Source organism: Gobius niger (genome assembly GCF_951799975.1).
Source record: "Gobius niger genome assembly, chromosome: 19".
In the NCBI taxonomy this organism is placed as follows: domain Eukaryota; kingdom Metazoa; phylum Chordata; class Actinopteri; order Gobiiformes; family Gobiidae; genus Gobius; species Gobius niger.
In genome coordinates, this window is record NC_136870.1 from 5,993,019 (window position 1) to 6,137,197 (window position 144,179).

The 144,179-nt window shown below is 42.0% G+C and overlaps 4 protein-coding genes across 5 annotated transcripts; 3 read left to right on the forward strand and 1 right to left on the reverse strand.

Moving 5' to 3' along the window:
- Window positions 1-396: 396 nt before the first annotated feature.
- Window positions 397-14,033, forward strand: LOC306979139 (cerebellar degeneration-related protein 2-like; the record flags this gene model as incomplete). The annotated part of the gene is made up of 6 exons (XM_079577987.1): window positions 397-763; window positions 9,772-9,884; window positions 10,170-10,318; window positions 10,444-10,608; window positions 11,696-11,909; window positions 13,266-14,033. Coding segments are annotated over 6 exons (1,776 nt in total), but the record flags the coding sequence as incomplete, so codon positions are not given.
- Window positions 14,034-19,076: 5,043 nt separating this feature from the next.
- On the reverse strand, window positions 19,077-21,528 carry mrpl58 (mitochondrial ribosomal protein L58; the record flags this gene model as incomplete). Its single annotated transcript, XM_079577889.1, has 6 exons — window positions 21,361-21,528; window positions 21,226-21,250; window positions 21,096-21,155; window positions 19,487-19,569; window positions 19,239-19,408; window positions 19,077-19,161 (listed from the first exon to the last, which is right to left on the reverse strand). The coding sequence occupies exons 1-6, from the start codon at window positions 21,520-21,522 to the stop codon at window positions 19,077-19,079; spliced, it is 585 nt and encodes a 194-aa protein (XP_079434015.1). The 5' UTR covers window positions 21,523-21,528.
- A 984-nt stretch (window positions 21,529-22,512) lies between these two features.
- On the forward strand, window positions 22,513-36,788 carry daglb (diacylglycerol lipase, beta). Its single transcript, XM_079577974.1, has 15 exons — window positions 22,513-23,197; window positions 24,708-24,859; window positions 25,017-25,191; window positions 26,362-26,629; window positions 26,961-27,083; window positions 27,164-27,291; window positions 28,041-28,167; window positions 28,247-28,330; window positions 29,830-29,907; window positions 30,000-30,080; window positions 30,404-30,531; window positions 31,220-31,288; window positions 31,465-31,537; window positions 33,495-33,748; window positions 35,769-36,788. Exons 1-15 carry the CDS (start codon window positions 23,103-23,105, stop codon window positions 35,962-35,964), a joined length of 2,031 nt encoding a protein of 676 aa, XP_079434100.1. The 5' UTR covers window positions 22,513-23,102; the 3' UTR covers window positions 35,965-36,788.
- A 4,025-nt stretch (window positions 36,789-40,813) lies between these two features.
- On the forward strand, window positions 40,814-86,195 carry spag9b (sperm associated antigen 9b). Of its 2 annotated transcripts, XM_079577943.1 has the most exons (29): window positions 40,814-41,455; window positions 56,833-56,953; window positions 59,166-59,236; window positions 61,123-61,223; window positions 64,448-64,595; window positions 69,666-69,981; window positions 70,069-70,171; window positions 70,353-70,477; window positions 71,425-71,482; window positions 71,641-71,793; window positions 72,090-72,147; window positions 72,271-72,401; window positions 72,914-72,970; window positions 74,387-74,566; window positions 76,219-76,348; window positions 76,422-76,505; window positions 76,675-76,824; window positions 78,637-78,808; window positions 79,073-79,258; window positions 79,771-79,919; window positions 79,984-80,087; window positions 81,729-81,809; window positions 81,919-81,986; window positions 82,172-82,320; window positions 82,403-82,574; window positions 83,668-83,781; window positions 83,998-84,177; window positions 85,531-85,653; window positions 85,914-86,195. In XM_079577943.1, exons 1-29 carry the CDS (start codon window positions 41,156-41,158, stop codon window positions 86,021-86,023), a joined length of 3,894 nt encoding a protein of 1,297 aa, XP_079434069.1. In that variant the 5' UTR covers window positions 40,814-41,155; the 3' UTR covers window positions 86,024-86,195. The 2 variants fall into 2 exon arrangements, with proteins under 2 accessions (XP_079434069.1, XP_079434070.1); XM_079577944.1 differs by lacking the exons at window positions 40,814-41,455; window positions 56,833-56,953; window positions 59,166-59,236; window positions 61,123-61,223 and adding an exon at window positions 62,934-63,255 and having other exon boundaries at window positions 72,914-72,971; window positions 74,385-74,566.
- Window positions 86,196-144,179: the final 57,984 nt, after the last annotated feature.

Sequence of the window (144,179 nt, forward strand, 5' to 3'; positions counted from 1 at the left end):
AAGAAGAAGAAAAAGAAGAAGAAGAAAAAGAAGAAGAAAAAGAAGAAGAAGAAAAAGAAGAGGAAGAGGAAGAAGAAGAAAAAGAAAAAGAAGAGGAAGAAGAAGAAGAAGAAGAAGAAGAAGAAGAAGAAGAAGAAGAAGAAGAAGAAGAAGAATGTAACATAGTAGAGGCAGACATTAGAGGCAATGTAACGTACATTCATCAACTCATATTCATCAAATCATATTTATCTTGGGGTTTCCAGCTGCAGTACCGCAAACGTGCACGGAGCGGCGCTAAAACCCCTTCAAACAGCCCCCGGACAGTCGCCACCGCCGCGCACGCACGGAGCTGAGCTGACGTCCACGCACTGGAGACACTCGGCATTGCAACATCCTCTCTGCTGCCACGTCTGAGCTCCTTCCAGCAGCTGGCGGAGCAGCGGGAGCAGCGGGAGCAGCGGGAGCGGTGATGGGGATGTGGGAGTGACCGCGTGGAGGAAACAGTCGCGTCGCCACCACCCACCCCGTCGCCGTGTGAGCCGCTCCCCCTCGCCCCGGTCGGCCTGGAGGAGGGAGATCGCCTGCTTTAGCTGTCGTTTGCCTCCTCTGGTTCTCCCCCCCCCACCCCAGACTTCCACCCTGGAGCTGTTTTGCACCCACGGGCGGGCTTGTTTCTGTGCTTTCAGGCGCGGTGCCCCCCCCGTGCTCAGCTCAGGGACCATGGACGAGTTCGTGACGGAGGAAGAGGAGCCGTGGTACGACCAGCAGGACTTGGAGCAGGGTAAGTGTAGTAGTACATAAATGTGCGCATGCCTCCTCCTCCAGGCGCGCAGCATCCCGAGCCGGTGTGCGCGAGTCAGGCGGCCGCGCACAACAAAAGGCTCGCTGGTGTTGCGCAGCTAAGGGCGTTTGAAGCCGTTTCCCCCAATACTGTATTTGCAGCTCGTGCTGTAGTAAAAAGAGAGAAGGCACCACTTTCTAGAGGCTTCTGTACAAACCCTCTGGGCCTGTGTAGAGGCTGTGGAGCTGTCAGTGCTGATTCACAATGGAATCCATCATAACAGTGCTTAATGAATTGGCATGAGGTGAAACAGACCTTGTCTAACCTAATTGGCAGAACAAAATAAGATACAGGGGAAGCAGGGCAATTGATGTTTGAAGGTAAGGATTCCAGTAACACATTCAAACAACCTGAGACGCACAACCTTTGGAGAGAAAGCTGAACTTTGATCTTTGAACTAATATTTCAGTTTCCTGTTTGTAGAGCTTTCTTGTTGTTTTCAGATTACATTTATGGAGTCTTTGCAGTCTGCCAGTTGCAACCATTCAAATGAACTGACATCATAGTGAAGTGACATCACTTTATTCGGGTGGAACAGAGTTTGTTATAACATAGCAAAAGAAAATTGATCTGAAATGTTATACTTTGATTTGTCCTGTCATTTGAGGTTCCATTTCCATTTAGATTTCCATAGAATCTGCATAACCTCCATTCTCCGTCATGTGATTTGGAACTGTGCCTATGCAAATAAAGATTAAACTGGAACCTCCAAATGAATGGGCAAATAACAACAACTCAGTAGCGCTGGGCGGAGTTTCAAACGGCTGATCACTATTACACAAATGTTACATTTAGCTCCGAACTGCACTCCGAAGCTTATCTTCAATAGGATAGCTCGAGCTGAAATCGTTTCTCTGTGACTCAGCAGATGTAGAAAAAACATCTGTTGAGAGCTTCATTTCCTGTGTCTCTTTGCATCTGCCAATCAGCCGTCTCTTTATGGTTGATATCCGTGAGCGAGGGAGCGCCGATGTGTCGATTCCACCTACAAACCACTTCTCCCTTCACTCGTATTCTAATAATATTCAAATGAGGGCGCGCAATCAAAGCGAAATTGCAATTTGAACGGTTGCAACTGATAACAAGTAATACTGAGCGTTCGTTCTGGCCGTACTGTATGTTTAAAGTGAACAGATGTGCTGTGCAGAAGCAGGGAAGGTGCAGTGACATTTGGGGATGTCACAGGCTGTAAGAGGAGACAGTGCTGTCATTGTTACGTTGCACTGGATGAGCAGGAATCGACTGAGGACAGGAGGCAATGGGCACAAAAATGTGTTCTATCTTTACACTACATTTCAATCAAAGTTTATTCATAAAGCACTTTACAACCACACCGGGCCGAAGTGCTTCACAGAAAGATAAAACGATTTTAAAAACACAAAGTATCCCATCCTAGCATAATTCAGAGCGTTCTCGGTCTTAAAAGCCACTTTGAAAAGATGAGTCTTTAATCTGGACTTAATAAGGGACAGATCCGTGAGAACACATGACAGCTATTCCCAAAGTCCAGGATGTCATGGACCCCTTATCGATCCAAAAATCTCTTGGAAGCCCCCCAATAAAAACATATTTACTCTATTCTGAGGAATTCATTATTATTTTCCAGCTCAACTCACATAAAAAGCAACATTTAGCCATGACAATACGCTAAATACTGATTTGAAGTAGTATAATGTAGCAAATAAATGTACATTTCCTTTAAAGATATATTTTTTTATTATTCTTTAATGTACTTGGTTTGCAGACATGCTTTGGGGGCCCCCTGCAATGCCTCTGAGGGCCACCAGGGGTCCCCGGACCCCACTTTGGGGACCACTGGACTAAGACATTTATATTTAGGCCTGTCAAAGTTAAAGCAGTACTAAGTAACTCTTGCCCCTAGAGGCCATAAACGCTACTGCCGGGGTTGTAGCATGTTGCGATTTTTTAACTTATTAATTGTCCGTGAGAATAAATACTACGCTGACAGAAAAGACAAAGGGACAGAGGGATATTGTACATCCAATTACACAATGGAAGTTATTTTTTTCACTCTGTAAATACTGTTTAAAGTGGCGCGAGCCCGCAGTTAGCTTTGCCCGTTAGCCTGTTAGCTTCTTCTTCGTGATTCCATTAGTGTGTATTGGTGGCTCCGGTCCGGTGGCAGTAAAGTTGCAATTGTGGTTTTCTGGTCAGAGACACCGGGGGGAGATGAAAGACCCCCCCAGTCATCCCATGAACACTTGTATTATCCCCAGAGGGCCTAAAAAAGGATTTATTAAGGTAAACAAGTTACATAGTACTGCTCAGTTCAGTTCAGTTCAGTTTCGTTTTATTATGAATATACAGTAAAAACATTTACAATCATTCATGAAGTATTGCATATTCATAAATGGGACACCCTTGAAGCAACAGTTTGCTTATATATGGGGCCCAAGATAGGACACAATATTAAAAACACAAACATACATTAATACATTAGCAACCTAGGAAACATTACCTTTGTTGCCTATTTCCTTCCAAACCTATAACTAACCTAACCTACTCTAATCTAAAGCTACCATATCTTACTTTTATTACTTCAGCAATGCATCAATTTAAAAGAGTACACACTATATGCTCACGCACATTGGGACATACTACCATCAGACACAAGTTTTTAATTATTTTTTTGTATGTATCTATTTATTTATTTATTTATTTTTGTATTTAAAAAAAAAAAATTATAGAGGTCCAACTAGGGTTTATTGTATTTTCCTAGAAGCTCAATTTTTAATTTCTTTTTAAAAATGATCAAAGATGTAGCAGTTTTAATTTCAGTGTTCAGTTTGTTCCAAATTTCGGGGCCTTTGCACGCCACACTAAAACTTGTACACTTGAGTGTCCTCGTTTTTCCCTTTAAGAGGGTTTTATGTCTTGTGTTGTGATCATGAGCAGGTGTAGAGGTTGGGATGAGTTGAGCCAGTCTGTCCTTAGGTCTAAACTAAACTGCTTTAAAGCTTTAACTCACGACCAGTGTTGTCACAGATTACTCGGAAAAAGTCATCTGATTATATATTCCTGATTGGTCCTTTAAAATGTTACTAAAATTAAGAAACCAGTAAAGTAACTAAGTTATATTACAAATTACTTGCTGGCATCACCATCCCCGCCTCAAAATGCAATCCATCTCTCTCCTCCTCTATTATTGTCTACGTTTACGTCATGTGTCATGCTAAAAATGTGACTTGTTCCTAAATAACTCGTTACTGGCATCACTGCTCACAATGAATCGGAAATAAAAACTATGAATGCATTAATCATGAGTGAACCGCAGATTGATCTCATCATTGACCAAAACACACTCCTGTATCTGAGCCACACGTGACCTGAAAGACACTTGGATTAACGACATATCTCCAACCTTTTCACATGATGAGCTACTTTTATGTAACAAAAGCGACAGAGAGCTACTAATGCATCAAAGAGACTGTGCTTTTTCCAACCAAAATGACTTTAAACTTCTAACACATACATCCTATGGAGGCTTTGATTTTCTATTTGCCAACATTCAAACTGCAGTTTTGTTTGGATTGCATTTTACTGTGGCGTCCGAGTCGACAGTATCAATATATCTTATTGTATCAAAAATATAAACATACAAAGAACTGCATTTAGACATAAATCTTATTACGCATATTCAGTGTTGGGGGAAACGTATTATAGAAGTAACGAGATGCAAAAATATATTACTTTTTTCAGTAACTAAGGAATATAACATACACAAAATACGGGAATATAGTAGTCATTACAGCATGCCAAATCAAGTTGGACACTTGTGTGTTAGATCTGCGTTTACAAAACACAAGAGAATGGGGAAAGCGAGGGAAAAAGAATCTACTGCACTTTTGCTTACTATTATTATTATTTATATTTTTATAAGTAACTCAAAAGTAACTCAAAGTAGTGTAACTCAGCTACATTTTTCAAACAGTAATATGTAATACAATCTTATCACATTTTTAAAGCTGTAATCACAAATATAAAATATATTAACATTTTTAAGTAACTTGCCCAACACTGCGCATATTGTAAGAGAGTATACAGGTGGTCGTCATATAATTAGAATATCATGAAAAAGTGCATTTACTTCTGTCATTCAACTTAAAATGTGAAACTAATATATGATGTAGACTCATTACATGCAAAGTGACACATGTCAACCCTTGTTTGTTTTCATTTGGATGATTATGGTTTACAGTCTATCTTTAAAATATTCAAATTTACTGAGATTTTTTATTTAGGTTTTTAAAAGCTGACAGACATAATCATCAAAATGTCTCACTTTGCATGTAATGACTCTATCATGTATTAGTTTCACAGTTTAAGTTGAATAACAGAAGTGAATGCACTTTATCATGATATTCTAATATATGACGAGCACCTGTACATGAATAAAAATGTAATTGAAACGTAAACGCCTTTCATAACGTCTTCAGGTCTAAGTAACATTGATCATACAAATGGTCCAAATGGTTCACTTTTTTGTTTGAGCTGAGGTTAGCTTATGAATCGTACAGTGGTAACAGTATTTACTATTTTGACGTGGAAAAAATGGAATGGAATCGAGAAAAAAATGGGAAATCGTCATTTAGCTCCTAAACTGTTCTAATAATTGTAGAATTTGTGGCGATGCAATTATTATATGTAGTATTTATTACCAATTATCGTCTATATCTCCAGTTGCGTCACAAATTCTTACTATGAAATAATATGAGGACTATCAGATGAACACTACATAAAACTGTAAAATATAGATATATGTCTTTCTAGCTTGATCACAGAAGGCGTGTCTTTCCCAGTCTCCTTTGTCTGTCGTGCTGTGCCTTGGCCAGACCCTCCACTGGCTAAAATCCAACCACATATGTCATGAGGCAGCTGCTCCTCGCAACGCTTAGAAAACATAAAAGATTTGCCCGAACTGACCATCACAGGCCGTACTTTAGCTTTATACGATTCGAAAAGCGAACCACTTTCAAGGCACAGGAAGAGAGTGCAGGGAGACGTTTTGTTTTGCACATTCCAGTGATTCTCACGGGCGATACGCACCTACCCAAACAACTGCAGGAGAGATCATCGCATTCCAAGCACTTTTCAATGCCTACAGCACATCCAATGTCGCAATTTCAATGGTTGTTAATTGTTTAAGCCACACCGCGTACGATTTTACCCAATAAATAAAACAGAAATACAAGCATTTATTTCATGACAGATATTTTCATCATTGAAAAAATACCTCATAAATGTACAAACAAACATGAGTTTTTGCTGTGAGCGGCTCAGACATGACTGCAACTTTACTGGGAGTGGCTACGTCTCAAGCTCGTCTCCATGGCGATGTCGACAAAAGTCAGCAGAATATAAGATTTGAACAGGTTAGGTCCTCATCCAAATCCATCCTTTCATTACCCACTGCAGCAATAGACTTTTCTTACTTAGGAACATGTTTTGTATTGAGGTCAACACCATAGTCCAAATGTTACGCAGTGTCCCTTTAAATGAAGCAATTAAGTAGCTCATTTTCCGGGTTCCTAGGAATCCTGGCCCCAGAGAGGACCTATTGTACGTGTTTTCAGCAGTAGAAGAAAACATGCAAACTCCACACACTAGCATACGTTTTAGATATAAACATCATGGCTGCTTGACGTTTACGCTGGCCTTTTCCACTCTGGAGGAAATGCAGTATTGACTGGCTAAGTTGTTTGGCGGTGCGGTGAGTTGTATCGATTGGCTGTCCTCTCCTCGCCCCCCTCCTCTGCTCTTCCGGCCTCTTCTCTTGGCACTTGTAGAACACTGGAATTCACTTCCCTCAGAGGGACACGTCGATGTGGACAGTAGGACAGTGTTTAGAGGCAGAAAGAGTCTGAAAAAGACATCATCGTTACTGTTACATGTTTTCCCGATAGTTGGTTTATGATACTGATACCTGAACACTGTTTATTTCAATGTTAAGAAATATGTGAAAAATGAAGAATAATCTGGGGCGGAAAGTGGGGGAAAATGGTGGCAAAAATAAGGGGGGAAAAAAATATCCTAGCTGAAACAACTGTCACTTACTTTAATGCTGTCCTTGGACCAACAGCATCAAAACTGTGCTATTTTTTCTGTGCCTACTTTCGATACATTTATTTTTTAGGAGAGCCTTGATGGCTAATAGTTCACAACGGCTGAGTGTGTCTGAGGAGTGAACAAACAATGCAGGAAGCAAGATAAGAGGATCCATTGTTCAGTATGATAATTAATGTGACACAACAATAGCCTCATCCCAAAGTGCTAGCATTTGATGCTTGCTATGTTTGTAGGACAAGGACTAGTTCCAAAGAAATATTGTAGTTCAAACGTAGACTAGAATAATGATGGACTAAGTGAGGGTGGCTAACTCATAGCAGGCTAACTGACGCGCGTTCATGTGTCTTTTGGAGCCAGCTCCTATATTAAGACCAGGCCAGAAATAAAAATCTAAACGGCAAAATACAAAAAAATAGGACGATGTTGGACAGGAAACACATGGAGGTAAAAATTGAAATTTCGTAGGAGCCAGGAACATCCAGAGTCTTCCCTCATTTCCTAATAGGCTTCATTAGCTAATCGCAATATGCTACGTCCATATTTTTCACAGTCTCTGAGTTCAAAACAATAATCTGCTTTTTTGTGAATGAAGTTGGTATTGAATCGGTCATGCTATCAATGGCTGTGGCTAGCATATGGAGCTCAACAGTCCCGCCCTCCTCCAGGCTCCTCCCAGTGCCAACTATTTGGAGTTAAAGATTGATCAAAACATTTATAAACCAAAAAGTTATAATAACAAAACACATGACATTAAAATAAAACTGCCTGGTCAGTTAGAACATTGCGAATTAGCCCTCCTATTTTTGTGAAAAGATGCTACAATATGAAGGAATGCAACACAATGAAACATTATAAAAGATGTATCTGTATAATGGAAGTGGAAACACATTTTGTTTGGATAACCCCAGGAAACACAATTTCCTTGAATTTTTCCTTCGTACTTTTTAGCCCACAGCCAGAACCTTTCCACGACCCTCTTTCACATGATATTGCTAATGCTAATGTCGATTCCTTTGTTGCATTGTTGACATAGTTCTATTTATTCATTATTTTTTATTCATGAGACAGTTTGTGGTTAACACAACAGCCTGGAGACAGACATATTTGTTTGCGCCGCGACAGATGTGCTCTATTCCCAGGGTGGATTGAATCAGTTTTCCTGCCGTAGCAACATTTGTTCAGCAACTGTGCACTTTCACGCCCCAGTAATCACGGCAAACCATATTATCTTTAAGTTTAGTTTGTCTCGCTACAGGCTAACAGCTCATACATCAGTGTTTAGCTATTAGCAATAGGCGACAAGGAATTCATAGTTTTTCTTACAGAACTTTTTTTTATTTAAGACTAAAGGGAAATTCTTCCTCCTTTCAAATGTGCTGTAAATTTATTTGATGATACAGCTTGTTTTTCAGCTAGCAAACATTTAGTATGTAGCATTAACCCTTTGCTTGCTAGCTAGCCTGGCTTTTGTCTCATAATTAACCTATAGCAATAACGATCTGCAGTGTATGCGGTGTAGAAACTTAAAAGTAAGAATAACCATAGTCAGAAAATAATAACATAATATAATAATAATAATAATTTTTACTACATAGGGCTACAAAAAACGAGATACTTTACTATTCCCATCACTTTACGATATTTAATGACCCTGTCTGTTGGGCTGGGTACCGTTACATATATTTTAACAATACCGATACACTTTCCAATACCTACACTAAAATATTTGTCATCTAGAACCAGAAAACAGAACAATAATTTGTATCCAAATGCCAAGACATGTGTGAAAAATGGGGAAAAATTGGAGGAAAAAAATTGGGAAAACAATAAAAAAAAATTGGGGCAAAAAAACAACAACTATTTGAGAAAAATAGTTGGGCAAAACAAATAAAAAGAAAAAATAGGGCAAAAATGAAATCATTTATTTGAGCTGAAACAACCAAGTCACTTCCTTAAATGCTGTCCCTGAACCAACAGCATTAAAACTTGAATCTAAAGATAGAAGATTTTCTTTCAGTACCTGCTTTCAATACTTTTTTCGATACCAGAACCAAACCTTTTTTCTGATACCAGACTGGTATTGTTTAACAACCCCTACCTGTCTGTCTGGTTTGGTCATCTTAAATTTATTTTATTTGTTTCAAATGTTGGTGGTTTGTTGAGGGCACTCTGGATTTGTATTATTTAACAAACAACACATTCTGTTAGCTTTTGTTAGAATTACATGGAACAGTTTTACAGATGCCCCATGTCTAACCAGGTCCGGGTAGGAGTCGCAGGGTGTCTGGCGTGTGTCCTGCTAATGACCGTTCATTATGGAAGACAGACCGGCACGGCTCCAGTAAAGCATTCATCAGCTCCTCTCTGCGGGACTGTTTTCAAACGGGCCCAAACATTTGTGTCTAGTCAGGGCTGTGCTCTGCTGACTCACTCACATAAATAACAAGGTGACATTGACGAAGTGGTTTGGAGGTGACGCCGAGGAGAAACACTGACAAATACTGGACGCATGCACCAAAATAATGTGGAATTAGTGCCAGTATTTGGAGCATTTATCAGGGTTGGGAAACATTGCGTTACGGCATCCAGGTTTGCTTTGGAATCTCTTAAAAAAAACTTTAAAATCTCATGAACACAGCACTAAACACTCTTGGTGTGACCAGCAAAAACCATCAGGTCTATGCCCTGCCCCAGGTCTATGAGTCTCATTTAATCACTGTGTCCCAGATCTACTTTTAACCTGCCCAGAATAGAACCTTCGACGTTATTGATGATGACAATAGTCTGAACTTAGCTCCCTCCGTTTTATCTTCCATATTAAAATTGCATGATAACACTCGTCACCTCCCTCTCGTCCGCAGACCTGCACCTGGCCGCGGAGCTGGGTAAGACCCTGCTGGAGAGGAACAAGGAGCTGGAGGACTCGCTGCAGCAGATGTACATCACCAATGAGGAGCAGGTGCAGGAGATTGAGGTATGGACTTTCATGGTGCAAGAAGCTATTGGGCCAGTCCATTCAAAGCTTTAAAAACAAACTACAAAATGTTAGTTCTAAAATGAACAGGGAAACAAGTATATGATATGATAAATATAGACAATATATTTAGTAAATTCCACTTTAACATCAGTGCAGATAGACCGATATATTGGCCTTGAAGTATCGACAATGACAGGTTGACCTCCCTCCAGAGAGATTAAAGTCTACAGCATCCTCTTCAATCGTGCCCTGCGTTGACTGTAAGTGTCCATCTCTTCTCAGTACCTGTCCAAGCAGCTGGATGTTCTGCGGGACATGAACGAACAGCATGCCAAAGTCTACGAGCAGCTGGACGGGACGGCGCGGGAGCTGGAGCACACCAACCACACTCTGGTCACTGACAGCAAGACCTCCCAGCACAGGATAGAGAGGTACGGGATTGGCACAATGATGGACTCGCATGTAAACACAATGTTTGACCAGCAGCAAAGCTCGCAAGAATCGGTATTCCAACTGAACTACCTGTGTCCTGTGCACTTCCTGGTTCCCTCCTTAGCCTGACCGGGTCCATCGAGGTGCTGCAGAAGCAGGTGGAGACTCTGACGGGGCAGATGGAGCAGCTCAAGTCCATGGAGCAGCTGAGAGTGCGCCGGGAGAAGAGGGAGCGCAGGAAGACCATCCACTCATTCCCCTGTCTGAGAGAGCTCTGCACCGCACCCAAGTTAGTCTCACTGAGGGACTTTACCAGTTTCATACTAATCTTTGTTTTGTCAATGCTTATTTTAAGCATCGTATCTACCGAGGTGGAGACATCCCGGTCCAGACCCGGTCCTCCCACCACATGAACAGTTTTATCCCCACTGCCATCAGACTCATGAACAAAAACAAGACCCAATAACTCAGTTACAGACTCATGAATGTAATCTGCTCTATTGCTCTATGTGGCAGGTCCACACTCATATTTGCTACTAACTAAAATTAGCCTAAGGCTACAATCCGGTGTGGCTTGTTCATTAACTTGCACTGTCCCGACCAAATAAACCATAAATAAATAAATAAAATAAACACTCAATACATCTGGAAATACACTCACGCTGTTGTTCTATGTCAAATTGTTGTTGTCTTTATCATGGTTTAAGTTAAATCTTCTCATAGTCTTATAGTTTAAAGTCTTTATAGATTATTATTGATCTAAAGTTATATGTTATATTTTTCATGTTGCCTGATTGACCGAAAAAGATTCCTAGTTGTGAACCTGTTCATAACCATGGCAATAAAACCAATTCAATTTGGAATTAGCTACTACGTCGCCTCGCAAAGCCGGCGTTCCCTGCCGCATTCATTCACAAATATTGACATATTTCCTATTTCATGTCCAGGGAAGGGTCCACAAGATAATGCTAAAATGCAAAGATGGTCATTTCCTTTACGGGAGCCCCCCGTACAAAAGACCAGAGAAATGTTCTCACACATTCGCTCACGTTACAAAACGTCAGGGCCGCTTTTCTCAAAACGACCTCACCACTTTAGCAGCTCCTACAGACTCCAAACTTTCCACTCTTGGACTTATATTACATACATTATTACAGTTCTGTAGTGACATACTGTATAGCCTTTACAATTAATCAAAATATGCGTAGTCACGTTTTTTATTTTGGAGGCATACATTTCCTATTAACTGCTTCTCCCTGGACATTGGAGACCATCCATTTCCAATAACGCTTCACTTATGTTATAAAAAGCACACATTTTTTCTCGTCACTGTTAACAGTGAAATAATCTCCTGCATAACTTGCTGTATGTGCCAGGTATGAGGATGAGTTTGTGGTGGGCCGAGCCGAGAGCTTCTCTATGGAAGCCCAGATGCAGCCGCCGCCGCGTGAGGAGGAGAACCAGCAGCTCCGCGAGGCCGTGTCCTCGCTCCGAGCCGCCATCAGGGCCGAGAGAGGCCGACGGGAGGCCGTGGAGAAGGAGAGCGGCCTGCTGCTGGCAGAGTTCTCCAGACTGCAGACCCGGGTGCAGGTGAGGACACGTTTACGCTGAGTACGCTTGAACTGCTGTGCTGCGGCTGTACACTCAGGACTACAGGGCGTTCTATGCCTGATATGCAGTCACAGAAAACACTTAAAGGCGACTTATCGTGCAAAATATTTTTAGCTCTGCACCATCTCATAATGTTTACTCGTCAACAAAGTGAGAGATAGTGATAAAGGCATGTTCGATATTATTACCAAAATCCTGCAAAAAACAGAATAGTGTAATAGTGCTGCATAGAAGTTTATTTGTCAAGGTGCCATCAATTGCTAGCAAGCCGTTAGCTGGAAGTGAAAGCCTATTTTCACTGTTTTATAACGTGTAATTCCCTCAGCACAATTGAAAATCCTGACCTAAACTGTCTCTAACTCCTTACTTTGTTTAAAATGTAAAATATCAAAGCTGAGGTGCTGCTGAGGTGAGCCTCAATTACTTACTTTATGTTTATTACCTTTAATTAGGCATGATCGGCACACTTTAATAATTTTTACTACAGCAAGAAAAGGATGTAAACGGGTGATTACAATATTTACTGGTATTATTTATCCTGTGTCACTAAGTCACTAAAAAGACATTATTCTAATGGAAAACGTGCAAATACTTAGAAACAATAACCAATATCCATTTTATTCTTGTGCAGTTAGGGCAGCTCTGGCTTTAAAAGGTGCTTGTCATCTCTGTATGATTAATAATGACCAAACCAATGGGCGAGGAAAGCCCTCCTCTTCCTCATGGCGGGGAGCTGACATTGCTGTAATACCACCCCCTGGTGGCCAGGGGCGACTCCAAAACACACTTTGGAAACAGGATTCTTCTGTATACTGTTTAAACTGCTTAAAAGCCTGGCTCCAAAGAGTTTTTTTTTTTTTTTTTAATCGCTGTGGACCATGTGACAATGCTGGACTATGTGTAATATTTTTAACCCACGCTGGCTTTTGTATATTACACATAAAAAGTGGAACCCTAAGTCTATGATTGACCGGCTCTGGAGCTCTGTGGAGGCTCGAAGCCGGTCGCTGCAAGGGAGGGGCTTCTCGCCTTTTTGCCCTTTTAAGGAGCAGGATTCGTAGGAGGAAAATGAGCAGCCATGTTAATTTCACAGGCCACTCAGGATCATCACTATGAATGGAGCTGAATGGGACCTGATGATCTCTATTATTTCGATCTATGGGCTGCACATTGTAACGCTTTGAGAAGCTTGTCAAGCTTGTAAAGCACAATACAGATAAGGCATTAGTATTTGTCGAAGGCACTTGGACAATATATATATATTTGAATTGAAATGATAAAGATCACTTCTGTAGGCCTTATGATTTGATCTGATGTGTGGCCTCTCCTCCCCAGGACGCTGAGAGCTGCCAGACGCGAGTACGCGAGTTGGAGGTAGAACTCCTGGAGCTCCAGCAACTGCGCCGCACTCGCACCTTCCTCCTGAGCAACGACGAGGACGGGCTGACCCTGACCCAGACCGTCCTCCACAGCACCCCCGAAACAGACACCTTCATGGAGGGGGACGCGGCCGACACCGGGGGCGGCGTCCGGGAGACCACCCAGGGCAGCGGAGAGGGGAGAGGGGGCGAAGCCTTACCCGACTCCAGCCCCGTCCGGAAGAGCTGCAGCGACACCGCCCTCAACGCCATCGTGGCCCGGGACGCCTCCGGCCGCCGGCGGGGCAGCTACGCCCTCCACGCCAACAGCGTCCGCAAACGGGGCATGTCCATCCTGCGGGAGGTGGACGAGCAGTACCACGCCCTGCTGGAGAAGTACGAAGAGCTCCTGGGCAAGTGCAGACGTCACGAGGAGAGCCTGTGCCACGCCGAGGTCCAAACGTCCCGGCCCGTATCCCGCGACCCCTCCATGAAAGACTGCGCCATGGGTCCCGTCCCCGCCCCGCCCCCCACCACGCCCACCCAACAGTCTCCCTCCACGCCCGAGGCCATAGAGAGCATCAGCAGGCAGGTGGAGGCGGTGGACAAGCGGCTGGGGCAGAGCACGCCGGAGTACAAGACGCTCTTCAAGGAGATCTTCTCACGCATCCAGAAGACCAAGATGGACATCAAAGCCACCAAAGCGGCGAAGGCGAAAGGCAAATCAAGCAAAGCTAAACGCTAAAAACGGTTTGTATTCCTGTAGATGATCTCAAAGTCTACTGGACTCTTTACTGGGCGTGAAGAAGCTCCTCAGACGAGAGGCGAAAATTCCTCCAATCAACCCAGTTCAGCCGTCTACAATATTGGAAATCTCCTGGACGAATGAGAGCTTGCACTAACATTCATGGAGAGGCAGATAGACAAAAAAAACCTGTAAATTTAGTACGTTTTAAATTCTCTCGCAAGAAAAAAGCGTAAACCTAAAATCGGTCTGTTGTATATTTCTCTTTTTTTTAAATATAACCACTACAAGTTATGCATAATAACACGTACGAACTATGCTTTTACTCCCAGCTGTTTCTCCACACTTGGAAAACACAAAGAGCCTCTTTTATTAACCTCTTAACTCCCGCCTGGACCGAGCACATTTTCTCCAGTTTGGCTTTACCCAAATCCTGTAGGCCAGTGTAACACCTCATTTGAAAGCTAAGATCTACAAAACTCAACTAAATGGATCTTTTTCCTCACGTCGTCACATTTTTTTCCATCTTTTTTTGGGGGGGGGGTTTTCAACTCATTTTGTCACTTTTTTGTCATTTTTTAAATCATTTTTTTGTCCATTTTTTTGTCATTTTTTTGTCATTTTTTGTCTTTTTTTTGGTCATTTTTTGTTATTTTTTGTCACATTGTGTCATTTTTTCGTCACTTTTTTGTCAAAATTTTCTCACTTTTTTGGTCTCACTTTTTTGTCATTTTTTTTTTTATTTTTTGTCTAATTTTTATCATATTTTTGTCATTTTTGTCACATTTTTGTAATTTTTTTGTCACATTTTGTAACATTTTTGTCATTTTTTGGGGTAATTTTTTGTCAATTTCTTGTGACATTTTTGTGACATTTTTGCCTCTTTTTCATCAATTTTCCGTCACTTTTTTGTCAGCGTTTTCTCACTTTTTTTGTCACATTTCCGTCATTGTTTTCGTCTCAGTTTTGTCGCTATTTCCCCACCTTTTTTCCAGAAGCTTTTGGATTGGGGTAAAGCCAAACTGGAGAAAATGTGCTCGGTTCAGGTGGGAGTTAAGGGGTTGAATAAGTTACCTCAACATTACTTTAGTGTCTTCATGTAACAATGAGTTGCATGTTATTCAATCAACAGTTTTCCAAATTATTTTGACCTAAAATGTTTCACTAGCTTAATTTTCTATCAGATCTTTGAACTATTTTAGTACTGTTGTTACTCTGTGTCTGAAGTTTTAGCTCCTTTATGTATTTCAAAATGTGTCCGGCAGTTTGCTATAAAACACATTAGCTTAGATTGAATCAGTGGGTGCTGTTTTGATTGAACGTTACAAATATCCTTTCGCAAAACCCCGCCCCTGAACGGTCATCGTCCAATCATACCTCATAGCAACCGTTGCTGTCCGTCGTTCTCAAAAAGAGCCACTTATTATGTGTACTTCTTAACCCCTTAACTCCCACCTGAACCAAGCACCTTTTTCTCCAGTTTGGCTTTACCCCAGTCCAAAAGCTTCTGGAAAAAATATGTGAAAATGGCAACAAAACCGAGACGAAAACAATGATGGAAATGTGACAAAAAAGTGAGAAAACGTAAAAAAAAAGTGACGGAAAATTGATGAAAAAGAGGCAAAAAATGTCACAAGAAATTGACAAAAAAAATGACAAAAATGTTACAAAATGAGACAAAAAAATGACAAAAAATGACCAAAAATGTGATCAAAATGTGACAAAAAAATGACAAAAATATGACAAAAATGTGATAAAAATGTGACAAAAAAAATACAAAAATGTAACAAAAAAATTACAAAAATTTGATGAAAAATTGACAAAAAATGACAAAAATGTGACCAAAAAAAAAAAGACAAAAAATGTGAATAAAATGACCAAAAAAAAGACAAAAAATGTGAAAAAATTGACGAAAAAATTACAAATAAAGATACAAAAATGAGTTGAATACCCAACAAAAAAATGATGGGAAAAAAATCCGAAAAAGATCCTCTCGGTTCAGGCGGGAGTTAAGAGGTTAAACACAGCTTGCTACAATAACTAAGGGGGCGGGGCTTTTGTGAAAGGCCAATTTTATGAATAAATCAAATGCAAAAAAAAAACACTGTTGCAAATTAGCCTTGTGCTTTCTTCACCGTACTAGGTTTTCTAGCTTAGACTAGGTCATTTTTATCGATGCCTTACTGTTACTGATATAGAATTCCCTACACTTAATACGTTTTGCAAAATTTTAGACCTGGCTAAAAAATGAACTGTAACATTTATTTATGACGCTCTTTGTTTTATTTTTTATTACACTTGACAGCTTTTATTTTCATATCTCAACGTTATTATTGTGGTATTTGAAACTGTGGACTGACAACCCTTTATCCGTGATGATTTGTATGGCAAAGGACGGCAGGAGAAGTAAGATCCTGGTACGTCGTCGAGAAAAGGTGTGAAGTTATGGAAAGGTATGGAACGTGTGGACTGGTTTGGCTTCAGAATGTGTCGGAATAGTCGACAATGCCAAACTTCTGTGAGGCTCTTCGAGGTCTGTTTGTTCCGTCCTTTGCTTGCACAGAAACATGTAAAAGTTGTGTGCGTAGGGTTGCTCTTATGAACTGTGTGTTTATTTCTATGCGTGAATTTGTCTTAATATTTTTGCAACTTTACTTTAGTGCCTATAGACTTTAAGTGAATGTCACTAACGTTGTAAATATATTTTGCAACTTTTAATAAATATTCTTCTGTACACCACGACGTTTGTTTTGTTCGTGTTTATTTATTCTTTCCAGAGGCTCCTTGCACAGTCAAAGTTCTGACTTTCTCACTATGTCACTTTGGTAGAAAAACAAAACAAAAACCTGGGATGCATAAACTTACAAGTATAGCAAAACAGGTTCCATATAGTGCTTTATTCGGGCTTTTAACCCCTTAACTCCCACCTGAACCGAGCACCTTTTTCTCCAGTTTGGCTTTACCCCAGTCCAAAAGCTTCTGGAAAAAAAGCTGTGAAAATAGCAACAAAACTGAGACGAAAACAATGTGACAAAAAAGTGACAACAAATTGATGAAAAAATGACAAAAAAATAACAAAAATGGGATAAAAATTTGACCAAAAAATGACAAAAAAAATGACAAAAATGTGATAAAAAAAAATTGACGAAAAAATGACAAAAATGTGACAAAAAATGACAATAAAATGACAAAAAAAAGTTTCAAAAATGAGTTGAATACCACTGAAAATAATGGAAAAAGCCCATTCCCATCCTAGACAAAAAGTTAGCGGGCTGACACAAGCACACAAACGGAAGAGACGCGCTGGAAGTCTTAAAACAAGTGTCTTCCATTCTGACCAAAGTTGTAGTGCTTGTAGAGGAAGCTGTTTGACGCGACTGCTGTTGAAGAAGGCGCGAGCCCTTTGTGCTCTGGAGGAAGCCGCTGTAAGCTACATAAGCAGATCAGAAACGGCTCCTCCACGTATGCAATGGCTACTATAAGTGTAGCCCACAACCTGAGATACGGCTAAAAAGTTGATTTACGCAGACAAGACATACGCGTCACCGGAAACGATTTGAAAGAAAATCTAGAACACGCAGTTTTGTATTGTAGAGGCATAATTGCTGTCTTTATGTTGTGCTAATGAGGCTAGCATAGTGGATCTGACCGCGTGGCCTAATGGATAAGGCGTCTGACTTCGGATCAGAAGATTGAGGGTTCGAGTCCCTTCGTGGTCGTCTTTTTGTGTCGTTTTTTTTTTTTTTTTTTACTGTTTATGAAAAGTTCATTAACTCACTTGTAGTAGTGTAACATTATAATGCTATATTCACACGTGACTTTAATCGCTAAACCCTACATTGTAATGAATCCCAGACCCGATTCAGCGTTAAGAACATGGTAAGAAAGACAAACCATTATTCTATATCTTTCCTAAAGAAAGCGACGTTTGATGAGACAAACAAAACAATCGTACGTGCCCGACTCTCGCACAAAAAGAATGTCGCTGATAATGGAATGTAGTATTTCATAAAGCGCAACAACATGGGAAGCCCACACACACTCATACTATAATACATATACACAAAACTGTAGTATTGTACGTCGCAGCAGAGTGGCGCAGCGGAAGCGTGCTGGGCCCATAACCCAGAGGTCGATGGATCGAAACCATCCTCTGCTACACTTTTGCGTACGTTTTTATTTGGCATCGTGTGTGTGTATATATTTATCTACATATATCTATTGCTGGGTTGCAGGTGACATCGCAGCATTCTAAATTCCTATACTATTACATAGAGGGAAAATTATTTTGTTTTTGAGAAACTTTTTGGTCTTGTACAGAGAGATCATGGACCCAGTGACTGATATTAATGAATATTTGTTTAATTCATATATTTTCTTTTTAGCTACGACTTGTGAAAGTGTAACGCTGCTAATAGGAAAAACTGGCTCCTGCCCCCACTGTGTCTGATGACATCATCATATTCTAGAACCTGCAACCCACCAATATCTGTATCGGTATCGGTATCTGTATCTGTATCTGTATCTCTCTCTCGATAGATAGATAGAGATATGACTCTATTGCAAGGCTAGATATCCCCATTGTCATTGACCAGGTTCAAAAAAGAATTTTGGAAACTTGCATATGCGCAACATGAAATGCATAAAAGTAAAATAAAATATGATAAAATAACAATTTAACACAGAACAAAAGTGTGAATGGATTTACAAATGTACATTTATATATATATATAGAGAGAGAAGAAATGACATGATCTAAAATAGCACATTTTAAACCCTCTGTATGCACTTGCACTACATGTGGTATTGTTTAGAATTGAGAACAAAGCTGACTTTGATGACCTCGGCTAATGCTAAAAAGCTCACTGTCGTATCTGTTTGCATACATTTGTGTCCGTAATAAAGCTTGAATGAAATAAATAATATCATGAGAACAATACAGATTTGGTTTAACATTTGCAACACATGAAGGTTTCACCCAGGGCTTTATCAAATGTTTTTTTACAAGACAAACAAACGATGAGATCAGATAAATTCATCACATCAGTCAAAACCCACTCTTCTGCTCTGTTTTATGTTTGATGCCATCTTCTTCTGTTTGAGCCGTTCTTTATTGCTCTTCTCCAACCTGAAAAAAATCATAAAAATGCTGACCACGTACACGCTCACGATACATTTGGATGATACGTTTGTCGTGAGTGTCACCTCGCTGCTCTCAGGGCGATATCCTCCGCCGTTGGTTCATACGGCTTTTGCGAGGCTTCAGCGATAATGTCCGAGATCTTTTGGATGCAGTCGCTGAGGTTCCTATGCTGGCTCCTGCTCAACTCTGAAGTCACCAGGAGCTCCCCGGATTTGTTGATGCGGTTTTTGTTCTGCACGCATACACATTGTTTCATCAATATATTGTAAGCTTGTGGCTAGGTTACTAGGACCTTTCTCTGTCACCAAACCTTTTCCAGGATATTCCGTTTAACATCTTCAGGGATCCATTCAGCCGTGTGGACGTGAAACCGAACCTCTGCTTTGGTATTTACTGAAATGTCAAAATGAGTGTCACAAAAGAGTAATTATGCACACGTTGACACTTTATATTGGCTGTCAACAATATTATTGTAACACAGCATGCTAAATGTGTCAAAACAAGACTTAAAAAATACTAAATGAAGACAAAAACAAGACTGAAATAGAACACAACTAAGAACTAGCGAATAGCGATATAGATATAACGTCACTTAACATAATTTAACCTCTTACCACCCGCCAAAACCAAATGCTTTCTCTCCTCTTTGCCATTGTCGTCACTTTTTATTTCCCTTATGTGTTTTTGTCACTTTTTTTAATGGCACTTTTGCTACTTTTTTGTTACTTTTTTGATGCATTTTTGGCACATTTTTTGCTGGATTTTGGTCACTTTTTTTTTGCTGGATTTTGGTCACTTTTTTGTTGGATTATTGTCACTTTTTTGTCACATTTTTTGCTGCTCTTTTGCTGGATTTTTGTCATTTTTTGCTGGATTTTTGCCATTTTTTGCTGGATTTTTGTCACTTTTTTGCTGGATTTTTGTCATTTTTTGCTGGATTTTTGTCACCATTGTTTCTGGATTTTTGTCATTTTTTGCTGGATTTTGTCACCTTTTTTTCTGGATTTTTGTCAGTTTTTTTCTGGATTTTTGCCATTTTTTGCTAGAATTTTGTCATATTTTTTCTGGATTTTTGTCACTTTTTTTGCTAGATTTTTGTCATTTTTGTCAATTTACATCCTCATTTTCTCTCTTTTTTTGTCGCCATTTTGAAGGTTTCAGATTTGGAGAATTTGGAGAGCAGGAGAAAACATGTTCAGGTGGGAGTTAAGAGGTTAATATTGTGATAGTGGTGATACCAATAATTTGGCAATATGTAGTGCAGCCCAGGGGCGGACTGGGACTGAAAAACAGCCCTGGACTCTGACTAGCCTGGCCCAAATTAGCGTAATTGTGACTTCCACAAATACATATTTTAACCTCTAACCACCCGCCTTAACATTAACGAGTGCATTTTCTCCAGTTCGGCTTTATATTATTATTTTTTTATTGGTATCATCAGCAAAAAGAACGGGAAAGGTGGTCATAGAAACAGAAGCAAAATCATTAATATAAATAATAAATAATAATGGTCCCAAAATTGAACCTTGTGGTACACCATACTCCACGATATTCCTTTTAGATTCATGTTTTTTTTATACTGGGCTTTACCCAAATCTAAAAGCTTCTCGACTGGAGAGCAACAATGTAACGCCTCATTTGAAAGCTAAGACCGACAAAAGTGATGGAAACTTTTCATCACGTCACCACATTTTTGTCATTTTTAAAATTATTTTTTCTATCATTTTTTGTCCGTGTTTTTCTCATGTTTTTGTTGACTTTTCATCCTCTTTCTCGCTACTTTGATGCTTTTCTTTTTAGCTTTTAGATTTGGGTAAAGCTCGGTTGAGGCGGGACTGGTGGCCCTTCTGTGCTCCTCGGGAATGGACATATGGCCAGTCCGCCCTGCAGCCCTACTTTCAATCAATTATCAATCACACCTTTATTGACATGCTGACCACCAGGACCACCGCTTCTGCTGTAGGATACAGTGAGTCTCTCTGTAACAACATTGACATTAAATAAAATGTTGGCTTAAAATATTTCAGTTCTGTGTATTACGACATTTACCTACTGGAATGTGTACAGGATTCTCCTAAAAAAAGAAAGGACACAGATTAAAAACAATTACAGCAAGTCTATTGAGATATAAAATGGATGTTTTTATACTGCCTTTACAAATAGTCCACAAAAATCCTAATTTACCTGACTGGGCCTCGACGCCTTGGATCCATTAAAAGCGCATAGTTTAAAACTCCTTCCCATCTGTTTGACCACGTGACCCCATGGCCGTATATGATTTGGAAAGCCACAAATCGTGGCGTTATGGCAAAATAGTGCAGACCGCCGCGCTATGTGTGCCGCCATGTTGTGTTGACGTCATTACGTTGTGAGCAAAACGTCGGCAACAAATAGCAACGTGTTTTAAATCTGTAACAGGCAGGTGACATAAAGATGTATAGAGGGTTTTAAAGAGGGTTTTAAAGTTATTGTTAATGGATGTATGGAATAGGCACGCAAAATGGTGTCCTAAAAGAAAAGACAGGTTCTACCGAGATTTGAACTCGGATCGCTGGATTCAGAGTCCAGAGTGCTAACCATTACACCATAGAACCACGTGTTAGACATAAGCGAGTATGTAATTTAATAAAATAACAGGATCCTAGTATTACAACACATTCGCCAACACTACAGACGGTTTCTTTTACTGTTCAGCAAGCGCAACATTTTTGCAAGACACTGAAATCTACTTATATAATAATAACTACTACTACTACTACTACTACAATAATAATAATAATAATAATTAAATAAATAGAAACATCATATATGCCACATTTTCATAATCCAAACCCATGTCTAAAGTACTCCAAACAAAACAAAATCAATAAACCTATAACTAACATACATGCTGTCGCTTTTACTTTTGTGTTCTTACTTTCCTTTGTTCCTGATATTCTTTGCGATTTTGGCAACGAAAAATGCTTCGAATGCGACGTAAGGAAAGAAGAAATGATTGTGAATGTGTTCGAATATATCTACTTGTAAATTAAAAATAAAAATAAAATAAATCACTCACTATATACTAGATTCTTCCTTAGAGCAAGAATAATTAAGTGAGGAAATAAATAAATAAATAAATAAATAAATAAATAAATAAATAAATAAATAAATAAATAAATAAATAAATAAATAAATAAATAAATGCAATTGTTAAAAAAGAATAATACGGTGAATTTGTAAATAAAGTATAACGTTGAACATTATCCATAACATACCAAGAGAGGGCGCGGTTACCTCAAAAACATCAAAGCGGAACCTTTGTTCGGTGGTCTTTGTTCCACTGCGGTGGAATTATCCAAATGCTCACAGCTGGTAAGCAAAACAAATCAGCCTCGCGATATCAAATTAAAGATAATTTAATTTTGCCTACTTTTAAACGAAGCATAAAATGAAGAACATCTTTTAAACTTTTTTTGCTTTTATACATTTTTGGCGTGTAACGTAATCGTGCACGATAAACATGTGAATGGCTGGCTGGGACAATCTTGAGACATTTAACGTCAAAGCTAATGCTACAAGCTAAAGACAGTCACGCGAAAGTGAACAATCCCGTTATTTAATTGTGACTTTAGGTCCGCTGTTGGGTGTGACTTGTTTTGCTGCTTGTCAACCACCCATTTCACAAAGACATCGCCTCCAAAATAAAACGAAAATGTTTGGGTTTAGCCACTGATCCAGCTAGCCTACACAGGTAAACGAAGGTTGATCACTTGGACTGAAGCCGTTAGATAAGCTTAGGATTTCGGACATGGGTGAAGTCTGTTATCGATCCGCTCATTTGGATGTGATGTAGTCATGTGGTAGTGTATATGACTGAATCCCCAAACGGAGGCGGTGCAAAGCTGTTTTACTGTCAGTGAGCTGTCAGCCTCTGTCCCCTCACGATGCCTGGGATGGTGGCGTTCGGTCGGCGCTGGGGCATCGCCAGTGACGACCTGGTTTTCCCTGGATCCTTCGAGATGCTGATCCGAGTGCTCTGGTAAGTCATCATACAGCTAGGCCAAATAAAAAAAAAAAATAGAAAGAAACAAAAGTCACCATCTGGATTGAAATGGCCTGGGTGTGGCTGCTGCAGTTGCTGAGGTCAGGTCTAGCTCAAATAGTAAAATGGGTGGATCAGGGAGCATCATTTTCACACATGGATTTACCCCATTGAGAATCGTTTGGATGTGCTGGAAAAGGCTTTGCGCAGTGGTCACACTCTCCCACCTTCATTATAGATATTTGTGAAAATTGTATAAAACTCTAGATGGAAAAGTAGAAGTAACAGTGGATATTGTTTACTGTTTGCTACAAAAATGTTCTGAAATGCAACAGGCACTCAAAATATTAGATAGAAAACCTGCTCCACACGACTACTGTAGCATTGTGAAGAAATGTAAATTATTCATTGTAAGTTTAGTGTGTAAAAGTCTTCATGATTTGGCCTCACAACCCCTGAGAATGTTTGTGAAATCTTGTGTCGAGGCAGGACTTGGAACAACACAAGCTCCTTGAGGTCTTTAGGTCCTCTGCTTTTGGACAGAAGCTTCTCTGTGAAAGCTGCGGGATGTGGAACTCGTTTTGTTTGGGACAGTAGCACCTTGCAACAGTTTCAAGTTAACCTGAAGAAGGGGTTGAAAGACGGTCAGATTTGTGATCATTAGCACAAAACTGGTTAATCAGATTAAAAATGTAAGAAGATAACATTTTTAAAAGCTGTAAATAATTGAAGTTGCAATTGTAAATACTGTAAATATATGATTTTAATGTTTGTTGAAGTGATCCTTTTGCTGGTGCTTTGTCTTTATTTTATATTGTGATCGGACTCTTCAGTGAGAATGCTCATGGTCCACTGTATAAACCTGTTGTCACTTTGCCTCTGCCCGGGGACGTTGTGCAATGTCCCTGTCAAGTAAATAAATAAAAGGAAATGCTTGTGATCCTCGCGGTCGGACACCCAGGAATTTTGGACTGCCTCTCCAAAGTTACAAAGGTGAAGGGCCAAACATCAGGCAGCAGCTCATAGGAAAGCATGGAGTACACGTGCAGTAGACACTACAATCCTAAATCTCAGGCACAGTAACCAAACCACAGTATGATGGAATGTAAAATAAAGACACTATATGTTGATGGTACTTGCTGACAAGCAGCTGCGACAAAGCCACAAACTGTAGAAAGAAACATGCTCCAAATGTTGGACTAACCGAGACTAACCACAACATTCCCACAGAATCCTTCTCATGGGTAACTTTTAAAAGGTTTCTCTCACATATGATTGATCGTCCTAAACCTCGGATGACTCTTTTGCTTCAGCCGAATCCACACCTCAGTAATCCTGATCATGTACAGGTGCATTTACCCCATTTTTAACCACGAATGGACGCTTTAGAAAAGAAAATGAAGTTTAAGTTTGGCCTGATGCGACGGACCCGAGATCAGTTTGGCCTATTCATGGTAGTTCAGTAATAAATGGCTTATTAACCCGTGTTTGTGATTTACTTGTGCAGGTGGATCGGCACGCTGATCCTGTACACCTACCACAAAGGGCACTTCGACTGCCACGGGGGAGGAGTTCTTCACAGCTACCTGGTCGGATTGTTGACCATCCTCGGCTTAATTGTCTTCTCTTTGGGGGCGATTGTTTACGTCAGCGCACAAGGTAACGCCGCACACAGCTGAAACAGAAAGGAACCATACACAATAACTCACTGCTATTGTAGAGAGGGGCACATCATGGACAGTGCAGGTTTTTTTGCAGACTTCAACAAGGAATAATTTAGGATCTTGGTTTAAAAAGAGTGTCTTTGTTTTTGCAGGCACAATTACCAACCCGGGTCCGCGGCGCTCCCTCACTGCGCTGGTGTACCTGCGGGCCCTCCTGTACCTCCCCGAGCTGGGCTGGGCCTGTCTGGGGGCTGTGTGGGTGTCCGATGACAGTCAAGGATGCGATCCGGCCACTGTGGGCGCGGTCATTGCGGCTGTCGTTGCCAGGTCAGCTGTGGTAGAGACGCTCAATGAGTGCTTTTAGCTTTACAATACAGGAACAACATGCCTCAGAAAAGATTCAAATGTGACAGCGCTCGGAAAGCAAGTTTATTTGTAGAGCACAATTCATACACTAGGAGTTCAAAGAGCTTCACAGCGGCGTAAAATAACAAGAAAACAGATCAAATCAATCCATAAAACATCAACATCAAAATGACTGAATTACAGGAAAAAGCAAGAGTGCAGATAAAATGGAGATGTCACAAGAGGCGCAACAGGAAGCAAGGAAGGGACAAACAAGGTGGTATCCAGGCAAGACTCGCAGCTAAAAAAAACAGGAAGGAGGAGGAAGGAGGAGGATGAGGAGCTGACCGGTGCAGGACACCACGCTCTGAAACAGGGACAAACCCAGGAGATGGTTCACCTGAGCACAATTTTGTCGTAGGCTTGAATAATGACAAATAAAACACTTACTTACCTTCCTTAAAATACTGTCAATCTCATTTTCACTTCACTATAGTAACTGTTTTCGGCCAGCAGTTTATTTCTACTGTGTCCCTGACCAATGTAAGTGCCTAATGCACTGGGTCCCGACCATTTATGTCGTGCGTACATTTATAAGTAAACTCTACCTTGAGAATCCTGCCACATGTTTGTACAAAGTGATCAACCGATTATTCAATGTTTACTAGTGTGTTCATAATGAAGACAAGATAATCTCACATTCAAACATTTTACTGAAAACATCATTCAAATGAACCTTCCTTTGAAATTTTTTTTTTTTAAAATATCACCCAGTTTCACCTCCGTATCGCTGGTTGGGAAACACTGACCTAATGCATTGGTTCTCAAAGTGGGGGTCGAGAACCCCCAGGGAGTCATTGGACACTGAGGTGGGATCACGAGATCATCATCTGATTAAGTGTGTAACAAATACTTTTTGAATGTTCTACTGTCTCTGTAGTAAATTAAAATAATGTACTACTTTTAACAAGTTTTAACTGGTTAGCTTAAGGGAGTATTTACTGTAGGTTTGCAATTTTATTTCTTATAATGCAACACTGCTTTTTTTGAACAATCTTGACTCATTATCCAATCAAATGGAACAATGTGAAAAAGAAATACAAAAGTACAAAAAGTCTAACTTCTTCCTTCTGCTCCTCTCTCCCCTGGCAGTTGGATCATCCTGCTGTTCACGGCGCTGGGCGTGGTGTTCGTGTTCGACCCGATGGGCAGCCCTCGCTCCGGGCCGGGCTCCATGGAGCCCCTGGGTGTGCGGGACATGGAGAGCAGCGAGGGCAGCCAGTTCCTGTCCACCGCCCGCTCTGTCGCGGTCAAAGTGTGGGAGAGTCGCCTCAGGCTGCTGTGCTGCTGTCTGCCCCACGACGACAGCCACAGAGCCGCCTTCTCCAGCATCGCGCAGCTCGTCAGCGGATTCTTCTCTGTAAGGACCAGCCCCCAGGAGACCGGACACTGTTCTGCTCACAGTGTCTGGCAAAATAATTCTCTCGTACAGGGATGCCCAAAGTTTGATTAAGCCCATAATGTAATAGTTGGATTTGAATAGACTAGTCACTAACAGCAGCATGTCACCAAACATACGACTGTAACTAAAGGATATTTAATCATGCTGTCTACTGTTGATTTTTCCACAGGCATAACAGTATTGCTCTGAGCTGACACTTAACTAACTCTGCTGGAAAAAAAATGCTTGGAGTTATAAATGTCCATACGGTTAGAAAACAATATGACAATGGCGCTGTTTCGGTCGGCAGGACACAGACCTGGTTCCCAGTGACATCGCGGCCGGCCTGGCTCTGCTGCACCAGGAGCAGGACAAGAAGGAGCAGAGCAGAGACCCGGACGTCATACTGACCCACAGCCCCTCGTCCCCCCTCGTGAGTGCGCCGGCCGTCCATCAGGACTCTTTACTCGTGTCCTCTTTATGTCTCCATGTCTTTTGTTTCGGCGCCGTCAGGGGGAGGATCTGGAGTCGGAGCTGGAGAAGGCGGCCCACTGCATGCAGTTTGCGGCGGCGGCGTACGGGTGGCCCATGTACATCTACTCCAACCCTCTGACGGGGCCGTGTAAACTCTCCAAAGACTGGTAAGAGGATCGTTACAATTGAAAACATGGTTGGACTTTGGTTTGGTCCCCACTCGTAGAATTAAATGTAAAATAGCAGCAACAGGCGGCATGTCAACAGCGGACACCTATTCATACTCACAGGCCTCTGCAGAGGGAGGGAAGTCCTGATCGTGTGGCATTACACGACTCCTCTAGCACAACTAGGGGCACGGGCAGTGATGTAATCTACGTGATAAGCAGGTTTATACTGTATAACCACTAGGAAGCCTGCAGAATTACCGTATAACCACCAAAAATTGGGAAAAGATACATATCACTTGTTTGTGCAGTGTTATTTTTTCCTTTTGGAGTAAAGTACCAGTGCACAATGTCTCAATGTTTAAATATTAACCTAACAATATTAACTGAAAGCAGATTTGCATAGTTTGGTTTTCACTTATAAACAAAACTAAAATCCACATGGCTAATTTGCGTATTATACTGTGCTCCTAAATGAATAAAAAAGGTGTCTTGATGGGATGATAGCCCCCTGGTGTCTCTGGCAAGAAAGCCGCAAATGCAACTTCGCTGCACCGGGTCGGAGTCACCAATACACACTAATGGAATCTCGAAGAAGAAGCTAACAGGCTAACGGGCAAAGCTAACTGTGGGCTAGCGACACTTAAGCAGTTTTTACAGCCAAGTTTGAGTGAAAAAATGATCTCCATGGTGTAATTGGATGTACAATATCCCTAATACCCGAACTAAAATGCTCTAAACTGTCGCAGCTGTAAAAGTCGGGCGTCCGAGTACGAGATCGTGGGAGGAGACCATCTGGGCTGTCACTTCTCCTCCATCCTGCACAGCACCGGCCTCCACTACAGAGACTTCATCCACGTCAGCTTCCACAACCAGGTACACACTTTTCTGATTTCTCCTGCTACAGCTGCTGATGCCTGTTACTACCACTTTCTGTTTGCTTTGCTGTCGTCAGATTTACGAGATCCCGTTCTTCGTGGCTCTGGACCACAAGAGGGAGGCCGTGCTGGTGGCCGTCAGAGGCACGCTGTCCCTGAGGGTGAGCGACGCCGGGGTCTTTAGGATCACAGCTGTGTTGATTTAAAACACTTCCATTTCCTCTTTTGCTGTTTAAAAATCAAAGATAAGCGTAGAGCACACAGAAACGGCCTCGTGAACTCCTGTATCGCAAACTGTGGCGAAATGAGACAAAAGGGGGAAGTGAGAGTAAACTAGCTCCGCTGGCAAACAGAAACTAACGTAGGTCTGACAATTTGTATTTGTATGTAACTGTTGTGTAAAACATGTACAAAAGTCTGCGTGGCTACATTTAGAAGTTTTTTTTTAAAGGAGCTAGCTCATTCAAAAATAAAACAAAATGCAATTAATATATCAACTAAATAAACCATACATTTAAACCTGGCTCGATCCTTTATACAGATTTCATCGCTGAAAATACATTTTTATGCTTAAAGGTGCATGATGCAACTTTTACGCACAAATATCCACTTTTGTTTCCCATATAAAAAGTTGCACAATGCACCTTTAACACACTGAGTGCTACTGTTTTTGGGATTTAGCTGTAGAGTGCCAACAATCCAGACCATTTTTCATGATATTTGTAGCACCACAGCGCATTCAATGTTATAGCTATAGACACATGCTGTGGCCCGTTTGAAAGGTGAGACTCTAAGCTCTCCGTAGGTGAAAACAGTTTTATTCTACGTGCCTCAGTTCCTGAGAAATCCAAAGCTAGTTTTGATCAGAATCACTGATATTTTTCTAGAAACGGAGATATTGCGTGTTTTATGAAAAACACTCCTCAACATTGTTGACATTGCATTTAAACAGCCTGTTTCTCAGATTGAAGACTTTAACAGGATGTTTCTCAGCCAGCTTTGTCAAACGTGCTCCAGAGAGTGAGAGAGAAGTGTCGGCTCTACAGCTGTTCACTACACAACACCACGCCCCCTTGGACAATAAAAAAAGAAAGAAAACGCAATAATATATATAAAATGTCCAGATCATGCCTTTGCACACGTTTTCGATCGTCATTTATCTCATCATAGAGCTACCAAAATCACACATAAGGTGTATTCAAGTGTCTAGTTTCATAATACCCTCCCCCCAAAAAATAAATAAAATAAAATAGTTTTTACGTTTTTCACTCAATGTGTTGAAGGAATTATGCAGCATTTTATGGGGAACATGGTGTTTTTTTAGGGTTTCAAGTGATGAATCTGTCTCCATGGTTATGTATACATTCCATCCAGAAAACCTACCAGAAACAAAAAACAAACAAACCTGAAATAAAATTGGTCCTGTCGCGTCCAGGAGCACACCATGAAAGAAAAGCAAACTGAAATATGCATTCATTTTATTTCCACATAAAAAGTCACATTTTTTTTAGGCAAACATAAAATGACAGAAAACTTTCAATACATTTTTATTTTCTGTCAACAATGTACTGCAAATTTCTATCTCTAAATCCCCCGCCCCTCCTCTAATCACCTGCAGCATCTTGCCCTAAGTGTGTGTGTGTGTTGTTTTTTTCCCCAGGATGTCCTGACTGACCTGTCGGCTGAATGTGAAAACCTGCCACTGGAGGGCGTCATCGGGGCCTGCTATGCTCACAAGGTAAACAACGCTCTTCCAATCCTCCACTTTTGTTATTGTACAGTGAAGGTATCCAAAGTAGCTGAATGCACGCGTGTGTGTGACTTTTGCAGGGCATATGCCAGGCGGCGGGTTATATCTATAAAAAGCTGATGAATGACGGCATCCTCAACCAGGCCTTCTCCATTGCACCGGTGAGTACAAGGACTTGAAGGCGAGACGCTGCAGGTGAATAGGGACTTTCTTTTTTTCTTTTTAAATTTAGTGAAATCAATTTGAAACATTTGCTGTAGATTATTGACATAAATATGAGAAAAAGATTTATTGCAAGCCTATTCTTAAGCGCAAAAGACTGGAAAGTTTGGAGTCTGTAGGAGCTGCTGGAGCGGAGATGAGGTTGCAAGTGTAAAGAAACCTTTTTAGAGAAAGCGAGTCCTACAGTGGACGTATTATCGGTCTCCCAGAATTCCATTGCCGTCCAGGATTGTAAATGCTCTTGTGTGTCGTGTCAATGCAGGAGTACAAACTGGTGATCACCGGTCACAGCCTGGGCGGGGGCACGGCGGCCCTGTTGGCCGTCATGCTGAAGAATTCCTTCCCCACACTCAAGTGCTACTCCTTCTCACCACCGGGGGGCCTCGTCAGGTATGGACTGCACTCAAACTGTGGCACTGACGCATTTTTTTTCTATACCAGTACTTTAACATTACTTGGTTTTCGAGACCTATACTTAAATATTTGTCGTCTAGAACCAGAAAGCAGAACAATTAAGTGTGGAAGATCAGCAAATTTACAATATCTGGTTCATCTTCAATGTCAGGAAATGTGTGAAAAATGGGGAATAATTTGAGGAAAATTGCAAGATATTGTGGAAAAAATAAGAAAAAATGTGGACAAGAAATGGAGGGAATATTTGTATTGGAAATGTAGCAAAATTTCGGGGAAAAAATTGGGAAAAGGAGAAAAAATCAGGGCAAAAATTAGAAAAAATTGGGCAAAAAAAATAATAATTTGGGAGTATTTTAGATTTACTATTAGATTAACTTAATAATAAATGACTCAAAAGGTGCGTGAGACAAAAAAAGAGTTAGGAAGCAATGTTTTAGACAATCATTTAGTATTTTCGATGAGACTTATAGAGTGAAAATGTTGAGTAATGTAGTTTGTAGTTTGAATCCAATTTAATGCTTTTTAATGAGCGGCTCGGAGAAAGTTTGCGGCTCAGGTTTCCAGCTGAGAATGATGGCTTGTATCTAGGTTTTATCACAGGAAGCTCCCGTGACTGCCAGGGTAGGATTTTAACTTTTTGTCACATTTGTTTATTTGTTTGCAGTAAGGCCTTGGCCGATTACACCAAGGACTTTGTTATATCCGTAGTTTTGGGAAAAGATCTCGTTCCCAGGTAAGACATTTTCACGACTCTTTCTACTTTCTCATATTTTGAGCGTGGAAAAAGTGCATCGGCCTGTGTGACTCGTCTTGGATCTAATTTTGGAACTGCCCTGTTATTAAAGGCGCAACACACATGCCCTCACTTTCCTCTGCTCGTTGTTTATTTGACTGTGCTTTCACGTGCAGATTAAGTCTTCCAAACATGGAGGATTTGAAGAGGAGAATTCTGAAAATAGTGTCAAACTGCAACAAACCAAAGGTGAGAAACGCCCTGGCTATTTGACAGAACCTTTGGAATGATAGTAGTACGTGGGATTATGCAGCTCATATCCATGCTCCATCGTGAAGTTATTTTACAGAGATTCATCTAGAACCACATGTAACTTCAGCTTTTACATCCAAAAATGTACAAAAATGAAAATGTCTAAACCATCAATTATATATTTTTGAAAAAGACAGTGTGAAAATTACCCCACTGGTTTATTGAAAATAAAAAGCTTATGTTTGCTTCAATCAATTAATTAATTATCAATTAATTCTATTCAAGTTTTTTTTTTTTTTACTGAAAAACACATTGAATATATACAGTGAGTAATTAATTATTGAATACAAATTAACCATGTTTATATTTTTGTTTACAGTATTTAGGGGCTTTAGATTTGCATAATTTTGATTCTGAACATGTGCTTTACCTGTGTTTTGAATTTACAATTAGGCTAATTGAGTTGAATATTTGTTGTACAATTGTTTGCGCATAAATAACACATACTGTCATTGATCAAATCTTTTCATAATTTGCTTGTAAATTGTGTCCCTCGTGGTCATTCAATAATTTGACGTTTCCCTCATTTCCTGCACCGCTTGTGCTCCTCAAAAACAAAGCTTTTTTTGTTTGCACAGTCAAAGGTCCCACACCAGGAAGAACAAAAACATGGAGGTCCCCCATTGTCGCGCTTTGTTTACGACTGCAGTTAGCCTCTTGGCTATTGCTAGGCTACACTGTTGTGCTTTGCTAACACATTATTAACTGCATTTTTGGCAACTGCTACCTGGGAACACATTTGGGACGACTACGATGACCGTCACTGTGTTAGCTTGTTTAAGCTAGGTGCCGAATTTGAGACAGCTAGCTTTATTTACTCCTTTTTCAAATGTCATGTCAAGGCAAGCCATTTAAAAAAAGCACATTAAGTAGAACAAAGTGCTTTACTGGCTCATACATATTATTTTAGAGTTTAAAGGCACGGCAGCGGCTAATCAGCTGCTTCTAGTGACCCTACCTAGCATAGCGTGATTATAGACAATACTAAAGGCTTAAAAATACTGCAAAATTCAGTTGTAACTTTTAAAATTGGTGAATATTCAGATTAAAATTGTTTTGTGGTCATGAGTTACCACATAGCTGATTAACACGTAATACATATTGGCTATTTCAAAAAATCTATTGGCAAAATTAACGGAAATGGACCCCACAAGTGGGGGACGAAAAATGATTTTTTTTTTTACATTTCTGACATTTGAAGACAGCATAATAGTGAAATTAAGCCGAATATGAAAATACAGTATCCAAACTAACATCATTAAACTCGATTTTTAGTGTGTTCTTCTATTCGTATAAAAGCTAATTACATTTTTCAGTGGGGGATCCCCGAGTTGTTGGTTGAGTGATGCCTGAAAAGTTTGGGAACCCCTGCCCTAGGATGACGAGCTGCGACCCCCCCACCCCCGCACACAAAAAGTTACTTGTCACATACAGTATTGTATGAAATGTTATTTTCCACACAAGGTTTTATTGAAGTAATCGATATACCTTTAGGACTGAAATTATGACCAATACAACACATACATTTTTGCAGACTCCAGTAGTGTTTCCATGCAGTTTCAGATGGAAAAAAAAGGCTCCCTGGAATAGGCTCCTGACCCACTGAAAATGGTTCCGTCACCCACGGTGGGGTCCCACTAGACGACCCACGACCCACCAGTTGAGAATCACTGGCCTATTTAAAGAGATTTTAGTCTAAAACGCTTTGTTTCCATATTATGTAGACAGAAAAGCGTTCGATTAATGGATCACTAACCATTTTACTGTTCCTGTTGAGTATACTGTTGACCAATGCTTTATTATACAGTTTTTGGCCACTCTACTTTAAAACCTACACTGCAGCGTAACTCGGACAATGTAAATACCAAAAAAAACTTTCCCCCCCGTGTGCCAGTACCGTATCCTGCTGCAGGGCTGTTGGTACGAGCTGTTTGGGGGCGAGCCAGACGACTTCCCCACAGAGATGGACAACCGCAGGGAGGAGGAGCTGAGCCAACCGCTGCTGGGGGAGGAGTCGCTCATCATCCGCCACTCCTCGTCCTATCAGAGCCTGGCGTCTGACGATTCCCCCGCCCACACCGCCACGCACCTGCCGCTCTTCCTGCCCGGGCGCGTGCTGCACATCACCGAAGAGGGGCCCTCCAGAAGGTAAGGGGTTACAAAGGTACTGAGGCGTGCTGGCCCTTTATGAAACATGTATAACGCAGGGACAGACGCATCGACTCCACAATGTTATTGTCCAACATAGCCAGAAGTTTGCTGATTTGATTTTGTAATTGCCCATATATGGTGTTGTTCAAATTAGTTACAAAAATATATTACTTTTTTCAGTATCTAAGGAATTTATCATGTTACTTAACTTCTTACCACCCGCCTAAACCAAATGCATTCTGTCCTCTTTGGCTGTTATATAGGCCTGTGTAACACCTCATTTGAAAGCTAAGACCCACAAAACTGATCTTTTTCCTCGTGTTATTGCTGTGTTGTGTCACATTTTGTTGAATTTTTGTCACATTTTTGTTGAATTTTTGTCACAATTTTGTTGAATTTTTGTCACATTTTGTTGATTTTTTGTCACATTTTGTTGATTTTTTGTCACATTTTGTTGATTTTTTGTTGATTTTTTGTTGATTTTTTGTTGAATTTTTGTCACATTTTTGTCACATTTTTTTGTTGAATTTTTGTCACTTTTTGTTGATTTTTTGTCACATTTTTGTTGAATTTTTGTTGAATTTTTGTCACATTTTTGTTGATTTTTTGTTGAATTTTTGTTGAATTTTTGTTGAATTTTTGTCACATTTTTGTTGAATTTTTGTTGAATTTTTGTTGAATTTTTGTTGAATTTTTGTCACATTTTTGTTGATTTTTTGTTGAATTTTTGTTGAATTTTTGTTGAATTTTTGTCACATTTTTGTTGAATTTTTGTCACATTTTTGTTGAATTTTTGTTGAATTTTTGTCACATTTTTGTTGTGTTTTTGTCACATTTTGGTTGAATTTTTGTCACTTTTTGTTGAATTTTTGTCACATTTTTGTTGAATTTTTGTCACATTTTTGTTGCGTTTACATCCTTGTTTTCTTCTCACTTTTTGTGGCTATTTTGGTGCTTTTTTCCCCAAGAAGCTTTTTGATTAGGGTAAAGCCAAACTGGAGAAAATGAGAGTTAAGAGGTTAAACAAAATGCAGGAGTATATTAGTCATTACAATTCAAATAACTGGAGTTACAAGTGCATTTAAATGTATGAATGAAAAAAAGCCAAACTCCCCCCAAATATAATACAGAACAAAAATCAAGTTGGACACTGGTGTAAGAGATATTTGTAGCATCATTACTATTTTTAGTTTATATTTCACCAAAAGTAACTCAAAAGTAACTCAAAGTAGTGTAACTCTGTGACATTTTCGAAACAAACATAATACATGTTTATAGCTGTAACTGCTAATATAGATTATATCACATTTTTAAAGTAACTTGCCCAACACTGGTTATTTATGTACAAATGTGGACCGTTGAAACACATGCATTCATAATTCAAAGTAAAGTTTAAAGTACTTGTGGAGCAGTAGGTGAAAGAGCAGGTCTTCCCTTTATGTTTTCCACACGGCAGGCCTGAATATTTTGTGGGTATTCCCAAAGTCGTCGTCTATATACATAGGGCAGTGTTTCTCAAACTTTTCACCCCAAGTAAAACCTCCGAAAATGTTTTGGCTTCCTGTCAAAACTAGGACTAAACAGTGACTCCTGTTTCTAAACAAGGAATGTCAAAGCATACTTAAAATTGAAACAAAACGAAAACTATACTAACTGCACCCCTCCTTGAACTGCCACCTTAACGTGGTGGAGGGGTTTGAGCACCTGAATGATCCTGGAGCTCTGTTGTCGGGCTTCGTGCTCCTGGTAGGGTCTCCCAGGACAGGTCCTAGTTGACGGGTCAGACAAAGAGCGGTTCAGAAGCCCCTTATGAGAGACCAACAGGCCCAGTTATGACCATGGGGTCTGGTTCAATGTGATTTGGGCAGCTCCAATGGCTGCCACCACGACCCGGCAACGGACAAGTGGAAGAAGATGGATGGATTTACTAGCTATAACTGCGCTATAACACACTGTTTATGTGGCAAATTACAATAAATGAGTTGTTGCATGTTATTTAACCATGCCTTGTCTCCAGGTCGTGCTTCTCCCGGGTGCGTTACCGTGCCGACTGGTCCAGCGAGATGTCCTTCCGCAGTGTCTTGATCAGTCCGCGCATGCTGACGGACCACATGCCCGACGTGGTGCTGCGGGCGCTCCTCAGCCTCACCACCGAGCGGCCCTTTTCCCTGTGCCCTTCCATGGCCGCCCACAACCAGCACAACCCCATCTGAAAGCGCCATTTTACAAACTGTTCTGCTGCCCGCGTGCGCGTACGCCCCGGGACGTTTCTCCAGCTGCGCTCTGGATCGCGAAGGCTTTTGTTTTTCGTTTTTTTTTGGGCTAATATTCTTTTGATTGTAAGCGGGAATTGAGATTTACCAGCCTGGCAACATCCATTCGCCTTTCCCAGTGTGTTGTTGAACAGAGGAAGGCAGTTGTGAGCGTCTTGGTCGCCATGGAGACGAGCTGGCGCTGTCCCGCTCCCAGCCAAGTTTACGAGTCAGGTCTGAGGAAAGGCGAGAAACCCAACATTTGAGTTTTTGGGGGTGATTTTTCAACACTTAAGAAAAAACCAGTAATAAAATCAATACTTGTTCCGCAGTGTGGCTTTAAAGACTCGCCCAGGCTATTCGAATGTGATGCGTGTGCAGTAGCAAGAAATTGATCCAATGTGACCGCCATCTTTGTTTCCACTGTTTTGATCCGGCGAGAATGTACCGGAGGAAATCTACGGAGCATGACCGACTTTGTGTGCGTTCAGAATACAGTGGGAAAGACCTATGGTTAGCCAGACTAGTGATTTACCCGAGGGCTATTCCAGAAAGCTAACATGATAACCTTTGTTTTTAAATCATATTTTTGAAGTGTATCATGAACTTCAGAAATTCAAACTACATTTCTATTCTTATACACCTTTGGGATTCATATATTTCTTAAAAAATCCCTTTCCCGTTGCAGTCAAACACATACTCTGACTGGAGTAGGCAATTCCTTCATAAGAGGTTTTCAAAGAACTGAACAATATTAGGGAAAATGCACTGCCTGACCAAAGATTAGCTGTTTCAATACACTTCATTTTTCACTAAGATCTTGATGATATTGATGATGGGAGAGCATGACCACTGTGTAAAGCCTTCTCCGGCACATCCCTAAGATTCTCAATGGGGTTAAGATGGGTAGAGTAGCTAAAATGTTTACTCAAGTAAGAGTAACTTTAATTTGAAATAATTTTACTCAAGAAGTTAAAAACTGATGTGAAAATGGTGTTTTCTGGCAGTGTAGTATCCAGTTGCTTTTTGGTTTCTTTAGGTATTTACACAATAAGACCGTCATGTAATGAGATTCTCCAGAGGTAACGTCGCCAAAATAATTGCACCATTTTAATTGCAGTTTTAGGAAGACACTACTTGTGCACATCAGGAATAGTTTTAAGGAATAGCCCTCTGCTGGGTTTATGTCGTAAACCTAGCATATGAGGTTGGAGCACAACTTGTTACCAAGCACTTTTAATACAATAATTTAAATGTTATTTTATTTGTTTTGTCGCGTGTCTTTCCGGAACTTAATGCCATGGTTGAAAAGAATGTGCGTTGTGTACAATACAGTTGTATATTAGTCAGTGTTGTTGTGTGTGTGACTGCTGTTTGATAGCTCCATAGGTTGCGTTCACGAGGGCTGTCTTTGAAAGAAACAGAAAATTACAAATTTAACCTGACGATCTTTAGTTCGGTATTAGTCTTACAAACTTGTTATTTTAATCCTATAGCTAAATGTTTTTTCAACATCAATACTCTCCCCAGAATATATTTGTCATCACTTTATACCCCATGGACATTTGTTTATTACAGAGCATGATGTATTTTCTACATAATGAAGATCCAGCGACACGGAAAGGAACACAGTGGTTTAGTTTGTACAGTGAAGGGGAATATTAATGCAAATGTTAGCATCATGCTAATGCTAACCGCTAGCTTCGAGGCTAGTCCAGGAGACTTTGCAGAATCCGTTAGCCTGGTTATTGTATTTTCCCTACAGCCCTTAGCATTAGCCATCAAACATGGCCAAGTATGCATTATCCAGATGTTTTCAGCTGCTTGTCAACCCATCGGCCACATTTAGGTCAAAGCCTCGTTAGAAATCATTCATGAATATTACAGATCTTTTGAGATTTCACTTTAGATACAAATTGGCGTATAAAAGTGTCCTCTGAGCTAAATGCTAACTCAAATTAAGTTAAGCGTCTACTTTTTGTGGGGTCGGATACACATCCAATGGCCACCAAACCTCTTATAATGAGTTCATGATAACGAAGCCACAGAAATGTACCTCCCCGTATGTTAGTATTGCACTTGTTTTCCCTATTCATTTGTATGGGGATGGAATGTTCAACTTAAATCGGGTCCAGGATTTGACGGCGAACATAATGTGCACATTTGTAGGAACTGGCTCGGGGGCTCCAGGCTTTTCTGTGATTTCTATGATGCAGGAAGTCATCTCTAGTGTTTAAGTGAACTAACCTTGTGCGCCATGAAAAGGGACGTTTCTACTGACAAAAAGTGGTGTCACCATGGTTCATTTTCACAACAATTGAGACAACAATTAGAGGTATTAATCATAAACCAAATCAAATGTCTGCCTTTTTTAACCAAAGGCAAATCCATACAATTAGCAGCCCGTCAACTACATATTAATTTATAAGATCTTAAGTCACATGAACGCAACCTATTCCCCCTCTTTATGACTGAATACCGTGTTTTCACACATACTGGGCTGACTCCTATCAGTCACTGCGTTCCCTGAAGTACTTGTGTATGTGTATGGTGTGTTGTCATAACATCAGGGTGAACAGTGCCTAGGCTTTACCGAAAACAATGGGTCGGTCACTACTACTCGACGCCGGTTTAATTTTGTGCATGAGATTTACATGACGATTGTACCCGGACGTGATATTGTTTACATGCTGTGTGACTTTCAGGAAATATTGTTTTGTTGTCCATTGAGTCTGCTTGCATTTTCAAACACGGCGACACTCGCAATGGGCTCCGTGATGCAAATAAAAAAGTCAATCTTATACTTCGGTGTATTGATTGGTTTAAATAGTAGAAACACAATAATAGAAACATTCTTTGTTCTCATATGAAACAAAACAGCCTGTAAATCTGTCCATTGGAACAGTCTGGTGATATCATTTATTGCATTATCGTGGTGGATGTTGTATTTGCTGTTATGCAATAATTTTCTATTAATTTTGTCCCTAATCACAAGCATTATCACATGCTCTTCTTCAAAAGGAGAATTGTTTTGTACTTCTGCTTTGTAAAATGAGTGTTCCTGCCTCTAAAGGTCCCACCTGGCTCTTCTCTGTGGAGTTTGCATGTCTCACTGTCAGTGTAGGTTTCATTCATGTGCTCTGGTTTCCCCCTAACACTAAAAATATGTACAATAGAGTCCCCTCTGGTGCCAGAACTCCCCTGAAAAAGATGTCTGAATCTCAGTGGGACTTTCCTGGTTAAAAAATAAAATTATAGGTGCAAAGTAATTTCATATACAGTTTTATATTAGGAGAACTTTTAAGTATGTTTTTTTTTTTTCATATATTGCATTATAACAGCTGTTTAGTTAGTAAGTTAGTAAGAATTTAGGTTTCCAGCCAGGTTCCTCCCTCTGCCCCTCCCAGAACTTTTTTACCACGTGAACTTAGTCAAAACACCCAGACAACAGTCACAACATGGGGCTTCTTCACGAGCACAGTGGAGAGTCAGTTCCTGCAGATAAGCTCGCAAAACACATGGCCAGGCATATAGTCAAAATTACAATACATCATTTTAAAAATATATATGTATTCTTGCATAAATCAATGGATTTCAATGTAAATGTCTCATCAACAAATCCCACAGTAGTGCCTAGTGTAGGAGTGTTTTGCTAATGGACACAACCACACAGCATCAACTTTGTGATAAACCTCAACAATTAAGTTAGTCAAAAAATATATAGAGTCTTAAAGTAATATTAATCAAGTAAATATAGTTACCCAAACAATTACTCATGTACAAATGTTAACTTGGCAAATGGCCAGCTCATCATTGTACAATTTGTTCTCAGTAGAACAGGCGATAATAACAAGGAATACACAATTTTGTTAGATTATTCTTGATACAATATAACACTTCCACTTACTCACGGTGAAAGAGTAGTACAATATTTTAAAGAAGTAAAAGTGCTCCTACTTCAAAACATTAAGTGGAAGTAAAAATAACTGAGTGATAAAACGTCATCAAGTATCTACAGCTTCTAAAGCAGGGGTAGGCAACGTCAGGCCCGGGGGCCAAATCCGGCCCTCCAGCACAGAATCTCTGGCCCTCAATATGATTTTGAGAAATATTATTATGCAAATAAGGGATCAAAAACCTGTTAAAGTGCACTAAAAAGTGTCTTTTTCTAGTGTATTTTTTAAACGTCCTTCAATGCAGAACATCCCACTTGGTCATATATGATGTAAAACAGTGATTCTCAACTGGTGGGTCGGGACTCAAAAGTGGGGCGCGAGCCTATAGGGAACTTTTTTTTCAATATTTTCCATCTGAAACTACACGGAAACACACTGGAGTCTGTTAAAATTAATATCATAGGGCTGTTTTGATCACAATTTCAGTCTTAAAAGCAAATCTACGGCAATAATACAATATTTTATACGATGTATAACCAGACCAGTTTAGAACCACTGATGTAAAACATTGGCATTTGCAGAAAATGGTTCTTAACTTTAGGCTTCAATGTTGAGGTTCGGCCCTTGGTGTTTTGGCGATGATGAAAATCGGCCCTCCGTGACGCAAACTTGCCAACCCCTGTTCTAAAGTATACTTACAGTAAATGTAACAGAATAGTTAAAAAAAAAAAACTTTTTAATGACAACTATTCATGCTTCAGTAGTTAAAATCTGATAATTGGATACAAATCAATGTTTCTTTTTATAATAAAAAAAAGCAGTACACATGACTTTTTGTTTACCTATTTTTAAACTTGTGACAGGGTCAGAATCTCCTCCCCACACATGATCTCTCCCCACATCCCCGTCGGTTCCCATGATTCCGAGCGTCCGTGAACGCGTCCGCAGCACTGGAGCCTCATCTGTTGGACGCAGGGAAACTAATCAGCGGAGCCAAGTTAAGACTTCTGCCCCGCTGCGCTAGCTCCCTCCTGGGCTAGCAAGCTCCACAAGTCCCCCCCAAAACAAACGGACACTTTTTTTTTTTACAAGCACGGGGAAACATGCGTCGAGACAAAAAATAAGATGTTTTAAGAAAGTTTTCGCGCGCTGAAAGTAGCGACGCGGACCGCTTGTTGTGGCCAGTCGCAAGGGCTCGCTCTCGGCTTAGCACTTTGCCATTAGCCGTGAGAGGGGGAGAATAAGTGCAAAAAAACATGGAGCTGGACGAAGTAGTTTTGTACCACGATGACTCCGGCAACTCGGCCGTCATGTCCGAGAGAGTCTCCGGCCTGGCCAGCTCCATCTACCGGGAGTTCGAGCGGCTCATCGAGAGGTACGACGAGGACGTGGTGAAGGAGCTGATGCCGCTGGTGGTGGCCGTGCTGGAGAGCCTGGAGTCGGCGTGCGCTGTCAGCCAGGAGCGGGACGTGGAGCTGGAGCTTCTGAAGGAGGACAACGAGCAGCTGGTCACGCAGTACGAGCGGGAGAAGGCGCTGAGGAAACACGCCGAAGAGGTGAGCCCGAGTCCGGCTGGGGGAATACAAAAAGTCACAAAAACAGCGACGCTCGGAAACTATGTACAGTACAGTGTGTCCGTACAGATTTACGAATGCGCCCTGCCGAACCCCCGCGCATAAACCGCTCATTCTGCAATGTATTCAGTGGTATTGGCTTTAAATACAGAAACAGTGAAGTGTAAGTAAAAAGCTGTGTAATAGAGATAATTCCCTTATATTCGGCATGTTCTGGAAATACTGTAATCAAACTCATTACACTGTGACAACCCCCATTTAGATTTACTGTGCTCGCAGCCAAACCCAGGGCAAAAAACGCTAACTTTTCCATAGGATTGCATTATATTGTTTTTTACTATGGTGAAAAGTGAAATATAAGTTTATTACTGTGTAATAAATAACCTCGCTGTGTATTCGGGATATTTTCGATTAACCTTTGTCAAGCTTATTACATAGTAATGCCCTGCAGTTTAGATGTGGGCTGCAGTGCGCCCTGCCATAGCCTCCCCTGTACAAGTACCGCTCATATATTACAGTATTATTATACAAAGTGTAGTACCTTTTCAAGATAGTAACTGTGAAGTAAATCATAGAACCATGGTATGGATACACTGTCGTCAAACTGCTAAAACTATGATCCCTTGAAGTCAAATTAGTCAAATTTACTTTACGCCCTGCCAAATTTGGAACGGGACACGGTTCATTTGACAAAAACATCCAAGTATATTCACTTTTTCAAACGTAACAGTGAATTATTAATAAAATGCTGTCTAATATTTTACCAATTACCAATTATCTCAATGGTAGGCAAAAGGCCAAGTTCACAGTTAGGGGAGAAAGTGTCCATAGTGCCCTGCCATACCCTGTACAAATACCACTCAATTTACACAGTAACATAAAAGTATTTGAATTTAAAATGGTAATGGTGAAGTAAAACACATTTGGCCACATTTGGATTTCATGTGCACACATTTTCAACATCTTTTCCGTGAACATTAACCTGAAGACGCTTCGTTTACACTCGGTTGTTCTGTTTGGTGCGCTGACACTATGGATGGCTTTTTGTGTGGTCTTTCTCAGTGGAGCTTTTGGAGAAATATACCCATGCAAATCAGCCTGAAATTTGTTTATCTGGTCGCGGAGACTTTACAGATTGACTCTCACTCTTCTTGCTTGTTGAGCAGGGCTATGTGTGCCAATAAGTTTATATGGATTCATTCTATTGGCGTTATTGGCGCCGCTGTTTCCATTTGCCAGCTGCAGCCTTTTCTGTATACCATTACATGATAGACCTATTGCACACTAGGGCAAGATGACATGGCCTAAAGTTGATTTCACCATGTAAAAGAAATATATTCAGCGTTATAATTGACACCGGACAAAATATGGCTTTACAAAGAAGCTATTTTAAATGACATTTTTTGCGGTTTTCAAAGCATCACCCTATTTCTTCTCACTGCTGTCGGTGCCGCGGCAACCAAGACCAAGCGGTTACGCGCACGCGCAGAAGAAATGGACACTGTAGATGAGCTAGTCTTGACACTTCCGTGAGATCAGGGTGAAGACGCTCCAGATGCGAGGGATGTTAGCTTTTACGCTCCTTGCATGGTGGTCATCTTTGCCGTGACGTTGTTAGCACCGTGCTAAGGAATGCTAGCAGGCTATGCTACGACCTGTCAGAGCCCATCCAAGACACAAAGCCTTTCCTCGTTAAGATGATCTGATTCAAGCAATAGAAAAACTTCATTAACCTCTTGACCTCCACCTGAACCGAGCAAAGTGTCTTGAAAACAGAAAAACTACAAAAACGCGACAAAAAAGAGACAAAAACGCGTCAAAAAAGAGACAAAAACGCGACAAAAAAGAGACAAAAACGCGTCAAAAAAGAGACAAAAACGCGTCAAAAAAGAGACAAAAACGCGTCAAAAACGCGACAAAAACGCGACAAAAAAGAGACAAAAACGCGTCAAAAAAGAGACAAAAACGCGTCAAAAAAGAGACAAAAACGCGTCAAAAAAGAGACAAAAACGCGACAAAAAAAGAGACAAAAACGCGACAATAAAGAGACAAAAACGCGACAAAAAAGAGACAAAAACGCGTCAAAAAAGAGACAAAAACGCGTCAAAAAAGAGACAAAAACGCGTCAAAAAAGAGACAAAAAAGCGACAATAAAGAGACAAAAACGCGACAAAAAAAGAGACAAAAACGCGACAATAAAGAGACAAAAACGCGTCAAAAAAGAGACAAAAACGCGTCAAAAAAGAGACAAAAACGCGTCAAAAAAGAGACAAAAAAGCGACAATAAAGAGACAAAAACGCGACAAGAAAGAGACAAAAACGCGACAAAAAAAGAGACAAAAACGCGACAAGAGACAAAAACGCAACAAAAAAGAGACAAAAACGCAACAAAAAAGAGACAAAAACGCAACAAAAAAAGAGACAAAAACTATTGTAGGACTTAGTGTTCAAATGAGGTATTACACTGTTGCTCTCCAGTCGCAGAACCGTACAAAATGTGTTTGGTGTAGAGGAGATTAAGAGGTTAAAGCTCCTGCCCCTGAAGTCTCCACAGTCATGTTTCTGCTGCTGTAGCTGTAGCGTAGCATTAGTATAAAAATGCACCATATGGCCCAACGCTAGTTTGGATTGAATGCATTTTTAGGTCATATTTTATGTTCCAAAGCGCACCTGCCCCAAGCCGCGCCCCACACTCACCTGTCACTGACTTGTAGATACCTGTATGCCCATGCCTAGGTCAAAGTTTATCCACTCACTTGAGCCTTTTTAGTTTCAGATTACACTGAAACAACATCTGAACAATACTTTGTTTATCAAACTGGCAAACTTTCAGTCGTAATGTATATCTGTTGCTTTTTAAGTGAGGGGAACTTTTTACCACCTTCCCCTTCTCTTGGTTTAATAAGGATTTGATAGTCGCTTGACCTTGGATACTTCCAAACAACAGAATGTAATGAGTTAATGCTGTTTCATGTGAAAGTTCTTAACTCTGTCTAATCAGTTAATCATTATTGTTGAATGACTTTTACTTGTGCTATTACTTACTCTAATTATTATGCCTAAAGGAAAAGTGTGTAGCTCAGAAGTCGGCGGCTGAATGAGTGGCAGAGCAGGTTAGCCAGCGTCGATGTGTTCAATAATGGATGACATGTAGCAGCGTGTCGCTAACGGCGCGTGGTGAAGGCCGCCCCGAGCTCAGGTTCAGGGCGACAAATGCCCCGCTCCACCGTGAAGCCGAGCTGACTGACAGACCAGAGAGGGAGAGAGGGTAGGTCCTCTGGAAACATCCACAGGCTGATGTCATAGGGCTTTTTCCTATTTAAAGGCCCAGGAGGGAAAGGGTGGGACAGGAGCATGTGCGGAGGCGGAAAGGCTCATCGCAGTCGGATCGGAAAGCGTTTTAGAATTGGACAAACTCTGCGGTCTTGCCCTTCGGTAATACCAAAACATTCTGTCCCCATGAGATCTAATAAAACTCAAAATGAAGTACTTTATTAAATTATGTTGCATTCATTTCATAACGGTGTGCCTTACATATTTCTGAATGTACTGTTGCTGTTTAGAAATCATACAGGCTTGCAGAACTTTTAAGCATTCCAAATTGAATTGAGGTTTCTAGATTTGTGGTAAAATAGAGATTTTGTTTTTCTGTAATGGCATTTTCATCCTGGAGCCAAAAAAGTGGCCTCTCATTTCAAAGCCGTAAAAACACTTTACTTTCCTGGGTTAGAGTAGCGGTTTCTCACAAACTTGATTCATTGAAGTAACTTATTCGAGTAGTTTCTAAACATCTAATACATTTTTTTTTCTACTTTTCTACAGTACTTTTTACTTCTACTCGAATCGTCTCTGCTTTTACTTGAGTAAACGACATCGATCCTCTCAGTACTGTGGTGACAAAGGCTTTGTGTTGACATAAAAAAGAACATATAAAGTTGCGTTCACTTCTTCTTCCGTATATTTAGATTGATTAGATTTGGTTCATTGTGCTTTTGTTTACTTTGGAAATATCAGCTGCTCACATTTTTATGTCTTGCCTGTTGGAATTTCAATCATTAGACTTTTATGTTCAAATAGTAATTCAGTGCAGTGAAAGATTCAGTGGATGCATCTAGCAAAGGTCTGAACCCACACCATTATTTAGACTTGTCAGCGTAATGCAGCTCTTCCCCACACTAAAATGTAAGGTACTACTGCGGGTTACAATCATCTACAGTTATCGAAATTGCCATGGCGACGTCTGCCAACTTTACAAGAAACCTGAAACCAAGATTGGTCTGAGGGTCACAGTTGGCCCGCAGGCCGCACTTTGGGCACCACTGATTTATGATCAATGCTGAAATCGAGTGAATGCTGTTAATAAATACTGTTTATCTATTAAACACAGTAAAAAAAAGGCCTAACCGTAAAATATTTAGAATAAAAGTTGAAATGAATATATATTGTCATGACTTGAACCACTGCTCTAATCCTTTACAGTTCCTTTACAGTTAGCTATGGGGAGGGGGGTGGGGGGAGCAGTGTTGTCTGTTTGGAAGAGTGGGTGGTTGGGTGGGCGGGAACTGCTTTTAATCTGTAAAGCACTTTGTGTTACAACCTTGTATGAAAAGCGCTTTATAAATAATTGATTGATTGAGTTCTGTCTAAATGTTCACCAAATAGAAACAAGACATTTTAATTTTATGTTTATTTAATCTCTTAATTCCCGCCTTTTTTTTCTTCTTTTTTTTGTCTCTTTTTTTGTCACATTTTTGTCATTTTTTTGTCTCTTTTTTGTCAAATTTTTGTCAAATTTTTTGTAATTTTGTGTCAAATTTTTATCACATTTTTGTCATTTTTTAATCACATTTTTGTCATTTTTTTGGTCACATTTTTGTCATTTTTTCGTCCATTTTTTGTCAATTTCTTGTGACATTTTTGTGACATTTTTGCCACTTTTTCATCAATTTTTCGTCACTTTTTTGTCAACGTTTTCGTCACTTTTTTGCCACATTTCCATCATAGTTTTCGTCTCAGTTGTGTTGCTATTTTCACAGCTTTTTATTCCAGAAGCTTTCGGACTGGGGTAAAGCCGAACTGGAGAAAATGTGCTCGGTTCAGGTGGGAGGTAAGGGTTTAATCATTTGAAATAGAATATTATTATTAGCGTTATCTCGGTAAGGGACCTTTACATGACTAAAAAATGCACTAATGAACAAATCATCTTAACATTGATTCTTTCGATGAATCCCTTCACATTTTAAAGCTGCCCTAAGCGATCTCTTTTTGACTTTGTTTTGTCAGTGGTGAACCCTCCCCTCCTGACCTGGCTCCTCCCCCCTCAGCCACGCCCCTCACTCCCCTCCACCATAGACCACACGCTGCTCTGATTGCATTCAATGAGATACGGATATCTCATTAATCCACATTCATCAGCATAAATAAGATATCAAAATAAAAATGTTAAGAGTTTTTTATGATTTGCTAAACAAACAAATTTAAAATGAAGTTGCAGAACTTTGTTTTCCCGCAACCCTTTAACGCCTCACTGCCTCAATGTACACAGTGGCAGTGTAGATATCGGATTATTAAACAAACGGACATTTCTGCTGCATCAGAGCAGGTCGGTCAGATGTTTGTCAGTTCACCATCTTTTTGTCAACTTCTCTCTTCAAACATGTGCGATCTCTTCACGCATTTATGGTTTATTTCAGACCTTTCAACAACAATGAGCTGTAGGCGATTATAACATGCTAACGGGGGTAACCTCAAATAACCATTGTCCACTGGCCCAAATAATGGTCCCTCTATTGAAGCGTATGGGCTGAATACTGGGGAGATCCTGGCGTAGACCATAGTTAGAGATCCATAAGACATAGCAGAAAAAAAAGGGACTAGTTAGCCCCAAAACAGCAGTTATTTTTCAGGCAAGCGCTCCTTCCCAGATGTGGCTACGGTCTGAACGCAGCGTGTTATCAACAGGAAGTGCACTTTCTGATCACAGCGCCGCTCAGTGGATGAGATTTTGGGAGAGCAGAAGCCCCGAATTGTAAAATATATTGCCTTCTCGACCACCTCCACTTGTTGATAATGTCAATACCAGGGCGGAGAAGCGAGAAGAAGCGTAATAAGGGACGTGGAACAAAGCCTGGTTCACGTGGCTGACAGAGTGTACATTGTGACACCACATGATCCCGGACTCGGCTCAAGTTTGGACTAATAAGCTTCAAATGATGCACGGAAAGCAGAAAACGCTTTAGTTTCACTCAGGAGAATATTGCTCGTGTCGGACTGAGGCGAGAACAGGCCGACACCAGCCCCGAGTCGGCTTTAATTGTTGAGAATTTTTGTAAAAGTTGTTGCAGACACGCCACGCTTTATGATGAAAACGTTGATTTTTCACACAGTGGTTCACATTTTTGGCTAGTCTCTCCCTTAACACCTTTTAATGTCAGAGTAAAACAAAAAGAGACTTTTAATGTTTATTTAATGACTCATTCCAACCTGATTTATTGAGCTTTGAACCCCAAACAAGGCAGAATCAATAAGTCGATATCAGTCTTTTTCCCCCATCCACCTGCAGCGTCTCGTCTTCAGTGCTATTTACATGTGAATTGCTGAAATGTCCGTCTTTATTGTTCCTGAGCTGCTGAGTGAAGCCACAGGTCAGTGTTTCAGCAGAGTATGTGAGCACAAAGCCATTGTCCGGACAGTCCTGTCCTGTCTGGCCGCGGAGCCCCTCAGCAGCAGCAGCAGGAGGAGGAAGGGGCAGGGCAGGAAATTCTCTCAAACTCTGCATTTCCTCCAGTCCCACTCGGAGAACACAGCGGGGGGGTCACTACAGTGGTCTTCTTCCGAGGTGAGGATGAGGTCAGCAGACTTCCTGGGTTTAATGACCGGGTTATTCCATCAGTGGAGTTTTTTCTTCTCTCATGGCAATAATAGAAGCCAATAATGGTCCAGTTCACAGTCAGGACAGTAGAGGGCAGCACTTCTAGTACATGACTTTTTATGGTATTGTTAATGTTCATAAATGAGATGAACTTGTATGTATCAATCAGGGAAGAAGAGGTCCACTAATGGAATAAACGGGTCATTCAGGATGTTCAGGTTGTCAGCTCATTCTTTGGCCTCATAGTGTTGCTGAGCCTGGACCTGCAGCGACCCCAGATCACAACAGTTAGTCACATCCAGGTACAAGACACTTTGTTTTTGTCCGGGCAGTGCAGTTTATAAAGTAAGTAAAAGTAAACTTAAAAAAACTGTTGAAAATGGCAGGTTTCTTGACAAATAGAGGTAAACGCACGTTGAATGTTATTGTTTACTGTCGCACTACACTGGGGGGCAAAATATCTCCAGCATCATTTTAAAACATCCACCGGCAGTACAGTCGCTTGACAGAGCACCTCACAAATGACTAATTTAGACCATCTTTGTGCCGAGGATCTCGAGGCATCATCCGTGCCAAATACTACAGACACGATGTCATAAAGCAAGCTGTGCTCGTAAAATTAAAGTATAGTCTGAAGTTATTCTTAAAGGGACTATACAGAGTTTAAAAATGTTAATTTAAAATGATGTATTTTCCTCCCCCTACATGTTCCAGCCATGTCCTAATGTGTAGAATGAGCCCAGACCTGTTCACCACAACTGCCTCTAAAATCCTGCACTGTCACTCACAAAGGGGTTCCAGCACGAGCTTGATATAGAGGGTGCCGTTACACCTATGACCTGAGATGGCAGTAGTGAGTATAAAATGCGTCATCATAATCAGCACTTAAATATTATTAAAATCACTAAAGTTCACCAACAGAAGAAGAAAGCATCCCCACAATGTGGACAAACTGACCTGTTGTTCATTTAGAAAGTGCTTGTTTCAAAAGCCGGACCTGATCTGGTCTGTCCTCACTTGTGTGATGGGAACATCTCCGACACCATGTAGGCACTTGATGGTAGTAACGTTTTTGTGTCTCTTCATGTTTGTTTGTGTCGCCCACAGGAGCGTGTCTGTTCACAGCATTGAATTTATCATATTTAGTGCGATCTTTTGGCAAAAGTTTGCACTTTGCAGCTAGTTTATTATGGAGTACGAAGGCCTGTGCTTTCCTTTTGCCGTCCAGTCGGCGGTTCAGAATCACGTGCACGTCACTCGTCAACGTGCGTTTGTTATTATGTGCAATCCAAGGTTACATTAACCCAAAATTGACAAATATTTTTAGCTAATTCTAAAGACCGTTGAAAATCAAGCCGTAATTAAAATAAAGATACAGCGCTGCTCTAGCTGTGACCGTGCGCCCTCAGGGCTCTCGCTAAAGCGGCTGCTTCACGGTCAGACCGTGGGACGCCACATGGTTTTGCTTTGCATTTCACACGGCAGTTCAACAGCAATAGTGATGCTGATGCTGCGAGCGCATTAACTCAGATGAACATGTGGAGGACAGAGAGAGAGAGAAAGCTCCATGGTGCACTTCACCGACACAATTAATGACAGATCAAAATGTCTCATGACAGATCTCTGACCACCTTTAATCATCCCTGGTGAAGTCACTGTGTGCAATATATGGCTTATCGCAGTATCGGCATATCGTGAGCTTATCGTTAGCGTATCATGTCGACTCGTCAGGTGACAGTTTTTTATTATCCAGGCCAAAGCTGTCCCAGCCGTCCCTGAAGTAGCCAGCTCTTCATCAGCGAGCGTGCCGATAGAGTGGAGCCTCCAGTCCGGCCCAGTTATCTGTTCATCGCCGCTGACAAAGGCGGCATTCTCCACGCCGCGCTCCCAGACAGTCTTCACCCTCTGGAGTGTGTCATATGCCCCGCGCTCCCGCCCCGCCCGCCGCGCTGCTGCTCATGTGACCGTTCGCCCAGGAGTTTGTTTGTTACACCGTGTCCGTGACGTGCCTGATCCGGATCATAAAAAGAATTACTGTAGCGTCGGAATAAAAAGAAAAGAAAAGAAAAGAAAAGAGAGTGGTCTTGTGTCCCAGCTCGGCACACGCTGACCTTTGGGACAATGACGGACTGTAAGAAGAGTTAAGGCGAAGACATTTGAGACCGGCCCGCGCTAGTTTGGACTGGAGACGGCAACGACCAATCGATGATCAAAAACAACTCATACGAGGAAATGGTTTTCTGTTCTATGCGCAGACCCTATGACAGCAGCAGATTCACTTTATCTAAAGCCACAAACCATGTAGCAAACGAGATGTAGCAGTGACATCAGATTCACTCGCAAAATGGAACTAATGCTCCCGTTCACAAGGCAAACTTTGTCATGTCCTGATTCAATCAAATGAAGGAAATGATGAAGTCCAATCCACCAAACACGGCTGGATTTGTCTTAAAACCAGTGTTTCACCACAAACCGTGTTCCTGCAGGGTTAGATTGACCACGTTTGGGTGATCCAAGAAATAACCAGACTCATCGACACCTAAAAGAGATCGAATCAAGACTTTAAATTTCAATTTAAATGGTCGCAGGTACTGAAAGTTTATTAACCTCTTACCACCCGCCTAAACCAATGCGTTCTGTCCTCTTTGGCCTTTATATAGGCCTGTGTAACACCTCATTTGAAAGCTAAGACCCACAAAACGGATCTTTTTCCTCACGTTGTTGCTGTGTTGTCTCACCTTTTGTATGTTTTTTTTTTCTTTCTTTTATTTTTTATTTTTGTGACATTTTTGTTGAGTTTCTGTGACATTTTTGTTGAATTTTTGTCACTTTTTGGTTGAGTTTTTTGTCACTTTTTATTGAATTTTTGTAATTTTTTGTTGAGTTTTTGTCAAATTTTTGTCACCTTTTTGCCACATTTTTGCCACATTTTTGTTGAATTTTAGTCACATTTTTGTTGAATTTTTGTCATTTTTTGTTGAGTTTTTGTCACGTTTGTCGCGTTTACATCCTTGCTTTCTTCTCATTTGTGGCTATATTGGTGCTTTTTTCCCAAGAAGCTTTTTGATTAGGGTAAAGCCAAACTGGAGAAAATGGGATCCGTTCAGGTGGGAGTTAAGAGGTTAAAGGCCTTTTTCACATTTCAGTGCTGGCTCATACAGTATAAAGTCAGCGAGTGAAGGTTGAGCTCAAGTTTAAGTTTATTAATCCCTGTAGGGAAATTTGACCCATGCTCCATGCTGCCGGGATGGAACCGGGACCTCTTTTTCTTTTAACAACATGAAGTTGTTTTATAAATTCCTGGTGAGTTTGCTCTGCTGATCAGGCCAAGCTTGTCTTCATAAAGTCCCACTAATACTCTTAGTAAATCTTTAAGCTACTAAGTTATTAATGCCCAGGCTTCATTCTTCACATTCTGCTTTCCAGACCCCACTATACTCTATGGTATTACCCGCCCCATTCAGAGCTGGTTAACCTCTTAACTCCCTCCTGAACCGAGAGCATTTTCTCCAGTTCAGCTTTACCCAAATTGTGTTGGCCAGTGTAACGCCTCATTTGAAAGCTAAGATCTACAAAACTCATCTGAATGGATCTTTTTCCTCACGTCATCAGATTTCTTTTCCATCATTTTTTGGGGGGTTTCAACTCATTTTTGTAATTTATTTTGTACATTTTTTGTCAAATTTTTGTACATTTTTTGTCAAATTTGTAACACATTTTTGTCATTTTTTTGCCACTTTTTTGTTATCTTTTCGTCATTTTTTTGTAAATTTTTTGTCATTTTTTTGGACGCTTTCTGTCATTGTTTTTGTCAATTGATTTGTCAATTTTTTTGTCACATTTTTGTCATTTTTTGTCACATTTTTGTCATTTTTTAGTAATTTTTTTGTTTATTTTTTTGTAATTTTTGGTAATTTTTGGTAATTTTTGCCACTTTTTCATCTTTTTTTTGGTCAATTTTTTGTCCGTTTTTTGTCTAAGTTTTCTCACTTTTTTTGTCACATCTTCATCATTGTTTTCGTCTCAATTCTGTCGTTATTTTCCTCACCTTTTTTCCCCAGAAGCTTTTGGATTGGGGGAAAGAGCCAAACTGGAGAAAATGTGCTTGGTTCAGGTGGGAGTTAAGGGGTTAAACCTATTGCAACACTTTGATGACATAATGCATATCAATGAAACTGTTCCTCTCTACACAGCGATCCACAGTGGACTAGAAGAGGGCGGGACGGTCAAACCCCACCTCACGGTTCAAATATTTCTAAAATGGCCCCTGATGTTTTACCTGAGTAATGGCTTTGCTGTGAAAGGCGCATGATAATGTTAGAATCTTTTCCCATATAAAGCTAAAGTGTTGCCGCTTGAGGACAAAGTGAATGTTTGAAAGTGGCTCTTAGTGCTTTCAAAAGTCACTGCAGCTGAAGTTTGAAAGCTAAGAACCTCCAGAGTTCAGCCACTGAGATTTAAAGACTGGAGGCTGCAGTGGCACTGACTGGGACTTTATGAGGGACAGGAGCTGGGATTGAGGGGGTTTGGACAGATAATATTTATGAAACAATGTACTAAACACTCTACATGCCTTTACTTTAGAAACAAGGTCGTTTTTCATCAGAAATACAACATCTCCATGTCATCTTTGTTCTTCTTGAGTCCCGGAAACTTCTTATCTGGTCAATGTATTTTTCATATAGCCAGGTTTCAGCTTATTGTAGGGTCAGATACATATCCAATGGCCACTAAACATCATTTAAAGATGTTTTTCATGGAGGAACTACAGGAATTATGTTAACACCAGTCATGCCTTACTTTAATATGGGGCCTGGCTTCTCCACTCATTTGAACGGTGATAAAACGCTCAGTTCTAACAGGTCTGGGAAGCCGTTTGCTAACAGTACCCAGGTCGATGGTGGAAGAGCTGTGATGTTTGATGACTAAATGCTAACGGCTATAGATAAATATATTGAAAATGTATCTGGTTTGCTAAATGTCTGCATACGTTAGCATCGAACACCATTTTATTTTTCATATTTTTCATATTCCAAGACTTTCAGGCCAACCCCAAAAACCAAATGAAAGCTCCGATTGTTCTTTTTAAAACTTGTACTCCTGGATCTATGTTTGGCCCCATGCGCTGTTATGACGCAGGGGGGGGCCTCTCAGGTGATGCTCATCCCCGCGCAGATGATGAAGAGCGGGGCCCCCGGCTCGGGCCCCCAGGCCACATCACAAGACTCCTGTTTACGAGCCAGATTCAATAAACACCTGACGGAGATGAGAGGAAAGAGAGCGGGGGGAAAAGTTCAAAACCACAAGGCTTCTCGGCGGCTGGGCCGGGGCCCCGGAGTGGACCACTGAGGCGGCTTCGCTGGTTCTGTAGGAGAAAGGAGTCGGAATCGCAATTTCAGTTGTCGTTATTGCAGTTATATATCTCACTATTGTTCTGAAATGCAATTGATGTTCAAGTTTAGCAGTCTATAGCAGGGGTAGGCAAGTTTGTGTCATGGAGGGCCGATTTTGATCAATGCCAAAACACCAAGGGCCGAAACTCACTATTGTAGCCCAAAGTAAAGCACCTTTTTTCTACAAATATAAGTTTTGCGCATAATATATGACCTAATGGCGTGTTTTCCTGGGAAATGTGAAAATATTGACGGTATTTTCCACATTTTAGAGTCCATTTCACGTATTTGATTTATGAATAAATTCTCTTGGGGGCCAAACGTTTTATGATGGAGGGCCGAATTTGGCCCCCGGGCCTGACGTTGCCTGCCCCTGGTCTATAGGTTCAGCTGCAACAGAAAAGAGTTTGTCTGAGTTTCCATAAAGCAGATTCCAAAGTGTTTAAAAAGATGCTATGCGAGTCCATCCCAGACTTATTGTAGTCACGTGGCTGTCCCCCAGAGGTACTCGTAATGTGGAGGAAGCTCCTCCAGAAGAGGGCGCTGTCCACATAAAGCCATGTATTTCTGTAGTAGATTATTGCGTATTGTTGTAATGTGGAGCAATCAGAGCAAGAATATGTTTTGTTGTCTAAAGTCTAAAAAGTTTTGGATGTTGCATTTTCTATGTTCTGTCCGGTGAATAAAACAAACCCTGTGTATTACATGAGCTGTTCCTTGTAAATACTTGGATGAATACACACTGCAGGAGCGTGTCCGAGGGAGGCACCTGTCGCACCCGTCGCACCTGTCGCCTTCGCACACACAATGGAGAGATATCAGATAATCAACAGGAGCTCTACTTCTTATAGCGGCAAATGAAAGCTTCGTGGCCTGCAGTCTGCGCTCCTGTAGTGTTTATGTGAAAGATGTGGACTGTATTTTACACTTGTGTCATGGTTCTGAACTCCTGTCAGGACGGTGCCACATATTTGGCCTATGTGCTGCTGTAAACACATTGTCAGTGTCATTAACCTCTTAACTCCCGCCTGAACCGAGAGGATCTTTTTCCTCACGTCATCAGATTTTTTTTCCATCATTTTTTTGTTGGGTATTCAACTCATTTTTGTCACATTTTTGTCATTTTTTTGTCATTTTTTGTCATTTTTTGTCATTTTTTTGTAATTTTTGGGTCCAATTTTTATCGATTTTTTGTAATTTTTTTGTCACATTTTTCCTCACATTTTTGTCATTTTTTGGTCATTTTTTGCCATTTTTTGTCACATTTTTGTCATTTTTTTGTTATTTTTTGTCAATTTTTTGTAATTTTTGGGTCAAATTTTTATCAATTTTTAGTAATTTTTTTGTCACATTTTGTCACATTTTTGTCATTTTTTCGGCAATTTTTTGTCACTTTTTTGTCAATGTTTCGTCACTTTCTTGTCAATGTTTCGTCACTTTTTTGTCAATGTTTTCTCACTTTTTTCTCACATTTCCGTCATTGTTTTCGTCTCAGTTTTGTTGCTATTTTCACAGCTTTTTTCCAGAAGCTTTTGGACTGGGGTAAAGCCAAACTGGAGAAAATGTACTCAGTTCAGGTGGGAGTTAAGGGGTTCAAAAGCATTAGGTTTTAATTTAGCAGGCATTAAATATGACATTCTTTGATTGTAATGACGTTGCTCTACTTTTTTTTTCTTCAGAAGTTCATCAAAAATGCTCAAGTTATGGCCCAGAAAAACACATTCTTTTAAACTTTATGCCAGATTTACACTCATTTCTGCTCAGAGATGGCCTCGCTCATATTTTTGTCAGTGATCTACAGCAAAACTTTCAAATTCTCTACATTTGTTTTTTATTTTTCCCTATACACCTGCAGCTTCTCACCTTAAATGTGTCTTTCTGTTACCTGTACACACCCTGAATAAGGCACTTCAACTGAACTTTAAAGTGGAACAAAACACCACAGGCATCGGGAAGTACTTTTTTCTTGATGCCTGTACTAAAATATTTGTCATCTGGAACGGGAATACAGAACAACAGTGAGAGGAAGTTCTGGAAATTTACAATATAGGGCTCGAATGTCAAGAAATATTTGAAAAATGGGGGAAATTGTGGCAAAAAAACAATTAAAAAAAGGTTAAAAAAAAAAGAAATGGGGCAAAAATAGGGAAAAATGTGTTAATGAAATATTAGTTAACCTCTGAACTTCCGCCTGAACCAAGAGCATTTTCTCTAATCTAAATGGATCTTTTTCCTCACGTCATCAGATTTTTTTTCCATCTTTTTTTTTTGAGGTATTCAACTCATTTTGTAACTTTTCTGTCATTTTTTTTAAATCAATTTTTTGTCTTTTTTGTGTGTTATTTTTTGGTCACATTTTTGTCACATTTTTTGTAATTTTTTTGTCATTTTTTGTCACATTTTTTGTCACATTTTTTTGGGTCATTTTTTGTCTTTTTTTAATCCATTTTTTGTCTTTTTTGGTGTCATTTTTTTGGTAATTCTTTGTCTTTTTTTAATCAATTGTGTCATTTATTGTCACATTTTTTGTCAATTTTTTGTCACATTTTTGTCACATTTTTTGTCATTTTTTTGGTCCTTTTTTTGGTAATTTTTTAGTATTTTTTTGTCTTTTTTTGTCATTTTTTGTCACATTTTTGTTATTTTTTCGTCTCAGTTCTGCCGCTATTTTCACACCTTTTTTCCCAGAAGCTTTTGGATTGGGGTAAAGCCAAACTGGAGAAAATGTGCTCGGTTCAGGTGGGAGTTAAGGGGTTAATGAAAACGAGGGGAAAAAATAAGAAAAACAAATGTAAAAAAAAAAATGGAAATATATAACAGGGGATAAAATCATTTGAGCTGAAACAACCACATAACTTCCTTTAATGCTGTCCCTGGACCAACAGCATCAAAACTTGATTCTAAATAAGTAAGATTATTTTATTCAAACTTTTCCCCCCCAGTATCGCCCTGGTACCCAGCCCTACTAAACACTAAACCAGGTTGAGCCATCGTCCCCTCTTCCATAGCCCTTCTTTCTTACCCAAACCCCATGGTGGTTGAGCTCTTGTCCGTACGGGCCACCGAAGCTCACAGATCTCCTCTTGTGTGTGCAGACCTACATGGCCATGGAGGACTCCCAGGAGTGTGAGAAGAAGGAGCTCCAGCTCAGAGTCATCTCTCTGGAGTCTCAGGCCCGGCAGCTGGAGACCAAGACCAAGAACTACGCAGACCAGAGTGAGTCCCACACAAGCAGATACATGAGCACCTCACACGGTATTATGATCATTGTAGACCACAGCTGAAATAAAATCACCATCGCAACACTGATCAAGCTCAAATATTCTCAGGAGGCTTTTTAAATGTAATCAGATTGTTTTTGTACAGCCTAATATCACAACAGGAGTTTGCGAGGGGCTGTACCAACGTAATTAGTCACTTGTTTGTGGAGGATTTATACTTTTCAGCTCTTTTCTTCAGCTCCTTCTGATCATTTCCACCATTCAAATGTAAAAAGTCAGTTCAGCATGACATAGAAGAATGAGAATAGTTTAGCTCCACATGTGAACTCGCTGAATTTATCTTCCCCTGGGGCCGTCACTGACTGATCTTGTGACTACTGTGTGCTCCAAAGGCTAAGGCTCAACAAACAAATACTTGATGATACAGTATCATACGAATAATACACACATTCTTGTACTTTGTCTTGGGGTTAAGTTGCAACATTGTTTTAAAGGGAGACACTGCAAGCAAAGGCCTCTCTTTCTTTTATTTATATTTTCAGGTTTTCTCAATATAAACTTTCACATGGAAACACATGCATAGCCTAATATTCACAAGAAGGTGCATTTAGAGACACCAGATTTCTATTTCCGGCCTGATTTATTGAGTTTTAATCATCTCTGTCCTTTATTCAGATTTTGTAGGTTGTAAAGCCCGGATTATCCACAGTGACCAGAGCGGGCGGGGGGGTACGGCGTCAAAGCCTCCCTCATGATGTGTGCATGACCGCTATAGGCGCTGTTTGTCCACGACACCCAGGCCGAGGCTCAGGAGGCTCAAAACCTTTCTTCACACACCCCTAGTGGCATTTTCAGTAACAAAAGTGACTTTTAATTTTGATTAAACAATGAAGTCCCACCCTCGTCACCTCCTGATTGGACCAGACCGATGGGTTCACGGGAGAGCTCTTCTCATTGGTCCAAGTGACAGCTCGGGAATTCTGATTTAGTCGGTTAACCTCTTAACTCCCGCCCGAACCGAGAGAATTTTCTTCGGTTTAGCTTTACCCAAATCCTGTAGGCCAGTGTAACACCTCATTTGAAAGCTAAGATCTACAAAACTCATCTAAATGGATCTTTTTCCTCACGTCATCAGATTTTTCCCCATCTTTTTTTTGGGGGGGGTTTCAACTCATTTTGTGGCTTTTTTGACATTTTTTTTCTTATTTTTTTGTCCTTTTTTTGTCACATTTTTGTCACATTTTTCGATTTTTTTTTGTCATTTTTTTTTGTCATTTTTTGTCATTTTTTGTCACATTTTTGTCACATTTTTGGTCACATTTTTTGTCATTTTTTTGTCACATTTTTTAAACATTTTTTTAACATTTTTTTGTCACATTTTTGTCACATTTTGTCACATTTTTTATAATTTTTTTGTCATTTTTTTGTCACATTTTGTCACATTTTTTAAACATTTTTTAAACATTTTTTTGTCACATTTTTGTCACATTTTGTCACATTTTTTGTCATTTTTTTGTCATTTTTTTGTCACATTTTTGTCACATTTTTTGTCACATTTTTTGTCAGTTTTTTTGTCACATTTTGCCACATTTTTGTCAAAGTTTTCTCGCTTTTTTGTCACATCTTCATCATTGTTTTCGTCTCAGTTCTGTCGCTATTTTCACACCTTTTTTCCAGAAGCTTTTGGATTGGGGTAAAGCCAAACTGGAGAAAATGTGCTCGGTTCAGGTGGGAGTTAAGGGGTTAAATCAGAAAAGAGAGGGACTTGAGAAGAAATATTTGTAGTTAATATTACTTATGTTGCATCAAATTTCAGACCCAGCTGGTCAATTCCACACAATCTGTTAGATTTGTAAAACATTTGAACGTACAGACTGTCGCTTTAATGTTAGTGCAGCGGGGGCTGTGAAATAAGAAGAGTGAGAATTCGGCTGTGAAGGTTGGGTTTTTCCCATGTACTGCACAATCTTACAAGGATAACTAGGATTAAACAGGCTGTTTTCAGTGCATGTGTCTTCCATAGTCACAATGTGTGTTTTCTTGACACTTGGGGGCCCTCTTGTGGTTCTCGTGTTAAATTGCATCTCTCTTGTTTTTTACCACATCAAACGCAATAAAACACAAAAACACATAGAGGCATTTTGGCGGGTCTGCTCTGTGTTCTGTGGCGGGATTTGTTTTGTAATCTTGTAATGTTTTGTTTGCAGTTGGTCGATTTGAGGAGAGAGAGGCCGAGCTGAAGAAAGAGTATAACACGCTCCATCAGAGGCACACGGAGGTAAGACGGCAAAGCAGTAGGGCTTTTTGACTTACATGAGATGGAATTAAAACCTCCCTTTTCAGTCAGAAAAAGTGAACACAGTTATTTTTTGGCTATTGACAATTTTATTATTAAAGGTGAGGTATGTCACATGTTTGGCAGTTTCGTTGAACTTTCTGTTTGATTAGGAGCTACACAAATAAAAGCACGCTGGGTTAGGGCTGTGCAATTAATCGAAATTCGATTACGATTTCGATTACAACAGTAAACGATTACAAAATTAGCATAATCGCAAAAAATTGATTATAATTTTTTTTTTTTTTTGCAAAGCAGACTTGCGTTATTTCAGGCCGCTGGGATTATTTTCCCTTCGCTTTTCACGTGCCACGGCTCATGCTTTTGTCTGACAAAAAAAAAAAAAAAAAAACGGGGCTCTGTGATGATGTCATCAGGCCGCACTGCTTAGTTTACTTGCGCAGGTGTGAGGGCTGGCCAGCAGGGGGCAGGTGTGAGGGCTGGCCAGCAGGGGGCAGGTGTGAGGGCTGGCCAGCAGGGGGCAGGTGTGAAACAGGGACCTCTCTTTAATCAAGGCGTACTTTAAATCATTTGTACTTTTATGACTGTCCAGAAAACATAAAATGTCATCATAGTGTTTTGATTAATAAATAAATTTAAAAAAGACAGAGGCATCAAATAATGGTTTGAATAATCGTGATTTCAATTATGACAAAAATAATGGTGATTATTATTTTTTCAATAATGGAGCAGCCCTGCGCTGGGTCATAGGCCTCGGTGTGATGCCAGTTTAACTCCATCAGCGTGACTGTTCCATCAGACAGCTGCTGATGGAAGAGCTCTGAATGGAGATGAGTCTCATGAAAGCCGTCTTCTGCTCACTGTGAGTCAGAGGCGGCTGTGTAGGAGACATAACAATGACCTCCCACTGAAACGCTCAGTCATGGAGGTCAGCCATGTTTCTGTCTCACCACAGTTATCTCACATGTACATGAATCAATATTACAGCATCAGTAATAAGCAGTTGACATATAATACAAATATAACTTAAATTACTGACATTTACTTTATGCCACAGTCACAACACTGATATTTGACTTTGACGGCTTTCACAACGGACTAATAATGGGCGGAGTCTGATAATATAATTTAAAAATTCCTTAATAATCAGCAGCACGACAACCCAACGCTTGGACGTTTTCTCATACTCAAGCTTTTATCAGCTGCTAGAAGACTACAAGACCTGGAAGCTAATCAAGCTAATGGTTTGTTAGCATTTTAGGCATTATAAAGGTGCTTTCATGCTATGCTTGGCTCCCATCTTCCTTCTTTGGCCTCCATTTGGCTCAAGTCTGTGTATTGACAGATCCCCATTCATCTGGAAAAGGGCCTTTTATTGTAAAGGGATCTCTACAAAGCAGGAGCTCTCAAATCATTTGTGGATCTTCGTACTCAGTATGGGCTTCCACAGAATCAATTGTGGAGATACTTACAACTTCGGTGTTTGTTGTGTAAGGTCTTTAGTTCTCCCACTTGCCCTCCCTCGGCACTGTAAATTTAGCTTTAATTTTGTATTAATGTTCTAAATGCCAAAAAACAAAGACTTGAAAAAAAATAACTTTGCGGCTTCCAAAAACATGAAAATCGCGCCCAAATATCCCACCTGTGCAGAAACACGTCGGTCAAAAACCTTATTCATGAGTCAGTGGCATTAACGGCACATCTGCACAGCGCCACCTGCTGTTCTGGAGTGTGCATTCAAGAAACAAAAACACATGACAAAATGAAAAGACAAAAACTACTAAAACATTCCGCCGTCCATCGTCGTTGTTAATTATTCCGTGTATGTGTGCACATGTTCTAATGTACTGCATTCTCCTGTGTGTCAGATGATCCACAGCTACATGGAGCACTTGGAAAGGACCAAACACCAGCACGGACCAGGACCTGCCCCCGAGCCTTCGGAGTCCGGCCCCGCGGTCAAGTCACGGTGAGGCTGTGGGGCACAGAGCGAGGGATTCAAATGGTTCAAAACTATAAAAACTAGCTCTAAAAAATACTCTAACTACTAAGCCACTATAGCACCGAGTCTCCCATCGCGGTACTAACCAGGCCCGACCTGCTTAGCTTTCAGAAACAGGTGAAAGACAGACTCCACATCCATGTGTTCAAATGGAAAAGACAAACCACTGCACTGATTCAAGGGATAAGTTAGTTTTTTAACCATTTAATAATTAATCCTTGGTGGTCACCAAGTAGTAAACTGTTAAATCTCCAAACAAAAAATGGACTCTTTCACCTTGGACAATCAAAGCAGGTTGTATTTGGTTACATTTACTACAGCACAGTGTGTTGAAGCACTTGAACATACACAATACTTCTTAGTGCTGCTTGAGTATTATGTATAATCTTGAAGTATCAAGTGCTCTTACTTGGATAAAAAACCTGTGAGTTTCCTTTTGTGAAAATGAATTGAAGCTTTTTAAACTTCAATTGTCTTGTATCTTAAATGTATTATTTAATAACCCTAATACAATGTCACATAATTTTATGTTTTATCTGTCAGAATCCAGACTCTCAAACAGTAGTCAATGTTTGAGCGTAAAAGTCTGAACAAACACTCCGTACGCACTGCAGTCTTACCACCAAGTACACGAATATTTACTCCTACTGGAGTAAAATCACTTTAACGGCATGACTTTCTTCCTTGAGTGAATATTTCAGCTACTGCTGTACCGTCCCCCAGGTAGCTCATTTCAGGCCGTCACACCAGGCTGATACCTGGACCCGGGCCCCAGGACCAGGGGGGCCATTTAGGAGCCCCATTTTCTATGAACAATAAAAGAAATTGGAGGGTGGGGCCCATATAAAACTTTTTTTTGTCCCGAGCCCAGTATGTTTAGAAGTAGCAGTGTAAACCTGTAAGAAAGAGGCAGATTGTAGGGGGGCCCATTGAGCAAATCATATGGTTAAAAATGATCTAATATGACTGAAAAAGAGCTTTAGGTGCATTAAACACTCCTATTTTCAGTTTGTTTGTTTGCTTGAAATGAATATTTATACACAGACTAGAGCACGGGCATGAGGGGCCTCAAGGAAAAAAAGGTTTGGAACCCTTGGACTAAAATATGACATGAAAAAGGAAAAGAAAAGGCTAAAATCGTCCAAACTTCCAATAGGAACAGCTCTGAGCTTTGTTCATGTGGGAGACAAACATGAAGCAGAGGAGCTTCATTAAATATGATGATAAGAAATATTATAAATGCAAAGTTGACTCAATTAACGTTAGATTTAGTCTAAACTAAACTGAGTTGCAATTTTAGTCGACTAAAACAAGACTAGAATTGAAGAGAATTATTTGACTAAATCTTGATTTAAACTAAATTTTGGTCTAAAGACTAAAACTAAATTCCAATTGAACACTGCCCTGAACTAGGCAAAGGGCTTATAACCGGTTAAGTCATTGGTAGTAGTTAACTAGTTACCCATGAACACAAGTGCCTGAGGCTTCACGCTGCTGCTTTGGAGAGAAAAGCTTTACGGACCTGCTCTGTTTTGTCCCGTAAGAGGGAGACGGCAGCGTCCGGGAGGGGAGGGGGTCTGACTGCGCTGATGGAGAGAGAGAGGAGGGGGGGGGGGGAGTGTCAGCCGGAGCATTCTAGACCGCACAGCGCCGCGACGGCACACTCATCACCTGCACACGAGGAAACCGCGCCACGCCGTCGCTGCCGCCCCCTCACCCCCCCTCTCCACGGATCCCTCCCGCCGGGACCTCCACACGCTAAGGCAGACCCCTCCGCCCAGAGCCCATAGGATGACGCGGGAGTGAGCCGTCCGCGCGTGGCCATGAACCCCGGGTGCATGCTCCTGTTTGTGTTCGGCTTCGTGGGCAGCGCCGTGGTGGTCAACTCGGCCGTGCTGGTGTCCCTGTCCGTGCTGCTGCTCGTGCACTACTCCGTGTCCACCGGGGGCCTGCCCGCACTGCCCTGCTCCCTGCCCACACTGCCCAGACCCAGGAGCAGGTACACGCCAGGAGCTCTCTGTTTCCTACGCTAATGTCTGACGTGCTAGTGTTGTTGTTGGGGTGTGCGGGGGGCTACGTCATGTGGAAGGGGCTATAAGTGTCATGGCCGCCAAATACTTTATACTTTTGCTCAAGTTTAAGTAAGAAGTACTGAGCCGAATGATGAGGTGAATGAAGTACTTGGTAGAAACTGTTTATGTCTTGTGCAAATATGCGTTTACATGAAAGGAATACAAGGAAATGTGAGTTTTTAAAGCATCTGAGTGTGAAAGTGAAAGGCTAATGTATATGTTTTAGGAAGTAATTAAGTGCACTATTTGTCATTGTACAATTGTATGTTGAAATTGAGTTTTTAGTCCTGAGCAATTGACCTCCTTGTTTTGGAGGTCGGGGAAACCAGAGTACTGCCTTCAGTGCTCCTGGGTGTGTCCCTGTTTCAGAGCGTGGTGTCCTGCACTGGTCAGCTCCTCCTGCGCAGCTCCCTCCGCTCCACGACAGTCTTTCACCATCTTCTGAAGAGCATAGCAACGAATATAACCCGTCTTATTCTCCAGTGAACGAACGTTAGCCAGAACAATAGTAGGGATAGAAGGCTAGTGTGGCTTAGAGACGAGTCTTGCCCGGATACCTCCCCCTTTGTCACGTCCTTGTTTCCTGTAGCGCCTCTTGTGACGCCTCCACTGTGCTGCAGGTGTGTGGGGCTCATGGTGCCTCTTCAGGGTTTCAGAAGAAGACATTTGTAGGTCTGAAATGTCTTTAGCGCATAAGTTAGCTGTGTGTTTACTTTTGTGTTGTTGTAACATGGTAAAAAGCTAAAAAGGAGCTTTTACATAATGTCTGTTCCCCGTATCACTTTTGTCTGAGTGATAAAGCCTCTTCTCTCAGCACATGGCATGGTTTATAGTCCACAAACTAGATGAAATAGGTTTGTGTGGAAGGAAGTCAAGGTTTAGCTGTGACTCATGTGTTCGCTCGGTTTTAACTTTGTCAGTTTGTGTCCAGTTTGACCCCTGCTCTCCGTATGGCACCGTCTATTGTTTTTGGCTGCCAGCTGCTGTCCCCGTCTCACTGTGGGAGCCATTGTTCTTCTCCACTGTACAGTGTTAGGAATGCTATACCTCCAGCTGCTGCTGTGCTGAACGGCAGTACTACGACACAGTATGATAAGGACGTGGCGTGTTTGCGTGCAGGAAGGAGCGTCCGATCTCCATGGGCCTGTTCCAGCTCCCCGGGCCGGGGGACGGCGGGGGCCCTGACCCCCACAGACCTCCGGAGGACGCGGCAGAGCCTTGGAGGTACAACCAACATGGCCACCCGCGCTCCAACACCAGTCTCAAGGTAGGTCTGAAACACACAACGCAAAAACATGGGGAAAAGAGGGCAAAGAAGTGGAGAAAATGGAGTGAAATTGGGAAAAAATTGGGGGGGGGAAAATGGGGAAAGAGTTTTATCTGCCCTATTGTGGTTTGTTCAGAACATTTATCCTTTTTGAGCAAAAAAGTAGTGATGTTCGCGTCACATTTTTGCATAGTTCTGACGGTTTGCAAAAATATCGCTTCGTTATTGAGAACATCCCCCAAAACATTGAGATACTTTTTTTTAATCATTATCTCCCTGCGCTATTAGTGATATAAAGCCTATAGTTTAAGTTTAAGTTTAAGTTTAATGGTTTTGTATAGCCCAATATCACAACAGAAGTCGCCTCACAGGGCTGCACCAAACATTAAGGCAATAAAACAGAGCAATAGATATGACAATTTAAAGTCCAGGTGAATCCAGGCAAATATAATGTCCAATAGGAGGCGGCGACGAGCGTCATGGGTGTCCCCCGTCCTTAGACTCTCCAGCACGGCAAGGAAAATCTCAAAAACCCGGCAGGAGAAAAGAGAAACCTTGGGGAGAACCACAGAAGGAGAGACCACAGACCGTCCAGTCCTCAGATTCCAGAATGTAGGGTTCCTCCGTTCAGTTAAACATTTAATGTCTGAACCAAGTTGCTTTTGGCTGTTGTCTCGGTCACTAGTCACTTTGTGTTAAACTTAGGGCAAACTCTGATCATTTGGAGGTGTATTATATGCATTGCTTGTCACTTTGCGGAGCCGCAGAATCTTGTAATGATGAGCTTTCTCTGTGGCTTAGATCTGTCAAAAGCCTTTTTCGGCCTTTGTTTAGGTGAGCTGCTGTTTGGGGCCTTTCATTTGCATCGTTGTTGCTTCCGAGATAGCCCCATGTCTGAGAGAGCTGCTAGTATCGGCTCGTCATTCTCGGATGTTGGACCTTTGAAATGAGAACAAATGAACCTGCTGCCCTTTATCTGCACACGTTGAAGGTCACTCGTCCACATAAATATTGTCCTCATTCTCTTTCCAATTGTGTCATGTTGTCGCGGATCTTTCCAGGCTTTGGAAATGGGGAAAAAAATGTTCCCTCCAGAAAGTGGTCTGGATATGTAGAGTCCAATTTGCACAAGACCCACCAGCAGTGCTTAGTTCTTTCTTCTTCTTCTTTCAACTTTATGGCTGCTGTCAAACTAAGGTTCCTGTCAATACAACTCTATACAAACCCAAGCTCACATTAGAATGTAACACGAGTTTAGTAAACAAACGCAGACGGGAGTCACGCTCATGCCAGGTGTTTTCTGTAGTTTCACTTTTGTATCGACCGCAGCGCAAAGAAGTATTCGATTTCTGCTGCCGTTTGGTCCCTTCCTGGACTATGCTTTTATTTCGGAGGCAAAGCTTTTACCGCGACTTGGACACATGTAGAAGGATGATCATGACGAAGATCAGCCTGGACTAACCCACGCTGACTCCCTGTGTGTTTTTTGGGGGGATGTAACTCTAGACAGGATGCTTTTTTGAGCTGTCTGCAGCCTTCAGTTCAGCGGTAAGAGGACGATACACTCACTGCACTCTTCCTCTTCCAGATGCTTTATTTAGATAACCTTCTGCGAAAAATAGCGTTTACAGCATCTTCAACCTCAGAAGAGCTACCTCAGCCCGTTACAGACCAGATGAAAGTCAGAAAGAGCTGCATTAGTGTTTCATCGACAGTGGCTCAGATGGTAGAGCTTAATGTTAGATGACCGGAAGGCTGGTGGTTCGAATCACGGCAAGACCCTTCTTTTGGTGCATAAAGCTCAATAAATGACACAACAGTAAAGGACAGTAAGATGTAAGGAAAGAGAGTAAGCTTTCAAATTACCAACAACATTAAAAAATCCTGAGCTTTATCATTTGTAAAGATGGATGGATTCTTGCTGACTCTTTCATGGCGCGTTTTCAACCTGAAATGCAGCACTTCAACTGGAAAATACAGAAACTTTAAAGCACCGATTACACACTACGACTTCCCACCGCTGAGACACCTCGGCACCTCGGCGAGAAAGAGCATTTAGCCACAAAAGAAGTGATTTGTGCTCTGAATATTTAGCAGGAGTAGTTTTGTTTTGTTTTGTTTTTGGTTTGGTGAGTCAGACCGTGGCTTCCAGCCCAGAGGAAGTGGTCCCATCTGACACCCAGCCTACCGCCTCAGGAGGAGGGGCGCCGAGGACACGGCGTCTCCATGGAGGGGTTGCTCCAGGCAACCGGGCTCAAATCAAGGGCCCGTGTTGAATGCTAATGCGGATTGTTGTTGGATAATGAACGTTGGGCAGTTGTATGTTGATTACTGCAGTTAATTCACTCTGGTATTATGTCTAAAAGCGTCTGATAGATTTATTTCCATCCAGTGTTCACCAAGGTCTCGTATTGATGACGGGAGAGCGTGACCACTGCGCAAAGTCGTCTCCAGCACATCCCAAAGATGGTCAATGGGGTGAAGATCTGAACTCTTTGGCGGCCAATCCATGTGCAAAAATCATCCATCACTCTTTCACTGTTTGAGTCCGATGAATCCATTCATTGGCATCTTGGAATATGCCCGTGCCAGCATGGAAGAAGTAAAAAGATATAGGCCTATTTATGGGATAACCTGGTCATTCAGGATCTTCAGGCCACATAATGTTGCCGAACCTTGACCTGATCAAAAGCAAGGTGCTGTTTGAAAGTACTGGATGGTGTAAGAAAAGGCCCATAAATGGGAGCAACATCCTGGTACTTTTGCCAAGGCCCTGCCTCTTCTGAGTGAACACACAAGGAGAATTTGCTTGATATGAAATCTTGGATCATTTCTGGTTCTGGGGATAGAATATTCCAACCAATGTCAGAACCAAACGAAAATACTCATAATCACATCAATTGATATAGTTAATGCTGCAGAAAGCTATTCAAAACTCAGTGGTCTTAGTGGTTAGCAATCTTTTTTCCCACTTCACTCCTATTTTATGGAAGATTGTATGTCTGTTTATGGTTCTGGAGTCTATATTCTATAATCTATAAGGCAATGTGTGGTCAAGAAGTGATAGATCAGAAAATTGCATGCTCATATCAAAGTGCTAGATATTATTGGAACCTATAGTAAAAATACAAAGGTTTTCAAATGTGTGCATGCTCGATCCGCAGACCTCTCATTTGCCTGATCGTTTTTATAGCTCTGGGTACTTGCCACCTCAGCAGAGCTCAGCACAGTGCAGGGCAGAGGAGCTGCTCGCTGCTGCCTTAACCACTGCAGAGTGCGCCAGCAGCCAGCTATAGGGACATGCCTCACCCCCACTGGGAATTACAGCAGCTACAGCATCAGAGCCCATTGTTTTTGTTTTCAAATGGGGCCTAGAGTGAGCGGGACACTCTCCTGTTCTACTTAGAGACGGTTTAGCCAGAGGTTTAGTGCATGAATAGAAAATAAGTAAATAGTCTGCCGGTGTGGGCTTCTATACAAGGCTGCACCAGGTTTCACGTAATTATCATAATGGCATCGTTTCTCATTAACAGAGTGTTCGCCAGCGAGGTCACCTTTTACCGGCTCAGAAAGGCTGATTGAATTTGTCGCGTGAAAAATATTGCTTGTGGATTTGTGACATTACAGGTTTACAGTGCACAAAAAGTGGCTGCACATCTTAGGGGCAGGTGAATGTGTTTTCTTCCCCTCCCCCGCAGTTCTTTCCTGTGCTATTGGAAAGTGAAAGCTCTCAGGAGAATCGGGAACTTCATGAGGAGCAGGTAGACAAGTTGGGACAGTTTTAAACCTTTTCAGCTAACGTTTGGTGTGGTTTGATCTTTGGATAGATGCTAACCTTCTTAATTGTATCCAAAAGCATGGGATTTGTCGACACACCAGGGCATGGTTTGTCTGTAGGCATTGACATTGCCAAGATTGGAAAATGGAGGTCCTTGAGACAAAGGTTAGCTCGCTACTCTTTCACCAATTACTCCACCACTGCTTTAACAAATGCTGAATTATGGATTTATTTCCTACCAAATAAAGATACAGACACACGGAGAAGGACAAAGAGGTTCAACGGCCCAAATTTGTACATAACCAGAAATGCTAACCATAATGCTTCATACGACATGCCGCTACTAGCTTCCTGTGCCGGTTTTTCACTTCTACTGGACAATAGACACAGACGGCAACACATCATACTAGGGGGTGTGGCCTAGCCGATAATTTGAAATTAAAAAACATATTAATCACACACAAATGAAGTCAAGTCAAAATCGGGTCCATATGCATGTTTTTTCCACAACAAATTGTTCAGTAGAAGCAAAAAATGGTTCTTGTTGCTAATGTTAGCATATGTAGCATGAAGCTAATGTAGCTTCCTGGTTAGCTTTGTCTGTTTTTTTTAGTATTTATAGGCTGTTGAACCACTTTGCTCCGCTCCATGTCTCAATCTTTATTTAGTAGAATATTATTATTTATAATTCAACCTTTGTTAAAGTAATGGAGAAATGTGCGAAGTTCCGTTTTCTCCTCTTGTTTGCGAAAATGATCAATTCCAAAGATGCCGTCTGTATCTATAAACATTCTCAAAACATTCATATCGACTTGATTCTGACTTGACTTTATTTGTGTGTGCTGAATATGTTCAAAAATAGTGAAAGAATACTGATTTCCATAACGGACTGCCTTTACCCCGCACTAGGCCACGCCCCCTGGTATGACACGTTCAATTCTGTGACTAAGATTTTGAGTTTAGTAATAACAAAAAGGCTTGACGGGGGCTTAGATATTGATCAGAAACAGATGAATTGATACTGATAAAAATTCTAGCGTTGATTGTCTTGTTTTTATCATGGGTAATCCCCCACTGCTGCCAGCGGAGGGCGCCCCAAGCAATTTACAATTTGCTTTAAAAGATGTGTTTTCCCATCGATTTAAGTTGTAAAATGTAAAATATCAATGCTGACGTTGTATTTTGGTGTTGTGGTTTCAAGCACTCAGTTTTGGGCTCTACTAACCTGTGCACAGCTGCCCTGACTTTCGCTCGTGTAATTAGAATAATGTTTTCTGCTCTTCTGTGTTTAGGACGAAATGGCCAACGCGAGACACGGCTCCAAATCCGGGACTCCATCCAACCAGGGGAGTGCACCCAGAACCACAGCCCCCAAATCTGGCAGCTCCGCCCAGGGTCCAGCACCCACCACTACCACCACCACCACCTCAGCGGCCTCTTCTAACGCTTCAGACGTCACCACGGCAACAGAGGAGACGGCCAATCAGCAGAGAGGGTCTTCAGATAGACTCGGCAACAACCTGGAAACGAAAAGCGGCGAACGGGACAGCAATAATATCAGCAATGTGCAAAACACTCAGGATTCTTCGTCCTCCCTCAACGATGAAGGTAGAGATCAGTAGGGATTTGCTGTGGGTTTCAGATTCGTAAATATCGTTGATGAGGCGTCAATGCTTGTGCGTGTGTGTGCCACAGTGTTCTCCGACGGAGCAGACGAGCTGGAGAAGTCGGCAGTGCAGGCCATCATCGAGTCCACCCCTGAGCTGGACATGGAGCTGGAGGGCCTTAGAGCTACAAGGTGCGGCAGAAAGTAGTGATGGGACCGAGTGTGTAGTTTTGAAGGTTTTCCCGAGTCTTTTATTTTGGTTGAGAAAAAGTGCTCGCTAACTTTAATTGCAATCCCCCCAAGAAAAGGATGGAAAGAAGAATTCGATATGACATAATCCAAATGTACTTCAGTCTAGTCTCTCCCTCCACAGTACGCCGACTAAAAGCGGCGTGGAGAACCTGGCGTTCGACCGCAACACGGACTCCCTGTTTGAGGAGCTGTCCTCCGCCGGGAACGACCTGGTGGCGGATGTGGATGAAGGAGCCGACCTGCTGGGTAAGAAAGACCTCGTACAAAGACCTCACACCAATAAACCTAATTATGAATATTACACATGACTGTTTTGCATCGCCTCACCTGCGCCTCCACAAACAGACGAGTTCTCGGGTGGGTATGAGCTGTGTGTAGGTGTGGCAGATAGATTAGATAGTAGATTTGTGTAATTTATGTGAATAGTTGGAATTAGCTTGTCCCAAAGGCTATTCCTGTAGTTTAGAGCTCTACAAACATGTTCTGAAACGCCTGGGTTTTCCTGCACTAGTGAAGCTGCTCATATTTCAGTCATCTCTCAAATGTAAATGCTCTGGATCTCTTTCAAAAGTGGAAAATGAACTGATTCTTGATAGAGACAAAGCAAATATAATTGCAGTAACTCGTTATTCTATATATATATATAAAAAAAAAGGTGCTTGAGATATAGCTGGGCTCTCTGTGGGGCATTAAAAGTCATAAAAGGATTTGTTCCAAAATGTCATTAAAAGCATTAAATTGGATTCGAGCTGGCATGAAATTCGAATTGTTTTACTCCATAGGTTTATCATGAATACTAAAACCCTCTTTCACATTTACACACATTTTTGCTCAGAGTTTCAGGTTTTCCTTATTTTCTCTGCTTAAAGTAATGTTTGCAAGTCTTTAGAAGTTATAAATGCACAGATTTGTTTCATTTGTGGCAATGAAAATATAGTATTGTGCATTAAATTCACTAGCATTAAAGTAGACTTTCTGTTGCCTGTATAAACCCGAGTAACAGTGGAGGGCGAGTAACATTTAATATGAGCTAAACCCAATTTGTGTATTGTATTTTCTCCCGCTGTCAGACTTCAACTTCTTTGGTAAGAATCTAGAGTAGGGTCCTGGTAGAATAGTGATCGCTAACTTATATTGCTACCGTTAAAAATGTTACTTTATATTGGTATTCACTTATATTTGTATTATTGAAGGTATGGGCCGAGAAGTTGAACATCTCATTCAGGAAAATACCCAGCTGCTGGAGACCAAGTGAGTACAGCTTCAAATACAAGGAAAGTGAATCCATTGTTCAGTGCGGTAAAACTACACAGACCATGATCCTTTGCTCTGCCCATGCTCTAATGACTCACAATGAACGACTTACGGTTCATGCCTTGATGATGCCGTTCCTTCTCGTCTTTTCGTAGAAATGCTTTGAACGTGGTGAAGAATGACCTGATCGGCCAGTTGGATGACCTGACGTGTGAGAAGGAGGTCCTGCAGGGGGAGCTGAGCGCCGTCACTCATGCCAAGACCAAACTGGAGGAGAAGAACAAGGAGCTGGAGGAGGAGCTCAAAAAGTGAGGACTTGGGCTTTAATTTAACAGCGTCCTTATGTAGAACAGATACAGATACTACTGTTTGGAAACTACTTCAATTTAAATAAAAGTTGGGAAGAGGAAGTGGAAAGAGTCCCCACACCTGCACGGCAACACAACGGGGACAAAACCTCTTCCTTGTGGAGCGTCAGTGGCATTGGCACAGTACAACAGCACACCGCCACCTACTGTTCTCAAGAGAGAAAACATCAAGCTAACTATACTACTGTAACTGTAAAGCAGGGTTTTCCTTTTAATTTGTACTGAATCTGTTGCAGGCTTCGGACAGAGCTGGAGGAGACCAAACGCAAGGTGAAGAATGACAATGAAGATGATGTGAGTATGTCAGAGAAGGAATAAAGGAATTACAGCTCAGTTTTTGTTTGAATTTCTTTGAACAGGTACATGTTTGTTCCTCTTTTTATATTCTGCACATTGATCTGATCTTGTTGTGTGCAGAGTGACGTGCCCACGGCCCAGAGGAAGCGCTTCACTCGGGTGGAGATGGCCCGCGTCCTGATGGAGAGGAACCAGTACAAGGAGAGGCTGATGGAGCTCCAGGAGGCCGTGCGCTGGACCGAGATGATCCGGTAAACACCTCCTACATGAGTGGAATAGAGTTGGGTTGTTTTTCATCATTCATCAAAGTTTCGGTCTGTGGTAAATTCCGTTCATTACCTATGAAGCGGAAATGTACCGTCTGATTAATATTTTTTCTATTATCAAGCAGCCTTATTTAGAAGTTAACATTGTTAGCAGCTCATACAAGGTACAAGGTAACTACTACCCGTAGTAAGTAGAAGTGGTTATATGAAACTAATCTAATAAGTTTACATTTTTCAACGTTAAAGAGATAGTGTTTGCCTATGTGTGCTGGTTAAGCTCCATGTTGTTGTTGAGCAAAGTGCCGACACTTTGCTGAATGTCTCTCCCTCTCTTCACCCCGTTTCACCCTCCGCTGTCCTAAAATAAAATCTGAATGAAAAGGAATAATAACATGAGCTCTGAAAGTAACAAACATAAACCTAGTAGCATCTTAGCTATCATGAAAAGCCAACATGCTGATCCATCTTTAATGAGGCTTTTCTCTTCCTGTCCCCAGAGCGTCCAAGGAGAACCCTGCTCTTCCGGAGAAGAAGAAATCCAGTCTCTGGCAGTTGTAAGCTCTTTTTCTTTTCTCCCTAGACTCCTATAGAAAGTGAAGTTCCTCTGGTATTAATAGTACTTTTTATTTTAAATGTCTTATTTCCAAATGGTTGTCTCCAGGATGTAGGTAAAGCTCTGCACATTCCTCTGACTGGTGTGGATGTTTTATGTAGATTTTGATGCACGGTAGACATTTGTGACTGGAATGTTGGGAATTTTAAAAGACAGACAAAACAAACACAAGTTGATGAATTAACGGTGTCTTTTTTTGCTTTGTTTGTTTGTGTGCCCCTCTAACTTTTTCTACCTGATTTTTGTGACGTCTCTTTCATAGGAGGTGTGTTTGGGAAGGGTTCTATGGAAACGGGAGGCGGGACATGGGAAACATAATTGGAGAGTTTGAGTGAACTGGTTTATGTTCAGAAGTTAGTTGGGAACTGGGTCTGTCGTGTCGTGTGTTCACTAACGTCCCGCGCCACATTAACCCTTCCCGCTCTGCACAACCGTCCAACCGCTCTATGGGGGGGAGGGCACAGGGGAGCGTGTACCCTCCACTGATACGGCAATTACAGTTTACATATGATTTTGATAGGCTTAAAAAGATAAACTTGGTCCTGAAATCACTCGAAGTTGGCGACGTTCCACCGTCTCTCGTAATGTCCTTGTAACACACTCAGTCTCATACAAAATACTATGTAATTCAATATATGGTAGTGTGGGCCTAATATTATTTTGGAGTTTTTTTTTTTCCCAAAAAGATTCTTCAGTATCTTATTATCTTGTTCCCGTCTGATTAATTTCAGTTTTTAAAGTCGAAAAACACTTACTACCTTATTCAAACACTATAAAAGATCTCCAAAATCCCATCTAATGTCCAATTATGTTCTCATAAATGTGTCCAAAAGAAGTGACAATATTAATATAAGAATATTAATAAGAAGAAAGGGCTTTAAAGTGACAGGTTTATGGATCCAGTCACTACCAAATCATGATCAATTACAACATTTGTCAATTTTCATTTTGGAGACTTCTTTCAAAACCTTTTTCTCTCTCTCTGAGAATCAAAGCAACTGACATATAATGTAACATGTTTTTGTTGCAATTGGGAATGAATCAGCATTGTTATTGTTAACAGTAAAGTCAGGGCTATTTTATATCTGAGGACATAGATTAGTAATGTTCATGAAATGTACAAAGAACACTTTCCCACACTAAGAGTATATTAGCAGGCTCCTTTTTGCGAGGCGCCAGTATCAGTGGAGGGCACTCTACATTATGACATCATGGTGCGAGGGGCGTGGCCAGGGCTTGGGTCTGTGGATGTTGAACCCCAGTTTGTGATGCTTCAGCTGCGCTTCTACCTCCCCTGTGTGTCCCTCCTCTTCTCCCCCCTCTCTCGGCCTCCCTCTGCCCCCTCTCACTCCCGTAGTTTCAGCCGTCTGTTCAGCTCGTCCGGCGGCGCGGCCAAGAAGCCGACGGCGGAGTCTCCGGTCAACGTCAAGTACAACGCGCCCACGGCTCAGGTCCAGCCCTCGGTGAAGAAGAAGAGCAGCGCCTTGCAGCAGCTGCCCAGCGACAAGAGCAAGGCCTTCGACTTCCTCAATGACGAGTGAGTCGGCCTTTAGTACAGGTCAAACAAAATCGTTTTTTTTTATTATTCAAGGCCAATTACAGATTTGACGGATTTCCTCACTTCCTGACTCGTAGCACTTAATTCTTCAAAGACGGCAAATCTCAGTTATCCGAAATCTTCTCTCGTTCTCGGGATAAAATATTTCAAGCCAGTATCAGAACCACAGGAAAATGTCCGTTCTCGCTTACAAACATTTCAGTTCACTGTCAGAAGACGATCGGGAGCTTTTGGCATTAGGCCTAATTAATGATTCTCTGGGTCTTAAATGTACATTAACGTAAACAATAGCAGTAGATTACCTGCTGAATATATAAGATGGAATATTGTAGGCTGCATACATTTCAACTCTGTCATTATAGTGCACTTCCCCACAACAGAATAGTCGTCATCCCGTGTTTTCATCAATGATCACAATGACAAAATTATTTTAGTTTTTTTAAGCTTGACCCCCGCATTAACTCTCCATTTCAGCTTTACCCCAACCCAGGCCAGTGTAACGCCTCATTTCAAAGCTAAGACCTACAAAACTGATATTTTAGGATCTTTTTCTTTGCGTCGCCGCATTGCTGTCTCTTTTTTGACCTTTTTCCATTGCCCGTTGGGTTTTTGTCACTTTTTTGCCATGTTTTCATCACTTTTTGTCACTTTTTTGTTGCTCTTTTGTGGCTTTTTTATCACTTTTTCGTCACTTTTAGTTCGATATTACTTTTCCTTTTCATTTTTCTGTTGCTCTTTTTAGCTTTTTTGTTGTGTTTTCGTCACACGTTTTTGTTACTCTTTTATTTGCGTTTTAATCCTCGTTCTTCTAGCAACATTTTTGTTGCTATTTGAAACTTTTTTTCAAGAAACTTTAATATTTGGGTAAAGCCAAACTGGAGAAAATGTGCTTGGTTCAGGTTAAGAGGTTAATGACTGTAATGGCGCTAAAAATGCGTCTAAAGCAATATGAGACAAAAGTTTATTTGAAAGCGGTTTGTAATCAGGGTTTGAGTAAGGAGCCGTAGAACAGACCCGCGGCGCTGTCTGCAACAACCACGTGTACTCTCCTTCTGAGCTCTCTCTTTGACCGTCGAATTCGGATCAGAGCGAGCGAGTGACAGCAGCTGTGGTGCAGCGGTGTCACAGGGACTTTTCTTTTCTCAGGACAAAGTGTTTTTTCCCAATAAAACAGCGGTATGAACGCTGTTAATAAACAACCTCGAAGTGATGAGGAGAAAGGCCGCTCTTCACAATGCATGACGTTTCTGCCTATTGTGGAGGATTCTGTCAAAAGCTTGATACGACCTGTCAACCTTCATCACAATTTCCAATACTTAAATTCATTTGTTGAAATACCAATACTTTTTAATTTTCATTGACTGGACTAAAAGGCATTTTCTTATAAAAGACAAAGGCTCAGTTGGCTGCCAAACAGTCATCATCATCCAATTGAAATCTGCTGCTAGGATTTTATTAGTATGAAAGCCTTCAGATAAAACCTAGTGTGAAATAAATGACCTGAATAAATGGACTAAAGCTGAAGTATTAAGACCAATGAAGCTAAGGATTTGTGCCAGTGTAGCGCGGCCCAGAGCGTCCACACTCTGAAACGACTGCGGTAAACTGATGCCACGTTCTTTGTCTCGCAGAGCCCCTGCAGAGAGCGTGGTGTCCCGGCGTGAACAGAAGAGGGCGCAGTACCAGCAGGTCAAAGCCCACGTGCAGAAGGAGGACGGGCGGGTGCAGGCGTACGGCTGGAGTCTGCCCAAGAAGTACAAGGTCAGATACGGGCTCTACGTAGAGTGCATGTTCAGAGTGAGCAGTGATGTACTGACAGTGTGTGCACTTTCAGTCTAATGGAGGCCAGTCGGAGAGTAAAAACCTGCCTGTGCCAGTTTTTCTCCGACCGCTGGATGAGAAAGACGCTTCTATGAAGGTTTGGAGAGTCTCAGTACTTTGTTACTGTACTGTATTACTTAATCGACATAGTATTACTGTTTACTGTATAGAATTCTAGTCCAGCTTTCCTCATGTTTGTGTTTTTTATTGCTGTATAAACTGTTGCCTGCAGCCGTTCTCCTCATGCTCTGCTGTGTGTTGCATAGCTGTGGTGCGCGGCAGGGGTGAACCTGTGCGGGGGTAGGACCAGAGACGGCGGCTCTATCGTCGGAGCCAGCGTGTTCTACAGCGACGCCCCGGACAGCCCCAGGAACAAGAAGCAGAGCAGCCTGGAGCAGCTCGACCAGGAGCTCAAGGTAGCACCAAGTCACATGTCCTCACACTGCAGTTATTCATAGACTTGGCTAACCAGACTATCCACACTGCAGTTATTCATAGTCTTGGCTAACCAGATTATCCACACTGCAGTTATTCATAGTCTTGGCTAACCAGACTATCCACACTGCAGTTATTCATAGTCTTGACTAACCAGATTATCCACACTGCAGTTATTCATAGTCTTGGCTAACCAGACTATCCACACTGCAGTTATTCATAGTCTTGACTAACCAGATTATCCACACTGCAGTTATTCATAGTCTTGGCTAACCAGATTATTCACACCGCAGTTATTCACAGACTTGGATAACCAGACTATCCACACTGCAGTTATTCATAGTCTTGGCTAACCAGACTATCCACACTGCAGTTATTCATAGTCTTGGCTAACCAGACTATCCACACTGCAGTTATTCATAGTCTTGGCTAACCAGACTATCCACACTGCAGTTATTCATAGTCTTGACTAACCAGATTATCCACACTGCAGTTATTCATAGTCTTGGCTAACCAGACTATCCACACTGCAGTTATTCATAGTCTTGACTAACCAGATTATTCACACCGCAGTTATTCACAGACTTGGATAACCAGACTATCCACACTGCAGTTATTCATAGTCTTGGCTAACCAGACTATCCACACTGCAGTTATTCATAGTCTTGGATAACCAGACTATCCACACTGCAGTTATTGATAGTCTTGGCTAACCAGACTATCCACACTGCAGTTATTCATAGTCTTGGCTAACCAGACTATCCACACTGCAGTTATTGATAGTCTTGGCTAACCAGACTATCCACACTGCAGTTAGTCATAGTCTTGGCTAACCAGACTATCCACACTGCAGTTATTCATAGTCTTGGATAACCAGACTATCCACACTGCAGTTATTGATAGTCTTGGCTAACCAGACTATCCACACTGCAGTTAGTCATAGTCTTGGCTAACCAGACTATCCACACTGCAGTTATTGATAGTCTTGGCTAACCAGACTATCCACACTGCAGTTATTCATAGTCTTGGATAACCAGACTATCCACACTGCAGTTATTCATAGTCTTGACTAACCAGATTATCCACACTGCAGTTATTCATAGTCTTGACTAACCAGATTATCCACACTGCAGTTATTCATAGTCTTGACTAACCAGATTATCCACACTGCAGTTATTCATAGTCTTGACTAACCAGATTATCCACACTGCAGTTATTCATAGACTTGGCTAACCAGACTATCCACACTGCAGTTATTGATAGTCTTGGCTAACCAGACTATCCACACTGCAGTTATTCATAGTCTTGGCTAACCAGATTATCTACACCTAGGGCTGGGTGCTCTTAAACAGTACCTAGGTGGTGCCGACTGAAAAGCCTCGGTAGGGGGCGGTATCGAAAAGCAAAAATTCTTGCCAGGTTTTGGTACTTTACTCTCCAAATCTAAATATATGACCCTCAGTGGCTCTAAAAAAAAAAGCAATATGAACGTGTGCGCAGATAATTATCCACCTGCAGCTGAACAACAAAAAACAGTTACATTAAGCAAGGATATAACTTATTAAACTTTTGTAATTATTAGATGTTAAAGTTAGAGTAAAATGGGTATCGGAAAAAATATTGTTACGGCACCGGTATGGAAAAGCAGATATCACTAAAGTAGTGGTATCGAAAATGAACGAAGGGTACCCAGCCCTAGTCTTGACTCTTGGCTAACCAGGCTAATGCAGAGCCTCCAGTGAACTCCTCTGCAGTGATTTCCACCTGAAAACTATGAATTGATGTGTGTGTAGGATCAGCAGGCGGAGCTGCAGCAGCAGGAGGAGCTGTCCTCTCTGGTGTGGATCTGCACCAGTACTCAGTCCAGCACCAAAGCTCTGGTGATCGACGGCAACCAGCCCGGCAACATCCTGGAGAGCTTCACCGTGTGCAGCTCCCACGTGCTCTGCATCGCCTCCGTGCCAGGTCGGCCCCCAAATGCTATGGCTTATTTTTGGAAAGAATAATGTTGAATAATAATGAGCTAAGGGATATAACTGAATTTATTATATAGGTTAGCTTTTCCATTTTAGGGAAATATCACTTAAAGAGGTTCAATTCTAGTCTAATCAAAATCACGATCATATGCTATTGGATCAGCTGCTCAGCCGTACTTCAGTATCCACATTTCCCCGAGCTGCCAGTAGGGGTCAGTGCACCCCAGCCTTGTGAGCATACGTCTGTGTGCAGGAGCACGAGAGACGGACTACCCCGCGGGAGAGGAGGTGAGCCTGAACTCCGGACCCCCAGAGGACTCCACATCCACAGCCAGCCCCAGCCCAGAAGGAGAGGGTCTGCTGGGGGGCATCACTGTGCTGGGCTGCACCGCCGAGGGGGGGTCAGCCGGGCCTCAGAGTCCGGTCAAGACCAACGGAGGTGAGGCCTGCTCTGCTTCTTTAGGCGTCAGGGGTGTGCATTAAATATACATGGGCTTGTTTTTGGTGGGTCCAAACTCATTGAATCAGGCAAGAAACAAGAGAATGAAAAAAACCTCAAATATTAAGTACAAGATTGGTACCTTTAAAATTTGCAATTTCCCATGAAACTCTGTAGAAACTGTTGAATCGGTGAACAAAAAAAAATGTTTTGCCAGTACTGTCTCCCCTTAACCCTCAGATGAGACCCAAGCAAAAGTGTCATTATTATGTGAATATGGCATTATTCTTTTGAAAGCTAATAACCTCTGGATCACGCAGTAGGTTTTATCTACCGGAGGCTGCTTTTGTGATTCAGCCATTCAGGATTTAGTTCTTAAAGTACATTTAAACACGCACAGGAGCATTCACATTGGAAAGAAGACTGAATATGACCTACTAACCAAAATGCCTTTAGGTTTGGTACATAAGACCAAGAGATTGTACATCTGTGTGATGAATCATGTGATTTAGACTCCAGGCCAGAGGAGGCGACAGAGGCGTCGGAGGGCAGCCCCACGGCAGGCGGGGACAGGAGGGAGAGTGTGAGGGGCGCGTACACGGAGCACATCTTCACCGACCCGCTGGGGGCAGACGGCACACACGGGTACGCTCACGCCTCTGTAACGTTATAAACAAAGCCGATTCCTTCTCTTATCGTGACTGTCGCACCACAGGGACGTGAAGGACAGCGAGGAGCAGGAGGCGGAGGAGCAGGACCTGAGCAGAGAGGAGGCCCAGAGGATGAGCAGCGTGCAGCCCACCATGTGGCTCGGCGCACAGAACGGATGGTAACAGGCTCTGACTTTCGGTTCCGACTTTGTTTCCTCATCAAACACCTGCACTAGTTTGTATTCAGTTCATTCACACAGCTTTGAGTCATCCGGTTCACTTGGTTGTTTCTTCTTCAACTGCTGATGCGCTCTGATTTGTGTTTCCTGGGGTTTGTTGCATCAGAGACAGAGGTGGGAAGTAACTAAGCACATGCACTCCATTATTGTACTTCAGATATCTGTACTTGACTCATGTATCTATTTTCCTGGTGACTTTTTATGCTTTCTCTTTACTTTTAAAACACAAGTATCTGTACTGCCTACTCCTTCCATTTTGGTTTTGTTTGTTTTTTAAATCATGTTCAATCAATCAATCAATGTTTTCTGTCCGACTGCGCGGCTCGAGTGCAATTTCGTTTTTGCCGCACAAATAAACACGTTGTTTCAGACACAAAGGCATGAAAAAACAACAACAAATGCTAATACTGTAGTTTAAATCAGCTCTAAAGAACATGCTTAAAATGATTAAAATATAATGAAGAGGCGGTAATGTATTGCCATTTTGAATTACATCATATTTTTAATCATTGTAGAAGGTGTTTACTTTTTACTTAACATTTTTGATGAAGTACTTTCATACTTAAGTAAACTAGTTGCAGCTGTACTTTTAGCGGAGTAATTTTTTAAAATCCAATTATCAGTATCAGAAATAAAGTACTTGACATCTCTGGTTAGAGACAGAATCATCCCTCAAATAAACCATCACAGGACTCATTCTCGGGCTTTTCGATGCCAGTACTTTAACGATACCAGCACCTGAACAATATTTTTCCAATACTTCTAGTCTACTACGGTGTTCATTGTAACTGGGCAAGAATGTTAATTAATTTTTATCATTTGTTTGAGCTGAAACAACCAAGTAACTTACTGATACTTCAGTGTTGTCCCTGGACCCACCAGGTATTAAAACTTGGTATCTTACGAGATATTTTTCCACTGTTTTCAATACCTAATGTTTTTCCATAATATATTGGTGTCACTTAACGATACTTAGCCCTACTCAAATCTGCACCCATCACGGCCCATTGATTTGTTTGCATGAAGTTGGCTAGAAATAGTGGCTTGTATCTTCAGGGTTTCCACAGGGCATTAAAAAGCACTTAAAGGCCCCCAAGGGTCACTTTTCAGGGTCACTTTCACAAAAAATGCTAGAAAAATAGTCTGAAAGTTCATAATATTGATAGCAATGTTTTATAATTTGATCCACACTGTTTTCCCCACACACGTTTGAGTTTACAATATACAAAAGGAGGACTAAATAAATTTCATTCCTTTTCTAGAAGTAAAATCAGGTATCGCTCCTTTAAGGCAATGAATTAAGGCCTTAAGTGCCATTGAAATGCTCTAAATTCCAGCTGGCATTAAGTGTAAACTTCTTTCAAATAATGAATAGCTTGACTCTTTTGCTGCATAAGTTTGATCAAAATACAAATATTTTGGTCTCAAATATATTCCGCTGCAGTTTTTACACGCATTCCCCTCATTCCTCTGTTCCTCTGATGGAATGTTTGCAAATCTTAAGAAATGAAATGTGCACACATTTGTAGCGTCCATTTCCACTGAGCGCGGTGCTTCCCTGACCACTGTGTTGTGTTCCAGTGTGTACGTCCATTCTTCAGTGGCCCAGAGGAAGAAGTGCCTGCACTCTATCAAGCTCAAGGACTCCGTGTTAGGCATAGTGTGAGTATAGACCCTGTCCCACCGTCCCACTGTCCCACTGTCCCACTGTCCGCCTCCTCAGCCTCTCCATCTCCTCCTTCATCCATGTGTCTGTGTCCCGTGTGTGCAGGCACGTGAAAGGGCGCGTGCTGGTGGGCCTGTCTGACGGGACCATCGCCATCTTCCACAGAGGAGCAGGTCAGTGCCGATAGCAAAAGAGGAACGGAAACAAAGTGACAAATAAAAGCAATGAAAGAAAAAATGAGCCGAAAATGAGGCACTCAAATCGCATTACAGTGATTACAGCTTCACAGTGGAACTCTCAGTCATGTAAAAAGTGTTTGGAGAAGTGCTGATAACACGACGTCCCCCTGTGATTCCAGACGGGCAGTGGGACCTGACCAACTACCACCTGATCACGCTGAGCCGGCCGCACCACTCCATCCGCTGCATGAGCGTGGTCCACGACAGGGTCTGGTGCGGCTCCCGGAACAAGATCTACGTGGTGCACCCCAAAGCCATGAAGATGGAGGTGCGGAGCTTGATGCATATTTGGATAAAGCATGTGAGAACTGTAGTTTACACTCGTTTCCCCGTGTGTGTGTGGTTGGCAGAAGTGTTTCGACGCTCACCCGCGTAAGGACAGCCAGGTGCGCATCATGGCCTGGGACGGGGACGGCATCTGGGTGTCCATCCGCCTGGACTCCACGCTGCGCCTGTTCCACGCTCGCACGCACCAGCACCTGCAGGACGTGGACATCGAGCCCTACGTCAGCAAGATGTTAGGTCTGTGTCAATCGCAGACAGAGGTTCTTTAGGCGACGGCTTAAGAACCTTTGTGTGCGGTGGAAAACTCCTGTGCGAAACAAGTTACTTCTGTAACCACGGTTCTGCGAATGACCGTCAGAGAGCAGGCGAAGGCACCCTTTAATTTCAGTTTTACAAGTGTAGTCGCAGAAGTTTTTTTTTCAACACCGGTCAAAGCGCGTTTCCCGTTGTCCTATTACGAAAGTAGCTCAAATCACCACGCCCGCCTAAACCAAATGCATTCTGTCCTCTTTGGCTATTATATAGGCCTGTGTACCACCTCATTTGAAATTACTATTATTATTATTATTATTCTTTTCAATTTTGATCACATTTTTGTTGAATTTTTGTAATTTTTTGGTTGAGTTTTTGTCACATTTTGTTGAATTTTTGTCACTTTTTGGTTGAGTTTACCTCCTTGTTTTCTTCTCATTTTTTGTGGCTGTTTTGTTGCTTTTTTCCCAAGAAGCTTTTTGATTAGGGTAAAGCCAAACTGGAGAAAAAAAGTGAAGGTATCCAGCTCATGAAACTCTTGGCAAATGATAAGATGGATGTTTCCACTCCATTACTTTCAATGTCTGGAGATCTGGAGAATGTTTGGTAGCAACGGTTGCTATGAGGTATGATTGGATTAGGACCGATTTTGGGGGCGGGGTTTTGCGAAATGGGCTTGTTCAATGTAAAAGCTTTGACCTCACTTAGAAAGGTCATGGGGAAAGATGAGAGATTTTTTAATATATGCTTAACAGATGTATTGGATCACATGTCTTAGAAAACAAAAATAACAAAAATAACATTTACAACCGCTTGAGTTCTTCCTCCCATTGTTTTTATGGTCTTCACTGTTCAGGAATGCAAGTAAATAACTCCAATTTGACATAATTGTATCAAGAGAGAGTCAGTTATACTTTTGTTTTATTAAATTAAGCAAAACAAAAATGCGAACAAAACAAAGGAAAGCCCACCTGCCCTCTCTCTCTACATTAAACTGAAACTAAGAAAAGTCATAAAAAGAAAACAAGTCTAAAACACAGTTAGTGATGTGATGGAATGATGTGTGTTCCGGTTGCAGGTACTGGGAAGTTGGGCTTCTCCTTCGTCAGAATCACGGCCCTGACCATCTCCTGCAGCCGGCTGTGGATCGGCACAGGCAACGGCGTCATCATCTCCATCCCCCTCACCGACAGTAAGGAAAAGAAGCCAGTTTAAAGTCTCACACAAGTCCCTAAAGACGGAAAATTCACTGTTTTATCCATGTTCTAATGTATGTCCTCATTAACAGACTAGCACACACTCTGATACACGTCACACGGAGGAGTCACACATTTCAGTTCATACCGAGGCCGTGGGGTCTGAAAGCTGACACAAAGCCCCGAGTAAAGTCTGATGTGTGTGTTTTCAGCGGCCGGCAAGTCGTCCAAGAGCTCAGGGTCGGGCCCGGGCGGCGTGGTGCGGGTGTACGGTGATGAGAGCGGAGACAAAGTGCATGCTGGGACCTTTGTGCCCTACTGTTCTATGGCCCACGCCCAGCTGTGTTTCCATGGACACCGCGACGCCGTCAAATTCTTCACTGCTGTCCCAGGTAAAGACCGGACTGGGTTTGGCCACTTCGTGTTAGAAATACTTGATATGATTCAGCATTTAATAACAGATATTGACCTGATGAAAACCTTCACAAATGTAATGACTGTGTATGTAATGTCACAATCTGACTATATTTTGAAAAACTTACACATAAGTTTCAGTGCAGTTTTCTCTAAAATTTTGATGACCTGTTATTTTGTGAGTTTGTCATCAGCTTTTGTATTTGACTGAGTTTTGTTTGTTTTTGTTTAGTTTGATCTCAGACAGTATGGTTAGTAATGGTTCAGCTTATGACTGAAGGTTGCCGGATCCAATCCCTGCTCCTACAAGTGCAGGATGTGGCTATTTGAACAAGTTTAGATTCGCCTACGCTTATAATAATGTGCGTATGACACATCCAGTGATGGCTCCTGGTGTAGATTTGCTGTAGTATATTCTTTGCTCCTGTAGCAAAGTGAGTATTTCTTCCACCACTGGTGAAAACAGTGGTTCCCAAAGTGGGGTTCGGGACCCGCTGGGTCCAAACCAAAAGGATAACGGCAGTTCTTTTTACTAATACTACTGTAGCCACAGCTGCTCTGGGATAGAGCCACCACCATCCACCACTCACTCACTCATGCACACACTCATACATAGGTAAGGTGTGTGAAGTGCCTTGCTCAAGAACACAGCGACATCATGCACCTATGGAAGCAGGGACTCAAACCAGCAACCTTTCAGTCAATAGATGATCCACTTTACCTTCTGGGCTGCTGTCGTAAGAAAACGCATATAAGCTGCGACAAGTTACAAATGACCTCAAATAAAAAACTAAAACAGTAAAAAACTGTCAAATACAAAAGTTGATGAAATAAAATCTAACATTTTAAAGAGAACAGCACAAAAACAATGTTTAATGTGTTACTTTTCGAAAATAAGGTTGATGAATTGTTTACATTTGTGAATGATTTTCATCTTATGCTAATATGGTAATGGCTCCATCCACGGAGCTGGAAGTTTGTCTTGATTTTTTCCAATTTTTCCCATTTTTAAGCCATGAAAGTTAAACTTTCAGGCAGTCAATAAACCTCCCGCCCTTCCCCGGAAAATGTGCAGATTCAGACTTAGTGTAATGATTGATAAAAATGTGTTCAATTTAGATTTGAACAGCGTGTGTGGTGTGAGGCTGCATTTGAAATACAAGCCTCTTGTTCTAAAAGAAAAGAAACCGGTTGTTCCTGATTTAAAGGAACAGAGGTCATTTCCAACAGACGTTGGATGTAAGATAGTGATGAAGATAATATCCTAATACCCCCGCCTGGTAGTGAGTGTGCATGTGTGTTGTTAATCCCGTGTGCCCTTGTGGTTTCAGGTCAGGCCGTTCCCTCGATAGGCGCCGCAGACACAGGAGAGAAGCCCCCAGACCCGGCTCAGGACGGGGGGAGGTCCACTCTAGTGATGAGCGGAGGAGAGGGCTACATCGACTTCAGGATGGGTAAGCCACTGCGAAACAGGGTCACTAGAGTTATTTAGTGGTACTGGTTCAATGTAAAGCACACACTGCACAATTACTTTGCCCAATTTTGTCATCATTTGTCAGCATTAGATCGGCCAATAACAGATACATAAAATACACAAATATCAGTCGACTTCTGCATCATATTAAAAAGCTGATTTTGGACGCACAGGAGAAGCATGGAATAGGCCGACTTCAACAGCGGCACTGAAATAACACCTCTCTCTCTCTCTCTCCAGGGGATGAGGAGGGCGAGGGAGGCGAGGGGGAGGAGCCTACGGTGAAGCTACAGCCCAAAGCCGAGCGCAGTCACCTGATCGTGTGGCAAGTGCTGCAGAACGCCGAATAAGACCTCACCTCCACCGGCCTTTTCCAAAACTCCTGTACATTAGCACTTTTGTTAGCATCGGCGGCGCAAACAAGATGGCTGCACACACACACTGTAAAAGACAAAAAAAACAAGGAAAACAATGGCTTGAATTCCAAATATTTGTTTCATTTTGAGTAGTATTGACTCATTTTTGCTACTTTTTGGAATCTTAAGTTACAGTAGAACATGTCTGGACGACTGAGAGCTTTCACACACTCTTTCTAAGGAAATCAATGATCGTTTTTTTTGCCTATTTTCACTTATTTAAAATCAATGTCAAGCTTGTTTTTGACTTAAGTGCAATTTTTGCTCACTTCACAAAAGCACAAATCATGACACCCGTCAAAACTACTCAAATCATGATTCTGAATTCAGAGCTTTGCAGTGTAAACACGTTCAGCTTCACTTTCCTCTTTCACCCTCTCGAATCGCAGCATGTTGTAAAGCCTCTGTTAATTTAACGTTAGAAAAAGCATTGTTTTTATATACACTTATTATCTGACGTTTGAAACATGTAAACAAATGCAAAAACATGGTATACGCAGTCGTTCCCAAAGCGGGGTCCGGGGCCTCCCCCCCCTGCAGTCCGACAACGCAGCACGTACAAGAGATTTGAATTTGAAATTAAATTACTTAAATTTACTACTTCAAGTCTGCATATTCCCCACAGCAACGGTTATTTTATACATGCCTTTCAGACTTTTGTTGCTATGGCCGCCATCTTGGAGAGCGCTGGCTATTGTATATCTTATAAAACTAGGCATCTCCACTGTGAGCACCTGATTCAGATGAGCAGAGCTGATGCTTAAAGGCCCTATACCCAATATTATTTCTTTTCTTTTTATAACAAACAAATTTTAAAAAAGTAAGCCACTAAATTAAAATGTTAGGAATGAATTTGGATCAACTTTTGTAACGTATATTGAGCATCTCCACAGGGATGCGTTTGCAAGTGCATCTCAGGGTCACGCTCACAGAAATGCTCGAAAACTTTATTAAATTGAAGCAAATGTTTTTTTAATTCGATGAAAATTCCCAGAAAATGGCATAAAAATACAGAAAAAACAAATCTTTCAAAAGAACAAGGTCCACTAGACAATCTACATTTACTTTATCGATCAAAATGAAGCTTTTGCTGAGTAAAGATTAATCACAGTGGAAAAAGTAACAATTATTATTACTCAAGTACAGATACATCATTATAAATTTAGTGGAAGTAAAAAGTAACGTATGATGAAAAACTACTCTCAGAAGTAAAGTTTCTTCAAAAGGTTGCTCAAGTCTGATTCCGATCACATACAAAATGCTCCTGTCCATATGTTTCTATGTTGTAGTGCAGCATGATTCCACTTCAAAATGGCGGCCTCAGCTCCACGTGGCGTGATTGGAAACATGCGTGTGGTGAAACATATTGGATTCTCTTCAATAGCGTGAATGATTGTCACTGTGGGGCCTTTGAAAAGGATCAGGGGCCGAAACGCTCCGGGCTTTGGGAATGGCTGTCTTTAAGTCTTTAGGTTATTACAAGTCAAATACGTTGATGCGCAAGATCCTTTTTTTTTTTTGCTGTGATGTACAAATACAATCTTTACGAGAAAAAAATATTTATACATATATGAAATAGAGCATTTTAAATTCAGGAACTCATTAGGAAAACTACCGGTAAGTTGCTAAAAACGTGGCCAAGAAAAGTCCATTTTTGTTTTGTGAATGTCGAAGCATTTGCAGATTCTCTCTTCATTCAAAGTCGATTTGCTTTTTCACTTTTGAAACAAGTATTTCAGTATTACTGTTTGTACGGACCGCTGCCTTAGGTGTCAACATTCAGAAATGTCAAAAGTGGCTATTTATTTTCTCTCGAAATGTCTGGTTTTGATACCAAAGGATTGAAATAAGTTCTAAATTGATGAACTGTTCGTCTGCCTCTGTAGTTTTTGTAATGTAGATAGACACGTCTATTTTAGTAGAATTTCTTACGTGGAAATGGCGGGAGAGTTGTTATTTTTGGACGTGGAGAGAACGGACTATCAGAGAACATCCACGTCACCGTCAAATGATCTGGTTTGCCATCGTATTACGGAGTTCTTTCTTTTTAATTTGTAACGTTTCGGTTTTTTTGCTTTTTAATGTCGGCGGCCATTTTGCGTGGAAGTGTCGGGAGAGTCGTGTCCATAAGCGTGAGTGCGTGAGTGCGTGAGCGCGTGAGGGGAGAGCTTTTAGCCCTTTCAGTATTTATTTCAGTGATTGAGCCTCGGCGATTCCGAATGTATCTTTGTACAATGAAAATCTCATCATGCTGTGTGTGTGTGTGTGTGTGTGTGTGTATGTGTGTGTGTGTGTGTGTGTGTGTGTGTGGGGGGGGGGGGGGAATGGAAAATGAGACGTTTTTGTTTGTTGAAATTTGTACATTTACTAAACTATGCACTATCAACCAGCCAAACGTGTCAGATGTGTGAACTCATTCTTTGTGCTAACCTGGGATGATTCAGGATGAAAAGTGACAGAATTGAGGAAAAAAAGGGTAAAATGGGAAGGGGAGGGTTTTTTTCTGCCCTTTTTGTAGTTGAAGGAAGTTTCTTGGTATCGATAAAAGTATCATTCAGTATCGGTATCGGATTTTTTGTTTAACTGTACCAAGTCCTAACTTTACATGAACACATAAACGACATAGAAAACCCCGATAGTTCCAAAGAAGGTGCTCTGAAATGAGATAAGACACTCTTTAAACACTAGGTGGCACTGTTAATCTACAATCAGGAATCTGCTTTCTCATAAATGTTCTGTCTGATGAAAAAATACTGTGTGTCAAAGTGTGTTTGATCACAGAGGAATAACATCTGGACTAGTTCACAATCATAAAATCATGCAGCGTTTCTTTTTTCCACAAAGTGCTGATTTCACAACTCTTGTGGGGCAAAACTAATTTGACTCTACACCAAGAAGAAAGGTTCCGTTTCGTGGAATACAGGACAGAGTCTGGCTCGAGTTTACAGTAAGCTCTACTGTGTTTAGTAAGCGGTACATATACTGGCCCCCGGGCCCCTGCCGCCTCCTGTCGGGGCCGCTTTGTTGTGGGAAGCACTTAACACGTGTGCTGAGGTCTATCCTGCTGAATCAGGTTTACACAACAGGGAGTCTAACCCACAGCTCGTAATAACACAATACTGTAGCACAGGGAGTTTGAAACAGACATGACGGTGGTTCAGATCAGAGCAGAACCGCACAAACTACACACACGCACATTCCTCAGGGTTTTGAAGAAGTGTAACAAGTTGTCTATAAAGTATTATGTAAAGACAGATATTTTGTCATTGTTCTGATCTACATTGTGATATTCCTTCACTCCACACTCTCTCCTTGGTCTACAGCTTCTCTGACCAGTGCGCTCACACTACATTCACACTGCCCTGGTGGCTGAAGTGTCTTGCCCAAGGACAACGTGAACTGTACGGCTGATTTGATTGTTTGTTTTGTTTTCAGGTTTAACAGACAATAATAAGATTGGAATATTTCATACAGTGTTTATTTCGTCGACTAAAACATTTCGTCCTAATTTGTGAGGTAAACCTAGACGTCTGCTCTGTGGGACACCAGCTGCATAGACTAAAAGCCTCATGAATCGTTTGTAGTTCTTCGATGTGAGGGGTCATGTGACGTGGATGTTTATGGCCACCAGGAGGCAGTGCTGTATCAAAAACAGCACATGTAAACAGTTACACAAACCTGCTGCACTCTGACCACAACACTTCTAACACTTCTATGTTAATGTAGCCTAGGTTTACGTAATATCTATCTCAGAATACAATGGTTCCACTGTTAGCAGAGTTACGACACATTATGTACAGCATGAGCAGTAACATTTACTTCACAAATACCATAAGCAATCATGTGACCTAAATATAGCCAAAACATCACTTTTACCATCTAAAAGCCTATAGCCAGGGCCGGATTTAAGTAAAATGGGGCCCGGGGCTAGTTTTTTCAGGCGCCCCCAATATACTCATATAATCAATCAAAATGTATTTATTTATTTATTTATAAAGCGCCTTAACAACATCTGTACTTATACTGTACTTCTGTCTGTTGGATTTCTCTCTCTCCACAATGAAAGAATAAATGAATGATTTTCTTTTTTTTTAATTAAACATGCAGAAGTAAGTTCTTAAACAAAGTACTATTTAAAAGAAAATGACAAATTTGCAAAAAACAAAACGGTTTAACATAATGACCCCAATTTGAGCTCTGTGGCCCTCTTGGAAGAACCTTTGCTACTGTGTGGGGGGGACACATTTAAAAGGGGGGGTATGGTGGTTCTCCCACAGAGATTTACTTTATTTTAATGGTTGGTATTTCGGTGCATTTTAACAGACCAAAAGGTACATATTTTTTCCCCAGTGTCAACGCAATGAAAATGGCTCAGACCTGGTTTAGAACTGGTTTAGACCCAGATGAGTCTTGGTTTAGTCCTGGTTTTCGGGTAAAAAGTCACCTGATAAAGCACGAGGGAACAGTGGACTAACATCTCGGTGAAAAGGCTCGATACACTTTATTGACCTAATGTTCCTGTTGTTTTTTCAGCCTGAGATAACACATGATGATTAGAGTCACCCCCATGTCGCTCCCTCCAGATTTGACCCAGATTGGCGCTCTGGTGTGTGGGCCGGTGGACAGGTGGCAGGACACAGTCAGAGGCGAAAAACACGGGGCCCTGCGCCAAAATATCCCACAACAGAGCGCGCCAGTGAAGGCATCATATTGCAGCCTTTCATCACGAAGCAGGGTCAGTTCCACTCTTTTCACTGTGCAAATCTCACAAATCATAACATGAACTTAAAGGGACTATACAGAGTTTAAAAATGTTAAAAATAGGTTTTTTACTCCCCCCTACATGCTCTAGCAATGTGTGTAGAATGAGCTCAGACCTGTTCACCACAACTGCCTCTAAAATCCTGCACTGTCACTCAACATGTTACTTCGGGTCTAAGTGCCGTCATGCACGAGCTTAAAGGGATATTTCAGGATTTTTGACATAGGGCCTCATTTCCTAGTTATACAGAGTGTTGCTGATACCTGGAGATATTTTTTTTGTAATTCATGCAGTTCTTATATTTGAAGAGTTTCGTGGCGCTAGGCTAATGCAAGGCTAGCGCATTTCTATGGTATCAGCTAGCCTGCATTAAAAACAGTGTGACCCGCTCCACAGAGCACCTGAGGCAAATCACTTATAACGCCAGACTAACCATATAAATGTCTGTGTCGATAGAATAATTTTAACCATTTTGCATTTAAAAGACCTTATATTTGAGCAGCATCAGCTTCGTGGTTGTATAAGCTCCGCAGCGGCGGAGTGATCTGCTAGAAAATAGTCCCTCAAAATGCGATCGTTGATGTGATGCAGGTCAGTTATATTCCAATAATTATTCTATAGACACAGACATTTATATGGTTAGTCTGGCGTTATAAGTGATTTGCCTCAGGTGCTCTGTGGAGCGGGTCAGACTGTTTTTAATGCAGGCTAGCTGATACCATAGAAATGTGCTAGCCTAGCATTAGCCTAGCGCCACGAAACTATAAGAATATAAGAACTGCAGGAATTACAAAAAATATCTCCACGTATAAGCAACACTCTGGATGACAAGGAAATGAGGCCCTATGTCAAAAATCCTGAAATATCCCTTTAATATAGAAGCTGCAGTTACACGTATGACCTGAGGTGGCAGTAGTGAGCATAAAATGGCGAACTTGCATCCAGCCCCTTTAAGGAACATTTCTGGTGCTCAAATACAGAAACTTAATGCAAAGTTGTTGGAACGACTTCTAAAGAGCGTTGGCCAAATGCTAAAAACATGACCTTTTCCCATAATGCCACGGGGCACGCACTCTTTGCACAAGACGTTGCTTAGTAAATATTTTTTTACAATAAGTGCGGCCATTAATGAAACAATGTTCTACATAATTGTACTTGAGTTAAGCATGACAAAGGTTATGGGAAGGTAAGTTACCTCATTAATTGTTTCAATATTAGTAACATTTGCACTTTATTTCTTGCACCTGTCGGGCCCTAACAAGGCTCCTGCGCGGCAGTAAAAAGGCCTTGGAAGTGGAATTAAGTCTGACTTTGGAGAACATGACATTGTTAAAGTATTACTCCTCCATGGGCTCTTTGAACATGGAATAAAATCCGCAGCTGAATATATATTGGGCCATCATTTTTCAAACATTTTTTGCTCAAAGGCTTTGGCATCCAATTTAAAGTGTCAGAATTTCCCCTTGTTCCTCTGTTTGATGGAATATTTGCTAATCTTACGTATAAATTTGAGCTTTGAAATGGTAAAAGTATGCATTATTATTTACCTTTAAGATGTATTTCTGAAAAGTGTGTTTATTCCTTTTTCATTGTTTTAGTTTTGTGTCTCATGATGCCTCAACAAATGTGATCATATGTCTACATTTTTGTTGTTCAATATATTGTATTATGTTATCTGAGGTAATGATTTTAACATTAGAACAGGTTAGCATCAGGTTCTAAGTCTTGGTATCACGTTTGAACGAGAAAGCTCAGTCAAAATGTTCTCGACCCTCTGGCAGCTCAGAGTTTTCTTGAAACGCCACTGATCCTGAAAGTAAAATTCTATTCTTTTTTTCCACAGATTTCCCTCAAAATGTAACTATTGCCTACTGGTCGTGGATTACACGTGGAGGGAAAACAAAAATCAAACTGGGGTCTGTTTGTGATGAGGACCAGTAACACAGTTAGAGGCTGAAAAAGCCTTCTGAGCATCATTTGGGAAGTGAAAGTAATCAAAACTTTGGAGAAGCGAGCAATTATAACAAGGTCTTTCCTCTGAATGTGATTAGCCGAGCGCGTTACGCCACGAGTTTGGCCCGAACGAGCCGCATCGACCAAGCAACAAGATTAGCTCTCTATTTAAACGATTAGATTAGCCGTACTATCAGATTAACAGCTCCCTGCAGATTGTAAACATCTCAGTCTCAAGTATTTCCCACAGAAAGTACATCAAAGTATGAAATTCTAATCAGTTTAGAAAAGTCTAGCGAAATTTACCTTTGCCACTTAAAAAACACAAAAATGTTGCACGAATTCACCCTCTGTACCAAAACACATTGAGCGTACGTTTGCATATCGCCACCTACTGTTCTGGAGTAGGAGTTCTAAGGCTTTTGAAATGAATGAAACATGAACACATTTACTGTGCAGTTTGGAGCCTTTGTAGGGATGTATAGGGTTAGCGCTTGTGCTTCAAAGAACTGAAGGTCCCGGGTTTGATCCCTTTCGGTGTCTAAAAACATGTACAATATAATGAGTGAGAGTGTGTTTTTATTTATCTACGTTCACATACATATATATGACCAGACGTGTGTGGAGGCGGTGTGTGTTGTGTGCTTCTGCATGCATGTGGGAGTCCTCGGTCATGTAGTTCTTACAGTATGGGCAGCTAGGTGGCTCGTGGGTTAGCTCATGTGAGGCACTATGGTGGGACACGACAGTTGTAAAGGAACGTTAAGGGGAAACAAGTACAGGGATACATAGATGAATAAGTACTTTAAGTAAATTGTAGTAAATACAGAAACGAGCATCGTCAAATAAATGAGATAGTGGGCACATAAGATATAAGTGAATAATGATAGGGAGAGAGAGAGATGGTAAAACAACAGAAGGAGTGTGGGGAGGGGCGGGGGGGCGGGGGGGGGGGTGAAATCAGACAGACTGAAAATATAGTAATGAATGAATCATGAAGATAAGTGTTTCTGGCGATGAATGAGATGGTGGAAGAGTTGTTTATGCTTTGACAGCAATGGTCATGCAAATTATTATTATTATTATTATTATTATTATTATTATTATTATTATCATTATTATCATTATTACATATTAATATCATGATTACTATCATTATTATCATCTTCATTATCACTATTATTATTATCGTCATTATACACTTGGTTATAATTTCAATGATCATTACTAAAGCATAGTAATAATCATTATTATCATTATACATACATATTATGGACAAACGCACATATATACACACACACATATATACATACATGCATATACATTAAGTAGGTACACATACATGAAAGCAACATACCGTTGGGCACTAACATTAGACTGGCAACACATTAAAGTGAGAGTGTGTTTAAGAGTGCGAGTGAGGCACAACTGATGGAAAGTAGCCCAAGGCCACGATCTGGTGTGGTATGTTTACATGCATGAGTCCCATGTGTGTTCATTACCATGCGCTGTCCCGACCAAAAAAACATCAATAAATAAATACATAATAGTTGTATGACAACAGTTATAGAAATTCTCCATCTCCCTATGCCTCCTGTGCACACAGGGAGTGAAATAACAAACATAGCAGGAATGTCAAACAGCAACAAAAAGTAAAAAAAGTGAAATGTTCGTACAGAGTTAACCTAATTCTACTAAAACATTCATATGCACTTTAATAACAGATTGGTATATGGAAAAGCAGAGTGAGGACTACATCTCCGCGTAGCTATAACCTTTATTATTATGTTCAAAGTTAGCTGGACTTTGAAGACTCGGTGAAGAGTTGTTGAAAAGTGAATGTTTTCTCCAGGCGTTTCTCGGAGTGAGTTACAGCGCTCTTGCAGCATTTCCCAGCTGTGCACTTGTTCATAAAAACATGTTCTGTCTGGGCTTCCATCAGACCAGAGAGAGAGGACCATCCACAACCACAGGCCTTCACTTCATTCACCCTGAAACAAGGTCCGGGTTACACAGTGGCCCAGGGAGCGATTTCAGAATGAACAGGTGTTGTTTTCAGAAACTCTGTTACATAAGAAGTCACAGGAAGCACAGCGATCCACTCCCGAGCACCTATAGTCGTAACCTGGTGCCCTTGGATCTTCAGCAGGATTGAGGTCATGTTAGAAAGTTAGGTCGATTTGCCATTAGCTGTTAGCTAACACTGGTGCTAAAGCCAGTGATCCTGATCAGGCAGGTATGTAGAGACTGCTATTTACAGGCTGGACACTCCTGATCCGGTTATCTGTGTACGGGACGGTAGCCACTGAGAGGAGGCTAATGCTAATGTAGTCACGTCCAATCACGTAGCAGTTCCCAATAGCGTGTTCAGACTTTTTTTCTGAGTTGGCATTTGGTTTTGCTGAGGTTGGCACGAGGACCGTGAAGCAGCTTTTATCAGTATTGTGAAGTGATGCACAATGTATAGTCTGAGGAAGACCAAATGAACAATTCTACTTTATATTACAACTTTTGGTTTGATTTCTAAATTTATGTGCTGATTAAAAAACAAGCAGGCAAAATAAGCACAACGAAGAGACAAATGCTGCTTAATATTTGTGGGGTAATAGGTCTCCACTGGACCAACCAAAATCAAGCAGGGCTAACCTGCTAATGCTAAATTAAACTCCTGGATGGTATCGTGTCTCGGGACTCTTTGAATCACTGACATTAATCTCTGACCTGGGATAATTAGTTTTCAGGTTCAGGTTTCAGGTTCACATTATTAAGCAGATCATCATTTTCAAGCAATATGGGAAAGAAAAAGGGTCTTTCTGCTGATGAAAAGCGTGAAATAGTTGAATGCCTTGGTCTAGGTATGAAAACCTTCGATATTTCATGAAAGATTAAGCGTAATCATCGTACTGATAAGAGATTTGTGGCTGATTCAGACACACTCGGGTTTGTGCAGATAAAGGCACAATGAGGATGGTTTCTGCCAGACAAACACATCAGATTAAGAGAACAGCTCCTACAAAGCATCAAGAACATCAAGCTGTAGGACCCTCCACAGGCTGCAGTTGTGCATAAACCTTCTATCCGGCCTCCCCTAAACTGTTCATTGAAGCTGAAGCAGAAACGGCTGCAGTGGCTCAGAAATACATGAGGACTCCTTTTCAAACAGATGAGGCCGTGTGACCCTGGATGGTCAGATGGATGGAGTAGTGGATGGTTGGTGAATGGCCACCATGTCCCAACAAGGCTGTGACGTAAGAAAGGAGGGGGCGGAGTCATGTTTTGGGCCAGAATCATGAGGAGAGAGCTGATCGATATGTGGAGTTTCTGACTGCAAAACATCTATGAGGGTGGGAGGCAGTTTTCATCCAAACAGCAGCTCTGGGAGGCTGTTATGACATCCTGTAAATGTCAAATGTCTTTTTTTTTTCCATTTGCCCCCTTGTGGCTGGAGTGAGCAAACTGGTTATTTCTTTAAAAAACCCCAAACTCTGTACAGGAATGGGCTAGAGCAGGGGTGCCCAAACTTTTTCTCTCCGAGGGCCAAAATGAAAAAGTGCCTGCGAGTCGCGGGCCAAACAAAGCGATGTCAAGCACGAAAAACACATATAACTGCAAATTATAAAGTTACTTTTTATTTTTTCGATAGCCTTCATTTGCATTTGATTCTATCTATGCACATAACATGATATATATTAAAACGAATTGTAACTATGGCAAAAGCCTAGTTTTAGTAGAACAATTTAGTGCAAAAAAAACCAAAACACCTGTATCTACAGCACCTACAGTAACTTTACCTCATTCGTTCACTCAAAGATAATGCCACATTAGATTATTTTGATATGTCTGTTCAGCATCAATTATTTTATGAGTCAATTTTTAACATATACTGTTGTTGACATCAACAACCTTTGCAATGAAAGTTGGTTAACTGTGAAAGTTGATGCTGCAACGCTCTGGAATTGATAAATACCAAGACACCACAACAGTGTTTCCTTAACTTGTTTCCTTAACTTGTTTCACTGTTTCACTCCTTTAAAGGAGTGAAACAGCGCCCCCAATTTGACGCTCCTGGTCAAAAAGTGTACTGCACTCATATTTACCATTGAGAATGAATGGAAGAGTGTTAGTATTAACCACAGCGCAAAGTTAGGTCACTCTCTGGCGGGCCAACAGAATTGTGTCGGGCCCCACTTTGGGCACCCCTGGGCTAGAGACTTACTTTTTTTTTGACATGCTCAGGAATTCATCCTCCTCAAAGGGCCACATTGGACCTTGACACATGTGGTGTAGACTATACAGAGGTGCTCAACCTGGGCAGCGGGACCCTATAGTTAGGGATGCCAGTGATTTTATTTATAAATGAACAAAATGCAATGACTGTAAGCTAAATACTGGCCAAAAAAAAAGATTTAATATAAGCCTTGTTTGATGTCCAAAGATCCAGTGTAGCACTCAGTTTTCATGAAGATCTTGTATTGATGGTGAGAGAATGTGACTAATGAGCAGAGCATTCTCCAGCACATCCCAAAGATTCTCAATAGGGTTAAGATCTGGCCAATCCATGTGTGAAAATGATGTCTCATGCTCCCTGGCATTGACATCCAGGAATATGTCCATGTTCCATTGTGGAAGAAGAAATCCATTGATACAGCTTTCATCATTCTTTGGGCTAAACCGAGACTCGCTTTTCCTCCACTTTTTCACCCATTATTGCCAAAAGTCCTCACTTCACAGATCACTAATCTAAGCTCCATATTTCGTTGCAGAAACACCACTTTGCTGCTTCACACAAACGTCCTCTCCCATCAGCTTTCCTCTTCGCTACAGCAAAGCGTGTCATCCTGAATCCCGGCCCGGCCGCCTCACCTCCTCCTCCGTTTTCACTGTCCACTGGTCTGTCTTTGCCCATTAGCCTTTTAGCGCTTAGCTGCATAAATATAGCCCTCTCTCCCACCTGTAACAAGGTTGTCCCTAATCGAGGTCCTCTGAGGTGGCTATCATGACAAATGCACTCACAAACGAGCCGTGACCGCGACCCCGTGGTGCTTTCATCCAGAATAACAAGTGTGTGTGGTTAGCGCGCTAGCCCACATGGCGCGGGGAGGCTAGCAGCGCGCGCCTCCATCTGCTCGCGCTCCATGGCGCCTCCCAAGAAGGACGCACATTAGGTTTCCTTATGGGGGACGGTAATTAAGGTTTTAAATGGGGAAGGTACATCCAAACTCTAGCTAGCAGTCTGTTGATGGAGCTAGCATAGCATGGAAACTTTTAGTACCAGTAACACACGTTTCAGAATCAAATGAAAGAATCAGTACCTGAAGTATGTTACAAATTATTTCTCAGATTTTCTTCATTGTCAACTCAAATGACACTCAATTTTCAAGTCTTTAACTGTTAGAGGATCATTTGAATGAGAGTTTCTGCTTGGATTTCTTTGCAGGATATCAGAATAGCCTCCCAGAGCTGCTGTTTGGATGTGAACTGCCTCCCACCCTCACACAGGTGCTCCTCATATAATTAGAATATCATGAACAAGTGCATTTACTTCTGCTATTCAACTCAAACTGCGAAACTAATATATGATAGACTCATTACATGTAAAGTGACATATGTTTATTATGGCTCACAGTAAAACCGCAAATTTAAAATTAGAATATTATGAAAATGGAAAATTAAAACAAAGGCATATGCCTCTTTGTATGTAATGAGTCTATATCATATATTAGTTTCACATTTTAAGTTGACTGACAGAAGTAAATGCACTTGTTATGTTATTCTAATTATCAATCAATCAATTAAACTTTATTTACAAAGCGCTTTTCATACCGAAAGGTATCACAAAGTGCTTTACAGATTACAACATTTAAAACAATACGCCTGGCACAACCTCCCATATATGTATTTTATATATTAGGATTATAAATACATTAGTCAGTTAAAAGCTAAGCTAAAAAGGTGGGTCTTGAGCTGCTCTTGAAAACATGAACGTTCTCTGCAGCCCTGAGCTCCTCCTCAGCCCTGAGCTCCTCCTCAGCCCTGAGCTCCTCCTCAGCCCTGAGCTCCTCCTCAGCCCTGAGCTCCTCCTCAGCCCTGAGCTCCTCCTCAGGTCTGAGCTCCTCCTCAGCCCTGAGCTCCTCCTCAGCCCTGAGCTCCTCCTCAGGTCTGAGCTCCTCCTCAGCCCTGAGCTCCTCCTCAGCCCTGAGCTCCTCCTCAGCCCTGAGCTCCTCCTCAGGTCTGAGCTCCTCCTCAGCCCTGAGCTCCTCCTCAGCCCTGAGCTCCTCCTCAGGTCTGAGCTCCTCCTCAGGTCTGAGCTCCTCCTCAGGTCTGAGCTCCTCCTCAGCCCTGAGCTCCTCCTCAGCCCTGAGCTCCTCCTCAGGTCTGAGCTCCTCCTCAGGTCTGAGCTCCTCCTCAGCCCTGAGCTCCTCCTCAGGTCTGAGCTCCTCCTCAGGTCTGAGCTCCTCCTCAGGTCTGAGCTCCTCCTCAGCCCTGAGCTCCTCCTCAGCCCTGAGCTCCTCCTCAGGTCTGAGCTCCTCCTCAGGTCTGAGCTCCTCCTCAGGTCTGAGCTCCTCCTCAGGTCTGAGCTCCTCCTCAGGTCTGAGCTCCTCCTCAGCCCTGAGCTCCTCCTCAGCCCTGAGCTCCTCCTCAGGTCTGAGCTCCTCCTCAGCCCTGAGCTCCTCCTCAGGTGGTTCCAGAGGCGAGGGCCGCAATATTGGAAAGACGCCTCACCATGAGTCTTTTTGTTGACTTTAGGAATGACTAGGAGACCCCTGAGGAGGAGCGAAGGGGCCGTGAAAGGTTCATAAGGTAAAAGCAGTTCTGAAAGATAAGAAGGACCAAGACCATTAAGACATTTAAAAGCCATTAAAAGAACTTTAAAATCGATCCTGAAACACACGGGGCCAATGCAGCGATTCTAAAACCGGTGTAATGTGGTCCCGCCTCCTCCATTATGTGACGAGCACCTGTAGAACTTTTGCTTGAAGCTCCAAAGGTTCTCAATAGGGTTGAGGTCAGGGTTCCTTTGACATTACATTTACAAAAAAGTAAATGATGCCCAAGCAAACGAGATTCATCAAAAACAGTCTGTAAAAGAGGGGGACCTATTGTACATGTTTTAGTGGTAGGGGAAACCTACGCAGACACGGGGAGAACATGCAAACTCCACACAGAAAGGCCCCGTCCAGGTGGGAATCGAACCCAGGACCTTTTTGCTGTGAAGCGGAGGCACTAACCACTGTGCCATCCTCACCTGGATGAGTGGGCTTTCTGCAGCTCGTCTCCTCACATCATCTCCTCGTCTCTACAGCATGTGCATGTTGAAAGCAGCCTCCACAGTGAGACTTCAGAGTCACCCAGAGTTCATGTTTTCTCCACCTCTCAGCCGGTGTTTTGCAGTAAACTTCTCTGTGAGACGGTGGAGACGGTGGAGACGGAGTGGGACTGTCAGAGTGTGTGGGTGAGTAACTTTAGGATCATTCTTACATCACACTGTCTTTTTTCCAGAAAGAATGTACTGCTACTGCAGAGCTGATGGTGCACAGATGTAAAATCACTCAAGAGTTTAAGGTAGGACTTAATCAGTGATGACAAGTAACAAGGTAAAAAGTAAAGTAAAAACGGCACATTTTAATACTTTTTACTTGTACTTCTCTACATTTTGGAGCAGGTGTCAGTACTTTGTACTGCTCTACATTCTTGACCTGAATCAAAAGTACAGTATTATGAATAACTTTTATACCAGGGGTAGGCAAGTTTTCTTGGTGGAGGGCCGATTTTCTTTATTATAAAGACTGAGGGCCGAAGCCGCTGATTATTAACCCAAAGTAAAGCACTGGAAAAATGACCATCTTAATGAGATAAATGACTTAAAATTGCTTGAATTAAAGTTCTTCTATATGTTGAATTTGAGTCTGAACTAATCCAAGATACAGATGCTAGCGCCAATGGATGGAAAAACTACTACTAGAGGTTTTATCTCGTCTAAGACCAGACCAAATCTACTCAAACCTTAGATTTAATCTGATAACTCAAGTAGATTTTAAACGATTATTCTTTTTCCAGTGCACTTCTTTCAAACACCAGTGTTGTGCATAATATATGACCTAATTGGGTGTATTGACAGTATTTCTACCCTTTTTTCTCCCAATTAACTCTAATAGTGTTAAAAGTACTCTCTGATTTATGTAATAATGTTTCTCAAAATCATCTTGAGGGCCAGAGGTGCTGTGCTGGAGGGCCGGATTTAGCCCCCGGGCCTGACGGTGCCTACCCCTGCTTTATACCATTGGGCATTTTTACTTTATTTGCCTGTGGCTTTTCCTGTTTGCTTGTGGTAATTTAACCCTCTATGGCTGACTTTTAATATCAGGGGAAATATTTCAGTCCACTTTTTGGGTCAACAGAACAAAATAGTAGAAATGCAAAAACATGAGTGTGGTGAAAATGTTCCGTTCCAGCACATGCCCAGCATTATATTCTCCCGACAAAAGTGCTACATCTGCATGATGTTGTCTTCAGGCAACACATATATATATATATATATATATATATATATATACATATGTAAATATCTAATACTTGACAATACTTCTTGACGTGTTCATGCACATTCACATATTTATTTGATCAAATTATTTAAACCTGTAGTAACAGTATAAATATGTTTCTCAGAGCTGTATTTTGTAAGCTCCTCAATGCCTGTGCTTTATTCATTTATGTGTTTTTATTTGACAATAGTATTGAGATGTTATGGTCTCTTTTCGTCTTTACTTTTTCTTGTGTGTTTGTAGTAACTTAGCGAGTAGCTACAGCGTTTTCATTGTTTTGCTGCAGCTAATTTTCCTCAATATAAACATGCTGTATGTCTTTATTTTGGATTTTCTGAGGACTTTTTAGTCGCTGGGTTAGTTTTTCAGATGAATAAACCCCTGGGCTTAAAACGGCGTCAGAATGGCCAAAACTGCTAGCTGCGAGTTAGCAACATTAGCCTGTATGTTGTAAACACTGCAGACGCTGCAGACGCTAAACAATATTAAGCTCTGGTTAAATCCAGCTCAGACTCTGGTTTAGAGAGCGCAGTCTGTAATAAAGTCAGCTCTATGTGGATTATTGTATTTACACTAAAGAATTCTGCAGTTTGTTGCTTCTTCTCTCCTCAGCTGAGAGGTGTAGCTGCGCCTCGTAGCTGCGCCTCGTAGCTGCGCCTCGTAGCTGCGCCTCGTAGGAGCGCTGGCCACACGTCAAATGGTATCGGTTTCTGGTATCGGGACCTCATGAATGAGTACGAGTATGAGTACAAGCATGTGGTATCGGCCCAATACCCGATACTGGTATCGGTATCAGCGCATCCCTATACAAAGGTGCTTTGATGGCGGACTAAAGCTCAGTGATGTGGCTGTAGTCGCATGCATATAAATGACCTCGGCCACTCCCATAACGACCCACTTTACCCAAAAGGCCCTTGAAACACAAACTTGTGGGCACTGCCCCTCCCTAAATGAACCGGTCTCAAGTGAACCAAACTAGTCTTGTGCTGTCGAAATGGGCCAGAGTGTCTGTAAAGGAGTTCTTACAAAGTGCATTGAATTGGTAATAATAATCTGAGAGTCTATTTGTTCAGATTTCCTCAACCACATAAAGCTACGACTTTGTTGATGACACTGAAGGCATCGACCAAAAACGAACTGTTGTTTGTGAGGACGAGCTTCATCGTGGTTTTTCTCTTTAGTTTTCGCCACCTTTTCTCCAGTAAGTTCAAAATAATGTAAGTACGTGAACGCTGCATGTCGTACAGTATTTATACCCAAATGACCCCCACCCCCAGTGAAGCTGCTCTTCTTGTGCAGGATTCTTGAAGCTGTTAAAACAAATAACAGATCAAAAGTAAAAAAAAAAAAAAATGTTGAAAAAGCCCTTTAAGAAGCCTTTGAAGAAGATGGGAGAGTGCCGTTGCCTCTCGCCCAGTGGGAGTGCGGACGTGAGCGTGTTTCCGAGCAGGTCTCATCTTGGCGACTGGAGCACCCAAAGGTGACAGCAGTAAATCTTACAGACGGGAGAGAACAGGGGGGGGGGGGGAGCGCAAGCAAAGCTCTGCGATCGTCTCTGTGCTGTATGTTTTTTGCCGTTCTGGAGCAGCGGAGAGACTGGAAAAACCACGGCGGGCCCGCGGTTCACCTTGGCAGAGACAGACTTGGACAGAATGCTCAAGCAGGTATCGCCCTGGGACTCGAGGCTCTCAATCTGCTCCCTGTAAACACGGCCCTATCCATTTACTTTTGGAAAACACGACCGCGCAGACAGTTCCAACGCTGCAGGACGGGCCTCAAGTCCACAAATCACTCACCTGCGCTTTATCAAGTACTTTTAGACACCGGTACTTCATTTTTAATAACTTGAAACGAGGAATATGTCCGGAAAAGTAGGATTTCTCTGGACACTAAACACTGACTCACTTTATATTGGCACAGAAGTGGAGGCATAAAAAACAAACACTATTAACAGGTCCTCTTCATTCTTTCTAACTTTAACTCTTGGAGATGCAGAAGGGTATTGTGCTTTTTCAGGTTTTTGTCAGGATTTTTTTTAACATGTTTTGAGTGACCGACGCGTGTCATCAAAAACAATCAGCTGTTTGTCCGACTCCAGGAGCATAGTTTTGCAGTGCGTCGTTGTGCAGCTCTGATGGATGTTTTTACCTCTGCAGTATCGGGTATCGACTCGATACCACATGCTTGTACTCATACTTCAGCGGAAATACAATATTCCACATAGAGCTGACTTTATTACAGACGACACTCCATAAATCCGAGTCTGTGCTGGATTTAACCAAAGCTAAATGTTGTCTTCATTCTAACGTGTTTACAAGACCAGCCGCTAACGATGCTATGCTAACGGCTTTGCTAACGGCTTTGGCGATTCTTTATGCTCAGGGGCTTAATTCATCTGTAAAACTAACTATGGACTAAAAAGTACTAATGAAATGCAAAAATAACACATTGAGCGAAATTTGGCTGCAGCGGAAATAATCAAATTGCTGTAACAGATGGGAAAATCCACACAGAGTTGTGGTAAAAAAAAAAAAAAGTGAATACAGCGCAGGCATTGAGTAACTTTTGGACATGGGCTGTTCAGTCTATGATGGACAATGCAATAAAATAAAAATGAAAAATAAATATACAATTCTGATACAACTTAATTCTCTTAAAAGGGAAGTCTACTTCCCTCAAGGAAATGTAAATGAGTAAAGTAACTAATTACAAACCAATCTGCTGTGAAAGTCTGTGTGTAAACATTCACTACTCACTTCAAAAAGTGTGAAGAAAGTGCCTTGTACTCGTATCGGTATCGGCAAGTACTCAAATCAAAGTACTCGTACCGGTTTTAGAAGCAATGCTTCCGGTGCAGCCGTGTAAGTGAGCATGGACCACGCCCACAGAATATATATCTGGTGGACATGGTCGGCATGAAAATGAGAGGGAATGTTTGGCATCTGTCCTAAAGAACAGAAGTCTAGAAACATACATGAGAGTAGAACCACCTGGAGGACTGAGAGTTTACATTTAATGCAGCATTATTTATTAGCATTATTACAGTACATTTTGTCTTTGCAATGAGATGTGGCCTCGAGCCAGAGCCCTGGGCTCTGCTCGGTGTAAGCAGTGCGTCTGGCCTGTGTTAATCTGTGTAATACGTGAAATATCTTGTCGAGACTCGTGGCCTGTGGGAATCCCGCGGGCGTCAGATGAGGAGAGGCAGTCGGGGTTTAAAGTCTCCAACTCAAAACACCGGATTCCTGGGAGTTTTTAATGCGAGAACAACCTAACATGCATACAAGAGTGAATCTTCCATTTGCACGATACTCTTTAATCATCAGGACTAATAAGAATATACACTGCCCCACCAAAACAACTAAAGTCACGCTCTATTATTAGGTTGCAGCGCCTTTAGCTTTGACTCCAGCACATTCTCTGTGGCGTTGTTTCAATAAGCTTCTGCAAGAGATCTTGTAATGATGATGGGAGAGTGTGGCCACAGTGTAAAGCCTTCTCCAGCACATCACAAAGGTTCTCAGTGGGGTTAAGATTTCACAATGTCATCATATGCTCATGCTGTCAGGGAAGAAGAAATCCATTAATGGGATAACCAGGTCATTCTGGATGTTCAGGTCTCATTCTTTGGGCTTAAAGTGTCACTGAGCCTAGATCTGACCAACTGCCACGACACCAGATCAGAACAGTTAGTTACAAAACCCAAGCAAGCGAGCATTTCTGATGAACGAAATGTACTGTGTGAGGACTTGCATAATCCATGCATAATCTCATAACCACGGTTGGTCCCTGGCCGCGCTGGTGAACTGTCATTACTAAAGCTTTAATCCTGGGACATGACTGTAACATAACCCTTTCCCTGCAGTGGGACCTTTAGTCCTCGTCCCCACAGCTGTGGATACATGTACAGCTGAGGGCTTCTCCTGTCCCCCTGACCTTTCTCCTGGCCCCACACCACTCCTCTCTCTCTCTCTAACTCGAGCCGTAAGGAAATCCGTCTACAGGCCGCCATGGCGGTCGTGACCATGCACGATCCCCGGGTTTGTGTGTGTGAGCCAGTTACACACTCATATGGCTAGATGGCTCTTCTTCATGTCCGTAATGGTTCACACCCGTGTTGTTTGGGGCTGATCCCGACGTGACGAAGAGACAACATTTCGATATCCCAAAAGTGATGTACCACCACGGAACAGAGACAGAAAGGCTTTTGTACGACAGACTTAATCTATTACCGGGAGAATAAACAGAGATTTCTCTTTTGTGCGCACCATTTGTCCATGTTCGACCACGCTGTTGTCGTGACAATATCGAAAAGATAAAATGATTTAGAAATGTGGATGATGGATGGATGTGTCTAAACGGGGAAGAGACCAGTAAATATTCATGTTCATGTTTCAGCAAATGTATGTACTGTACTTCCCTGTGTTATTAGGACAAACTCCGCAGCTGAATCAGGGCCAAAGGTTATGGTGTGCTTTCTTGTCCCCAGAGGGAAATGTGTCAAAGATCAGTAAACTTTTAAATAAAGTGACAAACAAAAAAGGTTAAAGGGTAAAAACTAGCTTGGATGATGTAAATCGCCGTAAATCCCATTACCGCTGCGTATTCCCATGGATCTCTTGCGTAATCCGTGGCGTGGCATCTCTCCGAATCATCCCAGGCTCGTCTGCAACATTAAATACAGATTCCAGCTCTGGGATTACAGGGATACTTGGAGCTACCCCGATTTGAAAGGACAATAATCTCAAATCCCCCGCAGTTGAATGAATGAAAGAGTTCCGGGTCAGAAAGTCGAGCCGGCCATGTCCCGCTGCAGGCTGAGGATTATGGGAGATGACAGCGGAGGGGACATTGTGGAGGGGACAGATGCCGGGAGACAGAGTGCTCGGTTGAATCAAGTCCATCGTGGTTTCGGTGATCGTGGTGTATTATTCGTACCGTTGCGTAAGATGCACATCACTTGGAATAATGGAGTTTTTCAGACGTGATGCGGTGATGACCCTCTCTCAGCCGTGAATAAGACATGAATAAAGTTACACAAATGTTTTTTCATCTAAATCTACCACTGACTGAGGTCAAGTCCATTTTAAATAAAGATGTCTGACGTCACGGGTGTACGAGTCAGGGGATTTTTATCTTTGCATGGGTTTTAGCTTGCCTGGTTTTGAGTATTTTTTTTGTTCACCCAGTTTGTGTTACCACGACAACCCACATGACTGTGTAATCCAATCCCTGCTGGATTGTAATCACCACTAGACCGGGAGCCAGACCCCCACCTCAGGCACATTTTTGCTACCTTTTCCAAACTAGTATTTTTCAATAGAGTATATCCTGGGTCATTACCAGTGGGGACCCCCCATTGCAACTCGGCCCCGTTCGGCTGTGGGACCCCAAAAAACACTAACGGGACAGGCTTCAGACGGACTTTGTGATTCTATCCAAAGTGGTGCTGTGGTCACATACAGAGTCACAGATTAATGAAATTCAGAACAAAGAAAGCTGACATGATGAGGAACAAAGGAATATGACAGTTTTGGGCTTTAGCTTTTTCTTTTTCCATATATTCAACTATATATCTGCAAAAATGAAAAATAAATGTCATATAGATAAGAAAAGCACTTCACAAATGAGTGCATTATTGTCTTTTTTGTTTATTTTTACAAATGTAAATAGAAAACTGCCCCAACTCATTAGCTTCACATTAAGCCCAAGATGAGCTCAGTACCTCAAACAGCTATAACATCAGCTATAACAGAAAATGTGTTCATGCTCCCTCTCAGAGCTGTGGAATTCTCATGCATTTGTCCATATAGGCGTACAGACAGAAGTGTGAGGAAGGAGACGAGAGAAGGAAGGATCGAAGGCGCACAGCACAGGCTGGGGGGGGACTGCACTGGACACACGGCATGTACATGATCAGGTGGTATGACAGCAGGAAACAGGAAAAGCACCCAGACAGATGTGGCAGGATCAAGCGGCTCTCCTGTCATGACACCCAGTTAGGACGAGACTATGCCCATCTCCACCTGTGTGAAGCTAGCCCCCCCATAGTGTCTGATTCACTCCAAAGTGGTGTCATTGGTCAGGGCTTCATTAGTGCACACAAAATGCTCTGTTTTTGTAAAGGCTACTGCTGTGTTGTGTTTAGTCAATTTAAAGGAGTGTCCTTAGACAAAATACCTCAACCATTAAGGTATTTAATAGGGCTGGGACAAAATATCGGATCGTATCACAAGACTTGTGATATCAATCACCAAGCATCAATCACCTATCAAGTATCGCAATACTTTGAATTCTCGACTTTGTTTTCCAGGAACAGTTTGTTACATCTTGTGTTAATGCTCTTTTCAATCTTAACACTTCAATAAATGTCAAATGGCATTTGGTTTGTAGACTTTGGACACATGACCCTGTACACATTTTAAGGTAAACATATTACTTATCATAACTCACGATACTCAGGGCCCAATCTGAGACTTATCGGATCGGCCCCTGAGTATCGTGATATGTATCAGATCGGCCCCTGAGTATTGTGATATGTATCAGATCGGTCCCTGAGTATCGTGATATGTATCAGATCGGTCCCTGAGTATCGTGATATGTATCAGATCAATCCCTGAGTATCGTGATATGTATCAGATCGGTCCCTGAGTATTGTGATATGTATCAGATCAATCCCTGAGTATTGTGATATGTATCAGATCGGTCCCTGAGTATCGTGATATGTATCAGATCGGTCCCTGAGTATCGTGATATGTATCAGATCGGTCCCTGAGTATTGTGATATGTATCAGATCGGTCCCTGAGTATTGTGATATGTATCAGATCGGTCCCTGAGTATCGTGATATGTATCAGATCGGTCCCTGAGTATCGTGATATGTATCAGATCGGTCCCTGAGTATCGTGATATGTATCAGATCGGTCCCTGAGTATCGTGATATGTATCAGATCGGTCCCTGAGTATCGTGATATGTATCAGATCAATCCCTGAGTATCGTGATATGTATCAGATCGGTCCCTGAGTATCGTGATATGTATCAGATCAATCCCTGAGTATCGTGAAATGCATCAGATCAATCCCTGAGTATCGTGATATGTATCAGATCAATCCCCGAGTATCGTGATATGTATCAGATCAATCCCCGAGTATCGTGATATGTATCAGATCAATCCCTGAGTATTGTGATATGTATCAGATCGGTCCCTGAGTATCGTGATATGTATCAGATCAATCCCCGAGTATCGTGATATGTATCAGATCAATCCCTGAGTATTGTGATATGTATCAGATCGGTCTCTGAGTATCGTGATATGTATCAGATCAATCCCTGAGTATTGTGATATGTATCAGATCGGTCCCTGAGTATCGTGATATGTATCAGATCAATCCCCGAGTATCGTGATATGTATCAGATCAATCCCTGAGTATTGTGATATGTATCAGAACAATCCCTGAGTATTGTGATATGTATCAGAACAATCCCTGAGTATCGTGATATGTATCAGATCAATCCCTGAGTATTGTGATATGTATCAGATCAATCCCTGAGTATTGTGATATGTATCAGAACAATCCCTGAGTATCGTGATATGTATCAGATCAATCCCCGAGTATCGTGATATGTATCAGATCAATCCCCGAGTATCGCGATATGTATCGGATCGGTCTCCGAGTATTGTGATATGCATCAGCTCGGTCCCAGTATCGTGATACATACTGTGGCAAAAGTGTCCCAGCCCCTGTATTGAACGTCCTCCATACATTTGAAATGAGGTTGAGGGAACATGTTCTTCTTGGTGAAAAAAAAAGGCACCAATGTGTGACCATAAATGCACGAGGCTTTGTCATCTGTTTGGACACACAGGAATCCAGCTGAGGGTCCTGTAATCAATAATCAATAACTCAAAAACGGAGGACACACAGATGCTCATTTTGTGTGAACTAACGAAGCGCTAACCAATGACACCACTTTGGAGTGAATCGGACAACATGGAGGCGGCAACCCCTCCTTCACACAGGTCCCATCTCCACACATGACCCACTGGACAAAAGACAAACGGACAAACTCAAACACACCCTAACCTTTGTATGTACCCACGTTAGCCTAGTTAGTTGTTTTGCATATTTTAAAAAAAAAACTATTTTTCTTTGCCCAAGCTCCAAAGTCACGTAATCCCGGCGCTGCATTTCTGAATCCCCAACAGAATAAGTACACTTCTTGCAGAATAGAGAATGAGAGGCTAGGGTAGACATTCAGACACATTTTGTTTAACAGATAAAGTCACTTGACATTCTCCATGGCTCTATTTGACAGAGGACAGGGAGAGAGTGAGTAAAGAGCCATTCAGCATACAATATCATGTGGGAAAAAAAAGAAATCTCTACAGAAATAATGACTTCAAATAATCACTGTCTTCATGTTGATTTTGTTCCCTCAATTATTGCAGCAAAAACTATGGACTTTTTATGTTTACTTTGAAAGAGTCTGCACTTTTCATTACCCTTAAATGGAAAACTCCAAGCAGAAACTTCTCACAAATGAGACACGTTTGCCGTTATTGCAAGAAATATGTTTGTGACAGAAATAAGCGCCTCTTTGTTGACTTGTTTCAACGCTAAACCCAGACGCTGCTGATGCCTCTCCTCGTACGTTAGCGCAGGTTGCTGATAATGAACTCCAGCTTATAATTCTGCTTACACATTCACGTGTCTCATGGATGATTAATGTTCCCGCGTCCTCTCCTCCTCCTGGTTCTTCACCTCATAACTTCCTCCTCTACTCATGCCCTACTTCTCGTTTCCCTGCACTTCGTGACACTGTGGCACATTACCGTTGTTAAGCGAAAACAAAAGCGGCGATAACGGACGCCCATGACGCACGCCTGGCCCTCGCTGCTGAGAATAGCTCCGTGTGGCTCACGGTCGCTGCTTTCATGTCTCCGCTCTTCAGAAAAATGGAGATGGTGGAGTGGTAGATGGAAGGGAGGGAGAGCGCGTAATTGCAGGTGGTAATTGTCATTTGCAGCGTATTCATGTGTTAATGTGGACTTTGACGAGCTTTGCAGAGCGTAAATATACAGGAAATGTGGCAGCGCTGGGACCTCAGGTTTAATAAAAAGATTTTCAAATTACATTTTTTTATTTGTCAAACCATGTGAATGATTAGAAATTCTTTTTCTCTCATCCTTGATCGTGGAGCGGGGTGGGCGGGAGGGCATGGAGTTCAGCTTCCCGATGGCCTTGTGTATGAAACTACTTCAGTCGACTGGAACTGGCCCGTAGATTCCGCAGTCTCCTCCCTGAAGGCAATACCTTGAAGAGACTGTGTGATAGGTGTGTAGGGTCCCTGGTGCGCTGGAGGCTCCTTCGGCAGGAGGCAGTGCTGGTGCCACACAGGATGCTCTCTACAGTCCCTCAGTAGAAGAACCACACAGTGATGGAGCTGGTCAGGATGCTCTCTATAGTCCCTCTGTAGAAGAACCACACAGTGATGGAGCTGGTCAGGATGCTCTCTACAGTCCCTCTGTAGAAGAACCACACAGTGATGGAGCTGGTCAGGATTCTCTCTATAGTCCCTCTGTAGAAGAACACACAGTGATGGAGCTGGTCAGGATGCTCTCTACAGTCCCTCTGTAGAAGAACCACACAGTGATGGAGCTGGTCAGGATGCTCTCTATAGTCCCTCTGTAGAAGAACACACAGTGATGGAGCTGGTCAGGATGCTCTCTATAGTCCCTCTGTAGAAGAACACACAGTGATGGAGCTGGTCAGGATGCTCTCTATAGTCCCTCTGTAGAAGAACCACACAGTGATGGAGCTGGTCAGGATGCTCTCTATAGTCCCTCTGTAGAAGAACCACACAGTGATGGAGCTGGTCAGGATGCTCTCTATAGTCCCTCTGTAGAAGAACCACACAGTGATGGAGCTGGTCAGGATGCGCTCTATAGTCCCTCTGTAGAAGAACCACACAGTGATGGAGCTGGTCAGGAGGCTCTCTATAGTCCCTCTGTAGAAGTTGCACAAAACGGAGGCTGGGATTCTGGCTCTTCTCAACTTGCGGACAAAGTAGAGACACTGATTGCCTTTCTTGACCAGTAATGTAGTGTGCATGGTCCAGGAGAGCTTCTCCATGAAGTGCACACCCAGGAACTTAGTGCTGGTCACCCTCTCCTCTGCAGCACCGTTGATTGTTAGAGGAGCATGCTGGACCCGCGCTCTTACAACAACCTCTTTTGTCTTCTCCACATTTAGAGAGAGATTGTTCTGTGTGCACCACATGGTCAGACTCACTCCTGTAGTTTGACTCTTCTCTGTTGCTGATGAAGCCCACCACTGTTGTGTCGTCTGCAAACTTGATGAAGAGGTTTGAGGCGTACTTTGGAGTGCAGTCATGGGTCAGCAGAGTGAACAGGAGGGGGCTCAGCACACAGCCTTGGGGAGCCCCCGTGTTCAGTGTGATGGTTCTGGAGGACACCCTCAAATGTACCTGCTGCAATCAAAGTCGGTGGTGTTGTTGTAGCTTATCAAAAAAAGATGGTGGGTCTTTTTAACAAGCACTTCTCTCAAGCTGCTGGTGCTAAGGAAGATACTGCATCACCACCTCATAGACCACCAACGACCCCCAACGCCGTCATCAACCCTCCTACCTCAGGAAACCCTTCTCTTTCCAGCCAATAACGGAGTCGAAAGTGCTTGCGGAGTTCTTGTTAATCATCACTGAGACCTATAATCTCTGGTGAAATGGCCTTCCCTCCATATTCGCAGGCAAACTCATTGGTTATTGTTCAATTACAAATCTTTAATTGGCACATTTCCTCCACACCTCACCTCTCTGTTAAACATCCATAACCCCAGACGCCACATAAACCTCTCTGTTCTCAAAGTTCGCGCATCCTTTGCTCAATTCTCTGCATCAAACGACTTACCTGATAAAATACAGAATAAATTAAATCTTATTATTTTATTCAGGCCAAAATGTTCAAACAGTAAGACATCCAACAAAAAACAGTTTATGAACAGCCTTCAGGCCTCTTTATTCAGTTGTTTTTGTAAGCACCGATCGATATTTTATCAGATGATTTGACATGTGACATGGTGCAGCCGCTCGTGCCGGATGCTGTTCCAAATGAGCTCAGATGAGGACAATAAATGATAAAAGGAGCCCTCTCCAGAGGAAGTCAACAAAGTGGTCTCCAGAGGAAGGATACTAGTTCAACTGATTGACCGGAGTTTGTAAGACACAGACTACAGTAGGATTTACCAAAGATCTGCTCCAGTCCTCAGACTAAATGAACACATCCAAGAAGCAACAGAAAACCATTCTCTGTGAATTTTACACTCTGTCATGTCAACAGAACCTCAGTCTGTCAGTGCTTATGCTGCTCAAGAAGTTAGCATCCTACCGCGGCTAGCATTTAGCCTCAGCACTATAAACACGGCTCTGAACCCTCTGAGGAAGAACTTCAGTCACAGCTCATGTCTTCCCTCTGTCCCATGTTGCATCTGGGGCTAGATGTTTGGAGTAAGGTTCAGGCCTTTCTCTTGGAGATGTTTGTAACCTATAGCTCAGCAGCTGTAGCTAACGTCCACAAATGTTAAGTGCAGTCATTCCTTGAGGTTTATTTTTTTGCTGGTGGACCAAAAGTTCCACGATCCCCAGATCTCACTCACTAAAGAACATGTGGTTTTTGAACCAGTTGACAGCTTTTAGAATAAAGAGATGGGTTTATATTCTGCCTGCTGCCAAACAAAGATCATTAGTGCTGCTGATGAAACTTTTTGGATAGTAAATAAAATAGATGAAGAACCTTAATCTATAATTTAGTGATACATGTAGGTGCTTTTCTGGTTTAGCCATGGTTTACTTTAAACCCACTTTAGAATCACTTTTCGATTTTAGTGGTGCAGTGGGCCACGTGATGAACATAACAAGAGTATCCCCTTGCCATTGTTCACATCCACAAGCAGGAATATGTGAGAGGACACTGGAATGCTCAACAATTCCAAATACAAGGAACTACAAAGCTTATCAGACCCCATGTGGACAGCCATCTTACTCTCCGCGGATCACATTATTGTACCTAAATAACTGCGGCCTGCTCACTTCTATTCATGCGACGATCGAAATCGAGTTTCCAATTTGACGAATCATTCAGCCCTCGTCTATGTGCAAATCACAGCTGCTATCTGTCAGGAGGTGGTCTCCAGACAGCAAAGATGTGCTTAGTAAAGTAAGCTTTAGAAAAAAAGGAGAAGTTAAGCTTAGATACATCAATACAATTGGTCTTATGCAGGGGCGTGTCCAGACATTTCTATGCTGGGGCCCCCTGATCAGGGAGTTAGGGTCAGGGTCAGGGCTAGGGTTATGATTAGGGTTAGGAACGGCAAATGTCATGTAAGTTGTATTTTACTCACACAGATCTTACACATGGTTTTCGAAACTAGAAGGTCTTGGCTTTCAAATGTGCTTTCACTATGGCATATAGGCCTCAAGGTGAAGTAGCAATGGTGCAAAGTAAGAGAAAAAGGATTTGTGCTTGCCTTCGAGGGGTGGAACTGTGGAATAGCTTGAGCGAGCAGCTTAAAGAATGTCTACATTGATTTTTGAAAGGAAGAAAAATGAAGAAAAATGAGTTGGGCAAGCAAATTGATAGCAAATGTTAAATGGATGAAGATTAAAGTGTTTGTGTATGTATTAAGTTTAAGAAATGAGTTCATTAGATTACTCTTCCTGTGTTTTGATCTAATACTTCAAAGTGAGACGAGGATGGAATTGGTAAGTGTTAAACAAACTACATCCCGCTCCCTTTTGAGCAGCTGTGAGCTGTCGGTTTGAGCATGAATTTTTCATCCTTGCTTCATGATGGACACATTGAATTAGTTTATGTAATAAAAAGTGCAATCGAAACTCCACTCTGACTTATACTACGCTCCTCTAGTGTGAGCTGCCCTGAAGGTGGCGGGCCACGTTGTCACATTATACGTGTTAGAGAAATAACAATGGTGTTCGAGAGGAGAGATAGGCAGCAGTCTGGATGTCTTATACAGGAGAAGTTTATTTACCATCGGGGATAAATACCCTCTCAAAGCGTCATCGTCACACTGATACACAAGCAAACATTGAGTGGCTGAGAGTCTGAGCACCACAGTTAAGGCTACGACAGAGGTAGTACAGCTGTACAGTGTGATAAAATGTGATTTAATGTTATGGTCTAACAATATGAAGCGAGATATCACACTGAACTTTTTCAAAAAACGAAACAAACATTGTGAATCATTTTGAATTCAAGGATTTCTAGCCTCACTGGAAAAGCATTTTACAAAGAAATGTCAGAATAGCACTAACAATGGGAGCACTTTGAGACAGAACTACGTCAGTCTGGTGGCGACTTGTGATGTAAACTTTCAGTTTGTCGGGTACATTTTTTACTCTCAGATCTAATTAAACGCATTTACTGTTGCCCGTCAGAAAAAGAGGCATTTATCCACATAGAACTAACGTTACAGACTCTCATTCAGAGCATCAGTCAAATAATTTCACTATGAACAGCATTCAAACAGCTGCACCACGTCATTTAAACCACAGACTATTACATAACAATGCTTTTACCCTCAGCACAATGACGGGGGCATAAACGAGTCATTTATGTCCAGCTAAAAGTTAACAGTGCTGTACACAGACAAATGAGAAACGCAGATTAAAGGGATATGTCAGGATTTTTGACACAGAGCCTCATTTCCTAGTTTTTTTTTTTTTTTAAAGGGGGGGTATTATGCAAAATCGACTTTTTCAAGCTTTACATCATGTTATTAGGTCATTCCCTCATTAAAAAACATGCCTGAAGTGTTGCCTTGGCACATTCACGTATTTTTGAGTAATCTGTAAAAACTCTGATGGCGGCCATTTTAGGGATAGGTTTGCCTGAGTCCTCCTAGGAACGCCCCCACCTCCTGGAGACGCCTCTGAGCTTTCGTCACCAGCCGAGTAACCAACCACTGCTCCTCAGCAGAGCCCCCTCCCCACTGATGCCACAGACAGCGTGTGGAGGGAGCGTGTCGGAAAGGCTCAGAGGTTCTTAAAGAGACAGAGGCCTATTTCAAGACATTCACTACAGCCATTTTGAGAGAGACATTTTATACAAGGCAGTTATTCTAATTTACTGCATTTACAGACCAACAGAAGGTTTGTCGTCATTGTGGTGTGATATAGACTGGTGCTATGTGACTGAAAAAAGTATAATACCCCCTCTTCAATTGATGCAGTCCTTGAAGAGTTTAGTGGTGCTAGGCTAGTGCATGTCTATGGTAACTAGTAGCCTGCATTGAAAACAGTCTGACCCAAGAGCAGTGCACCTGAGGCAAATCACTTATAACACCCATTTAAATGTCTGTGTTTGAGCAGCATCAGCTTCCTGGTTGTAAGTGTGTGTTTCTAAGTGATCTGCTCGGTTACCGGATCTACAGTAGTTTGTTTACCTGCGGCCGGCATTACTACACGTGGAATTCACAAAGGCGCTTTCTACAAACCAGATAGACATGCACTAGCCTAGCACTAGCCTAGCATCACTAAACGTTTCAAATATAAGGACTTCATGAATTAAAATATATATATATCTCCAGAAATCAACAACACACTGGATAACAAGGAAATGAGGCCCTATGTCAAAAATCCTGAAACATCCCTTTAAACAGCAAACCACTGCACCTATAGCGAACCTCTCGCGTCCTGACGTCTGTTTAGCCTCTTTGAAACTCACAGCAGCTAAAAATATTGTAATAGTTAGGATTACTGAAATGGCATGGTACATGTTTTTTGTTTGGTGATGCTATATGCTAAGCGATGCTACGTGACGCCAGTGTTGACCCCGTTGAGAATGAGAACTGATCACACTCGTCTCATATGTTTGTCCGACCCGGGGAGCCACGGAGGACCTCCAGAGTGGTCAGGGTTAGGGTTTCTGAAGGAGGGCAGATTTACGGTTCAGGAGCGGTCAAGCGGTGTCTGAGGGCAAAAACCAGGACAACATCTGTGGACTAAATATGTCCCTGACCTACTTCACAGAGCTTCCTCCAAGACGCTGACTGGAGGTGGTTGCATGTACTGGGACGGATTAGCATCGGCATGATTAGCATTAACCTTATTTACCTTGCTAGTCTTGTATGGTAACGCTAAACATGCTACAGTCCATAGAAATCACACATCTGTTAGCAAACGGCTCCATGTTTGAATTGATATGATGAACCCCTTAACTCCCACCTGAATCGAGCACATTTTCTCCAGTTTGGCTTTACCCCAGTCCAAAAGCTTCTGGAAAAAAGCCGTGAAAATAGCAACAAAACTGAGACAAAAACAATGATGAAAATGTGACAAAAAAGTGAGAAAACATTGACAAAAAAGTGACGAAAAATTGATGAAAAAGTGGCAAAAATGTCACATAAATGTCATAAGAAAATGACAAAAATTTGTCAAAAAAATGACAAAAAAATGACCAAAAAAATGACAAAAATGTGACAAAAAATGACAAAAATGTGATAAAAATGTGACAAAAAAATGACAAAAAAATGATAAAAAACGGACGAAAAAATTACAGAAATTTGACAAAAAATTACAAAAAAATACAATAATGTGATAAAGAATTGACAAAAAAATGACAAAAAATGTGACAAAATGGGCCAAACAATGACAAAAAATTGACGAAAAAATGGACGAAAAAAAAGACAGAAATGAGACAAAAAATGACCAAAAAAATGACCAAAAAAAAGATTTAAAAGTTACAAAAATGAGTTGAATACCCAACAAAAAAATGATGGGAAAAAAATCTGATGACGGGAAAAAGATCCTCTTGGTTCAGGCGGGAGGTTAAAGTATGGCGAGGTTTGATCTGTACATCTTATGGCATAGGCCTAATTACTATGATTTCTCTGTACTATGATTTTCTTCTGTATATTAACATATACAGTGGGGGGAAGAAGTATTTGAACCCTGAGGAATTCTTAAATGTCTCCCTAAAATGGTCATAAAATATGATCCAAGAAAAAATTTGGCCGATGGAAATTATATTCACTTGGAGCCGCGGGAACACGTTTTAGCTAGAAGCTGAGACACAACATTGCCCCCCCCCCAAAAAAGCGGTGGTTTTCATATTTGCCGAGTCACTACAGGTAAATCCATCCAACACTATAACTGTCCAAATAAACGTCAACAATAACTCAGCATTTTGCATTTTAAAACCTCCATTAGCTTATTATATTAAAACATGCCAGGAATCGCAAAAATCGTAGCGGTTTTGAAGACACAAGCCCGGAGAAGAATGTTTAAAATGACCGTGTGAATGATGTTTGAGTGCAAGTTTTCTTTTTGAACATAGTAACTCTCACGATGCAACTAAATATCTCACTGTTCCGTTTTCCCCCTGTTGCAGAGTCAAACTACTGACAATCGTAAGTTAGCTTTGCCTTTCTGTCCGCTTAGCTAACACTTTTAGCGCTAAATTTGTAACGCTATTGTAGGACCTTCAATCTAAAATATTTACACTCAGAAATAAACCTCTGAGCCAAACCTCTTCATTAATCCCGACAGGTGAAAAGAGCCGTCGCCGTAAAATGCTGGCGGCGTGAAATTAGCCTCCTTCCGTTTCGACTGCTACTCTTGAAATGAGCTGACGTCTCTTTGAAGTTTCCAGGAACATTTGTATCAGGAGAAGCAGGACTTCGAATGCACCCTTCATCCAATTACGCCGTGGCCCTTTCGTGACGGTCGGGAAAAGAGAGCCCTGTCATTTCATCATTTCATTATTATCTGCTGAGAGTTCGGTGCGCTCCGTGTTAGCCTTGTTACCAATGTCGTTTTGTCCCCAGACCACTTCATCAACTTTGTGTCATCTTTCAACACAAGCTTCACTGATATGACTCTGCTATAGTCTTCCTTTCAAGCTTTTACACTGGAGTTTACTTATTTTGTTCACATCATACTTTAACTGTGCATTATGGAACTTTTTATTAGTGTCCATTTGACTCAGTGGCTAAATGAGTGGTTAGCATGACACCTTTACTTCCATCCATCCTCTATGAGACTCCAGGACAAGGCCGTGGGAACCCAGGGTGCTGAGGGCGCTGCAGCACCCCCTGGTGGATAGTTTGTGAACTGCAGGCAATATCAACCCCTTAACTCCCACCTGAACCGAGCACATTTTCTCCAGCTTTACCTGATTATAGTGCAAGCATATTAACCAATCAGAGAAAAGCCCCATATGGCGTATGTGCCATGTTTTGTAAACAAGGAAGTTAGTGGTTTTATGAAGCATCGGCCATAAGAGTGCAGACTAATGTGAACGATATATGTTGTTTTTGCCACAGAAACTCAAGGATAAAAGCAAACCTGTCAAGAAGTGCTGGGACGATACTCAGGGGCTGATCTGATACATATCCCGATACTCGGGGGCTGATCCGATACATATCCTGATACTCGGGGGCTGATCCGATACATATCCTGATACTCGGGGGCTGATCCGATACATATCCTGATACTCGGGGGCTGATCCGATACATATCCTGATACTCGGGGGCTGATCCGATACATATCCTGATACTCGGGGGCTGATCCGATACATATCCCGATACTCGGGGGCTGATCCGATACATATCCCGATACTCGGGGGCTGATCCGATACATATCCTGATACTCGGGGGCTGATCCGATACATATCCTGATACTCGGGGGCTGATCCGATACATATCCCGATACTCGGGGGCTGATCCGATACATATCCTGATACTCGGGGGCTGATCCGATACATATCCTGATACTCGGGGGCTGATCTGATACATATCCCGATACTCGGGGGCTGATCCGATACATATCCCGATACTCGGGGGCTGATCCGATACATATCCCGATACTCGGGGGCTGATCCGATACATATCCTGATACTCGGGGGCTGATCTGATACATATCCCGATACTCGGGGGCTGATCCGATACATATCCCGATACTCGGGGGCTGATCTGATACATATCCTGATACTCGGGGGCTGATCCGATACATATCCCGATACTCGGGGGCTGATCCGATACATATCCCGATACTCGGGGGCTGATCCGATACATATCCCGATACTCGGGGGCTGATCCGATACATATCCTGATACTCAGGGGCTGATCCGATACATATCCCGATACTCGGGGGCTGATCTGATACATATCCTGATACTCGGGGGCTGATCTGATACATATCCTGATACTCGGGGGCTGATCTGATACATATCCTGATACTCAGGGGCTGATCCGATACATATCCTGATACTCGGGGGCTGATCTGATACATATCCTGATACTCGGGGGCTGATCCGATACATATCCCGATACTCGGGGGCTGATCCGATACATATCCCGATACTCAGGGGCTGATCCGATACATATCCTGATACTCAGGGGCTGATCCGATACATATCCTGATACTCAGGGGCTGATCCGATACATATCCTGATACTCAGGGGCTGATCCGATACATATCCCGATACTCAGGGGCTGATCCGATACATATCCCGATACTCAGGGGCTGATCCGATACATATCTCGATACAGTGGAGTTACCATCCACTTGAACCATTGTTTTTTTCTTTTTTTTTTTACCAAAAGTTTTGTTGTTCTTAGCTGTTCTTAGACATTGCACTGCACCTATAGCTCTCCAGTCAAGAAACCGTTAGATTTGGGTAAAGCTTAACTGGGGAAAATGCACTCGGTTAAGGCGGGAGTAAGAGGATAAGATTGAAAAGTGCATTAACACAAAATGTAACAAAGTGTTCTGTAACTCCTGGAAAACAAAGGAGTGCAGGATAAAAATGCCTCCAAACACAAGTATTGTGATACTTGATATAGTATCAATACTTGGTATTGCAACACAAAGTATTGCGATCCGATATTTTGTCCCAGCCCTAATGTCGAGTTTTGGAATTGAAAACCAGGGACATTTGTTTGTTTTTCAGGGGTTCTGTCGTGCCTCTGAAAGCGTCTGAACCCACACAGGACCAGTAGAAATTCGCTTGAATAAATGTTTTAGTTTATCCTCCCCTGCGACAGGCCCAAGGTGTTAGCATGAACCAGCCTCGCTCTCTTGGCGGGGCTCTTACCTTACACATCGGGTCAAGAGTCCATTTTTATTTTGCCCTTGCCGTCACACAATAACTTTAGTTGAAATGGAGCGAACTTGGACGGCGTATACATAATGGATGAAAGCTGAGGCTCAGGAGCTGTCTCCGTCTGTATCCAGGTATAAATTCAATATTTGCACTGGCTCTTCTGAACCAAGTCAAACAGAAAACACAACTTTCACACTAGGATTTGTGAGAAACGTACTTATGGTGTGGAGAAGGAATGAGAAATCAAGACATTGGGCCACATTTTGAAACTTAAATGTATTCAGTTATATCTGTAATAACAAGTGCCGCATTAATGCCATGAATCACATTTTTGCTTTCTCCCTCCCAGGGCTACAAAGGGGCAGAACATTTCAAATACATTTCTGGAAATTCTGCGGAACTTTTCAATGGGAACTTTATGTTTTCTGCATTTTTAGTTGAATAAACTATTAGTGATCTATTAGTTACCCATTAGTGATGTTTTTGAATCATGAAACATTTGAGTAATGTCACACCCCTGAACCAAGTCTGAGGCTCATAGTCATGTCAAACACAGAACATGATCCTCGACTTTCCTAAACCTAAATTCTGATTAATTCTCTTTCTAAAAAGCACAAATATCAAAGTTTCATATCAGGATTTTGTTTTATCACACTTGGTTACATTCACCTGTCTCTCACTCAAATCATGACAGAAGCTGACCAATAGGAGGAGTGGGCGGGGCCAGTGTTTGACACAGACACTGCATGAGACAGAACAGACCTTAAATTATACAATTTAGGTTCTATAATTTAGAACCTGAATCTCTACAGACTGGCCATGGGACAGATTCCTAAAACAATACAATACAGTAATACTGCAGGGGCTGATCCGATACGTATCTCGCAGTATTACAATATTGTATTGTTTTAGGAATCTGTCCCATGTGTCACACTACAACACTGAATACATGTCAGATGGACACAAACATGGAATGAGTCTGTTCCATTTCCAAAGGCCCTTCTTTGTATCGGCGATAACCTGAAACACTGTTCTCTTCAAAACCTGGGGTCTGACACGGCGAAGAGGATTTTCTTCGACGAGATTCCTCCTCATCTCTCTCGGGTTTTCATAAGCAGCACCAACGGGTAAAACATAGATTAAGGGCATGATTCGGAGTCAAAACTTCTAGTCTATACACGTTCAGCGATCCTCCAGCAGCAGAACTGTTACGACAGACAAAACATTATAAATAAACCAGGAAACACCCTCTACAGGCAGTAAAGGGAATGAGAAACAGAACAATCGACCTGATGGTGCCATGATGTGGTTGTTCCAACAGTGGATTTCTTCTTCTTCTCTGACTGCACGGGCGTAATCCAAGATGACAACGCCAGGAGTCACTGGGCAAACATTGTGAAAGAGTGGCAGTCCACCACAGGGTCCAGGGATATTTCAGGATTTTTGACACGCCTCATTTCCTATAGTTATCCAGAGTGTCGTTGATTTCTGGAGCCTTTTTTTTTTTTTTCATCATCATCCATGTCCTCATATTCAAAGAGTTTAGTGGTGCTAGGCCAGTGCTAGGCTAGCGCATGTTTATGTTAGCTAGTAGCCTGCATTAAAAACAGTCTTACCCAAGCACAATACACGTGGAATTCACAAAGGAACTTTCTACAAATCAGATATGGCAACGTTTGGAGGACTACTAGATGATTTTGAAGAGGTTTTTAATGCAGGCTACTAGTTACCATAGACATGCACTAGCCCAGCTCTAGCCTAGCATCACTAAACTCTTCTTATATAAGGACTGCATGAAGTAAAAAAAAAAAAATCTCTAGAAATCAGCAACACTCTGGATAACTAGGAGATGAGGCCCTATGTTAAAAATCCTGAAACATCCCTTTAAACCCAGATGAGAATCTTTGGGATGTGCTGGAGACGGCTTTGTCACACTCTCCCATCATCAATACAAGATCTTAGTGACAAGCGAACGCCACACTGGACCTTTGGACATTGCAGAAGCTCATCGAAACTACGCCACGGCTGTAATCAAAGCGAAAGACGGTCCAAAGCGAAAAGAACAAAAAAAGAAGCAGTGCTGTAGATGTATAAAGCAAGAAACTCTGCAAAAAAATCGAGGCCTGCAGACTTTAATAACTGTTCCACGAGCTGCGACCTCACTAATCACCGTAGGAAAATGACTACCTTTGCTTTCCATCCTGACTTTACCCTTTCAGTTCCATCGGTCACATAAAAACCTCTCCGTCTCTAGTTTAATATCTTCCTACTTTGTCTGCTCACTGAAAGATTAAAGCGATGCAAGTCATTCTCTCTCTATGCCGTGTGGTTCCGTGCTAGGCTAGTTAGCTGGTACCGGCCAAGTGTCCCGGAGTCGCTTAACGTTGTCGAAACCATCTGCTCTGCTGACTCTTCGGGTTGGCTCTTGCTGGATTAGGCCTCTCTCTGCAGGCCTGTCCTCACTCGACCAGCCGCCTCCGCCGTCACCGAGAGCCAGCGGGGCAGATGTGTTCGGGAACATCCAGTGGCCAAGTAATCGCATCTGCGAATTTCAATCCCCGTCCGATGGTGTTACCCGGCAGCAAGGATTTTATATATATATATTTACTTAAGAGCTTATACAAGTCTAAACTCCAGGTTTAGCAGCTTTAATTCATAAAAAAGACCCCATGGAGATCATGTATTTAGAATGGTTCTTGTTTTGATCATTTACTCTCAGCCATATCAGAATAATCAATGAATAATACTGAAACAATAGTAGCATTCACAGTCTCAGGGTAATTTTGGGGCTGGTCTTATTCTTACTTCCTTTTAAAATATCGCCTCATAAAGCACCATCAAATCTACTGTTACTGCATAAATCATATTCACTAAAGCTTCTGCTTTTCATGCAGTTCGACAAAGATGGAGAAACCACAGAAATATAAATCCCGTGAAACAGGCAAGGTCATGCCTCACCGTACAATAACAGGCTGCTTGTACTTAACCACAGTGCTGCTTGTGGAGCACTGCGATTGCTCTGATGGCCTCACATTCATTTCCTCGTTTACATCTGCCTTGTGTTCTTCCTTAAGCATTATAGGCTCTCACAGGTCAAACTATGAACTTTATTGACTCCATCGGGAGAAAGAGATGTAGCTACAGCCGGCCCCGCTGTGGGGCCGGTCAGCACTCGCTTGGCCGTTATTGCGTTAACATGACCAAAACAAAAGCACATGTCCACCCGCAACCCCCCACAATCCCTCTCCCTCGCCCCTTTACTTGTTGTTCCCATAGCTGTCTGCAAAGGTCCTCGCTCTTTTATTCCAAATTCTACAGCAATCCAGAAAATACAGGTGCCTCAGCAGTAGAAGAGGAAATGTCCAATGTGAACGGAATTGCTCAAAACGTGACTAAAGCTCAAATCCATCTCCAGCTACCTTTTGAAGTGTCTGCGTGTTCCCTCCAGGACTCCTCCAGAGATGAACTTCCCACTCTCAAATGATTAATCAATTTCAATTACGCCCCATGTGATCCATCATATTCTCATTAAAGTCCCGCGTGTGGCCGGCAGCTGGACGGCCCGATTACGAAGCGGCCCGCACGACTCGGGCAGCTTTATGGCCAGAGTAAAACATCTTTTATGGCCCGGTAAGAGCTGAGGAGGCAGGTCAGGGCCGTACGTCAACGCGCCGTCAGAGCCGAGGTACAGTCCAGGAGCCCCACACTGGACACTACTGGACAAAGTTAAAGAGGACATACTGTATTATGCTAAACTGACCCCTTCTCATGTACGATCATGCCGCCATGGTGCCGTGATATAACCCTGACCTGACCATGACCTGTTAGTGACCCAGCGACTGTATGAGTGGTCAGTTAACTTTCCATCACAGTGACCTCCAGGAGGCTCCAGGATCAATTGTCTGTTAGGGTTTCTGGCTTATGTAAACAAACACAAGCCGCAAAGTGGGACGGATAAACTTAAAAACAAATACAAATACTGTACTCACACTGTCACCACCACAGGTCATCAACACCACAGAGGCCAAAACCTTTGGTTCAAACCCCTTAAACGTAACACACATGTAGTGCTGGGGAGAAGACTTTAACATTGTATTTAATTACAGAATACGGAACACTTGCCTTAACATATATAATGTAACGTATTCCGTTGCTTTGTCCAATCAGGGTACTGTATTCTGGGTACTTTCACGTTGATTTGCATTATATTTAAGTAAATAAGGCGTATAATTACAAAACCGGTGGCTGCTTGTTATAAACTTATCTAACACAAACCTCTCACAGGAGCAAATCATGTGGCGCACATGTGCATTGTTTGTTTGAAATCTTCATTTCATGTTAGGGGTAAAAGAGGTCATCATTAAAAGTTCTTTCTTAAAGCAGTACAAATGGTCCTCGTACTCAGGCGTACGACTTCCCCAGTTGGGGAATTCACGTGAACACTTGCTCAACTGGGGAAAACGAGCTTACCGACTTCCGCACCTGACTGCGGAAATCAGCTGATCTGTTCTTTTATTATCTAATGTGAGCTTTTTAGTTACACACTGCTACTTTTTTAGTGTAGTGTGAGCTGTCGTCATCCTCGTAGTTACAAAATTGAGAGATAAATGCCTGACATCAACGCTCGGAAAAAGTAAATTTAAGTGATATTTTTTTTAAACTAACGCTAACGTTTAGCTTTTGAGACGCTAACAACACATTTAAATGATTAGCCCAGCTAATCGCTAATTGATGATGAAAAACATTTTATTTTATGACGTCAAAATACCCACTTGCATAAAAAAACACATCAACACAAACCAACTGGGGACAATGGCGTCACATCTCGGGAAAACGAGCTCCCCAGTCCACATGAAAGCACCATGAGCAACTTCTTTACCATAATAAATCCTTTCCGTAGTCCCTCAATACAAGTGTTAATGGGATCCCCTGGTGTCTCTGGCCAGAAAACCACCCTTGCAACTTTCCCTGCACCAGATCGGAGGCCCCAATACACACTAATAGAATCATGAAGAAGCTAACAGGCAAACGGGCAAAGCTAACTGTGGGCTAGCACCACTTAAACAGTATTACAGCCAAGTTTGAGTGAAAAAAATTATCTCCATTGTGTGTAATTGGATGAACAAAATCCCTCTCTCCCTTTGTCTTTTCTGTCAGCGTAGTATTTACTCTCACGGACAATTATTGAGTAAAAAAACGCAACATGCTACACCACCTGCAGTGGCGCTTATGGCCTCTAGGGGCATGAGTTAATATTTCCGGCAGGATTTTCCTGTGCGGCAGTAGCGACACCTCAAGATACCACACGTTACCTAGTTTTGTGGTGTTTGATTCATGAATATTTGGCTGTACCCACTTGTCAGTTGTTGCAGTAGTTTTTCAGTATAGTCACAAGTTAGTTCCTTAAAGCAATTTATTTATCTATTTACTGATTTCAAGTGGTTTTCTCAAGTTTGGGTTTGGATAAAATGGAGCCTTTAGCGTCATATAAATGATCGGCAATAGGTTAATGATGATAATAATTTTCTTCTCATATTTATATTCCATTTAGCCCCATAACGAACACGCCACATTATTTATTGTTCCTCTGATAGCGCCGGTGAGCTGACTTCCTCTGATGGTCCTCAGCTGGAGACACGTGCATCTATTAGGATCCAATTAGTCAGCGCAGAAAAAAACAACTGCATATCGCGTTACCGAGCGCGCGTTGTTAATTGTTATCTGTGCCCGCTCGCGTTCTAGCAGGTCACGAGACGGGATCTGGCGTGGAGCGTTCCGGGTGACCACGTCCAGGCGCCGTGTTAGGTGAGATGATGGAGGGTAACCGGATCCGCTTCACGCACGGGCGGCTTTTAACGCTCCGCGGAGCCCGGTGATCCGCGGAGCCGGCGAGGACCTTTCAGCAACTCCCTAAACACTGCGCGCGACGACGGCATCATTTAAGCCAGGCCGGTGTCAGGAGGCGTCAGGCGAGGGGCGGGCAGAGGTCAGAGGTCGGGGCTATTTTTGAAAGGGTGGCGCACAGTGTGGGGAGGATACGGACGGTGTTGAATTCTCGAAAACAGTGTTAGTGTTACCAGGGATGACCTACATAACCATGCACGGCAAGAAAAAAAAAACGTTAATGCCGAGGTCACGGATCTCCTTAATTAATATTTCAACAAGGCTTTACATTGCAATATTCATTCACTCCTTACTTAATGGTGGAAAGTTAATATTGCTGCCATTGTGCCTGCTTTGGTTGTTCCAAGTAAGATTTTGTAAACAAATAGGGCATTAAAGTGCTTTAAAGGGCAGGTAACATTGTCAGAGTGTGACCTGTCTCAAATCCTCAGGAAGACTGTTCTAGATTTTAACTGTGTAAAACACAGCCTCACCGTGTTTAGTCCTCACTCAGGGACGAACAGTAGACCCCAACCCTGTAGCTCTGTTCATATGGCTCTCTATCATGTCAGATAATGCACTTTGGCGCTACACCATGAAGAGGCTTATACAAACTTTGGTCTGTGGGCCGGATCTGGCCCCCAAGCAATTTTGTCCGGCCCTCGACCCTCTTTCCATAATTTATACATTTTCGCCATTTTCCACGCTGAATGGTGTATCAGAGGCACCAATGACAACACCTTGCTAGAGTGGGCTCAATTGGCCGTGGTTTTCCTTTTATTTGTTTATTTAATTCAAAGGTGAAAAATTGCAAAGTCAATGCCGTTTGAATGAAAAGGAGCAAAGAGAAGAGCAACCGTGTAATATCTGCCCCTTTGTTAAAGGGACTATACAGAAAAATGTCAAAATGATGTAATTTTCCTCCCCCTACATGTTCCAACAATGTCCTAATGTGTAGAATGAGCCCAGACCTGTTCACCACAACTGCCTCTAAAATCCTGCACTGTCACTCAAAAAGGTGTCACTTCGGGTCTGAATTGCCGTCATGCACGAGCTTAATATAGAAGGTGCAGTTACATGTATGACCTGAGGTGGCAGTAGTGAGTATAAAAAGGAAAACTTGCCCCTTTAACTTTACAATCACGAAACACATCAGTTGTATTATTATTATTATGTTTTTTGTTTTTTTTACAAGATCCCATCAAGCGAGTTCCAGATATATTGATTGAATTTTGTAATGGAAGAAAGTTGAGCAGACATTATCATTGGTGCTAAGTCAATTCAGGTTACTCATGTGGTCCCCTGTGACAGTCAGGTGCCCACCCTTGCATTAGTCTAACCTGAAGGAGACAAACATCTCAATAAGTCCCTCTGTGTCTGATTTAGACTACAATTAAAGTTAAAATACTTCATATTTTCCGCAATGTTTTTTAGATGGTAAAAAGTGAAGTTATAAAGCTTAACTCTTTCCCACATATAGACGACGTTTGACATTTGAATCCAACCTCTCTCAAACAACATATTCACACAAAGCAACTTGGGTGAATGTGTTGCCAAGGACACAAAGACAGTCAATGCTAGGAGTCTAGATGGATAGAAACAAAGAGACTGTCGATCTTGTTCTCTTCTCTATTTCAGCCGTTTAACTTATTAACAAATTGACGAATTTAGGCCCTGTCCGTACGCAGTCAAGCTGAGGACCAAACGCAAAGATATTTTATCAATCCAGTCCATACGAGCCCGGCGTTTGGGGCGTCTGGAAACGATCATTTTCCAAACTATAGGTCCCAGAGTGGAAAGATCTCAAAACGCCGTTTACGTGGCTCCGTTGTTACGACGTCTGTGCAACTTTTACTAAAACGATGACATCACAGAGTGGTGTCTGTTATCCATAATCTACTGACTTTATAATGAGTTTGACTCATGGATCTATGATGGTTTGCTCCTCCTCCTTGATCCACTGCCGTCCACAAGCCACAGGTGACAAGAAGAGAAACATGGCCGAGTCAGACTCCTCGTCTCTTCTGTAGATCGGAAATACTTGAATCAGTTTCATTTTCACTGTTTACATTCCACAAAAGTTTACTGCGCATGCGCCTCTACATCTCGTTCCATTATCTGTGTTAGCCTCACAGCGCCTCACACAGGTCTGGAAGATGAACTGCGCCGTTTTCACAGACCTGAGTCGACCCATGTGGACGCACACATTTACTAAGCTGGCTTCGTGCTTGTAAAGAAAGTTTCTGAAAATATAATCGTTTTGTCTTTGTGTGGATATAGCCTTAAGTTTGTATTAAGATAAGATAAGATAAGATAAGATGATACTTTATTGATCTCACAGATGGAGAAATTGCATTCGATGAGAGAGCATCTGGCAGCAGCACCCATTCAGTGCGCACCACTCTTTTTCCACTCTTTTTTTTATTTATTTTTGGTGAAAGATCGTTGTGTCGCGGCCGCCATCTTCACTGTTTTGGTCTTCACTGTTTTGGTCTTCACTGTTTTGGTCTTCACTGTTTTGGTCACAGGAGGAGCACTGGTTGATGGGAAATCCGTAGACGATGACCATGGCGGTGGAGCTCTTGCGCTTGGCCACGATGTTCTTGGCCACACAGGTGTAGTTGGCCGTGTGGGACAGACGCGCCTGCTTGATGATCACGTTGTGGTCCACGGTGATGTAGAAGTTCCTGTCCTCGGCCGGGTCGATGATCTCGTTGTCCTTCAGCCACTCCACCCGCATGACCTTGGAGGATGGAGAAACTGTAGCTGCCCTCTGTCTCCTCTGATCATCTGAAACGGTGAAAACCTTCTAACTTCAACTCTCAAAAGTAATTCATTTGTGACTTTATTCAGCAATGTGCCATGTTAAATGACTGTCAGCAACAGATGTTGAGGCAAACATGAGGTTAGCACCAGGGTTTATGGGTATTTTATTTGCCGCTCACATTGTTAAATGAAAACATTTCTAAAGTAAATTTCACAAGTTACCTGTGTCAGTCTGGCTTTCATCGGCTTCAAAGTTAGCGCAAACGAGTCAGCACATTTTTGCCATGCCTGCGATGTGTTCCAGGATTATTAGAACCATCTGGCAAATTAAAATCCGGTTAAGACACAGACACACAGCGGCGCGTCACGATAAACGGAAGCAGACAGCGGAACAGAACTGTTTCACGTCACTTGAAATGTTTCACAGCCTGACATGGTTTGTAGATACAGTGAAATGTTGCCAAAGCTGAATGGAGTAAGTTCTGCCAAGTCATAATTATTCATCTCATGGTCGTTCACCTTTTGCACTCCATTTTAGCAGCTTTTTTTCCCTTCTTTTTTACTTCCCTCAGGCTTGTCTGGCTAATTTTTTAAACTCGGAGCTGATGGAAAACATAACTCTGTGGCATTTAACAACTCACACGCTCCTAACTCTGATTACACTTTAAGAATATCCAACTGCCCAATATAACCTGAAGGATTCTTACAACTTGAAAATGCTGAACTAATATTAATAATAATACGTGTCGTGTATAAGGTATGTTCTTCGGGTTTTCTGTTTTGGGTCAGAATGTGAAATACTGGGATGAACTCATTCCTATGAAGAATGGTGGCTCAAAGTTTTATTTACATGCATTTTAGGCAAATAGGCATTTTAGGAGCCTACCCCTCATTCGTCATTATTAATCACCCTTCAGTAATATCTTTTAGGCTTTTTTATGTTCAATAGCAAGACAATTCAGAATGATTTTTGTTTCCATACTCAAGTATACACACAGTAACACGCGTGTACTTGCCTATTCAATCCTTCTTCCAACCATACAACCAGATCATACTGACTGACATCATTGACGTTTACAGTACATTGTATATTACATAAAGGAAAGCATTGTACCATTCAGGTTATCATTGTGTATCTGTGTGGTGAGTCGTGACATGAAGTATTTCCTTATGCTGTATAATACTGGTGAACCGTTAGGCTATTAGTTATTAGGATAGTTGACTAGTACAATGATGGATATTATTGAAAGTTCTATTATTACGGTTTTATTTGTACCTTTTTTTTAACTATTTCAATTATTATGTGTACTATTATAATAATAACTAGTATATTTATTGTTGTTGTTATTATTATTATTATTATTATTATTCCTTATTACTTTCTTGTTGTCATTACCATCTTCACAGGTATATTTGTGTGTAAGCATTATTTATGTTATTATGATATTACGGCTTACAACAGAGTACCTCTTTTTATCCGCTTACAAAATCGACATGTTTAATTTTGTGCAAGACGAAAAAGCTCCTAAACACGGAGATGTCAGCGTGAAGCACATTATATCTGTAAATAATAATAGTTACTTTATTTTATTTTTTGGCAGGCAATACATTTGCATTTGATTCTATCTATGCAAATAACATGCTACATTTAAACAAAATGTTAACTATGGCAAAAGCCAAGTTTTAGTAGAACGAACAATTGTAGCAATAAGGTGCAAAATGTAAACAACACAACAACACCTACAGCACCTACTGTGACTTTACCTCATTCATTTGTTAACTCAAATAAAATACCACATTAGATCATTTTGAAAGTGTCAGTTCAGCATATTTTTTTTTATTATACATTTTATTTGTGTTGATGTCAACAACCTTTGCAATAAAACTGTCAAAGTTCATGCTACAACACTCTGTGATTGATAAACACCAAGACACCACAACACTGTTTCCACAGCTTTGCGAAACGAGTGAAACAGCGCCCCCAATTTGACGCTAGTGGCCAAAAAGTGTACTGCATCCATATTTACCATTGAGAATGAACGGGAGAGAGTTAGTATTAATCAGAAGCGGTGCAAATGTAGGTCACTCTCTGGCGGGTCAAGTTTGGCTCATGGGCCCCACTTTGGGAACCCCTGATGTATTTAAATAAGTAAAACGTGGAAGAGCTGGGTCACTTCTAACTTCTCCCCCGTTTGGCCCCATAGAGGAGAAGAGGAGGGGCTAAATGCTAACAACATCTTCGCTCTTTTTCCATGACTGAGCGCACGCGTAAAGACGTAAAGACTGGACAGTCACCTATTTCTTGTTAACACTATGTTTTTTATGTACCGGGGGCGAAACTCAGTCGTATGGTCAATTCTGAAGACTTTTGTGACTGAAGCTAGCACTTTCACATTTTTTATTCAAATGAATGTGACTGGCTGTGAATAATAAATCGCCTTTATTCTCTGCATTGAAAAGGAGATGTGTCAAAGCCTTGTACAATTTGGAGATTTGGACGGTAACTTTATTCCATCCATAATTCATCAGAGTATGGCCGTGTCCGAAGGCAAATTATTTTAGAATCGGAGCTGGTGCGAGTGGGCAAAATGCAACGGGAGGAAAGAGAGAAAACGAGACACACGTTCTAAGTTATTCATAAAGCCGCTCTCTGAAGCGATGCGAAGAATACCGATGTTGTTTTGGGCTGAGGTTTTCATTCCAGCGGCGCCCACGTTCTGCACATCTGGCCAATTTGAATCTGTCTTCACGAGGTAAGGCCTGTCTCTGTTCGCAATGAGGGAGAATCACAAAAGCGTGCGCCTGTAAAAGTACGTTCAACCAGTCCCCTTGTTCACCTGCTTTGTTTTACTCTTACAATCCTGCAAATGTCCATATTGGAACATGGACATTTGCACACTGGAGGAGGAAAACTCACTTCTTCCACTTGTAACATTCAAACAGAATTCAAATATCTTGGGCGTGGATTTTTAGTTTTGAAAATTCCCATTAACAGCTGACCCTCTGCTAGTTTAACAGCAGAGGCCTGGTTGACGGCACCGCTGCCCTTGTTCAAGCGCATGCATGTGAAGGAGATATGGATTTATTGATCAGGATGGACACGACTTTGCTGAGGAAAGATAAAAATACAATATGACCGCCTTCATTTAACGCTTGACCCCTCGGACCACGGACCATACAAACATTGGCAAGTCACACGAAGCATCTACAACTAAGTGACTTCCTTGACCCGTCCTTCAGAGCTGCTGGGGGAAGCTGTCTGGAGCAGCGACACTGCAGGGCTCAGGGTCCCAGCTCGAGATCTTTGGACCGAGCCAGAGGAGGCCTCATGTTTTGGGTTGATGGGGGGATCCTTAAGGAAACCCATCCAGAGACATCTAGAGAACATGATCCAAGGCCACATTCACACCATACCCGCGCCTAAAGTGCTGCGGTTGGATTCACACTGGCCTGACAGTGCAGCTCTCGGATCAAGAGCCACTTTAGGTCGGCCTTACTAGAGCCTGTGTGAAATCGCCCTCAAAAGTGGCTAAAATGTTGCAAAAAACGACAATCTGAACCTTCCCCACCCAGAGGAGGGAACAACCAGGAAGTTACATCATCAACGGCTGATTCATAAAAAACATAGAACCCACGCAATGGACTACAATATATGCCCCATATCCTCCTGCGACGAATGTAATGATGATATTACCAACTAGACAAATGTTGAATAAACAACTCTTTATAAACACGACAATTATTACTGACTGTTTTAAACATGAACAACTGGGATATGAAACTACACATGATGATGAAAATACTGTTTCATCCTCAACTCTGCTGCAGCTCTGTCACAGAAATAACATGCAGGAGCAGGTTACATACAAACATGCTGGTTAAAGAGTCACCAAATCCTGTCATTGGTACCCAAAGTGGGGCTCGGGACCCCTCCAGGGTTCGCGAGTCGTTGGGTGGGGGTCCCCAGGTGATTTCAAGATGAAACAAAAAGAAAAATGCTCTTGTTTGTAGTATATTCAGGGAACATGAGAATGAGGAACATCCCGAGGTCCGTCCATCCATCCGTCCGTCCGTCCGTCCATCCGTCCATCCGTCCATCCATCCATCCATCCATCCATCCATCCGTCCATCCGTCCATCCATCCATCCATCCATCCGTCCGTCCATCCGTCCATCCGTCCATCCATCCGTCCATCCATCCATCCATCCATCCATCCATCCGTCCATCCATCCATCCATCCGTCCATCCGTCCATCCATCCATCCGTCCATCCGTCCGTCCATCCGTCCATCCGTCCATCCATCTGTCCATCCATCCGTCCGTCCATCCGTCCATCCGTCCATCCATCCATCCATCCGTCCATCCGTCCATCCATCCATCCGTCCATCCGTCCGTCCATCCGTCCATCCGTCCATCCATCCGTCCATCCATCCATCCATCCGTCCATCCATCCGTCCATCCGTCCGTCCATCCGTCCATCCGTCCATCCATCCGTCCATCCATCCATCCATCCATCCATCCATCCGTCCATCCATCCATCCATCCGTCCATCCGTCCATCCATCCATCCGTCCATCCATCCATCCATCCGTCCACCCGTCCACCCGTCCACCCGTCCGTCCATCCATCCATCCATCCGTCCGTCCATCCATCCATCCATCCATCCGTCCATCCATCCATCCATCCATCCGTCCATCCATCCATCCATCCATCCATCCATCCATCCATCCATCCGTCCATCCGTCCATCCATCCATCCATCCGTCCATCCGTCCACCCGTCCACCCGTCCACCCGTCCAACCGTCCGTCCACCCGTCCATCCATCCATCCATCCATCCGTCCACCCGTCCATCCATCCATCCGTCCACCCGTCCAACCGTCCGTCCGTCCATCCATCCGTCCATCCGTCCATCCGTCCGTCCATCCATCCGTCCGTCCGTCCGTCCGTCCGTCCGTCCGTCCGTCCATCCATCCGTCCATCCATCAAAGTGGGGCTCGGGACCCCTCCAGGGTTCGCGAGTCGTTGGGTGGGGGTCCCCAGGTGATTTCAAGATGAAACAAAAAGAAAAATGCTCTTGTTTGTAGTATATTCAGGGAACATGAGAATGAGGAACATCCCGAGGTCCGTCCATCCATCCATCCGTCCATCCATCCATCCATCCGTCCATCCGTCCATCCATCCATCCATCCATCCATCCGTCCATCCGTCCACCCGTCCACCCGTCCACCCGTCCGTCCATCCATCCATCCATCCGTCCATCCGTCCATCCGTCCATCCGTCCATCCATCCATCCGTCCGTCCATCCGTCCATCCGTCCATCCATCCATCCATCCATCCATCCATCCATCCATCCATCCGTCCATCCATCCGTCCATATGTCCATCCATCCGTCCGTCCATCCATCCATCCGTCCGTCCATCCATCCATCCGTCCGTCCATCCATCCATCCGTCCATCCATCCATCCATCCATCCATCCATCCATCCGTCCATCCATCCGTCCATCCGTCCATCCGTCCATCAGTCCATTTTCCTCCACTTGTCCGTTGCCGGGTCATGGGAGCAGCCGTTGGAGTTGCCTAAATCACACAGCACCTGCCCCTATGGCTCCTCCTGCAGGTGTTGGGTCCACAGAAGGAGGCCTCATGGTTCTAACCGGGCCTGTTGGTCTCTCATAAGAGTCTTCTGCACCGCTCTTTGTCAGACCCGTCACCTATAGGACCTGTTTGCCCTGGGAGACCCTACCAGGGGCACGAAGCCCCCGACAACAGAGCTCCAGGATCATTCGGGCGCTCCCGATGTTCCTCTGCTAAAGGAGGTCTTAAAGGAAACATACAGCTCCTTTAACTCCCTCCTAACTGCACTGACACATTTGGATGCTCCTTGTCACGGCTGACGGCGTCGGACGTCCGGGTCAACGATGAGGAGAAGGAGCTTCTTTCATTTTTCACCACAGGTATTATCCCAAAATGAAAACATGTCTCTGGCCAAAAGTGGCCATTGTTATTGTCAGCAAAGGTCTTTTCTCCTTTCATAACTGTCCTTCTGTGTCCTGATGACTCACTGAGCGGGCCGTCCCATGCATTTATATTTTCCTTTCTTTCTTTTTCTGCGCTGACAAAACCAATCTGTTTGTCCCCAGCGCAGATGTACGCTACAGATTGCCTCGCGTTATTAGCCCTCTCTCCAGAGCCATGTTTTGCTATTAATATCCTCTGGAAGCGGAGCTGAACAGGTGACGGAGGAGCGCGGGAACCTTCGGGGAACGCTTAAGGGCCAAACCGCTTTGTGTAATTTGTCAGGATAAAAAAAAAAAAGTGTGAAATTCTAAGAAAACCTGAATTTACATTTGCCCTGAAAAAGAGTTATTGGATTATTCTACGAGTAAAAAACATCATTCATTCATTTTGCCATAAGGACACAGGCTATGACAGAAGACACGGGTCCAAAAAGCTCTGTCTCCTTTACTTTTTAAAGTGAGACCTTGGACGGTTGAGCAAACGCCGGCCCGAGGACGCTCTGACAGGCGCGTGCAACAATTCAGATTAATCAGGCGGTAACAACAAGTAATACAACTTTGAAGTCAATCCCAAAAGCAGCAGCTGAACAGTGAATTTGAATTTTCTCTTGAGGGACCTTTGTGTGAAAGTAGAACTCCCCATCATGAGCTCACAGCGATCTAATAAGCAAAATCGTAAGGTCAATCGGGATAAATTTGACCTGGGAGTCTGTTTTGACAGCGCAGAAGCATGTACGAAGACGAGAGTGCACATATATGTAGTTATGATATTCAAAACTTACTGAACTGAGTGAGAGGCTCGGGGGGAGGATACAGAGTAAGGTCGCGCTGTTTTTAGACGAGCGGCTACAAAGAGGACTGGCTGGTGACAGACACAAGACGGAGAAACTCTGGCAGATCTTTGAAAATTCCTTCAGTGAAACGGGTCGTGGAGATAGATGAGTTTGCTGCTGCACCTACCATGTGCTTGTGCCGCGACATCGGGGAAAATAGCATCATGTCCACGACAGACTTTACCGTGGGTCTGGAAGTGCAGGGCCACTTTACTGCAGTTTGCGACTGGCACTTGAGGAGACAGTTTGTTGTTGTTGTTTTTTAGCACATTTTATTTTTAATTTACTTCATGCATGCCCTTGAAGTTTGAAAATTTGTATAGTTTATTATTTAAAGGTGGGGTATTATGCAAAATCGACTTTTTCAAGCTTTACCTCATGTTATCCTGTCATTCCCTCATTAAAAACATGCCTGAAGTGTTGCCTTGGCACATTCACGTATTTTTGAGTAATCTGTAAAAACTCTGATGGCGGCCATTTTAGGGATGGGTTTGCCTGAGTCCTCCTAGGAACGCCCCCACCTCCTGGAGACGCCTCCGAGCTTTCGTCACCAGCCGAGTAACCAACCACTGCTCCTCAGCAGAACCCCCTCCCCACTGATGCCACAGACAGCGTGTAGAGGGGGCGTGTCGGAAAGGCTCAGAGGTTCTTAAAGAGACAGAGGCCTATTTCAAGACATTCACTACAGCCATTTTGAGAGAGCAATTTTATACAAGGCAGTTATTCTGATTTACTGCATTTACAGACCAACAGATGGTTTGTCATCATTGTACACTGAAAAAAGTGAAACACTGCTGTTGTTGATTCAATATGGTCTTTGCTATTGGCTTAAATAAAGAAAATCAAATTGGTTAGTCCAATTAAAACCATATAGATTGAACATTGTGTTTTGATACATTTTTGTATGTACATCTAATGGTCTATTGCAAATTGACAGTAATTTATAAAAGTTACTTGATCTAATGAACAATCGTTCGTCGAGCCATCGAACACAGGGGGCAGCACTGACAACCGCAGCACTTGACTCTACCAATTAACGCTGAAGAAGATGACACACCACGTGTTCCAGATTTCAAATGTGGCCAAGACCTTTTCACTCAAGATCTGGCCAGACCCACTGTTGGAACTTTACAGCGAGAAAAGGTAAGTTAAAAGCATATTTAGACTTGTAAACTTAATACATGTGTCCTGTATGTATGCACAGAGGCATCAGATAGAATTCTCCTGAAGTTGAATTTTAATTGAACATGTTTTGGCACTGAAACTGAATAAATTGATTGTGCATAAAATCTCTAAAATATTGTAGGCTATGAGTATTAGGTTGAAGGTTTTATTTTTGACCAATTGCACCCTTATGATTTAGATATTACACTAACTTAGGAGGGTTAAGCGCAGCCGCCATTTTGTGTCGTGACATCGCCTGGACTTTGAAATGCAACTCGCATAAAATAAATACTATCTACCTTTACTGTGCTTTAAGCTGACATGAATATTATTCCTTAACGTGTTTTGCAAGCGCTTAAACCAGTGATGTGACGTTCACGAACGAATCGAGTCTTTGTTCGTCTCTTCACTGAGAACGACGGGAGCCGAGCGGAGCCAAGAGAGAACATGAACTCTTTTTCTTTATTATTCCTCTTCGCGCTTAAGTTGTGCATGATTATTTTGCGAAACAAGTGTGACTGCTGGAGTGGGGCGGAGAGAGGAGTGGCACAGGGACAGACCGCGGGACGTGAGCGCGGCCTGCGGGGAAAGGGTTTAAGCGCGGGGCTCTGGGAAACAGCGAGTGAGCGCGGCCGAACGTTCCCAGCGCCAGCTCTCCCGGGCCATGGGAGAGGAAAGGTGCGCGGGGTCTGTGATTGAGGAGGCGGCTACAGGCGCCCCGACACGAAACATCTTCCACCTGTTCGCTCAGCTCCACTCCGCTCTTGGCCGCCTCCGAACGGCAGCGACATCACCGCCCACTGCCTCCTCCGCCCCGGTTAGCTCCACCGCTGCTGCTGCCCCACAGGGAGCTCAAAGTGAGCAGCATGAATGAAATAATAAACAACTGTTTGGGGCAGACGAGCCCCTAAACGAGGAGATCGCGTTGAAACACTATTATATGACCTGTAATTACAATTAAAGGACAGAAAATGTTTGACCCAACTTCCAAAAGTGACTGTCATAAAAAAGTCATTTGTAAAACAGTTTGTTCAAAAAGCTGAACCAAGCAAATGTAATTAATGTTCAGCTGTTCTTTATTGTGTACTTTTTGTAATTTTAGCATGAATATGCGTTGCACTTTTTTTCTTAACTTATTTATTAAATTCACAAGACTATATGCATTTTAGTCTGTTAAATTTGCTGAAAAAATGACCATTTACAGTTAAGTAATGTATTTTTCTGTGTCATCTGCACAGGAGCCGTCCCCGACACCAGCACTAGGACGAGGACTCCTGTTTGCTGGTCATCTCCATTTGAGGAGGTAGGTCTATGCATTATTTGAAAGGCATAATGTTATGCAACCTCATTGTACCAGCACATTTTCAAGAATATATATATATATTTAAATTACTACAATGTCTGTACATACTTGTTTACAGTTAAATCATTATTTTACAGGCTTCCATGAGCGGTACACTGGATGCAGGTACACACCATGTGTACTGAAGTTAGTGATGCTGTTCCAGTGGACGCGCTTTTAAAGAACATCAGGTATGACTGGGCTTGAAAATAACCATGTCTTTGTAGTGCTTGTGCTCTTAGCTGTAAAATCTCTTATTATATTAGGTATGGTATTAACAACCGCCAATTTTACATAATTTACAAAACTTAACTGTTCAGATTTGAGCAACATCAATGCTATTAATCATTTCTCTATTTGATTGGTTCTTTATTGGTTCTCTGGGTTCCTGATCAATGGCCTACATAACATATGTGCATCTTGTAGTTTTACATTTGATCAGAGCCAATAAATGGATCTTTTTTGACAAGTGTGCGAGCTGACAATGGGCTCTATTCACACAAGTGACACATGACTTCAGACTGGACTCTCTGGGAGGCACTGCTTTCCTCTCCCATTATTTCCCTATGGAGGATTAACAGTGTCTCATCCAAATAAATGAATAGTTCTAGATTACATGGCAGGCTGTAAGTTACAGACAGTCAGTGACATAAACATCATACTGGATGTAAAGGCTTCACTGAAGGACACAGTGTTCCATCGTGGTAGATGTTTTTGTCCTCAAGCTAAGGGCTAACTTTTTTCTTCGGTCAAGAATTTACATCCAACATAATGTTTTTAACATGGACGAGACACTGCTAATCCCCAACAAGGAAATAACGGGAGAGGAAGAGTAGCGACTCTCGGAGAATCTAGTCAGAAGTCCCTCATATAGAGCCAATCATGTACTATAATGCATTTGAAATAAATCTGCAAATAAGCCTTTGGATGTTATGTACATAACATCGGCCACTGAGTTGGCAATGTTTTCTTGAACTGTCCCTGTCAAAGAAACAAATAAATGAATAAGGGTATTGACCAAATATTAGAAAATGAACTGAAAGCTGACGATATTAGAGTTGCAGGAGAAATATGGTTTTATTTTACCCAAAAACTAAAATTAGTTCTCTTGTAGTGCTGTGCAATACCTGAAATTTTGCTAAAGATCAATATCATGTAAATACTGGAGCCAGTCCTTTTGTCTAAAATTTGTGTATATATATGATTCTTTATATTTTAAATAAGAAATACCATAGGAATGTATCATTTTCTAACTTTACTTTACAAAATGGGGGAAATCAGGCTTTTTCATAAAAAGAGAAGATGAAGGACATTTCAAATATTGTAAGATTCTGGTTTGTGTTTAACATGAAGTGCACATTTATTACTGATGTGGGTATTTTCTCAGAGCTCCCCTTTAATACATGTATTTTCAGTTTTATCTACAGCTGCAGTAATGTCATTTACAAAACCCTCATACTGTAATTACAAAGTTAAAATACCAGTGGCTCATTCAGACTCTGTTTGACCTGGTTAAGGCTTAGTTTAGCCGGGTTTAGACCCGACCATGAAAATCATTGCATTATTTGTAAATTCTAATATGTGTTATTCCACTCATGTTTTGCAGATTCAGCAAGATTTCCGTGTGGAGGAAGAGCCGATGGCAGTCGTCGTAACACCCATCGTGAAGATTGTGACAGATCTGCATTCAATGGTTCAAGACTTTGAAATTCGGACTCATAACGCCTCAACTTGAAGTACCCAAAGAAATGTGAACGCACAGTTGAATTCATCCTGAAGGTACTCATGGGACTGGATAACAAGAAATGAACACGGATCACAGGGAGACTGATGCAGTGATTAGAATGCTGTACCTTGGCTGCACAGTTGTTGTTTTTTTGGAAAATTCTTGTTCATCCAGTTTTGCTGTGCAAGTGTTTGAAAATGCATACCAATGTGGCTAAATACATTATACTACAGTTTTAACACTTTTTCTCAAAATGTTTAACCAGCTTTTGAACCTTGAGCCAAGAATTGAAAAATTAGAAAGTATGAAATGTTTGTGTATTACAAAATATTGCAATTTGCATTTGTACATACAATGTCTTTGGCAATAAAAAAGTAAATTAATCCAAATGTGTTTTAATGAAATTAATAAATTTAAATGAAATCAATAAATGGCATTGATTAAGCCATTAAAAGTACATTGGTTCAATGAAAAAATGTAAATTGGCTCATATCTGCTAATGAAGAGTTTTAAATTGACTCAATGAACCTTTGAACATTCAAGTCAGGAACATTTTTTTGTTGAACCAATTTAAAATGTTCACAGTTACAGATGAAACATTTATAGTTGGACTAATGAATATAAATCATTATGAACAACTAGCAAAATGCAGATGTAAATGATTTCTAAACAATTTGCAGATTAAGCCAATGTTTTATTTTTCTCAGTGTAGTGTGATATAGACTGGTGCTATGTGATTGAAAAAAGCAGAATACCCCCTCTTTAAGTTCTATGTTTCATGTTGCACGAAGAAAATTCCTGGTGAACCTGTTCACTGACAATCAAACCAATTCTGATTCTGTCGGATTATAAACCACATCTGGATGGTGAGGGAAAGGTTTTACTTCAGTGCCAAGTACGAAGTAAAGTTTCTTGAAGGCCGAGTGTGTTATCAGAAAAGATCCAACAAATGACATGAAGTATGTGATCACCGAACAGGGCGCACAGAAGGCACTATTGCACATGTTTTGCAGGGTATGTTTATTGTTTCCTTTGCTGCATGACTTTATTCAACTTCTAGGCATTTGCCATTTAGCCTTTCCTTCATACACACATTCTTCAAGAGGCTGTGCAAACGTCCACGGCCCAGAAAAACAGAGCCAAACCTTTTACTGGCGGTTTTGATCTTTTCTTTCTTATTAATATTATACAGCAAATATAAAATAGAAAGGATTGAGTATTTTGATTCAAGGAGAGAGAAGGGCCAGCTTAAACCTGCTCTCATGTGAACCATTTGAAAACATGGTGACATCCCTTTTCTGTGGAATAGGGAGGTCACATCCCTATTCCAGAGAAAAGGGAAGTGAAACTGCTCTGTTGTGTTGCCAAGTCAAACTGGGGACAGACATGTTGACCTCACAGCTCCATGGCGCACTGTCCCGAACACACTGACCCCTCGCCACCATCCCAACACCCAAAGTGACACTCCGACTGACCTGATCGGAGCAAAGTGACCGGGGCGCGAGTGTCTGACCACGCAATCAAACATTACTTACACATGTCGCGGCTGTTCGAGAAAAGTGCCTTAAAGTTTACAACATCTAAGTCTTTATATTGACCCAATAGAAAGATGGAGGGAGGGATGGGCCCTTCCTGTCCCAACGGGCCCCATACCAGTGTAAATAACATGAGGGTAAAACTCACGTACGACTCGCTCAGGGGGTTGAGCACTATTTGATCTTTACATCTTGGAAATGATATATTCCTTTCTCACTGGCTACATTTCAGTTTTTATTGAACATTTTATTTTATTGAACAATCCCGCGGCAGTGGCAGGCGGCGAGCTCTACATTCACCATCTACGATCAAAACTACAATATTCTGCTACACACGTATTCCATTGAATGTGGTGTGTTGACCTGTTGACTGGCCGCGGTTCACTGCAGTTGTGGAAGAGGATCGCTCTACTTCATAACACTTCTGACGGCGAGGTCAAGGCTAGGTCCCCGTGAAGGTGAATCTGTCCTCTGCATTTGACCCATCATTCGACGAAAATGTCATTTAGTTTGAGTAATTTTGGCCAAATTCAAGACAAATTTAGTCAACTTTGCATTTGTATTATTTATTATAATCATATTTAATCAAGGTCAAAGGCTTAATGAAGCTTCTCCCTCATGAACAAAGCTGTTCCTTTGGCAGTGACTTGAGGCTCTTTCACGCTGTCTTTGGAAGTTTTCATGATTTCAACAATAATATCTGGACATTTTAGTTATAGCCCTTATTTCAAAACAAAGCCTATTGTTTAGTTTTAGTCTAATTTTAGTCTGCAAAAATATCCATCCATCCATCCATCCATCCATTTTCTTCCGCTTTATCCAGGGCCGGGTCGCGGGGGCAGCAGTCTCAGCAGAGATGCCCAGACTTCCCGATCCACACACACCTCCCCCAGCTGTTCTGGGGGGACCCCGAGGCGACACCAGGCCAGCTCGGAGACATAGTCCCACCAGCGTGTCCTGGGCCTTCCACGAGGCCTCCTCCCAATAAGAAATGCCTGGAACACCTCCCACGGGAGGCGACCAGGAGGCATCCGGAACAGATGCCCGAGCCACCTCAGCTGCACCTTTCGACGTGAAGGAGCAGCGACTCTACTCCAAGCTCCTCTCGGGTAACTGAGCTCCTCGCCCGATCTCGAGGGGTGCGCCCAGCCACCCTGCGAAGGAAACTCATTTCGGCCGCTTGTATTCGCGATCTCGTCCTTTCAGTCATTACCCAAATCTCATGACCGTAGGTGAGGGCGGGAACGTAGATCGATCGGTAAATCGAGAGCTTTGCCTCCGACTCAGCTCCCTCTTCACCACGACAGACCGATACAGCGACCGCATCACTACTGACGCCGCACCGATCCGTCTGTCCATCTCACGCTCCATCCGTCCCTCACTCGTGAACAAGACCCCGAGATACTTGAACTCCTCCACTTGAGGTAAGGAGGCAAGGTGCTGATCCTCATCCCGCCCGCCTCACACTCGACTGCAAAAACATCACTTTGACTCAAATCATGAATAATTTTGGTTGACAAAAATAACACTAACTTTCCATTTATCTGTTGATGCGGGTAACTCTCGATAAAGCTCTCGAGAGCACTGCTTTAAATGACCTCACCGTTATGATGTTCCACGGTGTAACAGCAAAAGTTTCAAAAAGTCCATGATTCCAAGGTCTATTTGCTGCATATGAGTATTTAATATGACCTTGTTTTGTTTTGTATGTTGTGACTCCAGGCCACAAACTAAAGAGAAATTGAAGAATTGAATTAAAGGTGCGCCTTTTTTTATTTCACCCACGACATGGACTGGAGGATTCACATGTATGAGCCACACATATGGACCATGTTTTCTTCTCCAAAGGTCCCTCAGACGCAGCAAGGTCACAGCTGGAGAGACCTCTAATTGGATTGAATCAGACATGACCACTCCTGCTGAGCCTTTTCGCTCGGGCTTTACTGCTGTTGCCAATGGAGACGGCTTTCCTGAGCGCCGTTCAAGACCTTTACCAAATGAATGAAGGGCGAGGAAAGTTCAGTTTGTTTCACATCTGCAGGCAGCCATTGTTTTACGAGTTTGTGGCAGGATTGTCATCTCAAAATTGGCCACAACGCACCATGAAAACACAGGAACCGTTGAAGTTTACGGGTCTTTGAACTGGACGTGACTGGATTTCAAAAAGCCAGTAGACTGAGTGCACTCCACAGTCCAGCAGACAGAACAGTGAGTTCGGGGTTTGGTCTATCAAAAGCTGAGCCGGAGGATCATTACTGGAGCCGACTGCTCGCAATTTTCTTCCTCTGGTCTAAGTGTTAGAAACTCTACTGTTCAAACTGCATGGCTTGTACTTGCAAATCCTCTTTCTGTGTTGCTGTTTAGTTTTTCATTACTCAACAAAAGTGGCACAAGTCGCCAAAGCGAACAGTGGCCCTGAGCCGCTGTGT

Excerpts from the sequence above, each read along its gene's own strand:
- daglb (XM_079577974.1), top strand. The coding sequence starts at position 23,103 with ATGCCTGGGATGGTGGCGTTCGGTCGGCGCTGGGGCATCGCCAGTGAC. Across the intron at positions 27,084-27,163 it reads ACAGCCCCTCGTCCCCCCTC|GGGGAGGATCTGGAGTCGGA; the intron begins GTGAGTGCGCCG and ends CGGCGCCGTCAG. Across the intron at positions 29,908-29,999 it reads GGGCCTGCTATGCTCACAAG|GGCATATGCCAGGCGGCGGG; the intron begins GTAAACAACGCT and ends TGACTTTTGCAG.
- spag9b (XM_079577943.1), top strand. The coding sequence starts at position 41,156 with ATGGAGCTGGACGAAGTAGTTTTGTACCACGATGACTCCGGCAACTCG. Across the intron at positions 72,148-72,270 it reads AGAATGACAATGAAGATGAT|AGTGACGTGCCCACGGCCCA; the intron begins GTGAGTATGTCA and ends TGTTGTGTGCAG. Across the intron at positions 82,321-82,402 it reads CCAAAGCCATGAAGATGGAG|AAGTGTTTCGACGCTCACCC; the intron begins GTGCGGAGCTTG and ends TGTGGTTGGCAG.